At 34.0% G+C, this 120,733-nt stretch overlaps 15 protein-coding genes and 1 long non-coding RNA gene across 31 annotated transcripts; 10 read left to right on the top strand and 6 right to left on the bottom strand.

The window, feature by feature from the left end:
* The first annotated feature begins 13,620 nt into the window (after nt 1–13,620).
* Nucleotides 13,621–18,152, top strand: LOC18592899 (SNARE associated Golgi protein family). The gene is made up of 7 exons (XM_007019836.3): nt 13,621–14,241; nt 15,268–15,320; nt 15,741–15,833; nt 15,924–16,147; nt 16,314–16,380; nt 17,213–17,317; nt 17,997–18,152. The coding sequence occupies exons 1-7, from the start codon at nt 13,782–13,784 to the stop codon at nt 18,018–18,020; spliced, it is 1,026 nt and encodes a 341-aa protein (XP_007019898.3). The 5' UTR covers nt 13,621–13,781; the 3' UTR covers nt 18,021–18,152.
* A 936-nt stretch (nt 18,153–19,088) lies between these two features.
* On the bottom strand, nt 19,089–21,207 carry LOC18592898 (uncharacterized). Its single transcript, XM_007019835.3, has 4 exons — nt 21,005–21,207; nt 20,859–20,912; nt 20,640–20,691; nt 19,089–19,516 (listed from the first exon to the last, which is right to left on the bottom strand). The coding sequence occupies exons 1-4, from the start codon at nt 21,067–21,069 to the stop codon at nt 19,391–19,393; spliced, it is 297 nt and encodes a 98-aa protein (XP_007019897.1). The 5' UTR covers nt 21,070–21,207; the 3' UTR covers nt 19,089–19,390.
* Nucleotides 21,208–24,007: 2,800 nt separating this feature from the next.
* On the top strand, nt 24,008–24,755 carry LOC18592897 (uncharacterized). Its single transcript, XM_007019834.3, has one exon. The coding sequence runs from the start codon at nt 24,068–24,070 to the stop codon at nt 24,713–24,715; it is 648 nt and encodes a 215-aa protein (XP_007019896.3). The 5' UTR covers nt 24,008–24,067; the 3' UTR covers nt 24,716–24,755.
* Nucleotides 24,756–25,605: 850 nt separating this feature from the next.
* LOC18592896 (LYR family of Fe/S cluster biogenesis protein) lies at nt 25,606–27,786 on the top strand. Of its 2 annotated transcripts, none has more exons than XM_088809312.1 (2): nt 25,606–25,716; nt 27,124–27,786. In XM_088809312.1, exon 2 carries the CDS (start codon nt 27,261–27,263, stop codon nt 27,555–27,557), a length of 297 nt encoding a protein of 98 aa, XP_088665438.1. In that variant the 5' UTR covers nt 25,606–25,716; nt 27,124–27,260; the 3' UTR covers nt 27,558–27,786. The 2 variants fall into 2 exon arrangements, with proteins under 2 accessions (XP_088665438.1, XP_017981319.2); XM_018125830.2 differs by having other exon boundaries at nt 25,611–25,702.
* A 3,903-nt stretch (nt 27,787–31,689) lies between these two features.
* SGR2 (shoot gravitropism 2 (SGR2)) lies at nt 31,690–53,689 on the bottom strand. Of its 7 annotated transcripts, none has more exons than XM_007019826.3 (23): nt 53,304–53,686; nt 53,156–53,220; nt 52,573–52,867; nt 52,179–52,279; nt 51,313–51,507; nt 50,075–50,230; nt 49,671–49,742; nt 49,429–49,581; nt 49,223–49,273; nt 48,066–48,236; nt 45,995–46,144; nt 44,266–44,331; nt 43,630–44,157; nt 43,405–43,465; nt 43,194–43,321; nt 42,862–42,934; nt 42,125–42,227; nt 41,251–41,344; nt 41,030–41,092; nt 40,015–40,063; nt 39,774–39,874; nt 39,068–39,114; nt 31,690–32,423 (listed from the first exon to the last, which is right to left on the bottom strand). In XM_007019826.3, the coding sequence occupies exons 3-23, from the start codon at nt 52,787–52,789 to the stop codon at nt 32,183–32,185; spliced, it is 2,820 nt and encodes a 939-aa protein (XP_007019888.3). In that variant the 5' UTR covers nt 52,790–52,867; nt 53,156–53,220; nt 53,304–53,686; the 3' UTR covers nt 31,690–32,182. The 7 variants fall into 7 exon arrangements, with proteins under 7 accessions (XP_007019888.3, XP_088665434.1, XP_088665435.1 ...); XM_088809308.1 differs by having other exon boundaries at nt 52,573–52,800; XM_088809309.1 differs by having other exon boundaries at nt 52,573–52,789.
* Nucleotides 32,417–34,292, top strand: LOC148761290 (uncharacterized). Its single transcript, XM_088809311.1, has 2 exons — nt 32,417–33,154; nt 33,460–34,292. Exons 1-2 carry the CDS (start codon nt 33,088–33,090, stop codon nt 34,290–34,292), a joined length of 900 nt encoding a protein of 299 aa, XP_088665437.1. The 5' UTR covers nt 32,417–33,087.
* Nucleotides 53,690–58,073: 4,384 nt separating the features above from the next.
* LOC18592891 (KH domain-containing protein) lies at nt 58,074–63,951 on the top strand. The gene is made up of 7 exons (XM_007019824.3): nt 58,074–58,447; nt 58,965–59,320; nt 59,749–59,934; nt 60,078–60,179; nt 60,315–60,386; nt 60,462–60,578; nt 62,503–63,951. Exons 1-7 carry the CDS (start codon nt 58,234–58,236, stop codon nt 63,745–63,747), a joined length of 2,292 nt encoding a protein of 763 aa, XP_007019886.3. The 5' UTR covers nt 58,074–58,233; the 3' UTR covers nt 63,748–63,951.
* A 565-nt stretch (nt 63,952–64,516) lies between these two features.
* PFI (tubulin folding cofactor E / Pfifferling (PFI)) lies at nt 64,517–71,699 on the bottom strand. 3 transcript variants are annotated; one of them, XM_018126061.2, is made up of 16 exons: nt 71,399–71,699; nt 71,034–71,204; nt 70,012–70,058; nt 68,950–69,096; nt 68,648–68,722; nt 68,018–68,127; nt 67,778–67,920; nt 67,595–67,656; nt 66,911–67,018; nt 66,782–66,816; nt 65,893–65,958; nt 65,726–65,817; nt 65,550–65,626; nt 65,389–65,466; nt 64,954–65,126; nt 64,517–64,867 (listed from the first exon to the last, which is right to left on the bottom strand). In XM_018126061.2, the coding sequence occupies exons 1-15, from the start codon at nt 71,697–71,699 to the stop codon at nt 65,028–65,030; spliced, it is 1,611 nt and encodes a 536-aa protein (XP_017981550.2). In that variant the 3' UTR covers nt 64,517–64,867; nt 64,954–65,027. The 3 variants fall into 3 exon arrangements, with proteins under 3 accessions (XP_017981550.2, XP_017981549.2, XP_088665186.1); XM_018126060.2 differs by having other exon boundaries at nt 64,517–64,826; XM_088809060.1 differs by lacking the exons at nt 64,517–64,867; nt 64,954–65,126 and having other exon boundaries at nt 65,550–65,652.
* LOC148761289 (uncharacterized) lies at nt 71,134–72,120 on the top strand. Its single transcript, XR_016027938.1, has 3 exons — nt 71,134–71,273; nt 71,353–71,780; nt 71,916–72,120. It is a non-coding gene; the product is annotated as an uncharacterized LOC148761289 (long non-coding RNA).
* Nucleotides 72,096–81,404, bottom strand: LOC18592889 (uncharacterized). The gene is made up of 20 exons (XM_007019819.3): nt 81,153–81,404; nt 80,681–80,748; nt 79,041–79,145; nt 78,908–78,964; nt 78,742–78,812; nt 78,368–78,467; nt 77,676–77,746; nt 77,472–77,572; nt 77,288–77,391; nt 77,130–77,183; nt 76,994–77,049; nt 76,832–76,870; nt 76,579–76,723; nt 75,685–75,860; nt 75,530–75,597; nt 75,084–75,156; nt 74,937–74,998; nt 73,928–74,855; nt 73,287–73,577; nt 72,096–72,538 (listed from the first exon to the last, which is right to left on the bottom strand). The coding sequence occupies exons 2-20, from the start codon at nt 80,741–80,743 to the stop codon at nt 72,256–72,258; spliced, it is 2,847 nt and encodes a 948-aa protein (XP_007019881.3). The 5' UTR covers nt 80,744–80,748; nt 81,153–81,404; the 3' UTR covers nt 72,096–72,255.
* Nucleotides 81,405–83,048: 1,644 nt separating this feature from the next.
* On the top strand, nt 83,049–89,118 carry LOC18592888 (ER-based factor for assembly of V-ATPase). 5 transcript variants are annotated; one of them, XM_088808991.1, is made up of 6 exons: nt 83,049–83,317; nt 86,570–86,849; nt 86,961–87,099; nt 87,268–87,353; nt 87,452–87,595; nt 88,590–89,118. In XM_088808991.1, the coding sequence occupies exons 2-5, from the start codon at nt 86,583–86,585 to the stop codon at nt 87,578–87,580; spliced, it is 621 nt and encodes a 206-aa protein (XP_088665117.1). In that variant the 5' UTR covers nt 83,049–83,317; nt 86,570–86,582; the 3' UTR covers nt 87,581–87,595; nt 88,590–89,118. The 5 variants fall into 5 exon arrangements, 4 of the variants coding, with proteins under 4 accessions (XP_088665117.1, XP_007019877.3, XP_007019879.3 ...); XR_001929108.2 differs by lacking the exon at nt 83,049–83,317 and adding an exon at nt 88,474–88,537 and having other exon boundaries at nt 86,411–86,849; nt 88,687–89,118; XM_007019815.3 differs by lacking the exon at nt 83,049–83,317 and having other exon boundaries at nt 86,411–86,849; nt 88,474–89,118.
* Nucleotides 89,119–90,392: 1,274 nt separating this feature from the next.
* Nucleotides 90,393–103,042, top strand: LOC18592887 (esterase/lipase/thioesterase family protein). 3 transcript variants are annotated; one of them, XR_001929122.2, is made up of 13 exons: nt 90,394–90,661; nt 91,992–92,076; nt 92,164–92,234; nt 95,433–95,547; nt 95,687–95,766; nt 96,488–96,572; nt 96,665–96,745; nt 98,830–98,924; nt 99,009–99,059; nt 101,104–101,184; nt 101,382–101,525; nt 102,083–102,155; nt 102,243–102,311. XR_001929122.2 is itself a non-coding variant. In XM_007019812.3 (13 exons), the coding sequence occupies exons 1-13, from the start codon at nt 90,537–90,539 to the stop codon at nt 102,773–102,775; spliced, it is 1,059 nt and encodes a 352-aa protein (XP_007019874.1). In that variant the 5' UTR covers nt 90,396–90,536; the 3' UTR covers nt 102,776–103,042. The 3 variants fall into 3 exon arrangements, 1 of the variants encoding a protein (XP_007019874.1); XM_007019812.3 differs by lacking the exon at nt 101,382–101,525 and adding an exon at nt 102,737–103,042 and having other exon boundaries at nt 90,396–90,661; nt 102,243–102,320; XR_001929123.2 differs by lacking the exons at nt 101,382–101,525; nt 102,243–102,311 and adding an exon at nt 100,406–100,567 and having other exon boundaries at nt 90,393–90,661; nt 102,083–102,141.
* Nucleotides 103,043–103,706: 664 nt separating this feature from the next.
* Nucleotides 103,707–105,525, bottom strand: LOC18592886 (cytochrome c). The gene is made up of 3 exons (XM_007019810.3): nt 105,285–105,525; nt 104,882–105,015; nt 103,707–104,161 (listed from the first exon to the last, which is right to left on the bottom strand). The coding sequence occupies exons 1-3, from the start codon at nt 105,394–105,396 to the stop codon at nt 104,066–104,068; spliced, it is 342 nt and encodes a 113-aa protein (XP_007019872.1). The 5' UTR covers nt 105,397–105,525; the 3' UTR covers nt 103,707–104,065.
* A 1,691-nt stretch (nt 105,526–107,216) lies between these two features.
* On the bottom strand, nt 107,217–108,981 carry LOC18592885 (Chaperone DnaJ-domain superfamily protein). The gene is made up of 3 exons (XM_007019809.3): nt 108,421–108,981; nt 108,241–108,310; nt 107,217–107,519 (listed from the first exon to the last, which is right to left on the bottom strand). The coding sequence occupies exons 1-3, from the start codon at nt 108,840–108,842 to the stop codon at nt 107,460–107,462; spliced, it is 552 nt and encodes a 183-aa protein (XP_007019871.3). The 5' UTR covers nt 108,843–108,981; the 3' UTR covers nt 107,217–107,459.
* Nucleotides 108,982–111,156: 2,175 nt separating this feature from the next.
* Nucleotides 111,157–113,991, top strand: LOC18592884 (putative fructokinase-5). The gene is given in 6 exon segments (XM_018125294.2): nt 111,157–111,405; nt 111,525–111,843; nt 111,846–111,934; nt 113,135–113,269; nt 113,410–113,526; nt 113,650–113,991. Coding segments are annotated over 6 exon segments (1,074 nt in total). The 5' UTR covers nt 111,157–111,210; the 3' UTR covers nt 113,869–113,991.
* A 774-nt stretch (nt 113,992–114,765) lies between these two features.
* LOC18592883 (uncharacterized) lies at nt 114,766–116,658 on the top strand. The gene has a single exon (XM_007019807.3). It carries the CDS (start codon nt 114,880–114,882, stop codon nt 116,362–116,364), a length of 1,485 nt encoding a protein of 494 aa, XP_007019869.3. The 5' UTR covers nt 114,766–114,879; the 3' UTR covers nt 116,365–116,658.
* Nucleotides 116,659–120,733: the final 4,075 nt, after the last annotated feature.

Below are 120,733 nucleotides of genomic sequence, written 5' to 3'. Positions count from 1 at the left end.
CATCTTCAATCCTAGCAGAAACTCTTAGATCACTAAATTATTGTCGGAGAAAGGAGGAAAAATGATTTGTGGGATGTGCACAACTTCTTTCCATCTAGATGGAAAGTCACTTTGAATGCAAGGTCAAGAGGTTCAGAAAACCATTTCATCCATAAATTGCCTCTATCAGAGAATTTTGTGAGTGAATGGCCAGCGAACAAGACTAAAGAGAAATAAATCTCCAAGCTTAGAAAACTCATAAGCGTGGAGGTAACGCGGAGAGCTCCGTGGATGCCCCATCTCCTAGTTATGTACAAATGTGGATATGAACCTTGGGTACTGTCAATGGGGCCATGAGGAGCGATCAACTATGCCCCAATCATGCTAAGAAAGCAATTTAGGTCAGAGCAGTTTATGCTGATGACACATCGACTCAACACTTTGGAGTTTGCTTATGCAGAGCTAGGCTTTTTGAAAAGCATTGAGGAGATTACACAAGCATGGTAGAAAACAAGTTGGGTAGACGAAGGAAGGTACATTGATGAAGTTACTACTGGGTATCTGATGTGGCATTCCCAATGAGTTAAAGATGTGGTATACCCAAAGGAAGATGCATCTCATATCCCAATTGATCCAGAACCTCGAGATGCTTTGCTCGAAAGTGAGCTAGCTTGAAAGAAGTCTGAAGCTGAAAACACCAATTGGAAACAATGATATGAAGATCTCCAAAAAAAGTATGAGAAGATAAAGAAGGAAGCAACTGAACATAGAAAAAAAAGTTCGAAAAATATAAAGTAATTGGGAAAAGAAGCACGAAAGCCTGAATAATAAGTTTTCTGCCACGATTAGTGAATTTTAAAAGGAAATACAAGTGAGGGAGAATCGAGGCAATGAGCTTCAAGCGTACAATGATGGATTGAGAAACCAAGTGCGATTCCAGCGAAAATTCATTCAATTGCTAAGACAAGAATATGAAGACCTTGAGGGGGTTATGGGAACTTATTAACGAGAATATAAGCGCCTCAAACAAAAAAGCACTCGAATTTGAGAATGGAGAGAATCCTACAGACAAGCTTATGTGGATAAACACAACCAGATAGGTTATTAGGTTAGACAAATCAGGGAGATGGCTTACAAGATGAGAAGTTTGGCTAGGAAGACATACATATGGAAGAGCCAGCTCTTTTCAATGGGGAAACAAGAGCAACAACTGATTAAGTGTTATGATGAAGTGTATAGCCATTACAGTAGAATTGGTGAATATTTCTATATATAAAATATGACTCCTGAATTGTAATCAAAAACAATATTTTATGCAATGAATTACTTTGTTGATGGGTGTTATGTGACATATCCTTTTAGTGTATGACCATTGATTTATACATGCATAAACACTTATTTCATGACAATAAGTATTTTCGCTTGTAAATAATAATTAACATATCAAAGATAATGAGTTCATTTCTTTATTTAATTCATGCATTGATAATGCATCTAATTCATGTTTTCGATTACAAAAATGTTTCAAAAATAGCTCAACCACATAAACCAAGTGATCAGCGTGTCCATTACACTCGTCGACAAATGAGAAACATGAAAAAGGAACAACAGAGTCATTTAGACAGGATGGAAAAAGCTCAGGAAGAGATGAAAGATCAGTTAGCAAAAATGATGGAGTTAATGATGAGTCTAAGCAAAGGCAAAAGAGTGGTTGGAGATTTAGCCCCAGCAGAAAACCAAAGCACTAACAATGTGAGAAATGATCAACCTTGCTTGCCAAGATATGCTTCATCCTATGCATAGACAACTCAAGGAGTTAACCCATAAATGGCACCTTAGGTGAGAAGATCTTCTTATGCTTATCACAACTTCTTACCTTCACTGGGTCTTCAACCAATCCAAGGGCAATTTAGATCAAATTTGGAAATAAATCCTACTGAATCAGTGCAAGTGGCTGACTTAAATGATCCAAAAGAACAAGAGAGGTTGAAGAAGAATTCATTAGAGATGGTAGAAAGTGACAAAGTTGAGAAAAAATACGATTTGTTGGAGGAACGCCTTCAGGCTGTGGAAGGAGTGGATAGGTTCGAAACTGTGGATGCAATGAGTTATGCTTGGTACCCAATGTGGTAATTCCTGTCAAATTTAAGGTGTTAGAATTTGAGAAATACGATGGGACAAAATGCCGAATGGCACACATTACCATGAATTGTCAAAAAATGGTTGCGTAACCGCATGATGATAAGTTGTTGATTCACTTCTTTCAAGATAACTTAATTGGATCAGCAGCTAGATGGTATGTACAACTTGATTGGAGTCATGTCAAAACTTGAAAAGATTTTGCTAGAATGTTTATGGCATAGTACAAGCATGTTGCTGAGTTAGCCCCTGACCGCTTATCACTCCAGACTATGAAAAAAAAAAGAGTGAGAGTTTCAAAGAGTATGCCCAAATATGGAGAGATGTAGCGACACAAGTTCAATCACTCCTAACAGACAAGGAGATGATTGTGTTGTTCATAAATACGCTTAGAGCTTTTTTCTATGAACGGTTGATTAGTAATGCCACCAAAAATTTTGCAGATCTGATCATCTTAGGGGACATAATAGAAGGGGCTATCAAGAATGGTAAAATTGAGGGGAACGAAACCATTAGTTCAAAGAAAGGGACCACATTCAAGAAAAAAGAAGGAGATGTACAAGCAGTTGCTTATACTGGCCCACAAACCCACAATATCCACCTTTACCATCCATATCTTCCGTATCAACCTTTCTATCCAGGTGTAGGCAACATGACCTAGAATCTTTATATCTATCAGCTTGCCTTGCAATTAGTATTTCAAACCAATGCCCTCCCATAAACTCCAACACCAAAACCTATATCTTCGACCAACAACTCTAGTAATGGTAAAAAAGGGTCCAGAACTGCCTAAGAAAAAACCTAATTCGATCCCATCCCAATTTCTTACAGTGCCTTATTATCGCAATTGATTAAAAATTGACTTCTTGCCCATACCCCTATAAAACCACTCAAACCTCTTTTTTCAAAGTGGTATGACCAGAATGCACAATGTGATTATCATTTTGGGATTCAAGGGCACTCTACAGAGAACTATACTGCATTAAAACATAAGGTTTAAGCACTCATTAAGGCATAACTCTTAAATTTTACTAAAAAAGACAATTAAAGTGTTGATGAGACTCTCTTACCTGACCATGGAAGGCCAACTGTGAATGTCATACATGAAGGGGCGACACGAAGGGTGAAAATGAGTGTCGATGAGATTCAAACCTCGATGGATAAAGCGTTCCAAGCATTGCTGAAAGTAAACGCCATCACTTCAAAACCTATAGACGCAAAAGAATTGGGCTACGATCTTACTCTTTCTTGTAGATTCCATATGGGTGTCGTGGGACATTCTATGCAAAATTGTGATGGCTTCTGTTGTAAGTTGCAAGAGTTAATGGATTTGTCAGTGATTAAGTTTTATGTAAAAGGTGAAAAAGATTTGGTTGGAACCATAAATGTAGATTCCCTGACTGAAATGGCATTAAGTTCATATGGTGCTAGTAAACCTAAGCCTCTCACTATCTTTTATAAAGAGAACAGGAGTCTAATGAATGACAAGCTCCTTACTGATGTCAAGAATGGTATTACCATTGAAATTCCCAGCCCGTTCCCGTATAAGAGTGAGAAGGCTGTTCCTTGGAATTTTGAATGTAATATCGTAGATATGACTCCCCCTACTTCCCAAGTATATTTTGCAGACCTAACTAGCATAGGAGGTATAACACGAAGTGGGCGATGTTACTCTTCTGAGATGGCAAAAAAGGTTGAAAAGGGAAAATCCAAGCAGAGAGAAGAAGTTTCGAAAAAAGCAAATACCTTTCCTAAGGACCAAACTAGCAAACCTGCAGTTGTTCCGAATAACAAGGTTAAAAGGTTTGTCATGGAGAAAAAAATAGGTGAATTCCTCAAATTTATCAAGCACAGTGAGTATAGTGTAATGGAGCAATTAACAAGAAAACCTACTTGCATCTCTTTGTTATCTTTGCTTTTGAATTCGAAAGCAAATAGGAATGCGCTGCTCAAAGTTTTGAATCAAGCTTACGTTGCTTATGATATATCGATTGAGAAGTTAGACCATATTGTGGGGAATATTACAATGGGGAATTTCATTGCCTTTAGTGATGAGGAAATTTCATCAAGTGGCCATGGAAATAACAAGGCTCTCCACATAACCATCACGTGCAAGGACCATGCCTTACCTCAAGTCTTGATCGATAATGGTTCAGCTTTGAATGTCATGCCTCGCTCTACCTTGACTAGATTGCCAGTTGATATGTCTTATATAAGGACTAGTCACATGATCGTAAGAGCATTCGATGGAACCAAATGAGAAGTGTTAGATGATATTAAAATACCAGTGAAAATTGGTCCCTATGCATTTGATGTTCAATTCCAAGTGATGGATATTACCCTATCTTATAACTGCCTATTAGGATGCCCATGGATCCATATGGCAAGAGTTGTACCGTCTTCTATACATCAAAATGTAAAATTCATAATTAAAGGTCAACTGATAAGTGTATCTACAAAGGAAGACATACTGGCCATTCAAACTTCATTTGCACCCTATATAGAGGTGACAGAAAAAGTCCCAGAGTGCTCTTTCAAATCTTTTAAGCTTGTTAATGTTACCTATGTGGGAGAGGAAATAGTAATACCAACTCCTCACTTGTCATAGGCAACTAACATGGACATTAGGCAGACAGTAGGAAAAGGGTGTCGCATTGGGTTCGGACTAAGAAAGAATTTGTAAGGGATCAGAAGACCTTTAACATCAATCAAAAATGAAGAAAGGTTTGGGTTAAGATATAAGCCTACTAGTGACGAAAAAAACAAGATGGCTCAATTCGAGGGGAAAGAATAAAAATTTGAGGAAAAGGCAATCCCCTACTTGTATGAACAATTTACATGATCAGACTTGAGGATCCTAAAGAGGAGATTCCTACGGTGTATACGATGTCACAAGGAAAAGAGCTGATTAACTAGACAGTCACCAAACTACCTATCAATTTTAAGTCTAAAAAAATGTAATGAACAATTTTACTTAATTGCCTATGCCCAAGGGCGGTAAGAGTAATTTCTTATTTAAATAAGGCTTTCTGTTACTTTAATCATTCAAATAAATGCTAAAGCATGATGTGTTTTGCAGTCCATCATCCTTTTTTTAGCATATTTCCTTTTCATTTATTCTTTTAACCAATAAATATTTGCCTATACACATGTGTCTAATTTCACTTATTTGTAGGTTTTTAAATAATGAACATGAAGACAATCTAGAGAACAATTTGAATTTTGATTTCGAGAAAGTTTCGAGCATTGATGAATTGAAAAATGAAGAGGAAGTGCATGACTATGACTTACCCCTTGATTTGTCGAGATTGTTGAAACATGAGGAAAGAGAGATTTTGCCTTATCAAGAACTCACAGAAATGATTAACTTGGGAAATGGGGAAGATAAGAAAGAGGTTAAGATTGGTACCTCGCTATCATCTGGTGAACGACAGAAGTTAAAAGAGTTGCTTCATAAATATGTGGATGTGTTTGCTTGGTCATATCAAGACATGCTGAGTTTTAATGCAAACATTATTGTCCACAAGTTACCTTTGAAATCAGATTGCAAGCTGATTAAACAAAAGTTGAGGAAGATGAAGCTAGATATGTTGTTAAAGATTAAAGAAGAAGTAAAAAAGCAATTTGATGTTGGGTTTTTAGAAGTGGCCAAGTATCCTGAATGGGTAGCTAATATTGTCTTGGTTCCTAAGAGAGATGGAAAAGTTTGAATGTGTGTGGATTACAGAGATTTGAATAAAGCAAGCCTAAAGGATAGCTTCTCTTTATCGCATATCGACACTCTTGTGGATGATGCAGCAAAACATGCTTTATTCTTGTTTATGGATGGCTTTTCTGGGTATAATCCGATTAAGATGGCACCTAAAGATATGCAAAAAACAACGTTCATAATCATGTGGGGAACGTTCTGTTACAAAGTGATGCCATTCAGATTGAAGAATGCAGGTGCCACCTATCGAAGGGCCATGGTAACTTTGTTCCATGATATGATGCATAAGGAAATAAAGGTATATATGGATGACATGATTACAAAATCTCGTACGGAAGGGGATCACACTGTTAATCTCAAGAGATTATTTGAGAAATTGTGAAAGTTTCAGCTCAAGTTGAATCTTGTAAAATGTACTGTTGGTGTTACTTCTGGGAAGTGGTTGGGGTTCATAGTGAGCGAAAAAAGAATTGAAATGGATCCAGAAAAAATACGAGCTATTCAAGAATTGCCACCTCCCAAAACACAAAAAAAAAGTGAGAGGATTCTTAGGGAGATTGAATTATATTGCTCGATTTATATCCCAACTCACCTTTAAATGTGATATGATTTTCAAACTACTTCAAAAGCAAGACCTAGGAGAGTGGAATAAAGAATGTCAAAAAGCTTTTGATAAAATTAAAGAGTATCTCACAAATCCACTCGTGCTGGTACCACAAACGGTTGAAAAACCTCTTATCTTGTATTTGACCGTGAACAAGAATTTCATGGGATGTATACTGGGGCAACATGATGAAACAGAAAAGAAAGAACGGGCCATATAGTATTTGAGCAAGAAATTCATTAAATTTGAGTCCAAATATTCTACGCTCGAAAAGATATGTTGTGCACTAGGGTGGATCGCCTAGAGGCTCCGACAATATATGTTGTATCATACAACGTGGTTGGTGGCAAAATTGGACCCTATCAAATATATTTTTGAAAAACCTTCCTTGTTCGAAAGAATAACACGGTGGTAAGTTCTACTGTCTAACTATGATATTGTGTACGTGACCCAAAAATCAATAAAAGGAAACGTCATTGTTGATTTCCTTGCAGATTGAGCTATTAAGGATTATGAACCTATAAGTTTCGATTTTCTAGATAAGGATTTTATGGCCATCTTGCACATAGAAAAAGAAGGTCCTAGTGAACTTAGTCCCTGGAGGATTTATTTTGATGGGGCATCCAACACTGTGGGGCATGGAATTAGAGCAATGTTGATTTCTCCAGATTGAAAGTATTATCCAACCACGGCAAGGTTGAATTTTCGCTGTACTAAAAACATGGCAGAGTATGAAGCGTTGGTGATTGGATTACAAGCAACAATTGACATGAAGGTCGACTCAATTGAAGTTTATGGAGACTCGGCTTTTGTGATATGCCAAATGCGAGGTGAGTGGGAAACCAGATATTCTAAACTAATTCCATATCAAAAGCTAGTGGTAGAATTAAGTAAACAATTCAAGAAAATCAGCTTTAATCATTTGTCATGAGAAGAGAACCAGATTATCGATGCTCTAGCCACTTTAGCAGCAATATTCAGAATTAAAAATGGGGCTGACATACGTCTTTTTAATTTAGGGATTCGATGAGATTGTTTGAATGTTGAAGAGGAACCTGATGGCAAACCATGGTACTATGATATCATGCAATACATAAAGCATTAGGTGTATCCTAAGTATGCCACGGAAAATGACAAACGATTTCTCAAAAGGTTAGCAATGGGTTTCTTCCTTAATAGGGAGATACTCTACAAAAAAAACCAAAACCAAATTCTCCTTAGATGTGTGGATGAAGTCGAGGCTAGTAAGATAATGGAAGAAATCCATGAGGGATCATGTGGAGCTCATGCCAACGGACATATGTTAGCCAAACAAATTATGAGAGCTGGATATTATTGGTTGACGTTGGAAGCAGATTGTATAAATTTTGCTCAGAAGTGCCACAAGTGCCAAATTTATGCTAATAAAATCCACGCTCCACCATCTCCATTACACATCTTTACAGCACCTTGGCCTTTTTCAATGTAGGGAATGGGCATGATTGGGCTCATTACCCCAAAAGCTTCTAATGGACATCGATTTATTTTGGTGGCCATTAATTACTTTACAAAATTGGTAAAAACAGCTTCTTATGCTAATGTGACGCAAAAGGTGGAGTGTAGATTCATAAAAAGGGAGATAATATGTCAATATGGGCTTCTAAAAAGGATCATTATTGATAATGCAAGCAATTTGAACGATACAATGGTAAGGGAGGTTTGTGCCAAATTCAAAATCAAGCATCATAACTCAACAACTTACCATCCAAAAATGAATGGAGTAGTAGAGATAGCTAACAAGAATATCAAAAGGATTATCGAAAAAATGATTGAAGTTTACAAAGATTGGCATGAAAAACTTCCTTTTGCTCTGCACGTATATCAAACTTTTGTGCATACCTCCACAAGAGCGACTCCATACTCATTAGTATATGGTACGGAAGTAGTTCTACCTGTTGAAGTAGAAATCCTATCATTGAGGGTGTTAATGGAGACAAAGTTGGAAGAAGCTAAATGGGTTTGCTCTCATCAAAAGCAGCTGAATTTGATTGAAGAAAAGAGCAGCCCTATGTCATGGTCAAATGTATCAATGATAGATGATGCGGGCAAATGAGAAAAAGTTCATCCCAAGTAGTTCCAAGAAGGAGAGTTAGTTTTCAAAAGAATACTCCCTAATCAAATTGATTTTCGAGAAAAATGTATGCCAAATTGGGAAGGACCATATGTGGTGAAGAAGGTTTTTTTCAAGAAGAGCTTTAATTCTGGTTGACATGAATGGGGAAGATTTGCGTAGTCTGATAAATGCGGATACGGTGAAGAAATATTATACTTAAAAAACAAAAAGAAAAGGATTCGTGTTGAAAACCCGAAAAGGGCAACTCGTATCCAAAAGAGGAGGCTCACGTTGAAAACCCGTAAAAGGCGGCTTGAGGCCAAAAGGTAAAAAGTTAGAATGAAATTTGAAAATGTCAACTCAAATAGAGTATAAATGTGAGGTAAAAGTACATTAAGAATGGAGTTCAACAATTTTACAAAAAACAAAGGGAAGTTATGAAGTCTACAACCTACAGATTTGCTTAAAGCCTCAATCAAGGACAATTCTTGAAGTTAGAAACTAGATTGTTTTCTTTTAATGGTCTGAGTGTTCATTACTTAAAAGATCTGATGATTGCTTTGTAAATTCACTTTTTCTTGAATTATTTGAATTCTTATATATAAAATTCTCCTTCTCTTTTTTATTTCAACCCCTTTGTTTTTTACCATCCCATGATTTCACATAATGATTGTCATAGAAATGAATGATGACTGGTAAAAGAAACAAACTAATTAAGCAAAAAATTACATTCATTGTTCATTAAAAGACTTAATAATGCGGTAAAGATGGGAGAGCTTTAAACATGAGCAAAAAGCCAAATGTCAAAAGAAAGGATCAAAAGCTAATTAAGGGAAATCAGGAGTTACCTAAAGTAACGAAGAAGAAAAGTAAACAAGCAAAGATGATCAAAAGCTATAGTGGAAAAGTTGGATGAAGCAAGAAAAAAGGCTAAGAAACCTTAATGAATCATAAACATGAAAGCATTTTATCATGCATACATGTCTAATCATGCACATGATCATTTCCAAACAAAGAGTTTTGAGGTCGTAAAGTTTCGATTTGTATGAAAGGATTTAAGTTATCTTCACTTTCATAACACAACCTATCGAAAGGGAGGAATATAAGCTTAGCTGAACGGAAAGTTCCCAAACCACATTCAATTTGCGCCAACATGAGTTTAAGTCCAATCTAGTTTATTCAAAGATGATATTAAATCGAACCTTTTTAAGATAGGTCGAGCTTAGATCAAGTCTAGGAATTTCAATTCTTAAAATCGAACTTGTTTTGAAATAGGTCGAGCCTAGATCAAGCCTAGAAATCTTAATTTCAAATCGAGCCTATTTTGAAATAGGTCGAGCCTAGATCCAGTCCAAGAATTTCACTTTAATCAAACCTGTAGATCTAGCCCAGATCAAGTCTAGGGATTTCACTTCAATCGAACCTGTAGGTCGAGCCTATATCAAGTTTAGGAATTTCAATTCTTAAAATTGAACCTGTTTTGAAATAAGTCGAGTCTAGATTTAGTTTAGGAATCTTATTTTTTAATTTAAATTTAAACCTGTTTTGAGAAAGGGCAAGTTTTAGTTTAAAAATTCTAAATTTTAAATGGAACCTATTTTGAGATAGGTCAAACAAAGTGTCTACGTCTTTACACTATTCCTAATCTCAGGAATGCGTAAAGATGGGTAGCTATAGACACTAGTTATTTTTAGTAATGTAGAAGAGAAAGAGGGGGTTTATTTGCTGTCGGTGTAAAGGGTAAAGGGGGGTAGTTGTTGTCAGTTTAGAGGGGAGAAGTTTGGGGGTATTTTGCTGACAGAGGGAGAGGAAAGAGAAGCTGACGAAGGGCGAGAGAGGCCAACGAAGGCAGAGGAAAGAGAGACCGATGAGATGAGAGAGAGAGCTGGTGATAGAGTAGAAAAATAGAGCTTTTAGAAAGAAGGTAGAATAGGCGACGGAAAAGAGAAAAAACAGAGAGGAAAGGGAAAGAGGTAAGTTATATACCTAGAGCTAAAAAACTCAAAACGGCGTCGTTTCATAAGGAGTGAAATCACCCCTTTGACTTCCAAGCAGGGCGTCTGGCAAATTGGGTCCGGTGGGCTATGCACAGACTATTTGGGTCATTACTTGAACCCAAGTCAAGTAAAAATCATACCTTTTTCTTTATGGATCCATTATGGTTTATGTTGTTTGGATTTAGTCCAATTCATTATGTTGAATATGTGATTTGATGATATAGAATTAAGTTAAATCATTTAGTATAATGTCTTAAAATTTTTAGATGATATTTTAAAATATGGAAATTAGTGTAAGCAGAAAATATAAAGGTGAATGTTAATAGTAAAAATAGTAAAAAATGTTTTAAATATTTTGGTAGTCATAAAAATTTGGGATGTAGAAGAACATACATATAAAATAAGTGAATAAATAGTAAGAAAACCAATAGTAGATTTAGTTTAGTTTTAAAAAATAATAATAAGTGAATGAGACAGATAAGATAAAAAGGAAAGAAGGAATTATTTATAGTATAAATATATTTAGATACTTGTAAATATACTAAATAAAAAATGCATGATACAAATATAAAAATTATAAAAAATGAAATAATTATTTTGAGTGATCCAGTGATAGAATTTCACTTTAAAAGGGCAAAGAGTTGCCTCTTTTTGGGTAGATTTTTTAGGTGCGGAGTTTGGAAAGGATTTTCTCTGAAGGGTCGAAATAAATCCAAACTCTAAACTCCAATACCCATTAACTCAAATAATCATTTTTTTTAAATGTTAAAAAAAATAAATTTATATAATTTTGTGTTTAAATTTAAATTGATATAGTTAGTTAATTAGCTTAAACAAACATCACTAAATAAAATTAATTTAATCATTAAAAATTAATTAATCGTTTACTTGATAAATTATATAGTTAAGTAAAAGATATTAATCCATAATGTTAATTAAAAAAATATAGATTTAGATAAAAAGCTCTAAAAAATGAATATAATAAAAAAAATAATGAATAATTAAAAAATAATAAAAGATAATAAAAATAAATATATAAACTAGGTAATAAAATCACCCTAAACTATTAAACATATTATTGCATGAATTACAAATCAACTAAATTAATAAACGCGTCCATATAGATATCATCATTTTATCCTATCATAGCATACCACGTTTATCTTGTTAATGGGGCGGGAATTCCGATGATGAAATTTTCTCAAAGAGCTCATAGAGACGAGTTCTTCCGAGGATATCCCTAAGTGAGGAAAACTTCGAGACTTCACTAAATGGTTGGGATAGTCTACGCATGATTTTTTCAATAAAAGATTATCGTTCTCATTATTTAAAATTGAACAAATCATGACATCATTTTACAACTGCATCATGTGCATCTGTGAAACCGAATAAAAGATTCAATCAACTAATATAATAAAGAATTAATTGATAAACAAAGATTAAGGAAATATAAGAATAAAATCAAGGGTAGGTTACAATAGGATAATATAAGATTAAATGGCACCGTTCGTGGAACGGGCACCACGGATGTACTAACCTTTCTCCGTACGAAATCGCACTCCCAAACACATCTCTAAAAAATCGTAGACCAGTTCTTGTTCTTTCGACGAATCTAAAATTAATTTAGAATTTTTTTGATTAAAATAGAGTTAATAGGTGACTAATCGCACCTAGAAAAGACGGTAGGTGGCGACTCCTAACATGTTTATATGTTTTCATTTTCGCCACGTCTAGCGGTCGGGTTCTCAGATCTGTGTGTTACGACACATGACAAATCAAGATGATGGAAAGCAATTACTGGAAACTTCATCGGATGTGCTCAAGCTCACTTGTAAAGTGTATACCACTATCCATACTGTAGCTGTTTAAGCTGAAGTAACCGTTTAGTGGAGCAACTTCTAAATTTTACCTTCAATGTAAAGATAGAAATCTTTATTAATTTGTTGAGTGGTCATTCTTTGCAACTTTCACCAGTTTCAGCTGAGAGATTGACCCAATCACAGAGCTAGATGGTTGGGATTGACCCAGGCTTTAATTAAGAATAATAGATAAAAAGGAGCATACAGAGGTTTAACAATTACAGTCAGAAATTAGAAGAGCAAACCGAAGCAAATAAATGCTATCAGTAGCACGAATGGTATGATTCTTCTTAATTAGGAAACAAGAGAGATTTATTGAAATTTCGCACTTCTAGATTGTTTGAATATAATTTTTGTTAATTATAATATTTGAAAAAATTACTGAATTATTAAATAAATATTTATTATTTTATTATATTCAATTAAATCTTTATATTTTTATTTTAAATTGAGTAAACCTTAAATAACATTTGTCATTATACACTCGCGTGACATTAACATAAAACATAAAAAATAATGTAAAATACTTCTGTACTTTAAGTTTTGATCGAAATTACACATATATCTATTAATTTTCGAAATAGATACTCTACTCCAAAAGTACAAACAACATTAACAGAAATTATAAAAAGATTAAAATACCTTTTTTTTCTTTATTAATTTAAAAAATTATTATTATATTTTTAAAAAGTAAAAAGAATAGGGAGCATCGATCAGTGCTCTCAGCTCACCAAGAAAGGAGAGCACCGGTGCTCCTAGATAAGAAGTTTTTTTAATTACTAAAAAAAATAAAATTATATAATATTAATTATATAATTAATTAAAAATAAAATTATCTTTTTATTCTTGTCACGTCAGCAAGTTGATAAAAATATTAACGATTGATTATCGAGATCGAAAGAAAAATAATTTTTAAAATGAAATATCTATTTCAAAAATTGATAAATTTTTGTGTAATTTTGATTTAAATTTAAAAATAAAAATATTTTACTCTAAAAAATGTAAGATAACAACCGTGTATATTAATAGGTTACATTAGCATTAACATGTTGCATCATCAACCATTATAAGATAAATTAAAGGTAAAAACAAATGCATAGGAAAGAACAGAAGAAAATGTGGAAAAGAATGGCTTAAAACGATTTCCTGTTAAGCAGAAAGACGTGGCACAATGTGAGGCAGGAAGGAAGTACCCAACCCGATGAGCCACACCTTTTCTTATCATCCGAATAACCCCTGGACACCAAAAGAAACTACGCCTACAAACGACCGCAACTCCAAGAATGCATGGCATTCTCTCCACAACAACACCAACAGCAACAGCAGCAGCTTAAGGAAGCAGCCATTTGTGTTGTGTTGCGTTGTGTTTCCCGTTGTCCTACCCCCTCACCCTCTCCTTAAAATGCGCACCCTCCTTACCTTAGGGCCACCATGCCTGTCGTCTTCTTCTTCCTCCTCTTCTCTTCCAATAACTTATAATTCCCATTCCTCTCCTTCTTCTTGTTCTTCTTCCAATTCTTTTCTCTATAGCTTTAGACCCAACAAGCGTTTCCACTTTGTCAAGCCATGTTCTTCCCTCAAGCAAACAAAGAAGCAGCAGTCTCTTCAGAGGAGTCCGCCCAGTGCTCCGCAGAGTCTGAGGTGGTTCCTCAACCCCCAAGGTGATGATGATAAGAAGCTCAAAGTGGATGCTGATGCTGATGGTAATGGTGAAGGAGGGATTCAAGGGGGCTCTGCACTTACAGGCACCCTTTTGGCTGGAGTTTTACTTTTTGGTGTTGTTGGTGGATTAGGTACCGTTGGGTTTATCTACAAGGACCAGATCAACGCCTTCTTGAACCAGTTTTCCACTTTCATTGAAGGTAATTTCTACATGAATTTCAGACCCTTTTTCAGAATTCAGTTGAATTTTGTCTTGCTTTTATTAATAGGGTTATTTTATGTGAAATGGTGATTCTTTATTCATTTAGTATTGGAAATTGGATTCTTCTATTTTGATAATTAGACAACTAATTGAGGTTTCATGTACATTTGCGAATATAGTATGCTTTAGCTCGGCGTTTTAGGTTTTCTGATTGATTTGGTATTAAATTTGGGGTTTCATTAAAGGAATTTCCTTTAAGTTTCGGATGATGCGACAGAAAGAATATATTTGGCATTGCTGAAATAGCTTAGGATCAAGTCTCTTACAAATAACCTTATCCTTTGCTCTTCGCCCATCTTCAGACAACTTCAACCAAAAACAGAAATTATCTTTTTGTTTTATTTTCTTTTGTGTGTGTACTTGTTTCGTTGGTATACAGAATGTTGTCAATATAAGGCTTTGGCCCCTTGTTATGCCTGGTCATGCAAATCTTCTCTCTATTCCGGACGGAAGGACATTTGCTGTTTTACCTTTATTGAATTACTTGTTTATTTTTTTACCTTCTCTACTTATAGTGCACTAAGTGGTTTTGGGTTGACCAAGATTCAAGTAATTAAGAAAAGAAATATTTTGGTTTTTCGACAGTTGCTTGCAGGGGATAAAGTTCATTTTTCCCTACAGTGGAGAGACTTGTCTTCTTGACCAAGTGATTTAGTAGATGAGTAAAGATGATTATATTTTTACACGAAGTTGCTACCCAGGGAAGAAAATTTAACACTTTAATTCATGTGATGCTAAAATATATTTAGTTTTGACCTTGATGTTTCACTGCATTGTGGGAAATTCTTCGATTGGCATATTGTGCTGACAAAAGTCTTATAATTTGATTTAGCCTTTTCTGGAAGTAATTTCAGATTAGATTAGTACAATGTGCTTTTAATTGGGAATTTCATGTTTGCTTTTTTTTCCCCCTTTAAGTACAGACTCTGTCATTTTAATGCTCTATGTTTCTTTCAATGAACAGGTTATGGCCCTGCTGGATATGCTTTGTTTGTAGCAGTTTATGCAGGGTTAGAAGTAAGCATCTGTTTTCTTTCTTGAGTTTTTGTGCTTTGCTTCTTTCATTCGGTTCTATTTCAAGCCCATGGTTTTGTTACTTTGTTTTCTAGATTTTCATGCAAGCTAATGATGGGTTTATGTCTCATCAGAGGTAATAAACTTGAAAATTCAGGTGTTTCACTTTTCTTGCTTAAGAGTCATATTATCCCCTGATATGTGCATGGTTTTCAAAGCAAATCTTTTCTTTTTTTCCTCTCTGCTGTCATGGGCTATTCACTCTGAACTTCACTCTGAACTTCTATACCTTCCATATCTTTCAAACTACCCAATAGCTGGAAAAGTTTTCAGTGGAGCATATGCTTTCTGTCCAAATGTTTACGACCAGTATACTTCTGTATCTTTGCTAAAAGCACTGTTGTCTTTTTTATTATGTTGTAGGTCCTTGCAATTCCTGCCATTCCATTGACTATGTCAGCTGGTCTTCTTTTTGGCTCTGTTATCGGCACGATTATAGTCTCCATCAGTGGAACAGTGAGTATATTCTTTTCCAAACATAAAAGAGCTTAGAATGACACTTGTGTGCATCGAAATTTTCTCATTAATATACTTTAACATTTTTAGGTGGCAGCAAGTGTTGCCTTTCTAATTGCTAGATATTTTGCTCGTGAGCGTATTCTTAAACTGGTTGAAGGGAACAAAAAGTTCCTTGCAATTGACAAGGCAATTGGAGAAAATGGCTTCAGAGTAGTGACCCTCCTTCGATTGAGCCCTTTGCTACCATTTTCACTGGGGAATTATCTCTATGGATTGACATCTGTAAAGTTTGTGCCATATGTGTTGGGAAGGTTTGCTTCTTCTTCCAATTGTCATGACCTCTTGCTTTTTTGCTTTTTGAGATAATCACGTCTTCTTACTCTTGATGTTGGTATGATGTTTAAATGTTATTGGAGAGATTTTTTTAACTTTGCTTTCAACATTTTTATTCAAATTGAACCAATAATTGTCATGCAGTTGGTTAGGGATGCTTCCAGGAACATGGGCTTATGTCAGTGCTGGTGCATTTGGCCGAGCAATTATTGTAAGTTTTTCATTTTTCTTTAATTTTGTATTGCTTTTGATTTATCTAAAATTCTCCATGATCAGCATTTAGTCATTTAACTTCAAAACTCCTTATCTGAGTCCAAGCACTTTTTTTTTTTTTAATAAGCCATAAGGGGACAGCAAAATGAACATAAGTTTGGCATTTCGCCTAAACCCTGTACAAAATATTCTGCTCCCCCCATACAAAAGCACCCAAATACTTCCATATACAAAAGTCATCCTGTACAATCCCACCCAAGACATCAACCCATTCAGAACAGCCCTTCCGTTTCATAAGAATTTGAGACCGACAGCCTTTTCCAGAGGTGCAGCATCTTTGATCTGAGTCCAAGCACATGCTTTTTCTTTTTCTTTTTAATTTTCTCATGCTTCTTGCCTTACCCTCTTAACATTATTGGCATAACGTTCGCATGCACGCATGTATCCTTTGTTATCATTATCTTAACTAAGTTGCCTGACCCAAATGATAACTACTACTAATACTAAAGCCTAGCTTTGCTGCTTCCTAGCATATAATGGTTCTTTCCTAGGTCATTAGAAGTATTGGTTGCTCTTTCTGCCTAAGCTTCAAGGAAGGGTATCAATTTCTTTTAGAACAAGTTGAAACAGTTTTCATCCAGGAATTAGGTATTCTCATTCATGGAGTTCTTCAGTAGAGTAACTGGAATAGTTGTATACTGCACAACACATCTACTAAGCCGTAATCTGAAACTAATCAGTATCAGATACATGAAGAGTATCTTGCAATTGCCTGAGTTATGTTTCATATGATTAATTTTTTTTTTTTTTTCCATTGGGAAAATTTTCAGCAAGAAGAATCAGATTTTGCATTTGGAGGAAACGGTATATTAACACTTGGACTTGGGCTGTTGGCCACTGCAATAGCGGCAGCTTATGTGACACAGCTTGCAAAGGTAATGTAATTTGGTTAGCCTTTTGCTGTGGCCCTAATTGTCTCACAGCTCTTAGTTTGAGGATTTTTGTATTGCATTTGCATATGTTCATAATAGGTATAATACTTAAAAGAAGCTTCTGAACTGTTCAATAAAATTTAAATAAGTTTTTATTCTTTTATTGCATTCAATCAAGTCTTTGTGTTTTTAATTTCAGTCAAATAAGTTCTTTTGTTTAATGGTTGACTAATTATTGTTAATCAAAACGTCACTTGTTATTCTATGTCGTATGACATTGATGTGACATGTCATAATAAAAGATAATGTGGCATGCTGATGTGATATAATGACATGACTATGTGGTGTTTCCGCTCTCCACGTCAGCCACACATGGATAAAAAATGATAAAGTGACATTTTGATTAAGTATAATTAGTCAAGTCTTAAAAATAAGAGCTTATTTGACCTAAAAATAAAACATAAAGAGACTTGATTGAACAAAATAGAAGAATTTTTTCGAGCATTATGCTTTCATAATTGATCTAGCAACTTCATTGCAATTCCAGATAGTGTTGGGTATTGTTTGGATTGGTGGTGGTGGTTGTTGGCATTTGGAGCGAATCTTGTTCTGCAGTCTCCAATTTTTTGCGTGTTTATCATCTGATATAGTTACGATTTCTCTTGCCTTGATTGTGATGCAGGACGCGGTAAAAGATATCGAGTAAAAATGAAGGATTAAGTTAGTAAAAGTAAAGTTGAGAATTGTAAAATTGATGACTGCAAATCTAAGCATGTAAATCGAATCCAAATGTATAACTGAACCCAATCTGATAGAATGATCCCCATTTTACCTCTTAGTTTATGTATCCTCTCTTGTTATTTTATAGAACCATTAGCAATAGCTTTCTTTAATTGATCTTTTTCTTATATTAAATCTTCAAAGATATTGTCATATAGGTGTGTGTATATGTTACGTATCCACGTCCGTAAGGATGAAATGAGTTTTCACTGTAACAGTTAGTATCAGAATTTATCCAATTTTTCATTGATGTAAGACTCTCATTAAAAGTATAATGGACGAGATTGTTCCAGATCTAAGTGAGTTCTTTTCCCATGAAAGGTGAAGTTTTTATTTGGAATGAGATTTCAAGTATAAATTTTAAGTTTACTTGTTCTTATTGACTTATTTGGTAATATTGAAGTTTGATATGTTGTCATCCATTGATGTTTAAAGATGAAAATATATTTGTTTCTATCTGTTTATTAGGTGTTTGATTATATTCTCCAAAAAACCCAACCATGTCTTCTTTAAGTGATAATCATGCACTGAATTATGAGTTTCAATTTCAAAACAAATATTGTCGATGTAGTCAAGAGCTACCCAACCGATAATATGCAAGAAATATTCCATTAACGTAAATGATAAATTTGCATCAATTTCGTTACTTTCTTTGCAAGAAATGTAAGTCTTAATACACTTGCTTGCATTTGCTATGATGCATATCAAAAGACAGTTCAATGATCCCAGGCGGCGAACAAGACTTCCTATATTTCACCCAAAGCTCATTCTTCCTTAACTAGGAAAAAAAAATTTCACTATAAAACCTGACATTCCAATGGGATCAAAAGACCTGCAGCAATCAACCCCAGCTTTCTTATCATCTCAGCTTTCTGCCCTTAAGTTTTATGTAGTCAAAAGGAAAGATTCATGGATCCTCCCTTGCAAACTAGAAAGCATCAGAATAGCAGAAATGAATTTTAATAAAAGGAAATTAAGAAAGTAACCCCTAAGATTATCATATCACAAGTTGCATTTTATTAGAGGGAACATCAGAGATACCAAGACCTCTTCAATCAGCACTCAGCGACATGCATGAACAAACAAGATAACACTGGACTAACCATTAAAATCACCCTAGTAGCATACAAACCAAATTAGTTATGTGGTGGTTTCATGATGATCTCTTCTTCGCACATCAAAGTTCATGCGTACACAATCATTTGATGTGGAGCAGGCATTTTACAATTATGCACACAATGTGCAGACACAAAGAACTGCTGGCAGAATAATAGGGATTGGGATGAGGCAATCGATTTATGGTTTTTGTATAGAACTTGTGACTCTTTGTAGCTGATCTCTGAGGTTAGCTTGCAGCTCTTGGGTGGAGAGCAGGTCTGGCTTTTCTAAGACTTTTACAACAGAGCTTGCTGCAACATTGATCTGCAAGAAACAAAAGACCAAAGGATAACTACAAAGAAAAGGCTACTTGATATCATAATATTAAAATTAGTTATTTAGAACAATTATTTGAGATGCTCCCAATTGAAAAATAAAAATAAATCAAAATCTTACACTCCATGAAAAATATATGCAGCAGAGGTTGATCAACTCACAATTAAGATTATACAGTCAATTTTTAGATGGGTGCATCATGCTGCCAAGTAGACTTGAGGATGTTAAAAAGAATATGGTTTCAGGAAAAAAAAAAAAAAAGGTGCAGATCAAAAAGTTCATGTCAGGCTATGCATGTTAGCCAGTGGTTTAGATATCAAAGAAGTTAAGGTAATCATCACTGATAATAAAGAAGGAAAATAAAGTAATAACAGACTTAGAAGATGAATTGAACCAAATAAATCAGAACAAGTTTAAATCCATTAGTCAGTTAAAAGTCTTTTTTTTTTTTAATTTGTTCATTGTTATGTTTAGACTTAATTAAATCTCAAGCATAATTTGGTAATTTACACAAAAGTCAGAGTAGGTGGTTTAATTTTCGTTTGACAGATGCATAACCGTTACTTACCTGCTCTATGAATAGCACCTTACAAGATTAGCTTTTTCTTATTTACTCTTTCTCTCTTCTATGATCTACCCCTTCCAAGTTCTGCTTCTATTCTTAAAATTTCTTTCTGAGCATGACTTCAGTTCTTACACAGAATCACTAGGTAATACCCGGGCTATGTTCATTTTCCATTTTCCTCTTTTAAGTGGGGAGTGAACATTGGTCAGGGCAAGTCTTGTTAATTTATCGAACATGATGAAGCAGCAGAGCCCAAAGCCTCATAAGATTTGACTAACATGAATAACAGTCTAGGGGTGAGAGCACCTATCTTCAAGCAAGGGGATTGTAAGTGTAATTTCAGGGTTTGTTCAGTGGTATTCCTGGAAACAATCTGCAAACATGTTCATGTAACTAAGGACCTGATTATTACTTAAAAATTTGCTTACTCGGTAACTTGGTTGAGACATTGTTACTGTTGTTGGTTTAATCATTAAAATGTAGGCACAATACCTTAAGCAACCCCTAAACTATTCAGGGCAAACAGAATGAAGAATTACACCATACCGAATTTGAAGCTGTCTTCAACAAAGCTTTTGCTAGGGGCACTATGCAAAACCTTTTGAAATCAAACAAAAAAGAAGCTAAATTAATTAATAACACAACAGAATTATGAAGCCAATTCGATGTGAGTTCATGGGAATATCCCATATTTCAATTTCCTACATATCATTTTATTCATTATTTCAGCAACAAAACAGAGGAGAGCCAAACAAAAAAGCTTACATTCCTCGGCCACCGGCTAGAGCTTCTTCCGATGGGTCTTTCCATTCATCAAACCTGCATTCAATTCAAACCAACGATGTAATTAAAAGCAAACCCAGAGAAAGATATATGCAGGAAAAGCCAGATGATAATAGACAAAGACTTACACCCAACCGTAACGCCGGTCGAATAAGAGGCGTTTGGAAGATGGTTTGCTGTTTGTTGTTTCCATTTCAGATTCAGTTGCAGGATTTTAAGCACTCAACCATCTATGGGGAAAACAATGCTGAGATTCTCACTTGGATGCTTTAAAGCTCAAACCGCAGACAGAGATATGCAAGGTTTCTGGCCCAAACGCATCGCCGAACATCCAATTTGTTTTTATAGTGCTCAAATAAGAAAATTTAAATAAATTTTTGTACTTTTATAGGTTTAATTAAATTTTTATATTTTTATTTTGGATTAAATAAATTTTTATGACTAATTACAATTAATTAAAATTTCACTTGTCATTTTATATTTACGTAACACTGACATGATGTTAATGTGGATGGTGAAAAATATCACATGATCATGTTATCATGTCAAATTAACATGTCCCGTTATCACCAATTATGATATGTCAACATGTTGCATCATCATCAATTATGATATGTTAGCATATTACGTCAACACCGCATAATGTAAAATGAAAAATGGCATTTTGACTTATTTGAATCAAAATAAAAGTATAAAAGTTTATTTGGCTCAAAATAAAAGTATAAGGATTTGATTTAACACAATAAAAGTATAAGAGTTTATTTAAATTTTCTTGAATAATTTAGGAGTTTTTTTACAGATTATATTTTTTTTTCTCTTACGCTTATGTGGCATTACAACATAATCATCTAACATTTTCACTTTTCACGTCAGTGTCAATGTTATATTAGCACGCATGAGAACAAAGATGTAACATGTTATAGTGGATGGCGATATAGCAATACTTATGTGGCATTATGACATAGTTATATAACATTTTCACCTTCCACATCAGTGTCATATTAGCAACACGTGAGAATAAGGATGTAAATAAGCTGTTGTTATATAGATATTCGCGTATACCCAACCCTATAACATAGGGTTCAAGTACTTTATATTCGGTTATGGGGCGGATGTGGATAGTATTTTTAATACTCGACTCAGGTTCGAGTGTCACTCTTAAGATATCCTAAACTCGAATCCGATTATTTATACATGATTTAGATAATATTTTTAATACCCGATTTGAGTTCAAGTAGATTTCGAGTATTGCTTTTAAGATATCCTAAACTTGAATCTGAATATACATATATATATATATATATATATATATTAATAGTTTTTTTTTCAATATATATTAATATTATATATAATGTTTTAAAAATTTCTAATTGGTAATATTCAAACTTTTTATCTTCTTATTACCTTCAACACAACCTTTGTCATCTTACATAACTTCTTTTTTTGTAAACTAATAAATATAAAATTCATTTTTATATGGTTTTTGGCTATTTAATCAAGTATTTAATGGATTTAGGTAATTAATGGATAATGTTATATTATTAGGGTTCGATTTTGAATAATGTTTTTTGATTTTTTTATAATTTTAATAGGGTTCGAATACTTTCTTAATCAAACAGATTCGAAGTAAGATACTTAAAAAAATAAGTAGCTACCTGTTTACATCCTTGCATGAGAATAATAAGGCTACATGTTCAAATTAAGGCTAAACATTTGGATATTTTTTCAATTAAGGATCAAACATTTCAATTATAACAATCAAGAGCTAAATATTTGTAATTTTTTTACAATTAAGAGTTAAGTTGACAGATGGATAAAAAATGTATCACACATAATAGAAAATCGCGTGAGCTGATGACATTTCAACGGACTTGGTCGAGCTTTTAGAAATTAGTTGTTACATACTATATTGAAAAATATAATTATTACACGTCATGTTAAAGATTTAATTATTACACGCTATGTTAAAGATTTAATTGTTACATGTAATTTTGAAGATTTAGTTGTTACATGTCATATTAAAAAATGTAGTTGTTACACATTATATTGAAGATTTAGTTGTTACACATCATGTTAAAAAATATAATTGTTATACGTCATGATGAAAAAGTTGTTATACGTCACACCATAATTTGAACTTTTTTTATTTAACAGGAAAAAAACCTTATGACAGAAAAACTTGACAGTCTACTTCATGCACGTGTCCTACACATGCCAAACGCTTTTCACTTTAACCTTTAATTTTAAAAAATCAAAAATATTTAACACTTAATTATTATAATTGAAAGGTTTGACCTTAAATTGATAAAAATTTTAATCTAAAATTACATATTTAATAGAATAATAAAACGATAAGTGGTACACGTATATAATATATATATATATATGTGTGTGTATTATTGATTTAAAAACTAACCAGCCCTCAATCACTTTTTACTTTTTGTTTCCCTATTTAGATAAAATAACTGTCATCTCTTTGCTTTTCAGTTTTATCCAGAAACTAAGTAGGTAAAGCCTAATGTGGCATTCGATCATTGGTTGCTTTGGAACCATTTTGGTTATCAAATTCTTAACAGATTGGGGTGTAAATAATTGCAAGTATAAGGAATTAATCTTTAGCTCTAATATTCTGAATCTTGCTTGCAACGTGTACACTTGAAAAATGAACTTTGGTAGTCAAAAGCAACGATCTAAAAGGACTGATGCGATGGACTTTGCCTAGCTGAATTAGGGGTCGAATCTGGTCAGTGCCATTTTCTTTCTTCGCCACATGTCCTGGTGACCCCCATGTTCCTGCATGACAAGTGTCCTCCTGTCATAGCCAATTGTGTGACTAATGCCTGCGAAAGCAAACAAAGGAATCTTAAACTTGAATTGTTGTTGTTATAACAAGAAGCATGGTCACATGAAGATCCCTCAAATCCTGCCACGACTTCAACTTCATGCAACTTAGGTTGCAGTTTTGAACATTCCTAGACCACTTGTCATCTCCTCATAAGCTGTCATCTGTCAGCTGTCAGACAAGCATCTAATTGGCTCTCTAACTTGACAATCAAACAATCTTGGAAGCAAGCAAATGGTATGGTTCTTGGTTAAATTTGCCTATAAACCTCAAAACCCTGTCCCCAACTTTCTTCACTCATTGCTAATTTGCCTTTGCCTGCTAGTTCAATATTTTGCCTTCTGCAACAATGGAATGGTCTCCTCAAGATGCCATGAAAGCTTATCTGCACACTCTTCATCTTGTAAGGGATCCTAACCCTGCTGAAACCACAGGAGTCGTGGAACCTCAGTGCTTGGAGTTCATATCAGCCTTGGCAGCAGGAAAACGAGCTAAACTAATCGTGGAAATCACAACACAAGGCGTAACGCCATTGACGGTTGCACTCGGTGTGGCGGCAAAGCAGAGTGGAGGACAACTTATTTGCATTCTTGTCGATGATGATGGTGATGATCATCGCCATGTCGATGTTGGATCGATGACGACTGGTCTTGACCATGTGATAAAGTTGGTGCGTGGAATAAGTCCTTGCGAGATGCTCATGCAACTGAACAACGTCGACTTTGCAGTAATCGATTGCAAGTTCCATGGTTACTTGAAACTGTTTAGAGAAGTTGACGTCAACCCAAGCGCGTCCACTGTAATAGTGCACAATCTTCATCGAACCAAAGCTGGAGTTTCATTTGCCCAAATTGTTAAGAGAACCAAGGGAGTAGAATCTGTAACTCTACCTATAGGAGAAGGAATTGAGTTGACACGAATAGGGTTAGGATCCTCATCCACCGTTAAACGTGGTTGGAGCAGACACAATAGATTCCTTGTAACCTTCGAAAACTGAACCTTTTTAATGTGATTAATAGAATACTTTCTTGTAATAACTATATATATATATTGGATAAATTTTTATGTTTTTATTATTTTCAATATAACTCTTATAATTTTTTTAATCAAACAAAATCTTATAACTAATAATTTATTAACTGTTATTAATCAAAAAGTCACGAGATATATAATATATTATGTGATTTGTTAATATATTATAATGATAATGATATGACATATTGATAAGACACGATAACATTATCATATGGTATTTTTATTTATTATATTCACAACATGTTGGCATCTCGTAAGTATAAATTAATAAATAATATTTTAATTAATGTTAATTAATGCATCATTAGAAATATAGTCATATTTAATTCAAAATAAAAATATGAAGATTTAATTGAACAGAATAAAAAATAAAAATTTATTTAAAATTTTTAATAATTCAAGTATTTTTACAAGCATTATACATTTTCTTTTTCGATTTGTCTTTTTAAAACATTATTAGAGTATAAATTTCACAAATTATACCGAGAATGAGACTCATTGTTGGTAGAGAGTATTTCACTTTATTAGCTTCAAGATAACTAACATGTTATAAGAAATGATGATGTGATATAATAATATAGTCTTATGAGGTTGTGACATTTTCAACTTTCATATCAACATTACATCAATATCGTTGATAATATTTTGAATAATAATAATTAATTAATCATTAATTATAAAAGATTTATTTAATTTAAAATAAAAATAAAAATATTTAATTAAATGTAATAACAAATAAAATTTTATTTAAAATATTTAAAATAATGTAAATATTTTTCGAGCCTTGTACCAATGGAAAAACTAAACCACTCGTATTGCAGCCTCTAGTATTAAGACACGTGATTAGTTAATTAACAGGTGAGTAGGGGACTTGGACATAAATATGTTAGTAATTGGAAATTCCCAGACTTGTTCTTAGCTCTCCACGACACCCACTCTAACTTCCCCGGTATGCAATGCAGGGTATATTTCAATCATCTAAACTCCGGGGTTCTTTTAAATTTGGAACTGTTAAGCAAAACTAGCGTCTGGGTTCTTCGTTTTGGCTAATTTAGAGAAGTTCCAATTAGCTGTTCTTGCTGCATATGCATATGTATTGGATGAGTTGGAGAATCGTGGTTAATTTCCAGTTGGTTTGATTTTGAATGCTATTTTTGGGTTATACAACAAATGCCCACCATGTTTTCGATTAAAGCCTTCTATGAGATTTATGAATTCCGTGATAAATGTTTCTTAGCTGATTATGATTATGCGTAAGAGGTAGAATTAATATTTTTAAGGGATAGTGGAAAAGTGGTGCATAAAACTTGGGACTGCATCCATGGTTTTTCCTGTTCTGAAACTAATGCCAAAGCTAGGTGGAACCATCTTCTGATGTTGTTGTTTCTTACTTGAGTCACTCATAATTATATGATTCTGGGTTCTTCTGTTGGTTGTTTTCCTACTTCATTAGTCACTAATCTACTGGAACAGTGTTCCTTTCATCTCTTAGCAGCCCACTTATCTATTACATGTGCTACATATATATATTGGATGCTTTGGAGAATCATGGTTAATTTCGAGTAGGTTTGATTTTGAATGCTATTTTGGATGCTCACCATGTTTTCGATTAAAGCCTTCTTTGTAGTTACTCCCCATTCTTTGAGATTTATGAATTTCATGATGAATGTTTCTTTTGTGATTATGATTATGCGTGAGAGGTAGAATTAATGTTTTGAGAGATGATGGAGAAAAAGTTGGGACTGCATGCATGGTTTTTCCTGTTCTGAAAGTAATTCCAATGCTAGATGGATCCATCTTCTGATTTTGTTGTTTCTTACTTAAGTCACTTAACATGTCATGTATCATATTTATATGGTTTTGTGTTCTTCTGTTGGTTGTTTTCCTACTTAGTCAGTCACTAATCTATTGGAACACTGTTACTTTCATAGCAGCCCATTTATCTATTAGATGTGTTGACAACTTAACTTTTCCTTTGCTACCTGTAGAAGAAGTATCCATTTTTTTGAGTTTGTATTCACAGTGTTACATCCCTTTTATATGCATTTGATAAACTAAGCTACTCATGATAGAAACCTTATCAATTTTGGCTGCACGGGCCATGCATGGTGTTTTGGCATTGGCAGTGTAATTGCCTGACAGCTTCAATTGCCACATTCCTTGAGCAGTCCATTTAACGCTGGTGGCTGTTCATGGTTTCCTTTGCCAACTTGCTTGCTGTGCTTATTAGTCTGCATTTGTTTTCCTCCTCTGTGATAACTTATTGCTTTAGAATGGCTTGTCGAATCTAAAATTGTTGGGTTTCTATAACTTGTTAAGCTGGTAATCTTATTAAGATAAATTGATGGCGATTAATGTTATTTTTTCTAGGTATGCTTCTCGTTTGTATCCCTGCTCTATTTGCTAGAACAGTTCCTATTGGTTTTGGGCACAGTTCATTCTGTTCTGAACACACCCAGGGCAGATTTTAGAGAGAGATCTGCGTGGTAATTCATCTAGAAGATGCAATGGGTGCTTCAAAAGGGCAAAAACTTTCTGGGTTGCAGAAGCAAGTGCTTAGTCTTTACAGAGGATTTCTACGAGCAGCTCGTTCCAAGCCTTGTGAAGATCGATGCCAGATTGAATCAATTGTCTCAGCTGAGTTTCGCCGCAATTCCAAGCAAGTAGATCGCAAAAATTTCTTCTACATTGAATATTTGCTTCGACGTGGTAAGAAGCAACTTGATCAGCTAAAGAGTCCTGATACTATGGGGTTATCATCTTTGAACGTCAGTTCCTCTCAAAAGCAGAATGCTAAGACTTGAACTTACTATGTATTTGTTACATATTTTTCTGGCAAAAGTTTTTATTTGATCATTCTTTAATTGAGTGTCAGAGAATAACGAACAGCATTACACCAATATTGATGTTTTTAACATATTGGATCTCTTGCTACTGTCTTGCATTCAATACTGACCAGGGATAAGCTGTAATTTGAGAGTAAAAAGAATGTTCCCTTGATATAAATGCAAGAAGTTATTGTAATTTTCCATATTCTGCTGCTGTTTCAGGTCACTTCTTCTGTTCAGGTTCTTCCATTGGATTAGTTGAATGGATTGGTGAAATTCTAGGTTGATGAGCATTATGTTATATCTTGATGCTAGCAAAGACTCTGAAAAAAGCAAGGTTATGTTTCAACTTCTTTGTATGCTATATATGAAAAATAGTTTCTTTTATATGATGGGTAGGATGTTGCCTATTAATTTTGATAGGTTAATTTGAAAATGGTAGAAAAACTTTGTATTGACAAAGGAAAGGGTAATTTTATGACATTGAACCCTCACATTATCCTTAGCAACATCTAAGAATGATCAAGCATGTAGTTTGTAGTATGAACTAGTGAGTGAAGCTAAGAACAAAATTGATTTTTCAAAGCAAAAGGTGACATATTCACCATATTATAAATGCCATGCAGGGCTAAATTAGAGTGCAGAACGGCGGTGCCACTTATGGATGAAATTAAACATGCTTTGGGCCTCTGTGTGCTAGTCTCTTTTTATAAATCAAAAGCATATCTTAGATGCATGTAGGAGTATAAACAGACTATTCCAATATTGTAGAATCCAAAATGAAAGTAGGAGTATAAACTGAAACTCTGTGTTGTATTTTTAGATCACTTTCTTCTATATGTTCTGCTGCAACCATTAATGAAGCCACTCAAAGTTAACACTATAACCAACTCCAGTTCCACTCAGCTGCCAAACATTTCCTTTCATTCCTCAAAAACACATGATAAAACCACCCTCAATAAAGAACGACAAGATCATAACCCAGAAAGCAATAATCAAAATTCAAGTTACAATCACACCTCAACAGGTGTCAAATTCCAACATCACAAAAATTCCCAAGGATAATTTCATAGAAAGAACAACCAAAATTTACCAAGAATTTCAAAGTTTTCTCATCCATGATGCTGACATATTTCCTCACATAAAATCCCAATTCAACTGTCTCCCAAAAGAAACAAAATTCATAATCTTGTACCCCAAAAAGACAGGTTTGGTCCTTATAGGTTCCAGACTGAAGAGAAGTCAGCTTAGATTCATATAGCAAGGAACTGGCTTACAAAAAAAGTGCCAGCAGACAAAACCCTGTCATTATACACAGAGCCTCCAAAAGAAATGAACAACTCACTCCAAATTTTACCTGCAACCCGTACAACAAATCCTAGTAAGAGTAAGAAACACAACCTGTAGGCTGTAGGTATGTTTCCTTCTCTTGGTCTTGCACCCACTCTGCATATTACCCAAATAAACAACCACCCAAGATTCCTGTAATTGATTCTCCTAGCTTCTCTCGGCTTGGAGATCCCTTCTAAGGTTGCAATTCTGTGAAACACTTCACTTACCACTTCCTTAAAGCTACAGTTCTTATTCTCTCTGTCTCCATCTGTCGGACATTCATTTGCAATACCCGAGCCCTCCTTCATTTCCTTGTTCCCCTTCTCCAGACCTGTCTTGATACTTGGGCCATCATAGTTTTCTTCACTCTGGGCTTCCATCTCCTATGTCAACCCATCTATTTCATTCCCAAAGCCTACATTCTGCTGCAGATTACCATTTTCATTGATTGCACCTTTCTCTCCTACTGGTTTCTTTTTCATGTTCTGTCTACAGAGCCGATCTCCACAATCGTTGTCCATCATGTCACTCGTTTTTTCCTTTCTCTGCTCCACTGACGGTAGCAATACTCTCTGTCCGATGCTTGGGTCGAATTTGGAAAAACCATGCACGTGTTTCCCGCTTCTCTCCTCCATCGCCGCCATAGCTTCATTGCTTTCATCCGACACAAGCCATAACAGCTTCCTACAAGGAATATTATCCTTATCATCTTCCTCATGAAGGTCTGCACAGCCATTATGACTTCTTGAACATGAGTTAAGACTTGTTAGCCACCTGCATCTGGATTCTATCATCAAAACACAACTATTCCCAACAAATTGCAGCGAGGCTAGCTACGAACCTAGCACAACTCCACATATTGGCTTGCAATAGAATCATACCAAATTGGAGCTTTAAAATGTCTTATCATTTTCTCTCCTGAAACCCGAAAACTCCCTTTCTTCTTCACATTTCAGAAATCCCCAAATCCTTTCAAACCCTAAATTCCATCCTCCTCCGTAACCATCACTACCCACTTGTTTTTCCTTCAATTTCTCTTCAAATTTGTTGATTTCTCTCACTAAAGTTCACTTTCTCGCTCTAAAACCAGAACATTTCTTCCATTTTCTGCACTCTTCCTCCAAACCAGAAATTTGGTGAAACCCTATCCTCAAAGCCTCACTTATGATCGATCCTTTTGATCAAACCCTAGTGTTTTCAAGGTTTTCACACTCCAACCATGGCTCCAAAGAAACAAAGAACAGAAGCCTCTGGTTTCCCTTCTCCTTCACGTGAGGAATCCACGTTTGGAAGTAATTTCAGCAGCCTCACGCTTCAAAAACGCTACACATCAGATTTTGCTCATCGAGAAGTTTGACCGGGAAGGGTAATTGATTTTCAATTCCTTGCCTCCTTAGATTTTCCATACATTGATGGCTTTAGGAAATTAGGGTGGCTTGATTATCTTAGCATGAACAGAGGGGTCTACAAAAACCTTGTTAGGGTGTTCTACAGCAATGCCACAAACAAATTCCAAGATTTCGTGGATGAGAGTGAAATTGCTAACAGTGATAGGTTTACTACCTATGCATTGGGCAAACAAATTGTTGTAGTCCCTTATTTCCTTGGGATTGTTTTAGGGTTGCCTACACATGGAAGAGATTGCACTGAGGAGAACTTAACTGAGCTAGAATTAGACAATGAAGCCTATCGTTTTCCTCCCATATTGATAGTCCTATCAACAGTGTTACTCGTCTGTCCTTCCATGATAGGATTCTGCACCTCATTGTGTCTCACACCTTGCCAACAAGGGGTAGTAACTACTCTTCCCTTGATAAAGAAGATATGTGGTTCATCTGCCACATTAAACATGGAAATAGAGTCAATTTAGTGAAATTCATCTTTGATGATATTCACCACATTTTCAATCTATCTCCTATCTTTTGTATTCAAACGATGGTTGAATGTCTTTGGTAAACAATGATTGGAACAATTTCTTGGTCATATTCACCATATTATGATGCCATGCAGAGCTAAATTAGAGTGCAGAATGGTGGTGCCACTTGTGGATGAAATCAAACATGCTTTGGGCCTTTGTGTGCTAGTCTTTTTATATGAATCAATAGCACGTCTTAGATGAATGTAGGAGTAGGAGTATAAACAGACTATTTCAACACTGGAGAATCGTCCAAAATGAATGTATTGTAGGATCATAAACTGAAACTCTTTGTTGTATCTTTAGATCAATAAACTGAAACTCTTTGTTGTATCTTTAGATCACTTTCTTCTATGTTTCTGCTGCATCTATTAATGAAGCCTTCTCATTGCATATGCCAGATTCAAAAGTACCAGCAAAGGAAAGTTACATGGCATTGTCAAATCCAATAACAGTGCTAAAATAATAAATAAATAAGAAAAGGCATAGAAAACATAATTACTTCCACAGACTATTCCCACCAAATTGCAGCAAGGCTAGAACTCAATATATTTGTTTGCAACAGAATCATACCTGTATACTTCAGGGTCGAAGTAGAGCTTCCCAGCAATTTTAACGACTGTCTGAGATCCCCAGCACATTAGCCCAAACGAAATGTGATTTTATTAGGCATTTTACTTCAAGTTAACTAACTTTGTCTATCAAGAATAACCACAGCCAGAAGGGTGATGGCCTCTACATTCTCTCTAACATGAGAAGTTATAGTATTCATAACAGATAGAGACAAGTACGTAATTGACAGCTTATCATGAGCTAAATATGATAAAATCCCGGATTAATTGTAGATGAACTAACTACAAATTTTGCCATGGCAAAATTAAAAGATTCAATGACCTTTCGTGGTTCTAAAGACAGCAAGAATTTATATTGTTACAATTAGTAAACAACAAGATTTTCAGTGTATATACTATGTAGTATGGACACTTTCTGCGCTTTAAGAAAAAACTTGCACATTTGAACCAAGTCACCTAAATTCACTAGGATGGATTAATTCAGCACAAATGTCCGTATCTCCTTTCATGTACAGAGGAATGCAGAAAAAATAACATCTTTGTGTCTACTGCAGCATGCCAACATCCCTGATGCAATAATCATAAATTCTCCATGGCACACCTCTTTCCAATAATTTTCAAAAACCAATGTAGAAGAGTGGTATGTCAACTGTCCAAAACACAAGATTATGGCCCGAAATGCAGCAACATGTCATATCATGAAGGTTTAGTGCACAACTTCATAATAAGCTCAGCTTGCATTTAAATCTGGTGTACAGCAAGAAAGGGAAATCTGTTGTCACTCAAGGCTTCTTGATAAATTTCTTAGCTTTACTTGAGAAGTTTCTGACCATAATTCTGTCAGAGAATGTCAATGGAAGTTCTTCATCAGTGGTCTCTCTTTGATCAGACAAGCCCGTAGAAACATTCTGATCCTTTGAGCTGCCTCCATTAGATTCCACAGGAGAGTTGAGATCTTCAGGTATATCTTGATATAAATGTTTCAAAATGAAAAGTGCAGTATCATAATCTCTCCAATAGTTTCTGTTCAACCAAGGTTTACCCATTAAATTGTGAATAAAATAAATACATGTAATCTAGACAAACTAAGGCAGCATCACAGACAGGGTTCAATCTATTACACCATCACAATTATTCTTACTGCAAAACATTAGAAGAACAAGGATAATGTGAATTTTGCACTTCTCTTTTTTGGGGCTTGTATGGCGGTTGCAAGACCTTAACGTTTCATTCTTTTACCCCATTGATCACATAATGCTTTTTCCTTTTCCTTTCTTATTAGAAAAAAGTAGTTTGGTATTTATGTCAATAACAAGCATTTATGATTCCAAACTCAAACCTTAAGGTGCCACCATAGATTACAATATAAAAACAAAACAAGGATAGCCTGGCCATCTGCAATGAAAACTAGCAACTCCACTGTTAAGGGTTGTTATCCCACAACAATCAGTTTTAAAGTTTGTTGTGGCATTATGTTCGAGTTTGACTTCTGCAGCTATTGTCATATGGTTTTAGGTTTGAATGCTTTTACATGTTATCAGAGCCTAAGATACTTCTAGACTCTCTATGAATATGTTGTTTGTTGCCCCTTTTTTGTTCGTCCACATGACAGGCTTTTTTGTTCAGTTGTTAGTATTGGGCCTACACATCAGAGGGGGCTGTTAAGTGGCATCCTCCCACATCAGTTATGTTTAGAATCTGCTATAACCTTATGCTAAAGTTGGATCTCTCCACCTATTTCCCATTGCTTTCAGGTTGGATGCTTAATGTTGACAGCTTATCAATTTATTTTATTGACTATATTCCAGATTTGTAGGAGTTAGTTTAGGGATATTATTTGCTTTCTTTATTTTCCTTTTTTTGCTGGATTATTTCCTGATTTCTTGTTCCCTAATTTATGGTAATTTACCAGATTTCCAGACTTAATTTAGATAGGTTTTCTTGTATATAATTAGCACCTAGTAATTCAAATAATATATCAAAGAATTTTGTTTTATTCTCTGTTTTCATGGTATCAGAGCTTCAGTTCCTCTGACTATCCTCTGACCATTATTGTTAGCCAAAGCAGCCATGGCAGATGCAACTCTAGAAGGTTCCTCAGAGGTGTCATCTGAACCTTCTAGAAATGTGTCTTCATCTGTGATTTCTACTGTCGGGGAAACCCATTCTCTCCAAATAACCCAACACAAACTCAATGGGGCCAATTTCCTTGAATGGTCTCAGTCAGTTATGCTAGTAATACGAGGCAAAGGAAAACTCAGCTACTTAACGGGTACAAAGGTAACACCAAAGGAAGGAGCAGCAGGTCATTCAACTTGGGAGTCAGAGAATTCCATGGTTATGGCATGGTTAATTAATTCCATGGAGCCTAAGATTGACCAGACTTATTTATTCTACAAGACAGCAAAGGAGATATGGGATATGGCACATGAAATGTACTCAGATCTGGAAAACTCAGCACAATGTTTTGAGGTCAGATCTGCCCTAAGAAGCACAAAGCAAGGTAATCTCTCAGTGACTGAGTATTTCAATACTTTGACTAAGTTATGGCAGGAGATGGATATGTTTTATGAAACAAATTGGCATTGTCATGAGGACAGCTTAAAGTATAAGCAGATGCTTGAAAAAGAACGGGTATTTGATTTTCTTCATGGTTTAAGTAAGGAGTTAGATGAGGTACGAGGTCGACTTTTGGGGACAAAACCTTTTCAAAACATTAGAGAGGCATATGCAGAGGTGAGAAGGGAAGAAAGCAGGAAACGTGTTATGTTAGGAGTGACTACAGAGGTTATTTCAGATAACTTGTCCCAAAGTTCTGCTCTTGTTTCAAAAAAACATGAACCTACCAACTCTAGTGATCAGCGTGGGAATCGGAATAATGATAAAGCATAGTGTGATCATTGTCAACGTCCATATCACTCTAGAGAAACATGCTGGAAGATACATGGAAAACCAGCAAATTGGAAGGCACGTAAACAAAGTGAACAAAGTAGAGGTTTTCAAGCTGTCGCAGAGGAAAACAAGGCTGGAGGATCAATTTTTAGCAAGGAACAGCTTGAACAAATACAAGTCCTTCTTGCCCAACACTGAACTAGTGCACAAGTTCCAACTTCAAATTGTTCTATAGCCCAGAAAGGTAATTATCTCTCTGCCTTGAGTGCAAATTCTGAATCTAATGGCCCTTGGATTATGGATTCAGGAGCTTCGGATCAAATGACTGGATGCCACAGGTCGTTCTCTACCTATGCCCCATGCTCGGGAAATTCCAAAATTCGTGTTGCTGATGGTGCTTTATCATCTGTTGCTGGAAAAGGATCTGCAAATTTGGCTAATATGACACTAAAATCTGTTCTTCATGTTCCAAATTTAAAATGTAATCTAGTGTCTATTAGCAAATTGACAAATGATTTGAATTGTGTGGCTAAGTTTTATCCATCATTTGGTGAATTTCAGGATTTACTATCGGGGAGGACGATTAGCAATGCTAAGATGCGTGATGGGCTGTATTACCTTGAGGATAATGGACAAGTGAACAAACAAGCTCTGGCTCTAAGTGGTGAATTAACTCCAGTTTCCAGTAGGATTATGTTATGGCATAATAGGTTAGGCCATCCTAGTTTTCCATATTTGAAAAACTTGTTTCCTTCTCTGTTCAAGAATAAAGATATCAATTCTTTTCATTGCGAAACTTGTATATTTGCCAAACATACCCGTACTTCTTATCCAAATCAACCATACAAGTTCTCGAAACCTTTTTCATCGATCCATAGTGATATTTGGGGTCCTTCAAGGGTAAATAATATTTCAGGAACCAAATGGTTCATAACCTTTATTGATGACCATTCAAGAGCATGTTGGGTTTATCTTCTCAAAGAAAAATCAGATGCAGCCACCATTTTCCAACAATTCCATAAAATGATCCAAAACCTATTTGATACATCAATTCAAATTCTTCAAACAGATAATGGTCGGGAATATTTCAATTCAATTCTTAGCAATTACTTTATAGAAAATGGAATTTTCCACCAAAGTTCGTGTCAAAACCCCACAACAAAATGGAATTGCTGAACGTAAAAATCGCCATCTATTGGAGACTGCACGTGCACTTATGTTCACAACTCATGTTCCTAAACACTTTTGGGGTGAGGCAGTCCTAACTGCATCATACTTGATAAACAGACTTCCATCCCGAGTCCTCCGATTTAAAACTCTTTTGAGTATACTACTGGAAACCTACCCTCAAACTCGATTATACACCTTCTTGTCTCCAAAAGTCTTTGGCTGCACTTCCTTCGTACATAATACCAGTCCTACCCGTGAAAAATTATATCCTAAAGCTATAAAATGTATTTTTGTTGGATATTCTCCTAGTCAAAAAAGGTACAAACGTTACTGTCCAACCACAAAAAAAATGTTTGTTTCCTTAGGTGTCTCTTTCCTTGAAGATCAACCTTTTTACCCAAATCCTACTCTTCAGGAGGAGATACTAGGAGAAGAGAAGCTTTGGGATTGTCTTATTCCTCTTCCTGTAGTTGCTGACATACCTGAAACACCACTAGGAAATAGAAATCCTCCAATTATGTCATCAACAGATTTTGACTTGGAAACAGGGGAAGATCCAAATGGGCTTAGTCAACAACAATCAGAGCTTCGTGTCTATTCACGAAGAAACAAAAAGCCTCAAGAAGTGCAGTCTTTCACTCATCAACCATGTTGCCAAGAGTCCAATCCACAGGTAACTGCTGAAACTGAAACTGAAATTATTGGTGCTGGTGATACTTCTAATTTGCCTCAAGTGGAGACTCAACCTAATGAGTGGGACATTCCAATAGCTCTCAGGAAAGGGGTTAGATCATGCACTCAACATCCTATCTCTAATTACTTATCTTACAGCCAATTATCAGGAGCATTTCGAGCTTTGACAGAAAAGATTGAAGGGGATGAGATTCCAAAAAATGTTCAAGAAGCTTTTGAAAAGCCAGAATGGAGGGCTGCTGTACTTGAAGAAATGAGAGCTCTAAAAAAGAATGAAACTTGGGATGTAGTGGAGTTACCCGAAGGTAAGAGTTCTGTAGGGTGTAAATGGGTGTTCACCATTAAGTACAAGTCAGATGGTGAAATAGAGAGACACAAGGCTCGTTTAGTTGCCAAAGGATTCACTCAAGTTTTTGGGGTGGATTACACAGAAACGTTTGCTCCAGTTGCAAAGTTAAACACTATAAGGGTGCTACTATCACTAGCAGCTAATCTTGATTGGGCACTACATCAAATGGATGTCAAAAATGCCTTTCTCAACGAAGAGCTTGATGAGGAGGTTTACATGGATTTGCCTCCAGGTTTTGAAGGGGCAATTGGTAACAGAAAAGTATGTAGATTGAAGAAGTCACTATATGGATTAAAACAATCACCAAGAGCTTGGTTTGACCGTTTTGCAAAGACTATAAAGAGGTATGGTTACCAGCAGGGACAAACTGATCATACTCTTTTTTTCAAGCATTCACAAGATGGAAAGAAAACTATCTTGATTGTGTATGTGGATGATATTATTTTAACTGGAGATGATACAGAAGAAATGGAGAGGCTTAAGAAAACTCTTAGGACTGAATTTGAAATCAAAGACCTTGGGCAACTAAGATATTTCTTAGGGATGGAAGTGGCAAGAAGCAAGAAAGGTATTATTATCTCTCAAAGAAAATATACATTAAATCTTTTGAAAGAGACAGGGATGCTTGGTTGCAAGCCAGCTGAAACACCGATAGTTATGAACATGAAGCTTGGAAGAACAAGGAGTGGAATTCTAGTAGATAAGGGGAGATATCAACGTCTAGTGGGAAGATTGATTTACTTATCTCACACAAGACCAGATATTGCATTTGCTGTAAGTGTAGTGAGCCAATATATGCATTCTCCAAGTGAAGAACATCTTGAGGCAGTCAACTGAGTTTTGCGATATCTAAAGTCTACACCCGGTAAAGGCTTGTTCTTCAAGAAAAATGAGCTGAGAAGTGTGGAGGCATTTACTGATGCAGATTGGGCAGGTTCAGTTGAGGACAGGAGGTCTACATCTGGTTATTGTACAAAGGTTTGGGGGAACCTGGTTACTTGGAGATGCAAGAAGCAACCAGTTGTAGCTCGCAGCAGTGCAGAAGCAGAATTTAGAGCCCTTGCACAAGGAACCTGTGAGCTGATTTGGTTAAAGAGGCTAATGGAAGAACTGAAAGTGTCTAGTATGGGACCTATGAAGCTATATTGTGACAATAAGGCCGCAACAAGTATTGCACATAATCCGGTTCATCATGACCGAACAAAGCATGTGGAGATAGATCGACATTTTATCAAAGAAAAAATAGAAGATGGAGTGATTTGCATGACCTATGTGCCTACCAAACAACAAATAGCTGATGTTCTAACAAAAGGGCTGCCTAGACCGAGTTCTGAAGTGCTAGTAGACAAGCTGGGAATGACCAACATCTATTCACCAGCTTGAGGGGGAGTGTTGACAGCTTATCAATTTATTTTATTGACTATATTCCAGATTTGTAGGAGTTAGTTTAGGGATATTATTTGCTTTCTTTATTTTCCTTTTTTTGCTGGATTATTTCCTGATTTCTTGTTCCCTAATTTCTGGTAATTTACCAGATTTCCAGACTTAATTTAGATAGGTTTTCTTGTATATAATTAGCACCTAGTAATTCAAATAATATATCAGAGAATTTTGTTTTATTCTCTGTTTTCACTTAACATTAGCCAACAACAAATTATTTGTTTCAGAATTTAATATATGTAGGAGAGCAAGGGCATAGGGTTTATGGCTATTTTGTAATCTGAAAATCTCGAGGAACCATGGAAAAATTGAACAAAGAAAAGGGAAGAAGAAAAAAGATCCCTAAACTTCACACAGCTAGGGTTCCATAGAAATCACGCCTAAGGTTGATTGCATCACACAACCACAATAGCAATAATGCTGGAGATTCTCTTATAAATAATTCTATATAAAAAGTGTACATTGATTTACATAGACTCCTAGAAACCCTAATCCTAAAAGAATTAGAATTCTTATCCCAAGCAGGACTTAAAAAATACTTAGACTCCAAATAGAAAACTAACAAACTTAACTTCTTGGCATACCAAATATGGAAAAGCCAAGCTAATATCCTAAACCCTAAAGATATAGAATACCAAAACAGACCTATTTCTATAATATATTACAATTAAACCCCATATATACAACAAAGTAACAAGATAAAATCTTAAGTTAATTCCTTAATTAGCTTCTTGGCATTCTGCATCAGAACCATTTGGATAAAATTAGGTGCATCTAAACACTTATCCCATCCTGAGTAGCGACATATCACCTTGTTTATATAGTTCAATCAACATGCCAATGACAATGTTGGTTGACACATTACCTAAAGAAAATATTTTATACTTTTAAGATTTCCTATGGATTGGCTGAAAAGGACAACCCATTGTAATGACTATACCTGTCACAGGCACAATGTCTAGCAACTATAACAATATGCCAAAGAATATATATAGCATACCAAAAGTTTGCCCACTAGTCAAGCCCAACATAATAATCCAAAAGTGTTTTCACTCACACACACACACACACACAACGTACATTCTTACATACATACATATATAAAATGAATCAAGAATCTTACGTATGCGCTCCAATGGCTTGTAGATATGGATGTTCAAATGTTTTATCCTGCATAGAAAACAAAAAGACTCAAGTTAGGAGAAATCAGCAATATGAGCCGGCAGTGACAATAAGTGCACAAGCTAAACATCCTTATGTTTCAAAAGAAGGAAAAACCAACCAACCAAACTCTCCATTTCTTTCTTTAATGACACAAAGCTCCATGCAATTTTGATCCTTGAGTTTTAGATTGGCATTATCCTATTCACTTTAACATTAGTTACAGAAGATTCCAACTCAAATTACTAGTTTTCAATTTGTTTATACTACTCAATCGTGTGTATGTCTTAACAATTAGAATTTTAATTGCTAATAGCAAGAGGCCAGGAGAGACCATGAGTTGGCATCCAAGTACCTCATTCTCCAAGTATATACCATCATATCTATTGGCCGGCTACAGGATAGAGCCAGAGGTCTATACAGACTTTCATGAGCAGTGCTCTGTTAACTAGATCCCATGATACAAACTAGAAAAACACCAAAACATTGCTGCAGTGACAACTGTTAAAATAAATCTAAAGAAGCAATTACCGCTAGCAGGAAGGTGTAGCAAGAAAAACTCATGTGCAGTCTCATTTTCATATGTTCACAGGCACACACCATACAAAGACAGCCAGAGAAAACCAAGAAAATGAAATCAAATAGCATCAGACTGTATAACTACGCACTTGAAGCACATAATCTATCCGCCCTTCTTCACTTCCGGTTAACCTCTCGATCATTAGAGTACCATATGACCTCTCTTCTTTTTCTTCCACTTTCTCTGGTCCTGTATAATATAGATTAAGTCCCAATCAATAAATGCACAAAGGTAACATTGGCCCCATCTTTTCAGTGTTACTTTGTGCACATAAAAAAGATATTAAAACCAAAAGTGATGCAAAAAGTTGTAGAGAAACTCCTGATTACCTTCTAGACTGTCAGTGTTTCTCGATTGGCAAACTGTGAGCACTTTAGCCTGTTCAAAAAACATCTAATTTAGAAATTTATAAGGCCAGAAACTAAACACTGAAAATGTAAATTAGTAATGTAATTTGCTTATGACCCTAAACCATGATCCAAATCCAATTGAGACTCAAGTTTGGCAGATTCATTATAATCGTACTATAAAAAATCAATGCAACAAATTCATTTTGTCCATGTATTATAGAAGATTCATGGCAACTTGGTACTCAAATGATACCAATACGATCACCATGTATCTGCATACAGTTTGGAACTTCAATATGACCCAAGCACTGAACATGTAAACTGTAGTACTTGCTTCCAGGTTACTAAGATGAAATGATCCATGTATTTCAAGTTATTTATAAAAAAATTATGGATAAATAAATCGATATGTTTTCAAGGTTCAGATATTCATTAACTATTGCTGAAAAGTTTTGAATCAATTCCTACAACATAAACAGCCACGGCTTTGGGAGTTTGAACCAAAAAGGGACCAAAACCTTCAGCATAACCTGGTTGCATTCAGCATGAAACTGTCAACACATACATTTGTTCTAGCTTATAAAAAAAAAAAAAACCATAAACAAAATAACAACAACAACAGCAACATCAACAACAAAATATGAATAAACAGAGTAGTTCCTTAAGTAGAAACTAGGCCAAAACAAGGTTAAATTTCCGCTAAATATTACCATTATATCATCCCAAAAGCAATAAAGAATAAGAGAATGATAATGACTTTTAATGGTTAAACTTGCCATCAGAAGAAATAAAATGGATTTTGACCATGCTTCCTATGCATAAACACATGAAATTTTACAGAATAACCATGGACTTGGCACTTAGACCAAATCTGGAACTGAGAAAATTTTGAGAAATCCATAGTTCATAGGAGTCAAAGCAGTGGAACCAAACAAAGCTTCTGAATGTAACAAACAATGAGATATTAACTCTGGAAAGTGTAATAGAGGCCCACCCTCAAAGAGCTGAGATGATCCATTACTGCCTGAGAGCGAGCAGCTAAATCTTCAGTAAATTCCTAAACGTATAACACACCAAAGGTTGAGAAGGGATGAAAGCTCAAAAGAGAGGTAGGGTAGACAGTGAAAGAGACAAAAAGGTTAAAGATACACCAAAGAGAGGGTGAATACGAGAAAGTGGGAAAAGATTAATTTATGCATCTATCTAAGGCCTTACTTGAAATCCAATATGCAGCTTTCTTCCACCTTTGTGGTAAGGGATAATGACAGGACGTTTTGTGATGTATTCTTTACAAACAAGTGGTTCTACTCTGCATAAAAATACAACACAGATTTGTCAAGTTTAGGATAGATTATAATTACAAACTAAAAAGAAGAAAAATGGACCATGTCCTGAATGAAAGAGAAACAGAAAGGGGTAGAGGCAAATTTTCAATTTTTCATGTTGGTGGGGGGGGGTGGGGGGGGGGGGGGGGGGGTGTGGTGGTGGTGGTGGGGGGAGAGGATGCCAAGTTCAGGACACACACAGAGACATGCATATATACCAACAAATCAAACTCATAAAGATAGAATGAGTCATTCCTCGCCTCGCCCTCCCCACCTTCTCCTAAAAATAAGGGATAAAAAGGAGATCATATTCTTGTCTACACCCAAGTGTAGCTTCACAATTCTGCCAGTTCAGATGAGCTAATCAAAAAAGCTCATGCCAAAGCCTCCATGAACCATTTCTCTTACACAGTGTTTGGTAGGAAGGAAAGAGGAAGGAAATGGGGTGGAAGGAAAAACTACTTTCTTTCCATCCTTTCCTTCATTTGGTAGGAAGGAAATAGGAGGTAAGGAAAATGGGTAGATTTCACCTTTCCCTTCCTTCCATAACTAGGAGGAAAACACTCATTCAACTAAAATTAACAATTTTACACCTAAACTCTTTCTTTCAATCTATTTTCCATCCTTCATACCAAACACAAGGAAAAATTACTTTCCTTCTTCTTCCTCACCTTTTTTCCTTCCTTCACACCAAACATGTTATTAGGAATTTGACATTTTCTGCTCCAATGAGAACAAAGAATGCATAACAGGCTAACACAAACCTATATGCTACAGGATCAAATGGGTGGAAAATGTTGAACATTTGATGACAAGATGGCATCTCTTCATTAATGTTTTCCTCGTCCCAATAATCTTGCCCTTTGCCTGCAATACAAAGAAAAACACTTAGCAGTTCAAGCATGAGACAAAGTACAAAAAGAAAAAAAACAACTGTTATGAGAATGGAGAACATAAGGAAAAATAAGTTATCCTCAAGAAACTAGGATAATTTTAGCAATCTCAGAAACATAAATTTAAAACTTGAAGATTTGCTTTAAACAGGAGATATGAGGGAAGCTGAAAAAAAAGGTGAACTAGATAATTGCATCTTCATAGAGAACAAAAAAAATTGTGGCATGCTAGTAATCTGTAGTAATTTAATCACATGAATTAAAAAAATTGGGCATAATCATTAAAACAATTAAGTGAAATAAGCAGCAACAAAGTAAGTGAGATCATTTATCGAACAAGGCATAGCATAGAGTTAAATAGCAACAACCATAATAAAATGAAATCATTCATTAGAATGGTCATAACTTTCTGTGACTCCATAACAAATGTGAGAGTTATATCTCTCACCAGAAAATAGTCCATCCTTTATTTAAAATATATATATATATATATATATATAACACCTAAAACTGTACAAAGTAGAAATAAAAAATTTAGAAGTATGCTTAATGAATTTACATCACCAATATCTGAAGCACATCAAAGACACCCAAGATTTAAGCATTACCAAGTCCAATACGGACATTGCGTAGGGCAAGGAAGACTCCCAGAGGTGATCCCACTGCAAAGAATGTGTCAACCTGTTATTATAACAGTTGAACTGAATCAGTAACAAATTTCATAAAATGTTAAACGTAGTTCATATAAGACTATAACATATCTACCATCCAATTTTTCTTCCGCTAAAAAGGATTGCTTGTGTTTGAATGTTTGTGTGTATTTAAATACCGCAAAAAAGAACATAAGACATGTAATATATCTTAAAAAGAAGCCACTATATTACAAGACAAGAAAATTTTTTCAATGAAAGAAAACCTTTTACTAATTTTTTCATCATACTTTGAATTCAAGCTTTGTGTATCTGATGTAAGGGGTATAGCTCTTTGGTGCATCATCTAGCTTCAGTGGCAGCTTTTTATCAAACTTCTGCAATGTAGTTGGTTTTTGCAAAAGCATCTCCTTATTTTCTGTTGCATAAGACATCAAAACTCACATAAGAATTTCTTCACAAAAACAAACCAGATAATTGTCAAGTCCTGAAGCAACGTACCATCAGTATCCTCACTGTTATGTGATTCCAATTGTGCAATTTTTTCCTTTAGGGAATCAACCTGAAGCAGGAAACTTTCATTTAACACATCAAAATCCAAGAAAGCCAGGGAAAAACATGTATTGATGGGTGTGTATATGCAGTACACACAGAAACAAAGAAATCCCGCCTGTATGCATAAGTATGTGCATCTTAGTGCTTTTATATGTATATTGAAAATCCCACCTCTTCTCTAAGCATTTTGATTGCTTTATCCTTATCTGGGGCCTCTTCACTCTCTTCCTCAGTTGCTTTCTCCAAAAGACCGGCTGAGGGAACAAAGTGTACATCTGTAGCTTCACCTAACCCACCCTTATCCAGCTGAGGAGTTTCCCCAGAATCATTAAGTAATTGATGCACATCCTCCTTAAGGCTTTCCTGCATAGAGTCCTCAGACACTGCATTAATTTCAGCTAACTCTAAGAAATTATCTTCAACATGTCCATCCTCAATCACCAATGGAATTGGCTGTGAACCCAGGTCTTCACCAGGGCAATCCACTACATCCTTGCTCATCATAGTGGAGCTCTTTTCCTCTAGCTTGGCCAAAGAACTGCACTTAGAAGACTGGTTATTCATATCAGGGGAACATTCTACATCTTTTGAGTGTTTCTCATATATCCACTCCATTGGAAATGGGGAAGAGAGATTCTCTTGATGGCAGAGGATGTCATAGGAGAGAACACTTCCCAAAGAATGACCATATATGGATACCTAAACAGAATTGTTGTCGTAATTACAAAAGCATTATATGCAAACATGGAAACAGTAGTTACATAACTTAATGAAAGACAATATATACTCATTCAACCAGACACATACCTTTCCGTCATAACCAGGATTCCGTTTAAGGAACTTTAAATACAGCCGATTTAACTGGTTTGAAACCTGGAGGACAAGAATTGCTATTAATTTAGCTTCAAAATTTAAAAATGTTCTCAGGCAATGTAATAACCCTATTTAATGAAGGAATGCACCAAAGCTGCAAGAAGTTAAGACACAGAAATTCAACAGAAAAGACATATATAAAAAATGATTTAAGAATAAGAAAAGTGAGATAGCTTAAAATTTTATGTATCTATATACAAAATATTTGCCATAGAAACCTTTAACATATCATCGGTAATGCAATACCTATTAACTTCCAGGAAACTAATGCATGCTTCTCACACCCTAATGTGTAAGAGCTTCCCTACCCATCCTCCCTGCGTATCAATAATTTTCTCAGAAAGTAGATCATATTATAAATCTTCAATGTTAGCCTGAACCTATACCAACTCCCTATATTTCTCCTCCATAATACTAAACCAAATAATTTCCCGAAAGCTTAGTGTAGATTTCTTACATCTGGATGCATAAAAGCTCCTCCAACTCTCCTCAGAGATCATTGATAATAAGCTAAAAGAGCATGTTTTACAAATATATTTCCTTTTTTTATATCCAAAATGATCAACCAACAATCTTGCACCTTTTCCCATCCGAGAAACCTTGAAATATTTACAAGATAAAAAAAAAAAATCCATATTAAAGGCAAGATGTGATAACCTTTTCTCTTGAAAAAAACTAAAATTCCTTATTGTTAAAATAGAGAGGAAAAAGAACATAAGGCAGTCAGGTTTGTTTTCTAAAAGTAAAAAGTAATTTTCTTTTAAGGTATTTTTTCTTTTTGAAGGGAATTGGTAGTTTTTCTTTTTAAGTGCATGCAGGGTGGGCGCCAATCCTAATATGTAGGAAGGGAAATGATAGATATAACCTTATATTTATATGTTATTTTGCAATTTGATTAGATTTTTTTGTAATTTTGTCAACTGAATTAGTATCACTTAACTTGTGACACCAAACTCAGTCACTCCCATTATATATTAGTATAGATACAGTACTCTCTGCAAAAAGAAGCAGATAACAATATGCCATTATGGGAGGGAAATTACAAATTCATGATAACCAAAAATTAATACAAGAAGATTTAAATATAGTAGTTCTTAACAAATTTAGAAATCTCATTTGGATATTTAAACGTTAGAAATGTCAATAAAGTAACTGTTTTGGATGAGTAAAAGAAAATTACACATTCAAGTACTTGCTTTTTGAAAAAAAATTCTACAACGGTAGCTCGAAATTTTTTCCTATCATTTTTTAGATTAAAGAACATCCCCTATTTTCACAGAGCAGATTTATGGTAATTAAAATCTCAATTCCTTTACAGAAGTTCAAGTGCAAGATAATTAAAGATGCAGTATTAGATATCTAAGAGGAAACCCTTCAAGAGATGTAAGAGCTCATTCCCCTGTGAGACTGATCATTTTATGGCAAGATCTGAAACACTTCAGTTTAGCACTTGACCTAAAGCTCATGTAATAATCGAGCAATGAGTTAAATCTCAAATTGCTGAAATTGTTTGATAAATTCTTCTGCAATTCCTCCATCATTTAGAGCTATATCTAATGATTCCAGAAACACAAACTAATAGAAGCATTTTTGAATAATCATGCAGACTGCAAATATTAAAAATGAAAGAAACAATAAAAATGTATAATTGCGAAGACAGTACCGAGTCAATAATACTCTGACAGTATATGGGACTCATGTAGTATAACACATCATGAACGGTAGCACTCAGCATAACACGCAAACCCCTCACACCATCTAGTGTGATGTTCTCAACTGCAGCTTCACCACTGAGCTTCAAGCCCCTTCTCCACTGAAAAACAAATGCCAGGTGAGGTACCATTTAAAAAAGCAATCAGAAATAAAAGGAAGAAATGAAAATTGCATTAAAATATAAAAGAGAATAAAAACCAGAAAAATAAGCTCATAGCAAATATTATAGAAAATTTTACAAGACATATATATCCATTCTTACAACTACATATATGCAACAAAATCCCGCAATATTCCAGACTTATAGCAGAAAATGCCATCCATACATGTCTACACATATATCATAATAACCAAATTATACAGAACCCTCATTATTTATCTACAAAAAAAATAGCTTCCACATAACCTTTCCTAACATTAATTGCTCAGACCACACCTATTCTCGAAATTTGTTGGGTCTCAATCTGTTCCTATAGAAAATCCATCTTATTGCAGAAAATTATGAATGTCAGTGAGCTCAAAGAATAAGCACTAACTAATAATCCTACAAAGTTGATGAATAAGAAAATTTCAGGCTTCAAAATGGTTAAGAGCATTTAAACTATGTATCCCTCATTAAAAAATTAAGCTATTTCACAAGGTTCAATAAAAAGTAATGGCAGTTAAGCACATTCTTAGGGAGGACAATGCTTGTGCAACTACATAGCCAATATGGGTCATGATGAGGAACCAGGTATTGTTGTCTTAAATCATCCACCTCCAAGGCTGCCTCATTTGATTCTAGAAGATAAAAGTGATAATAGGCTGATAGGCCAGGGTTTGTGACCTCTTTTGTACCAACAAAAGGTTTAACATGTCATGCTCTTTCACTTCATCTATCATAAAAAATGAAGACTTGGGTCAAGGTAAACAAAAGAAGACAACTACAAATCAATAAGGGCAAATTAATAATGTCAAAAACAATGTAATATACATCCTAACCAAATTACTAGAATAGAAAGGTCCCTCATGTTTGAATTTCATTGTCATTTCTCCAGATCTTTCATGCAAATAAAATTAATTATTCCTTCAAATTTTCAAAGAATAAAAACCTCGACCACTATGTCATTGTACTATTTTGACATTAGTTCTGTTAATGTCCTTGCACTCAACCAAGAAAATTTTAAATTCCAAACCAGAGAAGCTTTTCATAATAAAACAATGAACTAGAATAACATTTTTGTTGCCAAAAAGGTACACATGGGCCTATAAATGTATACATGATAAAACAGTATAGTGCATCATGAATTCATTTTTCAGATTCATCTCTTTTGTTTCTAATATTTCTTTATTTTGGCTTCATCTATCTTCTCATTTATGCCACTTGAAATCTTTCAAGGATGGCTAAATTTATCTGTGACAAAACAGATTTTCAAGCAGTTAGTTTCCCAAGAAACAAGGGTTTAATTAAAACCATCACCTTTAACATTCCAGTGGCAACTTTCAGCTATAATTTCCCTGTATTAAAGGAAAATTAAAATATATAACTCATAAATAAACAACTTGAAGAAAAGCACGCAGCCTCGAAGAAATAACCCAATACCTAATACCTTTAAAAGTATTAATGTTGTGTAACAATATTGAGGTAATTATTACAAATGGACCAATAAGATAACAACATAGGGTCTTTACTGCATAAAAGCCTTGCTAATTTGCATACAAGACACCCTGTAATGTCTAAAGTGCAGGCAAGTGGATTGTCACATTGCGACAGCAAGTCAACTCATATCAGATAAAGAAATCTTATCCACTTCAAATTACATAAAAATTCCAAAACACAGCCAGAAAACAGTATCATCAAAATGATCAATGACAGAGAGTGAATGATAATGATGACAATCGCACTGACGATGATATAGAGCCTAATTCACATGAATGTTTTTGTACTACATATATTAACCAAAAAAAAATTCTTGTTAACAAGAGAAATAACCAAACAGGGAAAGGAAGTATAAAATCACTATAGAAGAACAATTTACTACCTGACATGGGATGAAAAGGACTCTTTGTGTGCCACGTTGGTGTGAAGTCAGGTGTCGCTCAGCAAGGCTTGCTGTGATATGGCGAAAGTTGCCAACATCATCAACCAAATTAGATTTCTCCAACCTTTGACCAATACCATGGACCATAAAGACTAAGTGCCGAACTGGAACCTAGATTAAATATAAACAGTCTTACTGTAATCATCCATTAAACAGACAGACAGGCTTTTATGCATGCACACATGCACACTATTTGTACAAATAGAAAATTAGAGGAAGAGAAAAGGAATAAGGTTGCAGTCCTTACCAAGATGCAGATTTAGAAGTTTAAGATTCAATTAAAAAAGAATTTGGAATTGCACTCATACAACAAGTCTACAATATATCTTCCATGTTAAATATCCATCAAATGAAAGGTTTGCTGGCACAAAATTAAGCATATACTAGAAAACAAATATTTATTTATCTTTCAGGCAATTACTAATATCAATCCATCGTAACCCATCATGGTATTAAAAAGCGTGCATTGTATTAATAATTGGAAAAGTTATTGTAGACCACATTAACTGATATTAAAGAAGCACAACATCAGAAACTAAAAACACTATTGTTGGATCATACACACACTCTATGTACGTCAATAATAAAACACTATACGACGAAACGCTTAAGTTTTTCCTGATAACTTTTAGCCCAAGTCAATCCTGAAAAAATGCACAGTTTAGTATATTACATTAAACAATGAATTCATCTGATCAAACGCAGGAAAAGCATAAGATTATGCGGCAAGCAACATCTCATTTCAGTGAATAAGTCATATCATTTAGACGCAGTCAACCAGGCAAATATTTCCATTGAGCTGCTTTCAAATATAGGAAGTAATAGAGAACAGTTGACTAGCTACATGGTTACCCCGTTCACTGCAGTATAATAAATATAGACAGCGATAACATGCCAAGCCTTGACTTCCTTAACTGAAACTTAGTTCAATGCTGCCATTTTCCCCAGTCAAATTTGTAGTTTTTGAGAAATATTATGAAATTCTTTTTTTTATAATGTTTTATATTAGAAAGCATTAAGAAAAAACTAAACTACATCTTATAGATCTTAGTAAAACCCAGAGATATACGGAACAAGCAAAATGCTGTAAAGCATACCTGAGAACAATAGTCATCCATTTCTTCCTCCTTTCTTTGACGTAATTCATCCTACGTAAGCCAATCATATTGGTTAAAATTAGATCAACCAACAAAGATCCGATTTCAGGCCCCCACACACAAGTAACTTGCATATTAGCAAATGTACTAATAAAGGGTAGATTGTTTCTCGCTGTTAAAGATAAAAGAAGGAAAAGGACAGAAACCTGGGTTGGTTTGGGGAAGTGAGATGCAGAAAAACCACGTCTTAACTTGACTGCATTTCCACTGAAACTAATAACACTGGAAAAACCAGAAGCATCAACATTGAGCCAAGCCTCCCAAGTATCATCTTCTCCGGTAAAAAGTGCATGAAGTCCCTGCACTCAATGTTGAACCTCATGTCCTTAGACACTATATTATGATTTGAGTGAATAGAATGTCCCTTTCCAGATAATTATATACATACTGGGGTAGAGCCTTGCAAATCAACTCTAGCTGCAAAAAGTCCTGATGCTTGAAAGGTTCTACGGTGCCAAACCTGTGAACAAGTTCAGCTTCATCAGTGTTTTCAATTATATTAAAAAACCTAAAAACGATAAAGATGCATTCTTATGCCTAAGTTCAATTAGATGGAAAGAACAAGAATGAACAGGTTAAAACAAGCACAGAATAAGAAAATAAAGATGACAATAACTGGAAAGCCATCACATGGCCCTCAAATTCTATGGGATTAACAGGCAACAAGGTCTCCAGCATTTTTGCAGAATTTAGGATCTATATTGGGATAGACAATGAAAAAACAGGTAAATTAAAATATATTGGGAGGAAAGAGGATCTTATAACATCAATGTTGATAATATTGAGGCAAACCTGGCTACGATATGCCATCTCTAATTGTTCAGCTACATCTTCACGAAGTGGAAGCCAGTCTATGCCCCCTTTACGAGCAAACCAATGACCTCTTAGAACACGCCGATTTTCTCCATTCCAGTAAACAGGGAAACAGTGTCTCTCAACTAAGTCGACCTGCATTACTTAAATCACCTCAGTTATAAAAGGCAATCCCTGATATGAGAAAATAAAACTTACTGCTTGATATCAACCAGAAAATTATTTTTAAAATTCTCAATTATAGAATATGTCACTCTAGCACATGAACAAAATAATTAATGTGACAATATGGACCGGAGGATGAGACACAGCCTCATCCTCATGCAAAAGACAGTAAAAGAGGATGACATGGTAACTTAGAAGGCATACCATACATATTCAAACAACATTCCAAATCTCCCAAATATGGAGTAACATCCATGTAGAAACATATGGCAACATATCAAAGAATACAATTAATACATACAAAGCCATTTTGCAAAAAAAAATACATACAAAGCCAAAGATCATTTGCACCTGGCAATAGAATGGCTTAAAGATGAACACTACTTGAACTCATGAATGCACAATCCTGCCTACCTCTATATCCAGTTATGTAATTTCAAACAGAGTATAACATACTTTTGGAAAAGACACAACAACTGATAATCCTAACATCCAACAATACACATGCAAACACACATAAACACACGCAATAAGCAAGCATGCCCAGACACCTGGATAAATACCAAAACGAAAGAAAAAAAGACACACAAGCACACAGATGCAAAGGAAAATATGAAGGTTCATGATCCATCAACATTGCTATTATTACCAAAACCTTGGCAAAAAACAAAAGAAGAGAGAAGGAGAAAGATGTTAAAAATGCGGAGGACAACGTATTTAAACACAAAAAGTAGTAGGAATGGCAGACTTCATTATTGAGTTCAGTCCTAAGTGCGAGGCCAAACTTAATTACAACCAACCAATAAAAAGGCAATAAGTCAAATGCCTTAAAAGAATGAATGAAGGCCCAGTTTTTCAACAAATTATTTAAAATTTTGGCATATAAAGATTTCTTGGTTATCTTAAGAAAGACTGATGACTATGGAAAAAGATCCTCCATCTTGCTAGATAGATGACTTGCACTGAAGGATAATACATCTTTTGCTCCAAACTATGACATACAAAGATCTGACTACTTGGGAAAAGTAGAAACTTGGATAAGAATGAGATACCTCGTAGAGCCCTCCCTTTACAGGGACACCAACCCTCTCTTCTTCAACTGCACATAGTTGGGCTGATTGAGAAGCCTTTGAAGAAGATGAATCCTCTCCCATGTCCAACTTCTTTCCGGAACTACTTTGTCCTCTTGGACCTTCACTGCATTCAGCATACTCTTTCCACCAACTAGATAGTAGCTCTTCTTCTCTCTGGTAAATATATATTCAACAAACTATTGGATGAACATAATAAAAGCCACCACCTAATAACTTCACATAAAAGGTCCAGTTCACATAAAATATGATAAGTAGTTAAAGCTACGAAACCAACATCAGGGATTTGCTAGATAAATCAGGCTTAAGAAAAGGTAGGATATGATAGGACAAAGAGTGATTTTCTTTTCTGCTTGGTATAATATCAAAAGCAGGATTGGACACAATTCATGTTGTCTTTATAATAAGTTTGTGACAAGTCAAGAAGATTGGAGAAAAGGAATGAGGAGGTATTGGCTTTTTCTATTTGGAGGGTAAACATTCCAATTCTTCATCCTACCAGCTTATTTTAATCCCATCCCCCCAGTGGATTGCCTAAGCCAGTCGATGGGAGAATTACTTCTAGCCTATAATGAATGATTCAATCCTCTTCTTTAAATAGTACCAATAACAGACAGACAGACACAATAAAACAGCATTCTTTGATTCCTTATTCAACCTAACTAACCTGCTCTAGTATCTAAAGTAAAACTTGCAGTGGCATAAATCATTAATAAGAGAACAGAGCCTTGTTTAAATTCCAAAAAAGATTCAAGAGTCAAAAAGAGGTCTAGCTACCAAGATGAAAATGGAAGGAAGCTTAATCATGCAACAAAAGTAAAGAGGACCTGCAAGAAAGATGCCTCTATTGCAAGAGAATCCCTCATCCCAAAACGAAAATAGTCACTCTTTCCCACTATCTCAGTTCGAGGTATTGAGGCAGCCAGCTCTGTAGAAAGAAAAAGCAAAAAGTCATCAAAATTTATATAAAGCTCTTCATTCTCCACAAAAGGGGTGGGGGCGGGGGCTAGTTTGTTGAAAGTATTTAAATACATGCTGTTGACCAATTTGTTTCATTCACAAGACCTGTATAATACCCCTGACAATAACAGAAAATCTATTTAAATGTTTCCGATGCATCAGCCTGTGTAGCTAAAAAACCTCCCTAAGAACACAACCAAAAGAGACAGGAAGCAAAGAATCACAACTAAAACTAGACTTTAAAATTCAGCAGAAACTAACCATTTTCAGCCAAAGGAACCTTGCAAAAGTACCAGCGGACATCACCCCCATCAGAAGGACTCCTCGTCTGTGCAAGATACTTCTGACGACCCTTACAATGCTCTATCACATCCTCCAATCTGGCAATGTTATAAGGCGTGTTCTTCAACAAATCGGGTGATGTTTCCTCCACCCCACTTGCTCCCACAATCCTGGGGTTCACTGCCGAATCCGCCATCTAAACCAAAGCTTCAATCAAAACAAAATAGCTGCAGTTGTCTCAAGTTAAGTACTGGTTTTCTTTGATTCTTTCTTTCTGCAATAGCAAACAGAGGCAAATGCAATGGGAATTTAGCTTTAAGCCTTTTGACCAATTTTAATTCTACAAATTGAAGAAACATGAAAAGAAACAAAAACCCATCAAAGAAAACGTCGAGTTTGACTGAAAAGAGAAACCCAAAATTACAATTTCAGAAATTTTTAAAAGCCTGCTCTCTTAATTCTTAAAACCCAAATCTAAGTGATACACATTAATAAGATTAACAACCTTCAATTCAAAAAAGCAAACCCAAATAAAGTTGTCCAAGGAAAAACAAAACAGTACCTTTCTATATTGATTGTGTCTTTAGAATTTGTCAATATTCTTCTGCTGATATCAGACCATCCATCCTTCATGCAGGAGCAACATTCGTGGAATTAAGCAAACTTTAAAACCCAAACCGAAAAACAACGGTGGAGGCTTTATCAGGTACCTTATGCAAATGGGGTTTCTTTGAATTCCGCAGCAGTGTTAGTTTCCAAAGCCTCTACTTCATCTCCTATTTAAAATAGCAAAACAAGGGAACAAAGCTAACCGAATTCCTTTCCAGTTACTTTTTGTTAATAAAATATATTGTAAAATGTTCAAAGTTGAAGGGTTGAATGGCAGTTGTGTGAATTGAATGTCTGGTACAATAGGAGCAACAACCATGAAGAAGCTCACGCAAAAGAGAGAGAAAGAAATGGCGGTTGCATTCTCTTTTTGTAATTCTACAACTTCCCTTCTCTCTCTCTTTAGATTTCTCATTTTCAATTTTGTTCGTTTTCCAGAGAATTTTAACTTTGCTTAGGAACTTGGAAATCTGGATATGACCTGTTCCTGGGTTTGGACTCCCCATTTTTCTATTACTAATTTTTTAAAATTTTGACCTTTATATTTTCCAAATCTTTTTACTATTATTATTATTATTTAGAGTAAATTAGCTCATATGTTAACAGGTAGTTTATTCCTTATTTTTTAGATATATCCATATCTTAATCGAATTTTTTAAATATAAAATAGTAACAGCTATTAATCGTGTCATGACTTTATACACGTAGACGGATAAGTTTAATTAATGTGTAACACAATAAAACTCGACTAACTCGTTTTATTAAATTTATTAAGTTAAATTGTATACAAAACAATTAAAGTTTATACAATTTATAACTTGTTTATATTATTAATATAATTAACACAATTACAATGATTAAATTTATACATATATAGTTAGAATATAATCCTCTTATTTAAATTTACAACCAAAACTTATAAATATCATAATATTTATGAAATATAATAAAATTTCATATTAATACATCTTAATCTTCATAATAATTTATATGAATCAATAAATGGGCCTTAATTGTTACATGATAGGTGAATATGACTAAATAAATAGATAATAAATAAATTATGATTACACAATTAACTAATTATGTTTTAAACAGGTTAAGCAGATTTAACACAATTATGATTTTTTCATGTCTCAACCACACAATTAATGGTAAATAACTCTAACCTTACTATAAGGTCAATTAATAATAAAAACCTATATAACAGGTAAACAATATATATAATTTTTAAACTTATCTATTTTAGGAAAATAACATAAATTATTTTTAAACTTATTTATTTTATTTTAAAAGTTATTTAACTTTTAATTTTATTTTATTTTTTATGTTAAATAATAAGAATATTATTCTTGTAATATTAAAATTATATTTAATTAATTAATTCAATAAAAATTATTATTAATACTTGTTACGTTAACTCTCACGCATTTACGTTAAGATTTTAAATTTGCTTATTCCACTTTTATAAGATTTTATATAAATTATTATAACTTTACGTCAAGTCTTTTCAATATTAACTTTTAACTATAATCATCTTTATCCTTATTATTCTTTATTTCAAAATAAAATTTTATATATCTTTACATACTTTTAGCTTGATAATATAAATATAAATGTTTGTTTTTCATTAAAATTTTATTTTTTTATGTGATTAACTTATTACATTAATTCTCACACATTTACGTTAAAATTTAAAATTTAATTATTTCACATTTATAAGTTTTTACATCAATTTTTACAGTTCTACGCTAAGGTTTTTCTATGTCAATTTTGAATTATAATTATTTTTATCTTTATTATTCTTTATTTAAAAATTAAAATTTGAATATTGTTAAACACTTTTAGCTCGAGATATAAATTTGAATATTTATTTTTTATTAAATTTAGAATTTTTTTTCTTAATTGACTTATTACGTTATATCTCATACATTTACAATAAGATTTAAAATTTAATTATTCTACTTTTATAAGTTTTTACATCAATTCTTACAGTTTTACGTAAAAGTTTTTCTATTTCAATTTGAAACAATAATTATTTTTATCCTCATTATTTTTTATTTAAAAATTAAAATTGATATACCATTAAACACTATATAGCTTGAGAATATAAAATTAATTTTTTTTCATTAAAATTAGATTTTTTTTACTTAATTGACTTATTATGTTAACTCTCACATATTTACGTTAAGATTTAAAATTTGTTTATTTCACCTTTATAAGTTTTTATGCTAATTCTTACAGTTTTATGTCAAAACTTTTCAATGTCCATTTTGAACTATAATTATTTTTATCTTTATTAAAAATTAAAATTTATATATCATTAAACACTTTTAGCCCGAGAATAAAAATTAAAATGTTTGTTTTTCACTAAAATTAGATTTTTTTTACTTAATTAACTTATTATGTTACCTCTCACATATTTACGTTAGGATTTAAAATTTAGTTATTTCACTTTTATAAGTTTTTACGTTAATTTTTACAGTTTTACGTTAAGTTTTTTTAATGGCAATGTTTAGCTATAATTATTTTTATTCTTATTATTCTTTATTTAAAAATTAAAATTTGTATATCATTAAACACTTTTAACTCAATAATATAAATTTTAAATGTTTGTTTTTCACTAAAATTATGTTAACTCTCACACATTTACGTTAAAATTTAAAATTTAATTATTTCACCTTTATAAATTTTTACTTCAATTATTATAATTTTACGTTAATGCTTATCTATGTCAATTTTAAATTATAATTATTTTTATCTTTATTTTAAAAACATCTTGTAGACCATAACAATTGTGGCAAAATTACAGTTGCTGATCTCATGGATAGTGACGGACTACAATATTGTTTCCATATTTTAAAAAGGTCAAGGCAAGAATCATTTCTTGATTGTGTCATGAAGATGGCTTAATTGCAAATCTCTTCATACTGTAGAGTAGTAGAATCACAAATAATACATAATCATTTTTTTAACATGTATTAAAGTAAGAAGTTAGTGCCACATCCTTCCTGTAGGTGGAATATTAGCAGAAAATATAGTCATATGAGCCATTCTTTGTAAGTGATAACAAAGGTATTTTTTGTAATTTTACTTCTATGTCATTTGTTATCCTTTCCTAATTCACCAAGAAGATGTCTAATTTTTTTTTATGAGACGCCAGAAGAAATTCAATTTCAATTGGTACTAAAAAATGTATAAAGTATTTGTTGCAAATAAATTCATAAAGTAGGTCAATTTGATGATGAAAATGCAGTGATTTCATGAATTAATGTAATGAAAAATGGTTGAAATGGTTTTATCTAATCAAATCAAGGATCATTTTGAATATGCTCATAGATTGTGAAGTAATGATGGCATGAAGTACTTGGTTCTCATAAAAAAAAAAAGGAATTTTTGATTTGACATTTGATTTGTAACAAGGGAAAATACTGTTTCTTTTCAAGCAACTCCAATTTTCCTGAATTCAGGTTGTTTGATCCAAAACCATTATTTGCTACATGCTATTTGACTTTAGTTATACTCGAGTCATTAGATTCTTAGTTTCACATGTGAATTAAGCACATACATGATTATTGTGAATAACACACAATAACAAAAATGCATCTCTATTTAACTTGAGAGAATAGGTCACTTATAGTCATTACAATATAGAAGGGAAAAATGTGCTAATTTTGCTTATGTGACTGGACATCATATAATACAAACAGCAACATGTTTTGTTCAATGCCATTGCCCTTAAGTTTTGAAATGACATAGTCTTCTTATACACCCACAACAAAACTAAAATAATAGACATGCTAAAAAAGGCCTCTATTTTTACTAAACACTAAATACTCATGTCCATGGCCATTGATCAAAACCCTAAGTTAAGGAAATATATCACAACTGTAGGTGTTACCTTATAAGTAGCCCTTGAAAAAGTCTTTTGTCTTGGAAACTCTCACATTGGGGATCGCTTGCTATTGTAAACTTGTTGCAATAAACTTGCCTGCTAATTAAAAGTGAATTTGAGAGTAAAGAAAAATAAACTTGGCCAGAAAACTCACAACAAAATATTACAAAAAAAAATTCCTCCATCCGGAGAGAACTTACTCTGTAGGGGAGAGTCCTCATCTCCCCTGACTCTTTAATTTTTTTTAGTTTTATTTTTTATTAATCTGTTGAATTTGTTTATTATTTTCTTTGTAGTTTTTAAATCAATGACTGTAATTTAATCTCATAGATCGAATGGTCTTTATTAATTGACTTTACAAAAAAGTCAAAAATAATGACCTTACTGTAAAATTTGCCCACAATTAATACATGAAATACTATTAGTTTCAACTCAAACTCATTTAAATCCGTATTCGTATTCATGTCGCATACAAAATTGTAGCTTCAATCCAAACCTTATTATTTTATAAAGTAATCGAATCTTACAAATATCCGATTAAATTTTTAAATTGCTATCTAAATCCTTACCCCAATATCGTATACACTATTTGTTAAAAGATCTGTAAATGTTAAATATCTAATTAAAATAAATTTTTATGTATATTATTAATAAAAATTAAAATTAATTCATAAAAAATAATTAAATTTTAAAATCAGATTTAAAATAGTTAATGAAGTTTAGTAAGTATTATTATATTAATTATAAAAAATTTATACATAAAAATAATATATATAAAATTAAAATTTAATATCTAACATTTATCAGCTTAAACAAGTGAAAAAAGTGTTAAAAAATAAAAAAAATTGGATCCATCATGTGTTTTACAGCCCAAAAAGAAGGCCCAATAAACTATTTATAACCCAAAGTCCAAGAACCCTACAAAATTAAAATGAGAAAAATAAAAAAGAAAATGTAGCTATAAATTGGCCTTAAACCCTATACATACGCACACCAACGAAACTCAATCTTCCTCTCGTACTTCATCCATCGATCCACATCCCACTCTTCCGTACTCCTCGTTTCTTCGCATTTTGGGCTCTCCTTCTCCAAACCAAAAACCCTAGTTCTTCTTTTCCCTTTCTTGTACATTTTAGATGGCGGAGGAAGAGGTCGTCGCGGCTGCACCCAGTCCTGTCCCTTCCGATCATAAGCGGAAGCTTGAGGATGTCGAGACCCAAGTTCCCCCTGTCGGCATGCCGCTCGAGTCTGCTGTGGACCCTGATGCGGACAATAATGATGTAGCAGCATCTGATTCGTCCGAGGCCAAGCGGCCTAGGCTCGATGACGACAAAACTGACGGCGGCTTAGGTAATGAAAAGTTCTTTTTTTTTTTTTTTTGGTTTTTTTACGGTTTTAAATGTACATTTTTAGGAATGAATTTATGGGTGTAATATTAGTTCTAGGGTTTCCTTGTTATCATTCGCGGAGTTCTTTTCCCTCTTTTGGATTAATTGAAAATTTATTATTGGATAAAAACTTGTTTGGGAAAATTGAACAGGTAAAAGAATGGTGAGATTTAGTGGTAAGATTATTTGCTAGCTGAACGTGAACTAAAAAGATTTAAGGCTCCATTAGACTTATTATGTAACACTTATTATGTAATATTCAGAAAAAAGGGGAATATTTAGTTCTTAATACTTAAAAATTAATATTTGCCTTCATATCTGAATGCCCTTTTTGCATCTTATCCCGAGAGAAAAAGGAAATAGCAAAATTTAACAACCAAGCACCACTTAGATTGTGACAAGTTTATTTCTTTTGATTGTTTATTGCTTTACATGTTATAATTATTCTAATTTTGTGGTTATTGTTCTTAACATAACAGCCAGTGAGAATGGGTTCCAAGCTGGGAAGTCAGATGAACCTGCGAAGGAGGAAGAGGAGGCTTCACAACAAAATGAGGTTAACAAGCAATCGGAGGATGGTGATGCTCCATCTGATGAAGCTCAAGCAACCGTAAAACCTGAGCAAGTTGAAGGAACAACAGAAGAAACAGAACAACTGTCTACGGATAATCATGAGACTACTGATGCCCAGTTAGGTAAAGTAGAGAGTTCTGAGACAGATAATGGTCAGGAACCTGCTAAAGAGGATAATAAAGAACCTGCTGAGGAGATGAATCAGCTGGAGGTTGATGATGGTTCAACTATTACCCGCAAAATGGAGGTTCCAAATGCTAAGGTATGCTGGCTAATATTAGCTGTCTCAATGTGTGATGCGTTGACATGGGCATGAAGTAAGTTGGTTATTCTTTAGTTTACATCAACAAACATTAAAACTAACCCTCTGGACTGGCAATTGTATTAAGTACCATGTCCGTAGTGACTCAGAAAAGTGTGGTCTTTTATTAATTTTTTCCATTTTTACTGGGTCCTTTTTTAACTCTCCCTATCTTAACCTGGATATCCTGCATTAACTCACATCTTCTAACAGGGATCTCCTCTTTACATATCTAAACTACCTTAAATGTCTTTCCTGCCTTTTTTTGTTCAATGGATGTGACGTCACCTCAGTCATGCTCATTCAGTTTACATGTTTAATGAAAAGCTCAACTCCAATTTATTTGGAAACATGTTTTGTGATTTTTATTTTATGAATGCTTGCTGCAGGTTGGAGTTCTCATTGGCAAGGCAGGGGATACTATAAGGTACCTGCAATACAACTCTGGGGCAAAAATTCAAATTATGAGGGATGCTGATGCTGATCGGGAAGCTCCAACAAGGCCTGTGGAAATAATAGGGACTTTGAGTAGTATAATGAAGGCGGAAAAGCTTATAAATGCTGTCATAGCAGAGGTATGCTGTTTTTGAAATTTGTCTCTTCACATCTTCCCCCTTGTTCTCTCATTACTTACTTTTTTACCGGGCTATTCGCCTTCCACTGCCAATTTTTTTTCCTTTTCCTTTGGCATTCACTTAACTTGGGGCATTTGTTTCAGGCTGATGCTGGGGGTTCTCCTTCCCTTGTAGCTAGGGGCCTTGCTACTACACAGGCTGCTGGAGCTGCTGATCATATTGAGATACAAGTTCCTAATGAGAAGGTTATTGCTTTTTCCTTCATTTTGCCCTATATGTACCTGCATAAACATGTGCAGAGGTGCTCATGCATCGTCACACCTGTTCAGGCATTCATTAAGTTTTCCTGACTATGTCGTGTGCCATCTTTCCTGCTTCAGGTTGGTTTAATCATTGGTAGAGGTGGGGAAACTATAAAAGGACTGCAGACCAGGTCAGGGGCACGTATTCAGGTAGTTGATATTTGTTTGCCTTGGTCTGGATTGAAGTTCTTGTCTTCCAATACTTATAATTCAATATCTGTTTAGTTGATACCTCAACATCTCCCAGAAGGGGATGGATCTAAAGAAAGGACAGTAAGAGTGACTGGTGATAAGAAGCAGATTGAGATTGCCAGAGAAATGATAAAAGACGTTATGAATCAGGTTTGTTTTTGGACCTTGTGTCATCTTCTTTAGAATTAATTTGCTGATAGTATTTTAACTCCATCCAGTGTGAGTTTTTCTTTATTTTTTCTTTACTGAATATTTTGTTACTTGAGTTACAGTATTACATTGATGAAAGATTGACTTAGTTTGTTATAGAATTGCCAGCAATGAACTTTTGGTTTAACTGATCTTTGCTATCTCAATCAATTTATTTGCTGAGTTTTGTTCTGAAACATCCACATTTTGTTATATTTTTGTGCTGATGACTTAAACACATCTGTGAAAATGAATGAGGCTAGTTAAGAACATGTCATGAACAAATATTATTACTTGGTCTAGGTGGGGATTTTGCTTGTATGATTTCCTGGTAGATTGGTACGTGGGAATTAGTGGAGTAACTTGGGGGAGTAACTTTCTAAATCTGTTATTCTCGGCATTTGCAAGATACACTTGATATGATCACTGATATTCCAATTAATGACATTGTTTTTAAAAAACAAATGCATGTAGTATTGGTTATTTGTGATGCTAGCCTTTTCCTTCTCTATACGAATAACAATATGCCCTTTTTGAGATAGGGTTTTAGCAAATATTTGAAATTGCAAGTCTTGGATCATATATAAATGGGTGGGTACAGATCTATCTCATTCAAAGGATTTGCCAAAGCAAACAATCTATTGTAGTTATGACATGCTTGTTTGTCCCAACTGCATTTTCTTCTATATGACACCTTGTCATCCAATTTGAGGAAGACTTGTTTTATAGTTTCTCCATGGGAGTGAGAGTTTTATTTCTTGAACTGTAAGAGTGAATCTATGCCAACATCACTTGAATGCTATTAGGACGATAATATATTCAATCCAAGATGTCGGTTGCCATGCTTTATTTATGTTGAAGGTGCCAATTTCGAATTGGTTGGCTTTAAAATCTGCAGATTTGGATAGCCTTTCCCATGGGGTCAGCATTGCTTTCTTGGTGTAGCAATAGACAACCACTATTCCCCTTCATCCACTGAAGAGAGGTATCTGGCATTAAACTCGCATTGCAAGATGTTAATAGTTGGTAAGATTGCTTTGAGACTTGAAAGTTAAAAGTAATAATGTAGTGAGACTGCATGTAAGCGCCCTCGCTGTTCTATGCATGAGACGTGTTGGAAGAAGTGCACCTGGTGAAGTCATCATGTCTGAAATGTATATTGGATCAGTACCTTCTTGAATATGCCTGAAATGTTCTATAAGTATATTGCTCTAAAGGTCAGAGAAAGAATATGACATGGTGTTACATTTATATCATGCTACATCACTTGGATGACATGATCTGATGTGAAAAATTTAGCATATCTTTTTGTAGTTTAAGATGCCTGAAAGATTAGAGGTTCACTTTATCTTGGTTCAGTTATTAACTTTCATGAAACCCCATATTCTTGTCTTTAATAATTAGCATTAAATCTCCTCCTATTAGTGTTTGATTATGGCTAGCTCTGACACGCTTTTAATAATCTGTTTTGGAGGGAAATACACGATGGTGAGATTAGTCTGCTTAGATAGAATTTTAGTATGTCGAAGAGGTGATATTCGTTGTGTTGGTTATTATTTTCTTTGTAACAGTTTGATTGAAGATTGTGTTGCAATGGACTTACTCCTCTTCTGCTTTATTAAGATCTCAGCTTGCTCTTGTCTCTCATTTTTTTTTAAATTATTATTAGTTTCGTCATTGTTGCTGTTGTATTTGGGTTTGCTTTCTTTTTAAACCAAGATGGGACCTAGTAGCCTGTTTGTTTTGTTTTAAGTAACATGGTTATGTAATCTAAGCAAATGTGGAGATTTATTTTCTACTATCTCTTTCTCTGATTTCTTTCCTTTTATCGGTGAATGAAATTCCTTCTGTTAACTAACTTTTTATTACTTTGTTAAATGAATAGACTGTCAGGCCATCACCTCTCTCTGGTGGTTTCAATCAGCCGCCCTACCGACCTCGAGGAACCACTGGTCCACCTCAATGGGGTCCCAGGGGCCATCCTGCCCAGACAGCATCATATGATTATCAGCAACGGGGACCATATCCATCTCAAAGCTCTCATTACCAACCTCCTCCTTATGGTGGCTACCCTTCTCATCAAATGGCTCCAAGAAGCAACTTTGGCTCTGGTTGGGAGCAGAGGCCTCATAGCATGCAAGGACCTCCACAGACTGGAGGTTATGATTACTACAGCAGACAAGGAAGTGCCTCTGGCCCTCATTCGAATCCAATTCCTGTGCATGCACCTGGCCCTGCACCTGCTCCAGCTATAGGGCCGTCATCAGCTCAGTCAAATTATAATTATGGACAGCCTCATGGTCCAGCAGATTATTCACATCCACCCTATTCCCAAGCTGCTCATCAGCATAGCTATGGACATGGATATGAAGAGAAGTATGAAAATCATACCCAAGCTCAGCATCCTTACGGAGGACTTGGGTCTTCTCAGCCAGGATATGCACAGTCAGGTCCTCAACCTGGATATGCCCCACAGCAGCAGTATGGTAAGCAGCCATCATATGGCATGCAGTCACAAGGACCCCAAACATATGGTCCTCCAGCCAATCAACCAGAAGTACCATATCAAGGTCCAACAGCCCAGTCATATGGTCCAAATGTGCCTCCTCAGCAACAATACCCATATGCATCAGGTGCTCCCATGCAACAAAGCTATCCTCCGTATGGTTCTGCACCACCCAGTGATGGGTATAGTCAGCCCGCGCCTGTGACTGGCCAGGCTTATCCGCAGCAAGGTAGCCAGCCTGTTCCTGGTTATAGTCAGCCTTCTGCTCAGCAAGCAACTGCTTATGCACCAGCAAGTACTGCTGCTGGGTATGGTCAATATCCACCCTCACAACAGGGTTACTCCGAGCAGCCAGCCCCAACCAATGCAGGTTATGGCTATCAAGGGGCGCAAGATCCTGCTTATGGTGGTGCCCCTGTGACAACATATGGTGCAGCAGCAAGTGGGCAAACGACTTATGCTCAATCAACAGCAGCTCAGCCTACCTATGATCAGTCTGTTCCACAGTCTGGTGGTTATGCAGCAGCACCAGGCAGTGCACCTGTTGCGTATGCCAAAACAGTATCCCCACAGCCTGGATATCAGCAGTATGATTCAACCCAGATGTATGCTGCACCGCGTTGACAGTTTTCTGTAGTTTTGGTGTATCAGTGATAATGTAGTCATGTACTGGACATTCTGTAGGTAGTGACCTTAATTTTGTTTTCCAGGTCTTGTAGCTGTGTCTATTTCAGTCCTTGCTGTTGGTGGTACTAGGTTCTTTCTTCTTTCCCATGTCCTTTGGATAGTATTGCCATCTAAATGCAGCTAACTTTGTTTTTAATGGTATTATTATTGCCTCCTTATTTTGTGGCCTGAGTGGATTGTAAAGGCAATGGTAATGGTAAATGCAACCAACACAATCATATGTTACATATAGGTAAAAAAAGAGGACAATTGACATTGAAAGTGCCAAGAATTACATATTCGTTAAATCGAAACACATATTCATTCAAAATAAAAATATAAACTCATTTAATTCGAAATAATAATTTAAAGACTCATTTGAATATAACAAAAAATTTAATTAAATAAATAGAGATTTTTATAACAAACACTTTTTTAAGGTTTATACCTTTTTATTTTGTCTCTTTCATGAAATCAATGGGCATTATTTTTATAGATTGTGCAATTTCAATGTTGCTTTCCTCTTTCCGCATCATGTTCCAACTTTATATTAGAATTTCTGCAACTACATGCTGATCCATTGATCCATTTGCTAGTTGATTATATTAAAAATGTTTATTCATACATGGAATCCCTTCAATCATCATAATATTACTTAAAAGTCCAAGACCTGACTAGAGCTTGTTAATCCAGGTCTTGAAGAAAACTTGGCTATAATCTGCTGCCCTGATCATGAATCATCAAAAGTATAGATTGTAAAAGCCACAGTAACAAGGTGCACTTACCATTCATACCACAAAGTATGCTAATGCCAAAATTCACACGAAGGGGCCAAAAACTGTCCCTCCCTACCATATTACATAATCTTATAAGGTTCACTCTCATGGTATAGTCTTACTTGAGGCCTCCTTTTATGGTAGTTTTAGGAGGGTGACACAGCCATTTCAACAACAAATCAAAGCCCATCATTTTTGTATCTTTCTTGGTTCTGGAAAGTCTAAAACAGACCTCATCTCAGCATGCGTCGTGTAGAACTCCTATTAAGAAAAATTTGATGTCAAAAGCATAATCCAAGCCACTGAAAAGGAGACAAAAAGGCACACATAAGCTTTCCTGAATGCCTGCAGCTTGAAGCAAATCAGGAAAGGAGAGATTAAATGATACCTTGCATTCTTGCATCCTTGAATATTCTGAAGCATAGAACAACATAACTTAAATCAACTCCATCAAATTGCTCGTTAACTCTCTTCATCCACAAGAATAGTTGACTCAGTGCCAACCCCAATGTCCATTAAAGATGCCATTTCATCATCAAGCAGCATTGGTAAAGGAGAACCCTGCAAATTTGAACATTAATCACAAATGATATTTTATAATTTATGGGTACTTAAAGCTCAACAAAGCATCCTTCTAACACTTGGAATAGTGGCGATCTTAGTCATGCCCTAGTTCTGAAAAGATTTTGACATAGGCCTAGGTCGATTAACAAAATCTAAGAGAACCATCACCAGCAAGGTCCAGAAAAAAAAAAAATAGCACAAGGACAGGAATACAACATCAAAAGAAAACAAAACATAAAAAATATGATATAAGACAAACCTCTTCTTGAAGAAACAATTTTAGCTTCAGGGACTTTAGTTTGAAGAAACTTTCACAAAGAACTTTCAACTTGCCAACCTAAAATAAACAAAACTAATTGTGAGTGAATTTTCACACATATCCAACTAAATGTGGTTGGAGGAAATGGTCTAGAATGTAACTGTTGTAGTGGCTGGCAATTTCTTTGTCAATGGAAGCTTCTCACCGATTGATGGGCCCACACATTTCAGAGTGACAGCTGCATGTTATATACACAGATGCAATCTGCTATAAGAGCATACAAAAAGAAGTTGATGAGAAGTAGGAAAAAGAAGAAAAATAAATTTAAGATTCATACACAAGAGTCCTGAAGCCATCTTCTGAGGGCCTGCTGCTCCCACTGATGGCCTTTCATCCTCAATCCCATGAAAATTCTTCAACTCAACAAACCTGTTGTTGAAGTTTAAGTTCAGAATAGCAGGAAGAAATGTCAGTTATACACATAGTTCAGTAGAGTAAATTTACAGGGGATGAAGCCGTTTAATCTCTTCTGGAGAATCAGCCAACTTTGACATTACCGAGCGTACATACCTGCAAGCAATATTGTACATTAATTATAAGATAATACAGCTCCCTAGTCAAACATTATGAATGTCAAATTCTCTCCAGGTCTAACAAAGACATGATCATGATTTTGCAGCTCACGGATTTTTCATTTTGCCTGGTAGCAATTGAATATTACAGGGTGGAGATGACTTGAATCCAAAGCGCTCAGTATTTACAGTATTTATCCATGTGATGTAACTCCTTTGAACGAAGAAGGTTAATAGACATCACAATAAGTTATCATCATCTAGCTATGATTTGCAGCAACTATTGCATAAATGACACAAGACAAACAGTATTTGGAGATTAATATGATTTTACTAAACTAATTTCCCTGGCATGACAGATAAGTGATTTTACTTGATGACAAAAAAAAAAAAAAAAAACTTAAATGCTTCACATAAGCAATGTGACACCAGAAAATTAAAATATGTATGATAATATTAATAACCATTTCTCACAATACATCTGCCAAGCAACTCATTTTAGCATGAACTGATAACTTCAGCAAGTGGAACCATGTATCAGGAACCATTATGGTGTGCTTCACAGAATTAATTAGTGCCATTATGCCTTAATTTCCCAGAAAAAAATGACATCATGCCTTAAAAACAATGTCTTGACGAAGGAGGTAAATATATATAAAAAAAAAGGTTTGAGGCAGAAACTAGAAAACTGCAATAAATAATGTTAAATCAAGAATAGGCGAGATTAAGAAAAGAGAGGGTGAAACAAAAGCCAGATTTAAAAGCATGATTTCATTTCAGAAAAGAATGAAGTAATGGACTGTTGTACAGAGAAACAATACCGGATTTCTGACTCCTTTCTTTCACGACCACTTATCTGAAAGGTTGTTCGATAAGAATACATCAGATTCATTAGAATCTCATAAAGCAAGAAAGAAAAGCAGGCCTTTTATGCAGCTACTAGAGTTTACCTCACTCCCATTTAGCATTTCAATTTTTGCTAATCGTGCAATTAAAACAAATCTTGAGAGACCACCCCTTCCAGGATCAGCTATTGGGTTATCAGAAAGCCTGATGTCCTTAAAGTAATAAAAGAAGAAAAATCAAAAAAGAAGCTGAACATTTGGCATGTAACCAAGCAAAATAGAGAATGACAGAACCACAAACAATTTCAAGTTCAACATCAAGAATCATAGTGAAGATTAGAGTCTACTATCATCAAGATCTTGTTGATTTATCCAAGATTTTAACTTCGCACTTGGCTCAAGGCCTAGTTTAGTGGGTATAATTATCACAAAACTTAGTTGATCGAAAAGATAAACACCAAAAATATATATTTACAGAACCATCTCAAAGTACATGTTGTCTCTATTAATCCAGCTTCATATTTAGGCATCCTGATTTATGTGAAATAATGGCAAAAGGATGACAGGAGAAATTCCAATCTAGTGGAGAGTTAGGGTGCTATACAAGAATTATAGTATATAAAATATTGACATTATATGCAACAACTGGTGTTTGCAAGCATAATGTCACCTTAACCATAAATACTTGATTTTACACCAGAGAATTAATTATTATGGTAGCAGCATGTTGTACACTCCGAAGCCACTATCAACCACATAGAAGAGATGTTTCAGATGAAGAAACCTTACAATCAATTTTGGGAATGAGTTCAGCGAGTCAATTGAAGCCAGATCACTAATGTTGTTACTTCCTGGAGCATAAAAAATTAAAATATAATATATATATATATATATATATATATATATATATATATATATATCAGAGAGGGGAAAAGGCCAAATGACGGGAAAAAAGAACACTTGATAAATTACCAAGAAGAAGGCATCGCAGATTTTGAAATGGCAAGTAGCTTTCCTCACACGACTCATGATTACTGAGCAATTCTTGTATTTTATTATTAGCTGGGTAAAAGATGCTAATCAACTTGTTCTTGTTCAAATAAAGCTGCTCCAAACTGAGACCAAGCATCACATTGCGAGTTGTTACAAAAATTCAGCAACTAGAAAATATGGGGACCAATTTTGGCAGATAAGCATGCACTTCATTCTGACCTTTTCAGTTGAGAAAGTTTTAAGATGTCATCCCATTCAGCTATGCAATTATCTTCCAAATTCAGAAGCCGCAAAGAATCAAATCCTTGAACGACTGATGAAGATGTTGGCTGACAACAAAAAGAGAAATAAAAGCAGAGATATGCATCACAAAATCAGTGATATTTAGTGTTTGAAATAATGGATATACCAAAAATTTAGAACAAAATAAAAGGCAACAGTGAATGAGCAAATATCAAAAAACATCTTTATTCTTCCTTGAGGGCCTTGGATCTCAAGAACAAGATAAAGTCAAAACAGAATTTTATGAACGAACCCTTGATCAGTTTCATCCAGAATATTTTACAATGGAAAGGTACAAAGTCTGGTATTGTCTGTTCAACAAATTAAGAATTGAAAAACCTTTATCCACTTCTCTCATTACAACTATCTTGCAGATCAAAAAATGACTTTTTTTTTTTCATTTTATTGTCATTTTGCTGGAAAATACATAAAATATAAGAGCAGGCATGCAAAAGTAGTGTGTGCTGTACATTATAACCAATAAAAGGGCACTGAACAAAAGCCAGAGTGATAATAGTTTCAACACATAATCCTATTGGAGCTTCAAGTAAGTTAAATAAGTTATACCTTTATGGTGCTTATGTTATTCTCCATCATGTGTAACTCCTCAATCACTGGTAATGAATGTTTAAGGATTTCAACCTGCCATGTCAAAAGGATACCAAATGCCTTCAATTCATGGGATCTTAAGACTATAAATTCTTTGCTTTCTCTCTCTAAATTTTCTCCTTACCCTGCAAAACTTAATTTGCAGGTAACTATCATTTCCATGATTAAAACAATGCCACTTCCGTTCATTACTTTTACAAAACCACACATCTTCACATCATTCAAAAGAATATTCTACAAATGAAAGAAGTATAGCCCACCTGTGACCAGTTTATGCCTGTATTGTTCAAAACTAAAACACGGATGCCTTTTAGTAGGGGCAACTGAGTGATGTTTTGCGTCATTAAATTATTAGACAAATTAAGTGCTACAAGATGTGGTAACTGTTCACATATGGTGCCAACATCCTGCAAGAAAAGATTGATTCAAACGTGAGTAAACCAAGAAAGAGAGCATGATCATGCAGTGCCAAGCAGTAATGAACCAGTAAAGCAGTTCCGGAATCACAAGCAAGTAAATATAACCATTAACATATGGCCAGTCTCTTAAGGTTAAAGCAGAACAATTATATCTAAGGAAAAAACTCAATAATGATCTCATTAGAAAAAATGAATAATATTCTCATTAATTGATCTAAATTATATATATGCCCCACATAAGTAAATAAATTTTAGATGTCAAAACATGCACAAGAATAAACCTACAAGCAGTTCAACATTTATAAAATACTCCTACGAGAATTTTACATGTCTGCAACTGTAACTTTGCAATGTTCTCTAGACATTTCTTTGCACCTTGGAGCACAAATGCATGCATAAAGAAACAGTATACTGAATAATAACAATCATAAAGCACAATTATAGGCTCCTGAAATACATTGCACCCAGTGAAAGGATTGGCAAAGAGGCAAATTTTCTGCATTTAATACATATTCTTATCACAGTATATCAACTCTGAAAAATATAAAATAGGCAATGCATGGTAAGTTTAGATAAAATTGCCTCAACCTTATTTGTTTACAGCCAAAAAAGTTATTTCCAAAATAATCTCAAGTAATTCATTGCGATCAATGAAATAAAAAATTAGCAACTTCAAGTACATTTCTGAGCTAAAGTTTCTCTAAAACTATCAAGCACTAGTACATCTAGAAAAAGCAGTTAAGGTCCTAAATAACTTATTCAATCACTAGCAGCTAGAAAGTGTGCTCTATAATGTGAATAGCAAAAGCTAATATAAATACAGAAAGCATGTAAATGCTACAACCAACTGTTCAATCAAAGAAAATCTTTAGTAAAGGTAGCCCCAACTAGAATCACATGTACCTTCCAATCTGAAATCAGATTTCCTGTCAAGTCAAGTTCCTTTAAATCTGTGACAAGAACATAATTATTAGCAAAAGAGCAATCAAATCAGTAGTATCAGCTACTTATTCAGTAAAATGCAACAATTACATGCTAAAAATCCAAAAATAAAAAAGTTCGCATTGATTGGTTTAAGCTGCCTTAAAATGTGAAGAATTATGAAAATAAGATATAAAATGTATCAAAGCCAAGCAATATATCTTAAAACCATGAAACATAACACAGAAACTAGCTCAGTCATCATGCATATGTTTGTACAAAGCATTCTGTGTATTGTGTAAATAATTTGTCCAAGCTTATGAAACAAGCACAAAAGTAAAACTTTTTGTCACTTCTACTCAATGCCACAACCAAAAATTGGAATCTTGTCTCCCAAGTAGGAAAAAGTTGACTGCATGTACCTAAGAAATGCTAAACAGAGTAAATTTCAAATATTAAGGCAACTGTATAAGGACTTGTGGCTTCGAATATAAACTTGAATTTATTTATTTTTATTAAGGCATCCACCGAGAAACAATATTATACAGCATTTTGATATTAAAATTAGTGATTCTCATGTTTTAGGAGCATCCAAGGTTTTTATGTTTCCTTTTTTCCCTTCATGTCTCTTTTCGAAAACCAAGTTATAGCTAAAAAAAATGCGAGAATATCAAAAGCAAATTCAAAGCCACAAGCAGCTAACCCGGAAAACTATCAGAATAAGACTTAAATGACCTGCAACCTAGAAGTAAAATTCAAGTAGGATACTTTTATAAACTTTTATAATACAACATAATCTTTTATACCCACAAAAGAAGTTATTATATGCTTTTATATCATCCATAAGGTCTCTTCTTAACTTAATTGACATGGATAAAATACACAAAATCATGAAGCAATAAAATTCAATGTGATTTTTGGCCTATCAAGATTTATACTTAAAAATTACCTGACACATTAAAGAACATTCTGAGCACTAAAGTTACAAGGAAAGACCAACTCACTTGGCACAGCAGCACGAATTTCAGCCGGGCCTCCAGGACTGCTTACACCCAAATAGGATATTGAAGCACTTTTCAACTCTTCAAATCGACTTAACTTATCTTCGATCTTGTCTTTACCCAATAGTTGAACAGAAACACGCTTATTGCTGGCTGAAAGCACATACATTTCACCTGCAAAAGCAGAATCCTTTAGCTTCCTATTAGGCCAAAACATGTAAAATCCCATATCAAAGTACAAAGGTAAAATCCCATATATTCTGTTATAAAATAATTACTTGTTTAATTCTTGAAAAACATTAAGTATTTTCTTTTGTATCAGAATCTCATATCAATGAGGTAGGCATTTGAGTGAGTGGGTGAGTTACCTTCATCCTCTTTGGTGGAGTGGGATTTATATCTGAGGTTAAGAGCCTGAAGCAGTGAAATGCCTGGACTGAGGTTCTGGACTCTCACGAAGGAACCTGACTTTTGGGATCGAGCTTGGAAGTATCGGACTCCATTGATGGAGCCATCGTGTTTGCCATCTCCTCCATTGTCCCAGTCGACCCCGACCCACGTGCCTGAGTATCCTTCCACGTTGCCTACGTACTTGACCGTGCCCACTCGGCGTGGATCGGTCGATGAGTGCACTCGTTGTCCGAGTGTGAAACACGAGTTTTGCTCCATTTTCTTGTGAGTTAATACTTGCTATACCTCTGTTGCCTTTAAGGTTCAACTCAAACAGCATTTCCCAAGAGGCCCAAATTGGTAAAATTACTCGAGAAATTGTGTACTATAGCATTTTATTCAATTTAGTCCCTCTCAAACAAAATTTGTCTTGTTCAGTCCATGTCCTCTGCTATTTGGTATAATTTGATCCTCATGATTAACTCCGTTTTACAGTGCTGACATGTTATCTTTGACTATGGGTCGATACTTATACGAAACAATCTCGGGAAAGCTATTCATGGGAAGACTATTTGAGCTACATCAATGCACTGTATTCAAAATCGACCCATTATGTTACTTCAGAGTATTAGAGTCATGAAACCTCTATGCTGTGGAAATTCAGTCTTCATCAGCTTATTGCAAAAGATATAAATTTTTATTTAATATGAGGGAAGGGTGTACAGTACTATAATTGTATCTCTCCCTAGGTGAGAGATACTTGTTAAATAAAAATGAAAATTGAAGTTGTCTAAAATTATTGAAAATTCCCAAAGTGATTTTATTGATCTAATAATCAAATTGGTACTCTTCTGCAAATGAACTCAGTGACAGACTGTAGGAAGGTTTTAGAGGTTTCCTCCTTACTAGGCAGCTTTAAGAGGTGAGCCACTTTTGAATATCCTAGATGCTGCTTATGGTATAAAAAGTCATCAATCACTCCATGTTTCATCTCCTCTGTGAAGAGTTTTGGCTTTGTCAAAGCCCATTGCATTGCCCATACTGCTAAAGGTCTCATGTAACAGAGGGATCTGAACTGCTCATCTGTGTTCCAGGCTTCTGGGGTCTGAAAAGAGTACCTGTAAAGCAATACCAACACCTATAATAACTGAACAGAAAGAAATTCAACCATAGTTCCAATGAAGAATATAGTTCTCTGGTTTTTCTAGTGGTGGAACCAAGTCCCCTACTATCTGTCAGGTATAAAGGACTGATCCTTGCATTTTGTGATTTAGTGTCTTGCATTGTACTCAGGAGTCTAGCATTGAATTAAAGAACTTAGTTCTGAGAATATACAAATGCCAAGAAATTGATACTTCTCCATTTGTTTTTAGTGGAAAAGGATGGGGAGGGGGGGCAGATATGGCAGAAAGTATCTTATGATCAGAAGTACCTACACAAAATTGTAAACCTCATCCATTCTTGAGACTTATTTCTAATGCTATCCGATTCTACAAGAATGAAGGTAGAGGACAAGCTTGATGATATATTTGTTTTGGTCAATGCATACATGCTTATAAGCATCATACCATCAAACATCTAAATCTTTGTGTCCTATTGGTTTTGTGAATTAAACTCCCCCTTCGAAAAGATTTTCTCTGAAATACCCCGTAACATTGAGGCTGTTCAATGTTATCCTCATGATTTCCATGGTGCTACCATGGGATTATTGGAAACCACATAACATTGAGGCTGTTCTATATTATCTTCATCCGTTATGTCTTCATGATTTCCATGGTGCTACCATGGGATTATTGGAATAAAGTAACTTGCTGTTTTCCAGAAGCTAATTCCAAAGTCAAAAGTAAAGAATATAAGTTAACTCACCCGAGACCTTGCTGTGACCAAGCAGCTTCATACGCACCGGCTGCTGTTTTAAATGCTGTTTCGACCATCCCCTCTTGAATCATAGTAGCAGCAACAGCATATGTAACTCCAGCCCAAACTTCCCTTGATTGTAGTGCTGACATATCAACTCTTCCATCTGGAAGCATCCCATTTACGGCACCACGTGTTCCTCCTTTCACCTTTAAGACATTGAAATCATATATCGTTTGAAGTGCACTTCTCACTTTGTCATCATCTGCAATTGGCATGAGACCACTTGCTCTAGCATACCTATAATTCCACCCAAGTTAGTTTGTGTCCACATTTAGTCAGCATAAAGAAATAAACAGTTCTCGAACAAAATAAGATCATGATGGTGCTTCTAGTTCAAACAGCAGCATGATTATTATATTTGTATGGCAATCAGATGTAATTTATAAGTTATAAAAGCAACTATAGAACTGCATAAAAGGTTAACATGCTCAATCAAAGAAGTAGAAAGTTTTGGCATAGCATAATAATGATATTATGAGCTAACATACATGTACCATACATCACTGATATGTCAAAATTTTTTCCTTATATGCAGCATTCGAATACTATATTAAAGGGGGAAAGAATAAATGTAACTACGTGCTCACCATTGTCCAGCCAGTTGATCAGCTAGAATACATCTGCTGGAACTACTCCCTGTGTTGTCATAGTTGAAGTAGGAGCCATTCCACAAGGTGCCATATACAGATTTTGCCTTTTGATACTTCACATGAAAGTAGGCAGCAGACACATCATCACCTACTTGGCAAGCAATAGATGAAGCAGCTTGGAGGGCTGCCACCCAGAGCCCCCCACTATAAGCACTCACACCAGTAACAGACCATGCATCATATGTTTGATCTGGGAAACCTTGATTCTCAATCATCCCATCTCCATCACTATCAAATTGTTCCATAAAAGCCATTGCAGTATAAACTGAAGGCCAAACAGCCTGTGCAAAATTTTTGTCTCCAGTAGCAACAATATCCCTATAGATTTGGAGAACAAACTTAGAATTCAGGTCTTTCCAATTATCTGTATTAAATAGATTATAAGCATTTACTTCAAACCAAGGGTCATTAAGCCCAATATCATGTGGAACAGCACCAAGAACCTTTCTTGGAACCCATTTCCCATCACTCATAATTTCCATCTTGCTTGGATCATGTATCATAACTGCTGCTGCAAAGTCTCTCTGGATGCTCAGTTCAAGTTTTGGGAATAGCATGAGTAGTGCGAAGGAGGAGTAGAAATGAACATCATAAGTGTTCCACATGAGGTACTCACTCCCTTCAAGGTAGAGGAACTGACCAATGTTTTCTTCTCCATCCTGGAGCAAACGGGTTCCAAAAGCAGCATTTGACATTAGAGGAATATGTGCTTTCTCGAGTACAGATGTCATCCTCTCTAGGATGTCAATAGCTATACCATCTTGATTAGCAGTGTCAATTGTATTATCCAAATGTGATCTGGACTTGTCAAGAGAAAACTTCTTCTCTCCGATGGATACTAAACTTTGCATTGGAGGTGATCCATCTGTAGCAAGTAAAAGGTAACCGTCAATAATTGGGTTGCACTACAATTCTGGAAAATGAATTTATTAAGCTCCATGTATACCTGTCCATATTGTCCCCCCTGCATTAAGGTAGTAGAGCTCATTGAAGAGAATGACAGGATACCTGGAAAATTTTTCTTACTTTTAAAAATTCTTCAACAAGTTGGAAGATCACATATTATCTGATCAGAAACTTCATATAATCTCACCAGTCTGGAAGCCTTTTGTCTTCAAGAATTGGTCTTTGCCATGATTCTATCTGGGATTCCCAGTTAGAATGCTCTAGGTTCAAAATTATGAGAACACAAATATTCAGTAAGTGAGCATTATTGCTATTTCACCAAATGACATGTTCCAAACACGCAACTATGTTCATAGTTGTTTTCAAGTACTGTAAAACAGAGGTATAAGTCTCTCATTTGGACCAGATAAGCCATGTGGTACCAAAGTTAATGCGTCCTTACCACCATAAAAATGATGACAAGACAAGTTAGCACTGTACATTTGTATAAAATAATGATAACCATAAACCATGTCAAGGGAAGAGTTTCTGATTCTTAATGGCAAAGAAAACATTTTAGCTACTACAGTAATAATATGTTTCAGAAAATTTGCAAGGTTAATTTGTACATTAGCTAAGCCATGTAAATATTACCAAAAATAGAATCATGTGCAATATTTGCTGCTGCATCCCCTAAAGTGCCATAATATTTCGTATAGCGCCTGTTATTAGAGATATTTGATTAGTTCCAAGTCATGTAACTTTCAGAAATTAGATTCATAAAGTTTCAGAGAACCAATGAAACTAACTTGTGGTATGTCTTGTCATCAAATCTTACTTCTGGACAGTCCCATGCAAGTGAGAATGTGACTCTACGAACAGAATCAGAAGGAACAGTCACAGAGGCTGCAACAGCTGCTCCAATGGATGATCCTGGTTCTGAAGGTGAAGATTCTTCATAATCAAGGTTGTCAAATGACCCATGCTATAACAATGAAAAATCAAAATTTATAAGGATCATCATATATGATACATCAGTGTTCTCTGGTCTACCAGGAGACATAACTTAGCCTAAGTGACTACCAGGAGACATAACTTAGACATCATGATCTACATGTTGTGCTCAGGAACCTAGCAGTAGCCAAAATAGTAAAGAAGCTACTCACTTCTTATACACTAATACACTCACAAAAAGCATTGGAATGATCCTTCTCATCCAAACAAAGTAATAAGACAAAGGAAAGATCAATTAATGATGTGCTACCAAAAACTGTGGCCACTATGACAGCAGTCTGCACATAAATTGACTCTTGCTGTGTGAGGCAGTCAGTCTCCTAATTGAAAATCAATATGAATCTTACTCTGATATGAAGCTAAGTGGTGAGTTACACATTCTTTGTAATAGTTTATGAAACCAACATGCAGAAAATCTTCAGGAACATAGTGCTTTGTGTCATGTCATCAAAGATTAAACTGAATCTTATAATTTTTGAATGAAATTCATTCTTTCTATTTTCATATCATAAGTGTTCATATTAGCAGCTGTAAAAACCAACACATAGCTTACAAATGAAGGAAAATATACTAGATTAATAATTACGAAATTTTGGAAAAGAGGAAAAGCTAGATAAGATATCAAGACAAACAATAAGAGCAGCTTTCTGCTAAAATATACAAAAAAAAAAGAGGAAATATTTGCCAACCTTTTTAATTTCATGCCACATATCTTTGGCACTCATGCCTTGAAAATTTCCAGATATCAAGAAGCAAGGGCACTCTGAGACATGTACTTCACTAGTTTCCTTTGCTGCAATGGCAAAAGTAAGTGGAGGTTTCCCATTGGCTGTTCTGTAAGAGATATTCTTCCTATTAGTGATTTGAGGTGACTATTAACCCATATTAATATCTAGAAACAAGAACCTATTATTATTTTCTTGAATCAATGAAAGAACTTACTTGTGGTGTAGAAGTACTCCACGAACTCCATCTTCTGTCCTGATGGCAGTATAGCATTGTAAAGGGAATATATTGTTAGGTTCAATGTAGGACTGAAATATAATAAAAATAAGATAAGTAATCTCATGTAATTAGCTTAATGTCCATTGACTACATCCTTACTTCATCTTTAAGTTGAAGTGATCACCAGAAAATCCAGAGTTCCCTCCCACCGAATTCTGAACAGATCAGATACAGTTGATAATTATAGAGAAATATGCTTCGATACTGAATATTCAAAGTAAGAATTTTAACTTACAGTCCATGTAAAAAGCAAGGTGACATCAGCAGAGGTACTTCCAGTATTAGAGAGCTGAAGTAGGTATAAAAAGCAATTACAAAAGGCCAAAACTATCTGTAGATAAAAAAACTAATGATATACATGAAGTCTCCAACCCAGCATTTCCTAAGTCCTACCGTGAACGTAAACACTGATACAGGAAAACTGCTCTCTTTGTAATTGTGAGGAATAAAAGGCGAAATTTGACAACAACTGATTCTAAGCTCTGGATCAGGTTGACCTGCTTTGCAAGAAACCTTATCAGAATGTAGACAACTGGTATACAAAATTCAACTGTCAACAGTGTCTGAAGTTTAATACCCTCATAAATAGTCCATGACCTTGGAAACAAAGCATGGTATGTACACTTCTCCCCTTTCAAGTTCCAATCCCAAGATTCAATGCCCAGACCTGTACTTTCTCTGCAATTTTTTTTTTCACATAATCATTTTTCTATTGACTCACATATGACAGAATAATTTCAAAATATTAATAGATTAATGTTCTCAACTATAGCTGGCTTACTTTGGCACCTCTGGACTTCTTGCACATAGTACAGTTGAACATTTGTTTCCATTTGGACGTGATACAATAGCCTTGATGAGAAAAATGATTACAGAAGTTTTTAGTTGTACCAAAAGAGATATTAAACATATATACATTTTGTCAGATGAAATATAACAATTGCTCAGACACATTCATTTGTAATTAAATTCATCAAGAAGCACTTATAACTTCTTACATATGCAGGAGATGTTATTTATATCCATTCAAAAGGAAAGCCACTTTCTTAAGTAGATGCCAACATAATTTTTACGTTCTTTGAGATTCTTGGATTTATGCAGCAATCTTTGAATGTTTTCAGATAAGGGTTAACTGCTTATGGCTATAAGTTAAATACCAATAAATATGTGATATATATGTAGCAAGATGATCAGATGACCAACTTAAGGTAACTAAATGAGATCAACTTAGAAGTTTGTAGTGCAACTCTGAGATCAAGGCATACAAGGAGAGCCTCCAGAATGCTTTCCTTTATTTCTTAAATAGTGAATTTTTCCTCATTGATATTGATTAACAAGTGACATTGAATTAAATTGGTGTCCTCTAATAGTTTGATGTTGAAAAACTTTTATTTATCATATTCAGCATCCATCAGGCATATTAGAACAAGTACTAAGCCAGCTATGGCTTTAAGCTATGAAAAGAAAACTTACAGAGAACTGATTTGCCAAGATTGGACCCTCTTCACATACTTTGGGAAATAGTTTAAAGCGTTGAAATTCACCTCTGTAACCTCTTCCAATGCTTCCTGCCCTAAAGTTGATGCTTTAAATGTAAGAGATATTTGGAGAATTTGAAGACAACAAAAAGAAAAGGAGGTTCCGAACAGAAGCAGAATCTAGACCATGAGATTGGAAAGGAAAAGTGTGGAGGAGATGATTACAAAAGGATTTTATGGGTAAATATTTTCATTTCAAATTCTAGACCATGAGGTTGAAAAGGAACTTATCTATCACAACATAAAAATTTATTACAAACAACATGCACTCATAAGCATACTTGTCAAATGGTAGAAGTGAAAACTTACCCTATACCACCTAAAGGAACGCCATGATCAGATGTAACAAGGTGCTTTCTGAAAATATCAAATATAGATGCCTGAAAATAAAAGGAAATTTTGTTGTAATTGGCATAGTAATAATAATATAAAATGACTATGACATTTGGTTCAGAGAAAAGATTAGATATATTACTCGTCCTTTTGCTTCTTCTTCTTTGGTGTAACGCCACAGCCGAAAACCTATTTGTGCCTGCAAAAAAAAATCAAGTAGTCAGATGACATATTCCTATTAAAATGCAGATAATCTTAGGCAGCTGCAAACATACCATATGAATTATCTCATTGAAACCTAGGCCAAAAGCAGTAGGGGGTTTTCGAATGCTATTCAATTGCCGTTGCCATGTGAGGGAAGGAGGTTTCCCCGAATCAGCCTAACAATTTTCAGAATAAGGTTGCTCAGTTCAAAGTAGAAGCACGAAATCAGAATATTAGAATTTCTGGATAAAACTGTGTGAATCACCTAATAGACATTATTCATTAATGTCCAATTCTTTATCTTATTCAAAAGGAATTGCAACTTAATTGTGTAATCATATCCGTTTATCTCAGCCAGGATGACACATAAATATTTGAAAATGAACTCAGATTGTCAGTTTATTTCTTAATAAATAAGCATCTATGTTGCATTCATCAACTAAAAACCAACAAGCATGTATATTTTTACAAGTTCGTTTTACAATATAATTTCAATTACATAGCAAAGATCCAATTTTCCTTATTCATCAGAGTCATTGGAAGTAACCTGCTTAGAAAGGATAAAAAAGGGAAAAAACTCCATGAAGAAATTTTCAGAAAACATCAAGACCTTGGAACTGCCATCCTACAATTTGAGTCAGCTACAGCATTTTGAAGAAACATAAAATGACAAAGAAGATTTAGCTTTAAAAGTAAGGATAAGGAAAGCTTCTGTATATAGCATTTTGCAGGCAATGGACTTAATACCATTTTCTGGTTTGATCATCAGGCACCAGCAGCTTCTTTGTGGAACCAATATTCTTAGTTAGTGACAGAAATAATAATAGTAGAAGGGAAGAACTACTGAATGGACTCAAAGGGTTCTCTGGAGAAAAAAAGGAATCAAAACTGACAATATATCTAAGCTCTATTCTGTTATAGAGCATTTGTATTTGGCAGGCATTCTAGAAAATATTCTGTATTGACAGAACTGTAAAAAGGTGAAAGACAGAGATTGACTGATACCACAAAATAATGCAAGTATTGGTGCAATAAGTACTGTCAGAAAATGTCTTTTGCAACAACTATGTATTCATTAATCAACACTCATTGTTTAATTTTTGGTCTCTGGTTGTTGCCAAATTAAGCAAATACACATTCTTTTGCAGAAGTTCTGGAAAGCCTTTGACTTTTGGAAATTTTTATGACGACTTCAAGTTTGAGCTAGATGCTACCCGAATTCATCTCTCCTGTAATCAGACTATCGTTGAAAAAATAGTCATAAATTCATAGCTTTATTCACACAAAAACAATAGTTCACAGTTCACACAAAAGGTATCAAGAACATGACATTGCCCCTTTTCTTTTTTTGTATAATGGCAACCCAATATCTATAAGATTCCTTCTGCTATGAAGCAACAGAAGAATATGTAACAATGCGTACTTAACAAAAAAGAACTGGGGCTTCTTTTGCCAAAGCTGCCTATAGTCCTCAACAGGGTTTTCTCTGCTAATGATTCATCCATTATTATTTATGAATAAAAGTACAATTACGACAAGCTTTTCCATTGATACAGAACTTCCCAGTTCAGAAAACTGACAGAATATGGAGTTTTGAGACCAGAAACAATGTAAGTAGTTGTTACATCTAATCATCTCTTCAGGAAAGAAACACATTCTGAACAGGAGGATGACCCATTTCTGTTGAAATATAAATCATTTGCCAACTTACCTCAAGCAAAGTACCGTTGCTAGCCTTATCATTTTCAACAGTCTCTTTCAAGCCATTCTCCATATTGCCTGAAAAAGACAAGAAAAATTTTTAAAGCTCTGAGATTTAATACAGCCATACTTTCCAAATTCTGTCTTGTCATAGATGAATGTGGACTGCAGCTTGGAGCCCACCACCCACGTTTAATTATATGGGAACATAAAATAAAAGAAATGAAAGTGACAAGTCAACCATTAACGATCATAGCAAGATGTTGCCTGTGCTGTGCTTATATCAGATAACTATTATCAATCATTTCTGAATATTGAACATATACTGGGAAGTGAAGTAACGAGTCAAAGTGGAGAAAACCGCTAATGATCATCATAGCAAGATGTTGATGTGACAAAGAAAGACTAACCTGGAAACCGAAAAAAAAAAAAAAAACAGAGTCTCTTCTGGCTTATATCAGATACAGCAAATAAAAGCTTACCCTTGCTGCCTGTGCTTCTTCTCTTAATGATTTGCTGCTTTGGGTTTTCGTTAAATGATCAAAGAGAGAGACACAGAGAGTTTGAGAGTGAGAGAGAGAGAGAGAGATGACTCAATGGGTTACTGAAATCAAAGCATTGATGGTATATGTTGTTATATATTGGATAAGAAAACACTTAATATAGGGAGAAAGAGAAAGAAAAACAGAGGAAAAGGAAGGTGGTTGATGATTGAAATATCTGTTAATCAAAGCGTAAAATATCATTTGCTGGACTTCACCACCTTTTGTGTGTATATATATATATATATATATATATATATATAAAGATATAATGGGGTCGTTGGAGTGAAAGAGATTCGATATTTTTTCGCTCCACATTTCGTCTTGTTTTTTCTACTATTATGGATATCGGTCCTCTTTTTCTATTATATATTTTCAACACGAATGGTTGGTGGGTCATGTGACAGATTCCAAAAGTAAACCATTTGTGTTTAATAATTGAATACCTTTTTCTTTTTAAAATTAATATTTATTGTCAGGTGTACTGAATGTGAAAACTCATTATTTATTTATTAATAATTAATTATATATAAATTTAAAACTATAAAATTAAATAAAAATATAATTATAATTGAGAGATAACTATATTTAAAATTTAATACAATTATTTTTTTTATTATAAATTAGATAATTTATATTAATATTTCAATCTAAAAGTCAAATTTATTATCCAAAAGAATATTTTTATTTATAAATCGAAACTTACATCAAGTTAATAAAAAATTTGATAAGTTTTTTATACCACTTTGCTACAAATTAACTATTTCAACTCAAAAGGGAAAATGAAATAAAATTTTATTTATAAATTCAAAGCTCATTTTATTTTTTTGATATTATAAAAATATTTGAAAATATAATAAACATATATAAATTCTTATAATAAAAAAACTTTTCAATATTACGTATATGTTGGCCTTAGGCAAAGCTCAGAAAAGTATAACAAAATAAAAGGATGTTGTTGGAATTATCATGAGTAGTCGTAATCAAACCCCTAATTATGTCACTTTTAAAAAAAATAAAACATAATTACGTTAACCATTAGAGAGGTCGGAGACTATTTTAGTTCAAACTCTAAGCAAGATGGAAAGGGCTAGACCATCTTAAAATATAATATTTAAATAAGTCACTAAATGATTTAAAAAATTTAAATATATTTTTATTTTTTATTATATTAAATTAAATTTTTATATTTTTATTATGAGTAAAATAATTAATATATATTTTATTTAATTTTTATAAATTATATGAATTAGAATGATCGGTGATGGTAGTGATGGTCAGTCACGGGTGGCTTCTATGAATCTATAGCCACCTTTTAACAATATTACTTATATGGTATGATGATTCTGCGGTCTTTTCTGTCTCTTTTTATTAATTATATGATCATTTTTAATATATATTATTTTTTATCATTTGTTTTATTAATTTAAAATAGATTTTATAAATGCAAAATATAAATAATAAAAAATAATTTTTTTTAATGGCTAGTGGATAATGTGTTAAATGTGAATATTTGGGAGCTCTTTGTGTAAAGATTGATGAAGATTATTATTAGTGATATTTAAAAAAATAAAAAGTGGAGAGAAAGTCACTGGAATAAGAGAAAATTTCATTTGTATGCTAAGTATCATGATATAATTTATTATATATAACTTTTTATATTATCTAAATCTAATTTAATCTAATCTAATCTAAATTTAAATTAAATTATAATGAATTCTAACTAGTATCTTTTCTACCCTTGACATCTGTTTTTGAAATTTTAACATTGGGGGAGGGTATTTTCGACTTTTCAGTTTTTCTACTTTCTTCCTCAAGTCGCTCTTTTCGCCATGCTTGCGCAGACTGGTGCCCATTTCCAAACTGGAAATTTTTGTCCGATCTAGAACTTTCTCTTTGTCTCTTCTTTCACACTCAAAGACCCTTTACCCAAACACTCCTTTCTCTTTAAGAAAACCCAAAACCCACTTCTCTCATTCACACCAGTTTTCTTCCTTTTTCTCCTTTTTTTTTTAAATTGACTTTTACTGATTTTTTTTTTTAAGTTTTCATTTTTGCAAGTTTGACTGGTGTTCTTTATCTTCTTACACTAGAAGACGCACCGGGTGAGTGAACAAAAGGGTGACCTTGATTTACTTCTTCTTCTTATTATTGTCTGTTTGTGCAATCTAAGGGATTGTGTTCATATGAATTTTGCAACTCAGCGACCCATTCTCTAAGGCTGTTCAATTGAAATATTTTCGTTTACATTCATTGTTATGCTGATTCATAGCTTTGGTTATAAAATGAGCTTTGTGGGTCATTTACCCTGTTTACATTCTTTTTTATTTCAAGGTACTGTCGCTCTACCGTATATAGGGTTCTTAATCCTGAATGGGTTTTTGATTATATAGCTGTTTGCATGATCAGGGAACTGGGGTCTTTCAACTTTCAATGTTGGTTAAGATTTATGGTAGGAAAAGCAAAGAAAAGAATTCCATAGCTGGCACTTACTGAAATGTTAAGCAAAAGTAATAAAAACTAGGAGCATATCAGTTAGTTGAAGTACCTGTGATGTTTCCTTTGGATTTTTCTCTAACAATTGATATCATTCAACTTGGAACTTGAGATCTGCTACTGTGACTTTTTTTTCTTTTTATCTGTTTTCTCACTTTTGTGCTTTGTTTGGATTTTCTTGATATGTCTGAAATTTCCATGTTGTCAATTTTATTTCTGCGTTGCTTTAGATGCAAGGAAATCTATATATATTAGTGTTTGAATTAATTATATACTGGGACATAAGAGCACAGGCATTGTCTTCAAAACACTGCTAAAACTTTACGGTTTAGCTCTATTTACATGTGATTTAAACTTTCTAAAGTTCATATGGTTTTTAGTTCCCGTAGTATGTACCATATATGTTTGTAAATATTTTATCAAACATTTTATATAGTTCTATGTTTGAATTTGACTGAAAATTGCAGAGGATCCTAATGGAATTTAGAGGTGCACTTTCTAGAACTTTTAAAATTTTGTATCCGATCTAAAATAAATTTTCTAATCTCCAGTGGTGAACTTACAGTCACAAAAGTTGCCCATTTATAACCTAATAGTTATATGGTTCTCAAACTTTCTTGAATTTGAAAGTTCCTGGACAGCGGGCAATCTACATGCCAAAAGTATGAAAAATGAACATTCCTTGAGCGTAAAGTAAAATAATTGCCACTTGGATCAGTATGAAGGCTAAAAAATTACTAAGTACATTTATGATTGGTTACCTGTTGTGCAAGTAAACTGTTATTGCCTCTCTACAATTCACACTGAGAATGAACCAAACCTTTCTATGACACTAGCGTAAAGCTAATGCTGTGAATGGTTGGACTTAGACATTACTATTAGCTATTGTATCAAAACCTTGGTGTAGAAGATTTTGTAGTAAGGTTCCTGCTTTCAAATTCTCTTTTTCATAAAAATTTTGGTTTCAGTTTTCTTTATTTCTACTTTGCTAGTTTAACTGTGTAATTGCTTCTCTCTTCAATAGCAACAATTAATAGATAATCTAATTAGGAATAAAATAAAAGAGGCATCCTTTTTGTTAAGATTTATTTCATCACCACCAACATAGCTTTTTCAGTCTTTAGGGCTTTTATCCTAATTGTCGCTGTGTTATTGGTTAAGAGACAAGTAATATTGATGGTGGATGGTGTATTAGATCAGGGACTACCATACTTAGGTTTCCTTGACAAAAATGATTACATAGTACATGTAATTTTCCAGAATTGGCTAGTCCTGCTCTTTGAGTCTTCTCCTTTCAAAATAAATTAACATGATGTATGGATCTATGTGCCACTTTGCTTTCTGTGATATATTGTTGACTGTTATCTTACTATCAAAGGTTTTCTTAGGCTGCTAAGATTTTTACAGTAAATTTAAAAATCCCAAAACCCCATATTGAATAGGGCATCTAGGGGAATCATGTACCTCTAGAACTCCCATATCTTGCTGATGCATGGGCAATACTTTTGTTCTGTTTTTCAAACAGCTTGCTCATTGATTTATACGAACAATTTTTTTAACATTTTGTAATAGATGTTATTTGTAGATATGTTGAATATTAATTAGTAGGGTTATTGTCTTTTTTTTAGGATAATATTCTGCTCATTGAGAATGAGAACAATTTTTGTACATATTAGGATAGTTTTTGTGCATTTATTGACAAATTGTACACATGTCAAATATTAATTAGCAGGATTATATCAATAACAACTTTTACAATTTTTATCACCAGCTCATAATTTTTAACATCTAAGTGTTTATAAAAATTTTCAAACCTGCTGCATAGCGCGAGTATTTTTCTAGTTTTATATTAAATATAACAATATATAATATGAAATGTAATTTATAATACATTAATGTATCAAATGTTATTTTACAGCATAAGATTAATGTTGGGCTTATACTTGACTAACCACAAATTAGCTAACTTGGGCCTTAGGCTAGCCCAAACACTTCCTTCCCATTTTCTTTTGTTATCTGGTTTTTCCTCTCTAAAGTAAAATTAAAATTAGGGATGGACAATTCATCGGTTGGTTGGTTCAATTCGTCATAATTAAGGATCAAAGGGATTTAATTTTTTTGAAAAAGGATTGAACCAACCAAATTTAAAAAGAGAATTGAATCGATCAAAAATCGAATTGATTTGATTAGTTCGACTTTGGACTAAAAGAAAGTAGAAATTGTCACTCTTGCCTTTTGTAAATTGCGATATTGAAATTTATAAATCTCATTCAGAATTATAAAATATATTAATAATCTAAGTATAAAAAAAACATAACAATTACCCTTTGACTCATATAAATCATAATATTTGACATTAACAACATCAATATCTTAAAATTAATATTTATAATCGCAAGAGTTTGTCTTTTTACGTAAGTCGTAAAATTAACATTTAAGAGTTTTAAATTCGAAATTCTAATATTCAAAATTTAACATAGTAAAAATAATAAAATGAATTCTAATAGCAACTAAGTAAGTAGTAAATGGTAAATATGTATTTTATATAAGTGTATAATATATAATATTAAGTTAAGTTTTTTAGTCGATTTGATAAAAAATTTTATAACCGAGAATCAATTAAATAAATCGATTGGATTGGATCAAATTTTTAGGATTGATACGCTGAATAGACTAATGGGATCGGATTTGTTTTTTATCGAAATTTCATTTGGTTTGATCGGATCATTGATCTGGTTTAAATTTATGCGTCTTAGTTAAAACTGTGCCGTTTATGATTGGACTTTTTATTTGTTTAAAATTTTCCTTTTTCGGGAAGCTTTACCATATCAGAGGCGCTTCTCCCTCCCTCTCCTTTGCAGCAAATTAAGAAGAATGAGTTTCGGCGACACGCAGAGCCAGCCCGAACTTGTGATCACCGTGACCGAATCCATTCGCTTGTTTCTTCTCTCAGCGTCAAATGATCCATGCCTTTCTCAAGAGTTTCGACAACTCGCTCTCACTCTTTCCTCACGAACCAATGCACCGTACAAGCCGATCCGAAGTATATGGATCGGGTCAGATGTTGGCACAAGACCCAAATTGATTTCATTGTTCTCCGGATCTGATTTTGTTTTCACCAGCCCTAAACTGAGAGAGAAGGTAAATGAATCATGATTTAGTTTTCAACTTTCTAGGTATGTTTTTGGTTGCATTTTCTTATTAACCGTGAAATTAAGTTGGTGGTGTTGTTTTTTTTGTTTGAATCGATAGAGCGAAGAATTGAAGCAAAGATTAAGGAAGCTTAAAGAAATAGCGGAGAGGAAAGAGTATGAAGACCTTGTTAAAGATATCACGCCGAAGAAGGATTTGAATGAACCTTTCTCTAATTATAAGGATCAGCTTGGCTTTGGTTAGTAGTATTCTTTGAGAATATTTTGCCTTTTGATTTCTGAAAATAAATTGTAAGTAGAAAAAAGAACGATCAAACAGTAAGAAAAGGAGGTTTAAATAATATGTTTTTTCCCAATTGCAAGATCTTTTCTCACATTTATGCTTTCGATGATGTATGCACAAACAGGTTTACATGTTGCACTGATAATGTTTACTGGGTATTTGGGCGGATATTTTGCATTCAGAGCATTGTTTAACCACAATTCTACCATGGTATCTTCAAAATCCCATCCTCAAATTTATAAATAGCTGTCTGGGTGCTTTTAATTATTTTGTACTGAATTTGGTGATGCTTGGTTTTTTATTCTCAGAATGCCGCTGGAGGTATTCTAGGATTGGTTCTTGGTATGCTGCTTGAAACACTTTTATTCATTATCAGAACTTCGAATCCTGACTTTAAATCATCATCCTCAACTTCGAGATTGAAGAAAAATCAATAGAGTAGCTATGAAAAGGTTGGTTGTTTAACTTTCTTGATTTCTATTTTTCATGATAAATCTCTAAGTATCTGAGTTAGCAAAATGTAAATATTATCACCTTGCAATTCAAGGGCATGCTATTTTATGTTCTTTGTCATGAACTATTTTTGGGATTGATTTTTAATTTTGGTGAAGAACTCTTGATGAATTCTGTACAAATTAATGAGAGAAGAAATAAAAGTATCCTTAATGATGGTGAAATTTAAATTGTTTGAATGGACTTCTTCCTGTGTTTGACATGTTTATCAATTTCGAGTTAATTCATTCTTTTAAGAGATATACATTTATCAGTATCCTAGTTAATTTGATTAAGGTTATAGAACGTTTTGGATCTGAAATTGCTATAGATATCCTAGTGCATTTTGTTTATTTTGAAGATCTACAAAAGGTGTCTAGTCCATGAAAAAACGGAGCTATAAAGAAGAATAGAAGACTTCATAGGGCAATTCAATCAAGTCTTAACTTGGCCACAAGTCCTTTCATCTATTCCTTATTTGAATACCTCAAACTCTTACCTTTTACATATTTTAAAGATTGCTCACATTATCCTAAATCCTAAAAGGAAAAATGCTATTTATAAACAACATTTATCTTGTTAAGAACAACCATATTATCTTGGTTTGTGAATTGTATTTAGCCTGGAAAATTAGTCTCCTTGTTGTCAATTGATGTTCCTCTCGGATCTTGACTGTGTTTTGATTTCTTTTAGTAAAAAGAAAAGGTCTGATTGTCTCTCTCTTAACTAATACTAGATTCTGCAAGTATAAGCCAAATTTCCTTTAGAGTTATTTGCAATTGCCATTTGCATGGATTACCATTGGAGGTTGTATAATTAGATAATTTGTGGTTCGCAGCAACTTGAGTTTGGTGTAGAGGATTGAAATTGTGCCTTGATAATTTCGACTCTAAAGACAAAAGGTATAATATTCTTAATACTATGCATGTAATTATAGCTCTCCTTTTGTGTTAGATTAAAGTTGTTGATGCCAGTTTTGGGTTATCTATCGATTGAGGCGTGAGTTCTACGTTTTCATGCAATTGTACACTGTTGGTTTATGCTCATGTAGTGTTCCATAGAAGGTGGAAATGAAATTATTGAAGCTCTTATGGAACCTGGCTTTGCACCAAAGTCTAAAGTTTGTGGGTTGCCATCTGTTTGCTAATTGGATCAATGATCATGGAACTGTAAAAGTAAATTTGTGCATGCTTTTGGCATATGAATATGAACATTGCAGGACGAAATCAAAGAGCCAACGTGGTTTTTCAGTGAGCGCGTTGCTAATGATCATTTCTTCCTTCCACTAATCTCTTGCGTGGATAATTACAGTCCTACCTTCATATTTTCCTTATGATCTCTTCCACTCTTTGTAATTCTAATTCATTAATTTGTAATTTGGAGATTGTTAGTTTTCTCCTTAAGATATATTTTTTTTTTGTTGGATTTAAAAGTTGATACTTATTATTTTCATTGACAATATTATAAATTGATGTTCATGAGAGCAATATTTTCTTTACAATAAATTGTGAAAATCTCTTATGGATTAATGTAAATTTGATAGAGGTTGAGGTAAAGGAATGCTTAAACAATAATAATAAATTATACAATTATTTTTTGTTTTTGTGTATCAATTTATTAAAATTAAGTTTATATATTTTTTAACCATTAATAATATCAATTTAATCGTAAGTGGTTTTGAAATTTTCTTTCGTATTTATTTTCATGTGACATTTGATTAAGGTGACGTATTTTCTCGTGGACATGATACTTTCATTTTAATCGTTACTTTTTTCAATATTACGAAATCATCACAATTTCAAATTTTGAAAAACAAATATGAAGCATAAAACTAGACATATAGTTTTATCGAAAAAAAGCTCAAATTTAAATAAATAACGGTTTAAAATTTTGATCTTTCTAAGTTGGCTTGCTCCATTAACAACCATTGTCACTGCCTCACCGCTATCGGAAAAAAAACAAATCAAAATTGGACCCTAGTTCTTAGAATCTAATCGTATAATTTAATCAAAAAAATCAATAATAACGAGTATTTTAATACTTGGAAGAATTTGGTAAAATTTACTCAAGTATTAAATAATGGTCAAAAGACGTATACGGTCCTTATATTTTTTAATTTTGTTTAATTTAATCCTTATACTCAAAATTAAAGCAATTTAGTTTTTTGATTTTGAAATTTACGTCAATTTAATCCTTTCCCCTAACAGCATCCAATTTTACCATTAAAGGATAACCTCATTGCTGATGTTAGCTCTGACTTTATCGTTGACATTAGCTTCGACGTTTAACGTTTTGATGATATGGTATTGAAATGATGATGTGGCATGCCACGTGGCATGAGTATAGAGACTAAATTGAGCAAAATTGAAGAGTATAAGAACTAGATAGGTCTTTTGACCATTAAATAAATATTAAATTATAAAAAAATAGAATTTCCTTTTGAGATAAAAAGAAAATTTATGTCAAGGATTTTATATCAATAAGAAATGAGTGAGTTTTGACAATATAAACATGAATCTTTTACTATTTATCAGGTATATTTTTTAGATTTAAAATATATATTCATAATTTGTAGACTTATTTAAATTTTATTTTCAGATTTTTAAATTAAGTGAGGTTGGTTTTAAATTTGGACCCATGATAACTCAGCCCAAGCAACTGTTACTGAAGTCTGAGTCTGAGCAGAAGATATTTGGTTTGTTTCCTTTTGGGCCGTTGGGCTTTGCATTTGTTCACTTGATTCTGGTTAAATTTGGAGCTTTGTACTCATCAAGCACTTTTGATCGTGAATCGGGAAATCGGAAATTGTATACTTACGTACACAGTCTGTTCCGTTTCTCATAAAGGAGTTTGAATTTTGGTAGTGAAAGTGAGAAATAGAATTCGATTAAGCAAGAAAAAATGGATTCATCGAACCTGGGTTCAGTCCCCGAGGAGACCCTCGAAGAGCAACTGCACCAACAACAACAAGAGAGCAAACCGGTTGTTTCTGCCTTCGCCTCCGTCCCTGATCGCCCTCCAACTCAGTGAGTTATCGAACTTGCTCGTTTAGATTCTTTCTCGCTCTCTCATTCCATTCCTTTCATGCAACTTTGATGCTCTGTTCTGTTCTTTCATGTTTTCCGATCATTGCTTGCTTAACTTTAGTTTATGTTTATCTATTACTGCATAATTTTCGCTTGGGTTTTCATTGTGTGCTAAATTTTAAAGGAAACCAGAATTTCAAGAGGAAAAATGAAAATGACGAAAGGTCTGAGCTTTCTCAGAATTTTCCTTATAACTTTTTTTGTTATATTATAGAATTATTGGAAGGTAGGGCATTTTCAAAAAGTGACGAATAATTATAATTTTTGGAAAATGGGAAATGAAGGATGAAAAGGTTTTTGCTTTTCGTGCTATTACCTATACAAGAAATTAGCATTTTGCAAAGTTTTGTTCAAAAAGAGTGACGGACTTTGTTATCAAAGGCATAATATAACTTAATAGGTACCCACACCCAGACCTCACCTTTAAAGAGAAGTCACAAGATCGAGCTCCCTGTCCTTTGTTTTGCTTATGAAGTCGGTAACTACGACAATCCTTTTCATGCAATGTGTTATTCATCATTAAATTTTGTTTTGATGCTGACAAAGCAATTCATTGGCTTTGAGAAGCCAAGAATGAGAGGAGACGTTGATGATCTTTTCATTCAAAAGAGGTATGGATGCACTCTTGTTTGATGCATGCCATTGCTTGTTCGGCTATGTCTTTGTTAAATTATTTCCAACCAGTTTTTCTTAGGTCAAGAGAAAAACATTTTCATGCAATTATTGTGATAGAGATGTCAGTGATTAAGTTATTTGTTCATGGATTAATTTTCTATCTGCCTTTCTCTATCATCAAATGTTGCTTTTGATTCCTGCTATCTTACTTGGCATATCTTGGGAATAAGTTTAGTTTCTTATTTCTTTCAAAATATAATTCCCCAGTTCGAAACGTCAACTCCCAGAAGAAACAGATACTCAAAGAAAGGAATCTTCCTTTCTCTCTCTCTCTCTCTCTCTCTGTGTGTGTGTGTTCCCCTACCATCCCCCTCTTCTCCTCGAAGTTTTCTCCTCTGATTTCATATGTGAGAGTGCTTCGAACAAATTATATAACAAACTTATAAAAAGTAAGAACGAGACATTGACATTTAATTTTCCTTTAATTTTTAATCTTCTTTCTGGTCTTCTGGATGGCATTTCTATTCTGCTCATAATTTGAGTTGGTAGAGATAAACTTTTTTGGCTAGATTCTGTTCTGAATTTTTGGTTCTAATTTACATTTTCTGTGTTGCTTATTCAGGCCTTTGATTTTTTTAAATAAATGTTGTTGTAGGGGTTTTTCTCAAAAATACTCACCTTTGGATTGGTCGGGCTATTTTGATCGAGAGGAAGATATCTGCATACCAGACTCAAATGATGTTAGTGTTCATTGTTTTGGCAGTTCCATGGCACAATAATTTCCATTTTCAATAACTATTTACTTCTAATGTGCTTTATCATTTTAGGTCTTTCATTTATATATGACAGGAACAGAAGGACCAGTTATTTTTTGTCTACACGGGGGTGGCTACTCTGGGTATGTTTGATCAGCCTATATATATATGTTTTTTCTGTACATGTTTCTAATTCATGAAGCTTGCTTCTGAAAGCAGTAGAAAATGTAATTGTATCAGACTTTGACCATGGGTTGTTAACCCTTTATACTTAGGATGATTGATGGCACTTAGCAAGGTTATATCCTGATAAGTAATTGCAATCTATGTGGGTGTGCGAATGCTGCAATTCATGTGGTAAACTGTTAAAATAGTAGTTAAAGTAAAAAATATAGTTTTTGACACTTTGGGACCTTTATTTGTTCTCTGACTTGAGAATATAGTCAAAATAAGGTTAGATTTGGAAGGTGGTGTGCAAGGGTGACGTAGTTGATTTTGTGATATTGGCAATTCATTGTTAAAACATTTGAATGTGGCCTACTATTCCACAAACCATTTCACTGTATCCACAACAAACCAGGTGAATATGATTCAAAACTGTTGTTTTCAACAGTGGAATACATCCGTATTGGAATTTAAGTGTAAAGGGAATTAGAGACATTAAATAACAGAGAGAAAAATAGAGATCCAATATACATCTAAAGGTTGGTGTTCTGGTAATTAGATTGAACTTCCTTAATTACATCAGTTAGGTGGGATTTCATATGGGGTGATTTGCTCAAAGTTCAAGGTGGTCTGTCACAGTCCTTAGATCCTTGTACTTGGTAAAAGTTGGTGGTCCTACGTGGCAATGATCTTAAATTGTTGCGGAGAATTAGATCACTACATTTGAGAGATGCAAATTTTATCTAAAAAATGAGATACTTTTTTCACCGAGCTTTGGTGATATGCATTCAAATTTCTTAGTTTACTGTGCATTCAACATGTTTGCTTCCTTCATAAAATTTCAGTCCTTTGTATGTAGCCATCCTTGACACTTTCAAAATTATCTTTACGACCCATTTCTAAACACATTGCAACTGCTGTTTTTTCACTTTTTTCTCTCTTTTTTTTTTGTTTGGTTTTTTAGCCAATTTAGCATCATTTTAACTGTTTTAACTTAATTTTCTCATTCTAAGTCTTGTGGTTTGTTTGATTTATCAGGATAATATGGTTAACAACACAATAACTTAGAAATGGAATTGTATTTTGCAAATTGTTCTTTAAATACAGATTGAGATTATTACATTTTTTAAACTGTTATTATGGGGATATTTTGGGAATTTTATACTAAATGACCATTGATTTTGCTTTGATATAAAAAACAATAATTTTATTTTTGTTACCAGCGATTTATGAATATTAAGACTTGGCAAGGGTTGTTGCTTTTGCTATTTGCTTCTTACGTTTGAAAAAATTGCTATAAAGTAAAATCAAATGGTGAAAAAAAACTCATAATTGAGTAAAGAAATTATCAAAAGATTGAAATGTAACACCAATTACAACAAATTAGTTGATGTAATAGTAAAATTATGCATTTTGGTAATTTTCCAAACCTATCATTTTTGCCTTTGTAGCTAAACATGTTTTTGGCCTTTTCCTTTCAGAAACAAAAAGTAGTAAAAGCAACAACCATATGATATTTGAATAAATATCATAATCATACTAAAGACAATGATACAAAGATCACCATAGGCATGGAAATCAATGTGAAGATATTGAAAATGATACATGATGCTATCTAAAAGTACTTTATATAGCATCAAAACCTTGATAAGAAGTCAATTGGGCTTGGCTGAAGTTTTAAGGTGTGGGGTTTTTGTAGAGATCTCAAGTTACGTCTTAGTACTCTCCCTTCTACCGCAAAAAGAGAAGAAATCCTCTTCCCTCCTTTAAAAAGTTTTAATGTCAACTGTCCAAAGTTTCCTAAAAACTCTAAATTTTGTAGAGGAACTTGAATGCTTAACTTTGAATAATTTCTAATGCCATCTGCCCAAAGGAACCCCTAAATAGTGTACAGTATGATGAACATTAATGTGAATGCTGCTGCATTATGTGTTGTGCTATAATATATCCAAACTATTACTATAATATTACTTTAGTACATTGAACAATAACTTTTGGTGAATGGGGAACACAATCATTGGATTCCTAAGCATCCTCTCCATCCTTGCTTTTGAGCAATTGATCCATTGGATATGAGCCTGAGTTTAGTCATGATAGATCTTGAAATTTGAGAATGTACTTCTGATATATTTTTTTATCAGGTAATTGAGAAACAAATAAATAAATATTGGTATGGGCAGTAACCTCTACTTGTTTCAATCAAAGTAACCTGAGAAATCCTCCTCCAATCTATTTCCTTCCATGGCTGTAAACTGTGATATATATATATATATATATATATATATATATATATATATATATATTAAAGTGATTAATCTAGGTGCCATCTGGAGTTATTGTGCTCTCTCCAAATGATGATCCTCAAACAGTCTCTCTTTGTATGTGCTATCATCATTTGAACTTGTGCCCTCAATCTGGACTAATGCCCTTGATGTGGGAATGTGGCTTTGTATCATTTGGGTTGCTCTTAAAGACAAGAAGTGTCAATTGCCGTGTACCTATTTGCCTTTCCAACATGTAATGTTAATCATTAATGGCTTGGACACTCACACAGAATAGCAGGGACCTTCTTCTCCTATAGATGTTTCAGTCAAAATTTAATTCCATATGCAGATTTTCATTTCAACTATTAAAGATTTCGCTATTTTCGGCTAGGGAACATTTTTACTGTATGCATAGTATCTTATAACTGTTGTTTTACTGTCTTATGTTAAAGAGTTTAACAGTTCCATGCTCGTTCAAATTACCTTAAGAGTCAAAGTTTGGTTAACTCTCTCCACACTCTCCCCCTCTTTTCCTGAAGTAAAATGATTGCAATACTGCTTTGAGGAAATGTCCTAGGACATGTTATAGTTGATTCAAATGGGCATGATTTTAATTTAAGTTAGAGACTAGCTTCACAGAAGATAGTCCCCATTGATTTATCCTTATGTTTCATTGAATAATGCTCCTTATATTCAATTGTTAACTAATCTGGATGTGTATTTTAGCTTTATTGGCATTATCTCCTTGGAATTCAATCTAATAAGAATTTTCCATTTATGCAGATTTTTTTTGTCTATACTTTTTTTCTAAATTGAATTTCTGATAAAAATGAGTTGTCTAACTTGGTATTCCAGGCTCTCATTCTAAATTGAATTTCTAATAAAAATGAGTTGTCTAACTTGGTATTCCAGGCTCTCATTTGCTTTGTCGGCTAGTAAAATTAAGGAAAAAGCTCGAATAGTTGCCATGGACCTTAGAGGACATGGAAAGTCGTCCACAGAAAATGATCTTGACCTATCTATTGAGGTACACATTTTTTAAGCATAGAAATAGAAGTAAAGAAGGATTTCTTTCTTCGGTCAAGTGTTTTAATTGTTTGGTCATGAAAATTTTCATTCTAATGTTGCATACATCCATGGAACTAAAAGATATCTTACATGTGCAGACTATGTGCAATGATGTTTTTGCTGTTTTGAAGGCATTGTATGGAGATTCTCCTCCTGCAATTGTGCTTGTTGGCCACAGGTTGTGCTCTTCTTTTATTTTAGTGTTTTTCAAAGAGTTTTGTACTGTATACCTGTACGTAATTCATTTTCCAGAGGAAAAGCAACTAAAGAAAGGTGCTCACCCTTTCTAGAGCACTATTCAATAATGAAACGTGCCAAAGTGCCAAATGGCTAGGCATGCTTTTTTCTTCTTCTTGTTTCTCTTCTGTGTGTATGTGCTTGCTGATGTGTGTGCATTTTTATGACCGCAGTGATAGCTATGATAGCGGTTCAATGTGAAAATGATATATGCATCCATAATTTCTTTATTTTTGCAAATAATATATATTTTTAGATCTAATTAATATATTTATCTTATCCTGACCGACTCTGTAATGTGGGGTCATGGGAGTCAGAGAATGAAGAGGTTTCAGATTGTTTCTTAGATAAACTTCACCTTTGTCAATCAATTTGTAATGCAGAATAATTTAAGTTGCCAATTTAACTTTGTAGTTGGAGCACACATGTAATTATGCTGAATAACTATTTCGTTGCTGACGGTCACTATATTTTTATGGCATATTCCCATGACATGGCTATTGGTTTTTTGGGTGATTTAGTTCACATAGTCAAAATAGAAAAATGAAAAACCTATTTAAGTTTTATATATTCCTTGTAAAGAATGAAAATGGAAAAAATACCATCAATGTGCCCTAAATGATTAAATGTCTGATTGATCATCTTATGTCATTGGCACGCAGCATGGGAGGCTCAGTGGCTGTGCACGTTGCTGCAAAGAAAACATTGCGTAGTTTAGCTGGTTTGGTGGTTGTGGATGTTGTAGAGGTTGGTTCCCTTAAAAAAGCGTCTTGACATTATCTTTTAATGGTTTGCTTGCTAGTAAAGTAATGTATTGAAACCAAACATGCTCACTTCAGGGAACAGCTATGGCATCATTAATGCACATGCAGAAAATCCTTTCAAACAGAATGCAGCACTTTTCAAGCATTGAGAAAGCGGTAAATATGTTTCCTTGTGACCGCCCTTTTTTCTGTTTATTGACATGTTGAATCAACTGTCTCTTCTTTTTTTCTTTGGATAAGTAAATGCACTATGTTTCAAGCATATATGTGTGTGTTTATGTGGTGGGTGTGTATTTGCACTCTTATTTTTTTATTCTATTATTGCTTTTCTGGAGGCATTAGGCTTAATAGTTGAAGTTGAGTGGATATGGAAACTTTCAAGGCAGCTAAGAGTACATGTAATGTAGTTATAAACTACTTTCAATAATTATATAATTCCTGAAGTTAGAATTTTGTAGGTTAAAATAAATGAGGTAACAGTAATGCTTTAGGACAAACTAATGATCCATCAAGATTCAAGACAATGCTACTGGACAAGGATTTGACAAGCCCCTTCAAATCTTTGAGCTGTTGAACCCTGAATTCACTGCTGTAAACTGTGAGGGGAGACTGTGACCTGGCTGATTATCTTCTGGGCTTGTATCTTTTTCACATGGTTGTGCCAAAGTGTACTAGGCCAATTGTTCTTTTACTCTTCAATTAATATCAGTTTAAAGGAATCTCTAGGAATTTAAGATCTACAAACTCGTGATTTTAAACAAATATTCTCTTTAACCTGCATTGCACCAGGCCTGCTAAACCTGGAAACCTGTTCTTCCCATTTCTTTTGTCTGGTATTATGACATCTGCCTCAAAGGTAGTCTTTTGAGACTTGGAACTGAAATAAAAACTGAAACTCATTTAAAATCCTAGGAACAGTTGCTATGTGGTTTATTTTTTGGATTTCTGTCTGTTATAATTTGATTTTGATATAAAAGAAGATGAATGGTCAGTAGATTTTTTGATTGATACAATTACAACTAGCCAGTTGATATGTGCAATGCATGTGAGACAATCCAAATTAGAATTAAAAATTAAGATATTAAAATTTTAGTTTTGTTTTTTTTTTTTTGAAAATAAATAGTAGGAAAAGTTGACATAGATGGAATACAGTTTATTGACTGCTTTCTGAGAAATTTGGTTATAGGTTTCTGGATTCTGGTCTTGGAATAACAGTGTCAAAATTTGTAATTGATAATTAAGACATTCTTTAATTAAAAAATACAAATTTACATTTTCTTCATAATACATTCTCACATAAAATATGAATGCAGACATATGTGTGGATTCTAGAATGGTTCAACTATCGTTAATCACGTATAGTATCAAGATTTTTGTGAGACATCCACAGGTGATATATTGACTGAGAAAAGATGAATTGACTTTGATCTATAACGTTTACATGTATTTATTGGTTGCAAATGCCCCTGTGGACTTTCCACCTGACTGATGCCCAGTAGCGTCCACTAGGCACTGTCAAAACTTCTCAGCTCCATTAGTATGCGTGGAAAGTAGGGTTGTGAAGCATTGTGTATAAAGAAGTGTAAGCAATAAGTAACCAGTGCTAGTGAAGTTTATTGGAATTCTGTCTTGAGGGGCTGCCTTGATGACTGGTCTGCATGGCGCTCATACCAGCAAGTCAGTGGATAATAGCTGCTAGCTTGCTGGACTTTAGAAGAATAATATGAGAAGAAAATATGAAAATGAATAGAAGTAACCAAAGATAGAGAAATATAGGTGCTCTTGCCCTCCAAAAAGGTTGAAATCAAGTTTAAATCACTGTTGATTTACATTGCTAAGAGAAACTTTTGGTTTTTATTGTAGACTTAGCTCCAATAATTGAGTGCTATTATTTATTTTAAAAAAACAACAGAAAACTCTTTAGACCAAACCTATTTCTTAATTTAAAAGGCTGGTTGTTAGATGCGAGTACTCAGAGAAAATGCATTCAGTGATATTATATATTATTAACAAAAAAAGGAAAAGAAAACCCTTTAGACCAAACCTATTTCTTAGTTTAAAAGGCTAGTCCCTCGATGTGAGTACCCAGGGAAAATGCACTGCTTTCCATTTAATTGGACCGAGACCAAGATCACTTGTTACATATATATGAACATATGCTTAGTTGAATTGTATTTTCATCAAGCAAGCTTCTGTTCTGTGGTGAAGTTAGTGTTTTAATGGCAAATTAACTTGTGTAGATTGAATGGAGTGTTAGAGGAGGTTCATTAAGGAATATTGACTCTGCACGTGTATCCATTCCTACCACTTTAAAGTATGATGATTCAAAGAAATGGTAAGTGTTTCTATCATCTAATTATATATTGTTATTGTGTAAATTTCCAAGTCCAAAGGGAATATTTCTAACTTTTGCCCATAGTTATGTCTACAGAGCACGGTTGGAAGAAACTGAACAATATTGGAGAGGCTGGTGAGTAAAGTTTTATTATTAATTCCTTAGAAAACTGTTTAATAATGATGAGGTCTAATGTTGTTATGGATATTCCAACTTAAACCTTAGTATTCATTGTAAATGTCTTAACTACAAATTGGTGCTTTCTGCCACCTGCTTGGATACAATTTAATGATTTATTAGTTTGGATATTGCATCAAGACATGCAATTTTTCCAGGTTGTTTGTCAAGTATTTATATTAAACCCATCATTTTAAGAGTTGTTACAGGTTTCATGTGTATATATTTTGTTCAAGCTGCTTCTGATGATCTGAAATCATGCTTATGGTTAAAGTAAGTCTGCAACTAGCTTGTAGGTTTGTCCTTTTTTTTATAGGTCTGGGATTGCTGTTTACCTTCAAGCGAGTTGCTCATTCTAGTGGCTTACAAATTTATTATAGGAATTTTCCTGGCTTCTTACGGGTGGCGGGCAGCCACTATATATAATGTGCCGGAAGAACAAGTCCTTTCATGTTCAGGCAATTAATTTTCTGTTTGATTTCAAGTGATGAAGACTTGAAGTTTTGGGAGTTTGCTTCTATATTTATTCTTTGACTGGTTATTGGGAAAATAATTTAATTATTAGGATATGTGTGCTTCTATGAGCAGATCTTTATTTTATTTGCCATCCTCCATATGATTGGTTCTGTGCGTTTTTTTTTTTTAATATGATATCATCTAGGGATAAGGATATCTTGAAAGTTTACACAATGGAAATGTGAATCAAAAGATTTTTGTCCTCTTGTAAATTTACTGAATTCTATCCTGGAATCTGTCAAAAACTAAACTTCTTCCTGTGACACTGTGCTTGTAACAACTTATTTCTGGACCTTTTGTTGTTCTGTTTTATACTGACTGTAATTGTAGTTTTGGAAGTCTACCATTGTAAACTGGTAATGAATTGTAGTTAAGGAAAAGGTCATGTTGGGTAGGTTGGGTCTGGGTTATTTAAGGTTCAGATCAAATAAGCTTTTGTACTTTTCTGGTGATTTCAGGTTTGGGTCGTTAATTACTTTAGTCAATTCAAGGTAGTACGAGTTGGGTTGTGTTTTGGGTTTGAATCAAATTTTGCCACTTTTATTCTATAAGTGGATGTCAGGTCCGGATTTTTTCTGCTAATTTGGATCATGGGTAGGTTGGAGTTGATTTAGTTGACTAATCTTTTACCGCCTCTAATGAGTGTAAAAATGTTTGTTTTGGTTCCAAACAACAATTTAATAAATTGTGGCTTAGAGAATCCTGCTGTCAAAATTATAGAGACATAATATCTGCATTTAGGTATTCTAGTTTAAAAAACTTGAATGCCAAAGTTTTCTTGGAAGTAGGATTACAGGCTATGAAGCATCGATACGCCGTGTACCCCTGTTGGTCGGTGTCCGATACAAACCTGGACACTACCATCGGTGATGAAGGATTACAGGCTATGGAGCATGAATGCCAAAGAATTCTTGGAAGTAGGATTACAAGTTTTCTTCACCGGTGTCCAGGTTTGTATAGGACACCAAAACTTTTCATTCAAACACATTCAAACTTTTCATTCACAGGAGATCTTTGTGAAGAAATTGATTATATTTGAATGAAAAGTATCAATATTTACATTTACATACAACTTTTTGAATTTATTACAGAAAGAGAAATTGCATCATACATAGCCAGATGCATGGATGAACCATATTCATGAACCATGTTCTGGATAACCATTTCGATGAAAATAAAGAGGTCCTTACTAGTTTTTTGGTCTGCATAAGAAAAGAGAGAAAAACTCCCAACTGAACTGTATGGTCAACTTATTTTGCTTGTAGTAATTGTTTGAGAACTGAAAGCTGTGACATATTCTCAAGGTTCATCTGCAATGGCAGTTCTGATTGCAGAATAATGAAACCAGTCTTAATTGCTGCTGGTCTTTTGATTTTTTATTCCTTTTAAACATTCAAGTGGTAAAATTCTTTCAAATGAAGATTCGAGTTCTTACGGTACTGCCGGCTTTAATATTTCCATTTTAATTTTGCTAACTGTCTTGCAGGTATGAAGGCCTTTCAGAAAAATTTCTATCTTGTCCTGTTCCAAAGCTCTTGTTATTAGCTGGAACAGACAGACTGGACAGGTAGCGTCCATTGGATCTCTAATGCTGCCTATTTGATTTGCTTATGTTTCCCTTTTTATTTTAATACCAAATTGTTTGTTTACTATCATAAATAGATCATCACCTATATGAATTTTATGTTATATCTTTTATTATGAGACAAACTAAATACTCATGAGGCAAAAACATGTCAATTAATATGTTCTCTGCACATTCAGCGGCCTGGAGCTGCACTTACATTGCCTTCACAAACATGGCATTTTGGCCTGTGACCTGGTATGATGAGTAGCATGACCTCTGGGATCTGTCTGAAAATTTTCTGCAGTTTGTGTTGAAGCTCTCTGGCTGAAATGCTTGGAGGGGTGAGATTGATATCAACCATGATCAATTTCTACATTATCTGGCCTTTGAACTAGTCTTACTAAAAGTGAAAAGCAGGCCTGTTATCTTTTCTGAAGATGGTATAATAGTAACAGTTTTGTCTAATATTATTCTTGAATGATATTTAACAAAAGTTTTTCTAATTCTTTGGTGTTGGGCTTGAATGTAAGACACTAGTGTAACGAAATATAGACATGTATGTATGAAGATTCTTGAGGAATAGGATATGAGATTGGCAAGGATACCACAAGAGATTTATAATGATTTTAATTTTTCTTTTTTTACAATATGTTGCAGCTTGTATGTAATGTGTTCTGGACAATATGTTGCGACTTGTGACCATGTGTTGATGAGACTATAACCAATAATGTTGAGCTTCTTTGTGTTTCAAATTTACATGGTTATATTACTAAAGTAATCAGCATAACATGATAAATTCGCAACAATTTTGGTCAATCTTGATCTTGCATCATCATAAGATTGATTGTTTTGGTCCTAGTTGACATTCTGCGAACTTCTCTGCGTTGTTTTGTTATAGAGCTCTCACAATTGGTCAAATGCAAGGCAAGTTTCAAATGGTGGTTGTCAGACATACAGGACATGCTATACAGGTTCATCAGTTATATTGCCTTGCGTGTTCTTTTCCCCATATTTATTTATTTTCTAAATTGCAACTTCTAAATGTTACAAAAATGTAGGAAGATGCGCCCGATGAATTTGCAATGTTGATACTCAATTTTATATCTCGTAACCGCATTGGCCCTCATGGAGTCGAGGTTAGTATTTTGTTGCCAAAGATGATTGTAGATTGTTTGGGAGAAGATTTTCTTTACTTCTACTCCACTATTTTTTATTATTTAAAGGTTTTGATTGACTCGGACACCGAAATGTTAATGATCATAATTCACTAACACTCTGACCACTTACAATCCTGTCATGGAAATTTCTAACTCATTTCATTTTGTCTAAGGATACAAACCATATGTTTTAGGAATCCGTATCTTAGAACAAGACAATCCTTAATGCTCTATCTAACGTGCTGCATATTTCAGGAACAAGGAAAGGCATTATTGATTTCAAGAAAATTTCTTCATGAATTTAATCATCACTTACATTTCTTTTTTTTGTTTTTTTGTTCTTTTTTCCTATTGCATTGTTGGATACCTTTATTTACAGTTGTATTATGTTGCAGATCCCAGGACTTTGTCGGCCGGCGCGGCCACAATCTTGAATCAGCTGAGTGATAGCCATGATGAATCAGCTGAACAAATTCAATGGCATTGGCTTTAAATTTGTTCTTTTTAACTTTAATTATGTTGATTTTAAAGCTAGGAGAAGTATCAAGGGTGGAGTTATTATGTTGATGAATTGTGCTTCGTGTTTTGATAATAATGCCCAACTGTTGCTGATAAACAAAAAGGTCTTTGGTTTGTGGATTGAGGTTCAATTATTATAATGAAAAAGAAAAAGAAAATTGGAAGCAAATTCGTTTAAATAAGATGTTTATGAACATATTTGATAGTAGAATTTTAAATAACATGATAGCCTTCCTGAAAAAGCCTTTCTCATAAAGGATCATTTTATCTTGCTCTAAATCCAATATAGTATGTCAGGACACATGCTTCTATCACGAATTACAAATCACTAAGAAATGAGATTAATTTTGAGTTTATAAATAAAATTTTTATTTTATTTAATAATATGTCTTTTGAATGGACAATATAAATTCGTAATAAGTGTTAATAACTATTTTATTCTAACCACCTAATTGTGCAACGTTTAGGTTAGGTTATATATTCAAGATCTATCTCCATCTTTTACAAATGTAAAATCCGTAAACGTACTAACAACACATCCAACACAAAAGCACATCTGGCTCACGGTCATGGATAATAACATTTTGCCTCTTAATGAGCTTTTCTGTGCCTTTTTCATGAAACAGTTACCGAACAATTAAAGATAGCCTAAGCCAAGGCAAGGCAATCACTCAGTATGTCAACTAGCATTCCACAGCTTCTTGTCAACATATCATCAGCATCTTCCTACAGATGCTAGGAAAAGCAATGTCTCATGTCAATTGCTTCCATAAAACCATAAAAGGAACATTTCTTCATGAAGATGGGAGAGCACACACAACCAAAACATGCACCCTAACACTGACATACCCACATAAACTGCCTAGAATAGAGTATTGAGGTTTGAGCTGGAAAATAGCATCATTACGTTTAAACATTCCGCCAAATAAAACTTGAAATGAGAAGCAGTGGAATTTGGTTAACAGTATGAAAAAAATTCTCATTTGCATGCTGGTAATTCACCAGAAATTCATGAAGTCTAAATTGAATATGCCTTACTTATGACAGCAATGGCAACCTCTTCTCAAATAAACAATTACTAAGAATGCTCATTCTACAAAGAGCATGGCTGACCAACAAGGTCGAATTTATTATATCCTTGCTGTGAGAAACAATCTCCAATGACTGCAAAATGGAGTAGGTAAACCAAGACTGTGCAAAACCATTTAGGGTGCTGTAGATTCCTTCAAATATGCAATGAGGTCAGCACGTTCCTGTGGCTTCTTCAATCCAGGGAAAACCATTTTTGTTCCAGGGATGTACTGCACAAAAATTTTACCAAGGTGAGCAATACTTTTCAGTAAACATAAACAACGAATTTGATAAGAACAGCAGCCAAAAATGAAAGATATGAACATCTGCACACACAACAAATTAAGAGCATCCACAAAAACAAGATTTTTATTCCTATAAGTGTTAATAAACATGCACAATACAGAATGGCTTCAATACCTTTGAAAGAAACACTAAAATTCTATCTCTCAAATGAGCACAAATTTTAGAATTCAAAAAAGACAAAAAAAAAAAAAAAAGTGCTTGTTCATGAGTAATGACATTGTTAATGGCAGTCCACAACTTCCCACACATCCTCAGCATCAGCACAGTTCAAACCATGTAATTATTTCACTCCTCCCCCCCCGCCAATAAACACCTAGATAAATTCTAGTATTATTTTATATTTAGAGAAAAAGCAATTTACCCAAGATTATGCTTCTGTTGTCACTATCAGGAAAGCAGAGGCATGAAGCTAATTCACATCCCAGAAAATAAACAAGTATGGCAATAAATAAAATTATTTATATACCAGAAAGAGCAGGACAACCATAATCACAAGCAGAGAACTATCACAGTACTTATAACAATTATCAAAACATTCCTACATAATCTGAGGAAAGATTTATGATATCAAGATGCTTATATTACAAAAACACTAAAAATGCGTGATTTTTGAAGAGTGAAATGGGTTATGTTAGCAGACTAACCTTCTTAGGATTGAGGAGGTAATCATACAGAGTTTTCTCCTCCCAATTCACAGCCATGTTCTTGTTAGCAGCGGAGTATGAGTACCCTGGAGTTGTACCCGATTGCCTTCCAAACAGACCGTTGAGATTGGGCCCTGATTTAGAAAAGAATGACAATAAAAACCTGAACCCAGATTTCTAATCCAAAAGAAAATTTTCCCATCGCAATTATTTCATAAAATTATAATCCAACCCCAAAACTCAAACTTTCAGGAACAGATACTTGGCTTGAAGCTGCTGTTTAGATCTATGGGAATTCAGAGATAAGAGACCCTTCCAAATCATCAAATATATTACTACACAAAGCACCTAACATCAACAGATCCAATGAAATTAAATCAGAGAAAAGAAAGAAAAAGGGTACCTTGCTTGTGACCGGCACCTTTCTCGACGGTGTGGCACTGGGCGCACTTGGTCTTGAAAATCTTCTCTCCGGCCTTTGAATTACCAGGCGGTGCCTCCTCGAACGACGCCATTTTTCGTTGATGTTGTTTGGTTTTTCTCTAGGGTTAAAAGCTTCGGAATTGTTAAGAAAGAAGACAAGAGAAGAGAAGGGCGGGTAAGCAAAGCGAAACGTCCTTTTCGAGAGCTTTCTGCGAATATTCCAGAGAGAAGAAAAGTAAGGGAAGGAAGGAGCGTGGCTTGCCACAGCTCGACAACAGCAACAACCCCTCCGATACTTACACGTGGCGAATTTTTAGCCGTTCAATTAATGTCCACAATACCCTTTTAATTAAATTTGATTTCTATAAAAAACCAATATTATAATCTATAATTATGATTTAATAAAGTGAGTTAGACTTAATTAGTACAGACTTGTATATAAAAAACAAAGTTAATAAATCCCTTCTCTCGTCTGATCTCATTCATGGGGGAGTTGTAAATTAAAAAAAAAAAAAGTTTCTATCATATTGACTCCTAATAGTTAATTTGATTAGTATTGTTTCCATATTGACAACATAAAAGATAAATCTTTTCTCCAGTCTAATCTCACTCAATGGAGAGTTAGTCGATTAAAGAAGAAAATGATTTTAGTGCATTAAATCGAAACCGTTAATATGGTTTGTATGTACTGCTTTCGTCGTCCAATCATATATACACCGACGATACATTAAATATAATTATCAAATCATATATTCACCCAGGGTATATCAAGTTAGGCACAGAAATAGCCATTGGAGAAGATATGAAAAAAGTGGGGACTGCATTAAAAGATTCATATAAAGAAAGGTGGTAAGTAGATTGCAGCCATTGCGAAGCAAGAGAACAATAAACTTGCTTGTGTATGACTTTCACTATAGGATGGATAACAAACAATTGATCTGCTAAAAAACATATGCATATATTCATCTTGTGAATCATCAATTAACATTTTTATGCCATGAATTCAGGACCTCCAAAGTTTTAAGTCTCCTCCTTCAATAGCACACATTCAACCTTCCAAAGACCAGCAGTGCATCATAAAATAGAGATATACAAAGGGTGTAATAGCCTTCTTATGTAGTGGGGGGGGAGAAAGAATAGATAATAGAAATCAGAGGGATACCATAGACGGGGATAAATTAGAGAGAAACAGAGGCAATTCAGGGAGAAACAGAAGAAGTTTAAAGAGAAGAACACAATACAGAACAAAATTAATAGAGGGAGAAAATGTCAATATCTCAACCATTCACCATCCAACACCAACTACAATAATAAAAAAAAAACGATAATGAGGGCATTTATAGGCTAAATCCTAAACCCCGATAACAATGCAAAATATCAAATATGACCTTGATTAAGAATAACCCAAGTAAAAGAAAAAAGCCTAAGTGATTCCTCCATGCGCAATCAGTTTTTTTTTTTTTTTTTAAGTTGAAGAGAAAAAAGCTTTCCTTGTTCAGAAAGATGTACAATACTCTATTCACTAAAGATAAACAGTCAATTTCCCTCAAAATAATCACATAAACTGGCTGGTATTCAGAAAAATGTTAATATGTTCCCCCTCGTATATGTCTTTTAACAAAATGGCACAAGAAGAAACAGAAGCAACATTAGCTAAACTCAAATATAATCTCCAACTTGAATTTATTCGATTTCTATCATATGGTACATAAAAAAGTCTTACTTACAGGAGCCAGCAGGCTCTTCGCTTCTTTTTCTTCACCGTTAGCATTACAAGGAAGAGAATGCTACAACAATAATAGTGCTGTAGCCTGTTGTATAAAGGAAGAGGAAGATTCATTTTCAATAGAATTAACTTCTTCTAGAATTGGTTATAATGGTGGTTCAGCAGCAGAGAAGTTAGACATGGTCGTTTCTTTAACAATTAACATATACAACCATTTGTTTACATTTTTGAGAAGTTGACCTTGTACTACAATAACTTATACTATCATACACTGAAAACTATGATGTAAATAACACTGTATGAACGATTAAATAGAAGGAACTGTACAGAAATGCTCTTGATCTCACGACATTGTGGAAACATCACACCATGATAAAATATTGGAACTCAAGCTAGCAGAATCCAGACAGAGTTTGAACAATAGTCTTCTTACGTATCTCTATGTGCTTTGGCTTTCTCAAGTGACTCCATGGCTTCTTCAAATGATTTCTGAATAATAACTTAAAATCAGTAACGTTCTGAAGCAAGTTTCTAAATATTGAATATCTTTTCACATCCAATCTAACCAAAAATTGCCCTTAGGCAAAACATTACAGGTCATATTGCAATTTAGTCCATTGCCTTATTATTCAAAAGTAATCTCCTGTTACTTAGGGTTTAGTGAGTCTGGTTTTTCAGACTTTTATGATGAATTATAAGGCTTTATTCACGGTCATATGACCATACAAGACAATGTCATAAACAAAAGCCATGACTAGAAAGAATATGTTAGTAATTTGACATGTATATCCTCTATAACCACTTTTGAAAATAAATAAACAAAAAGCTATAAAATGGGCATGGCTAGAGATGAACATTTGTCCAAGTCATTGCAATTCTGCCACATCTAACATATCCAAAATCAAATGCCTAAGATTATGCTTAAAAACAACAAGAAAGCTGAATCTTGACCTTCCCATAAGGCACTAAGAATGTTTAAGTAATGATGCTAACAGCTTCATATAGGTATATAATGCAGAACAAAGAAGAAGCTAACCAAGGGATTACTTCCTATGATACTTATTTGTTGAGGCTTTTATCAGTTGCTTATGAGTCTTAGAATTATATTTCTCAAATTTGGGTTTACCCTTATCTTATTTTGATTGGTTTTAAGTAAAGTTTGCAGCTTTGTATTTGGATTCTTAAGCAATTGTTAAAGTCATACACGTACCCCAGAATTATGCATTTTCCATAGTGATTCTCTGCTGGCATCAATTGCAACAATTCCACCGTACAAAGCACTGCAAGGGTCAGCAGAAGAAAATAAATTCAAAATAAAATAACAAATGATCCCAATTTAGGGATTGGGAAAGGAAAAAAAAAGCAACAATCAAAGATTCAAGGAAATTACCCGGCAAAGGCGAGATTGAGAAGAAAGGCGCGCGTAGAGAAAAAGCGAAGCTCAATCTGCCAGATATTACTTTTGTTATTACTATAAGAATAAGAGTAAGAATTGGAAGAAGCGTAACCGTAGCCACCGCCGCCGCGGCTGGCTGTTCTGTATCGATGATTATAACTATAAGAAGAAGAAGAAGAAGAAGAAGAAGAAGAAGTGAGATTGTAGTGGGCGCGCTTGCGATCGTCGCTGAGAACTTCGTAGGCCTCGGAGACCTGCTTGAACCTGAGGAGGGAGGAGTCTCGGACGGGTTTCGGCGATTGGGAGTGCTTGTCCGGGTGATACTTCACCGCCAGCTTTCGAAACGCGTCTTTGATTTCTTCTTTGGTGGCGCTCCGATTCACCCCCAGCACCTTGTACAGATCCATTTTCTTCATTGCTGGCGATCCTATTCCCTCTTTCTCTCATAATATTTTAGATCTTCATTCACCACGCCGGACCACGAGATCAGCTTCGTGGCACGTCCATGGCCGCTTCTTGTCAAAACCTCCTACTACTCCTTGTTTGCTTTTCTATTTCAGCTTTTAATTTAATATTAATATTTAATCATAAATAATAATTATATAATTGGATTTTTAAAATGTAAAGTTAATTATATATAAATAGAAGACAAGTATATACGAAAGATAATTAATGTCTCAATTATATAATTGAAATTTTGTGATATTAATTTATAAATTATTTAATATTATTAGAATTTAAAAAATATTTTTTAATGAAACTCATTCAATATAATTAGAAATTTTATATAGTTATAAATGAAAGAAAATTTTACCTTTTGCAAAATAATTAAAATTTTTTTATTAGTATTAATAATAAGAAAATATTTAAAATATCCATTTAAAGATACAATAAACAAATAACACTATTTTCATCAATCAAAAAGTTTTCTAACATCCATATTTATATATATATTATAAATATAGATTTGTATGGGTTAATCTATATTTATATTTATATATCTATATCTATTAATATATAAACGGTCATCAATAATTTATTTTATCATATATATATATATATATATAAAAGCATAGATGTTGGTAAAATTTTTTTATTAATGTGAAAGGGGATATATTTGTTTATTATATTTTTAAATTATTGTTATAATTTTTTATAATAATTAAGTATTTTGGTTACATATATTTCATCATTTATGTTTTTGTGTCTTGATCATATTGTATATAAAATATTAACAATAAGCATGAATATAACACGATTAATTGTGTTTTCATATCTTAATCGTATTATATAAATATAAGATATTAATAATAAACATGAAAGTGACACAATTAATTAATTATATCAGGATGATAAACGTGTACTCCTAATTCACTAACTGTCCAACACTTCAACCTCTGCCATTCACCCAAAACCATCTAAAAGACACCTTAAGCCACCATATACAGCCTCATAAACCACCACACACAAAAGCCACTGCCACCATACAACAACCGCCAATTCCCCTCCCAATAACCACCATAGCTACCCAAACCATCTCATTTTCTCATTGTCACTGCCAAGCTCTACCCTCAGCCACCATAAAAAGGGTCACCACATCCATCTAAGGTTACACACTAATACATCTTCATAGAACCTAAAATCAAATACACTTCCCTTTAAAAAAAAAAAACCTCAAAAAACTCAGCATCCAAACCAATCAAAAGCCACAATAAAAAATCGCCAAAAATTAAATAAAGGGAAATAAATTAGTAAAAAGGGTCACAATAACACTTCTTTCATCCAAATAAACAACATTAATATATATATATATATATATATATATATATATATATATATTGAACACGTACGTAATAACGTAAAAGAAACACCAAATGAAATACAATGTAAGATAAAAGATTGATAAACAATTATTGTACGAATAAACTCTAAACTTTAATTTTTATTTTTTATCTCTAGTTAGGACACATGTCGTGTTTCTAAGACATGATGAAGATTAAGCATATTAAAATTTAAGATAAAATATCTTCACTTTAATTTAAATTTTAATCGAAATTTCAAATGGGTTTATTAGTTTTCAAAATGGATACAGTCACAAAAGTGTAAATACTATTAATAAAGATTATGAAAGGATTAAAATGTCTTTTTCTTTCTTTATTAATTTAAAAAGTTATTATTTTATATTTTTTAAATTAAAAAAATTAATAAAAATTATATAAATAATAATTTTTAAAATTAATAAAGTGTAAAATTATTATTTTAATATTACCATGTCATCAAACTAATGAAAATACTAACGACTGTGCTTATGTATCTAACGAAAGATATTTTTTGCGATGAAGTATCAATTTCGAAAACTAATAAATTTGCTTGAAATTTCGATTAAATCTTAAGGGGCGAGAGTAACAAAAATTTATTAGGATGGCAATAGTAGCTATTCCATTTTTTCATCTCCAATTCTTAGCTTACACATACGAGTCTTGTTGGAGGGGTTAAGTTGCAATACCTTTGTTTTCCCTAAGTGACTATTCTTCGCTTATTAATTTCCATGAGGGATTATACTTAGTAGCGATTCCCACTCTTTTCATCTCTATATTCTTAGCTTTACACATAGAATTCTTAGTGGGGGGTTCAAGTTGCGATATTCCTAGTATTACTTGCCAAAGGACTATTCTTGGCTTATATAAGCGAGCACATAGGTTGGCACCGGTGTACCTCAGTTGGTTTCAATCTTTAGAGTTACACACAAGTATTGGGAGAGATCACCAAACGTTGAAGGAAAACATGGCTAACTCATTTGCAAGTTTAAACCCACAGCTCATCGTATCTTTCGGGGAGATGCTCATTGACTTTGTTCCAGACGTTGCTGGTGCGTCTCTGGCTGAGTCCTCTGCTTTCCTCAAAGCACCTGGCGGTGCACCCGCTAACGTTGCTTGCGCTATCAAGAAGCTTGGCGGCAACTCTGCCTTCATCGGCAAGGTTCTCCATCGATCCTCTCCTCCTTCCTCCTCTTCCTCTCTGTTGATCATTTCTTAATATATATATATCTTCTTTTTTTGTTTTTAGTTTAATGACATGTGTTCGCGGTAATGTAACAGTTTGGGGATGACGAGTTTGGGCACATGCTGGTTGATGTCTTGAAGAAACATGGGGTGAACACTGATGGCATCTGCTTCGATCCCCATGCCAGAACTGCACTGGCATTTGTGACACTGAAGAAAAATGGGGAGAGGGAGTTCACTTTTTATAGAAACCCCAGTGCTGACATGTTGTTGAAGGAATCAGACTTGAAAATAAGTATGATCAAGCAGGCCAAGATATTCCATTATGGGTCCATAAGCTTGATATCAGAGCCATGCCGATCCGCTCACATGGCAGCCATGAAAGCTGCCGGGGAAGCTGGGGTTTTTCTTTCTTATGACCAAATGTGAGGCTTCCTCTTTGGCCTTCTCCTCAGGCTGCTAGGGATGGGATCTTGAGCATATGGAACTATGCTGATTTCATCAAGGTAAATTAGTTATAATTGCTTTGTAAGCATAAATTTTCTTTCTCTTGATGGATGAAAGTGGCAGGGTAATATCATATTTACTCATGGAAGCTTAAACAACAAAAAAAAAAAAAAAAAAGAAAAGAAAAGAGAAACTCTCATTTTTTAAGATTAAATATAAGTGTCCATAGGTCACGACGGATCGAGTCGGTTTAACCCATTCATTTACATATTATTTTATATGTTATATTAATATTTTAAAATTAAAATTAACTAAATATGCATCATTTATTACTCTCATGACCAATTATGCTTCTCTCATTGATTTAATTTTTTGTCAAACCTATGAACTTAGACGAGTAACTTGACTCTTGAATACCTTTGAAGAAGACTCTCTGTTTTAATTGTTATATTAATGTTACTATTTGGTTTTACTTTTTGGAATGAAAAGGCAAAAAAATGTGTTAATTTGGATATAAATGTAGATATTAGTATTTTAAATAGTTAGAACATGCCACACTCAATACATGGATAGAAGAAAAAAAGTCGATGTTCTGAGGGGAAAAAGTGTTTTACAAGAGGAGTAAAGTAAATTAAAAAATGATCTCTCTTTGCTATAGAGAATTGGGTATTATACAATGCATTTCATAAGTAAAATAAAGAAATAAAAAAAAAACTTTAACTTTATTTTTGTTATGATGTTAAATAGTTTTTAAGTAATTAATTTCGTCAAATAAGTTGGTTTGGTTTGATTCGTGATACCAAATTTAACAATTGACTTTATATAATAATATAAATTAAATATGAAGCCTAGATTCTTTGCCCTTAGTTGCCTCCCTATGCTCCCACCTCCTCTCTCCCTTATCTTTCTCACTTTTGTATCACTCACTTCCTAAATGCCCAAGTCACCCCCCACCGCGTGCTACCCTTCAATTTTTACTTTTTATATTATAAGTGTAGAATTTGATATATATATAATATAACTACATTAATTTATAATTATCCTTTATTCATTCCTTATATAAAATTTTAAATCCACCATTGTCCCCCACAAATTAAAAAATTGCACCATGATCCTTCTTGTCTTGTGTCATCAAATTATGATAGATTATCTCTCTCCTATATACAAATAACATCATGACCAAAAATTAAGTAGGAATGTTAGAGCTCTGTCATTTATGCAATTTTTTAAAATTGTTGAAAGAGTTTGTGATTATGTAGGTGAGTGATGATGAGGTAGCTTTTCTCACTCAAGGGGATCCTGGAAGGGAAGATGTTGTGTTGTCTCTATGGCATCAGAATCTCAAGTTGCTTATTGTCACTGATGGAGAGAAAGGCTGTAGATACTTCACTAAGGTACTTGCCCTCTCTCTCTCTCTCTCTGATACGTACACGCACGCGTGCATGCACACACAACAAAACCAATTAAATTTCCTTATTGCGGATGAGAAAATTTCTTAGTAGTCACATTTGCATGGCATCATGTTTTGAAACAGCATTTCAAAGGAAAGGTCGATGGGTTTTCAGTGAAAACAGTGGATACAACTGGAGCTGGTGATGCGTTTGTTGGATCCATTCTGGTCTCACTGGCCATGGATACTAAGTTTTTCCATGTACTTTTTTTCTCATTCTATATTAATGCACTTCTTGGGTTTTAAATTTGAAATTCACTTTCCAAATGCTACAAAAGTTTTAAGAATGAAATTATCTATATATCTATACATATATATTTGCAGGATGAGGGGAGACTGAGGGAAGCTTTGTTGTTTGCAAATGCTTGTGGAGCAATTTGTGTAACTAGAAAGGGAGCAATTCCAGCCCTTCCAACAAGATCAGACGCTCTTGGGCTGATTAAGTCCAAGGGCATGCCCCTTCTCACAAAAACTTGCATGCTCTTTTCTTCCCTTGCTGCTTTAGTTTCAATTTTAGTATTCCTTCTATACAAAGCGAAATAAGTTGTTGTTAGAGGTATTTTATCAGAACATCAAATTAATTGCCCTGTGTTTCATGTGTTATTGTATACACCAACTTTATATATATGTGTATATATATATATATATATAACTTTTGTGTATATATAGAGGTATTTTAGTATTTATTCTATATAAAGTTAAATAAGTTGTTGTTGTTGTATACGCATCGGGACATGTATAAAAAAAAAAATAAAACATATATTTATTTATTACTACTCGTTTTATTAGCAAGGGATTTTTATTTACCTGTTAACTTGTTTTTATTTTTAAATTTTATTAAATTTTGCTCTATAGTTAGGTTTTACTTCTCATTTTATAATTCAAAATGCACCCACACACATATATATATATATATTAAAAAAATTTTATTTAGTACTACCAATGAGTTTGTCATAAAAAATTTTATTTAGTAATTTGATGTAGAAGTATTCTCGAATGTAAAAACTATTTGATAATAATTTAATTTATTTTTAATAAATAAAAAAAATAAAAGACTCGATTTTATTAAACCAAATAATAAGATTTAAAATAAATAAAATAAAATAATTTTTTTAAAAGTAAAAAATATAGGAAATCAAGAATGCAAAGGATGAATGTTAAAAAAAATATATAATTCTTCATTGTATTCTCACTTTACTCTTCAATAATTCATAAACTTATAAAAAAATTATACCTTTATCTCCTATATTTGGTTCCATATTTCTCTTGAGTTATTTTATTTAATTATTTTTAGATAAGACAAAATTATTTTATAAATTTTAGTTAACAAAATTACACATTTTTTATTGATTAAAAATAAATAAAAATATTATTAAATAACTTTTACATGTCATAACATAAATATATATGCACACTTGCTGTTCCCTTTACTCACCTTCCCGAGTTCCGACCAACTCAACGCAACTCAGCTCCGCGCACGCTTCTTCTGTCTTGCTTTCATAATTGATAAAACCCTTTCTAAAACCCTGAAATCAGAGCAGTTCGCTCGTATGAATGGAGATCTCTTATCTCTCCAGACGAAATCTCAATCTCAGGCACTTCCCCATTCCTCATTACTGCCTTTCTTCTCTTCTCTTCTCTGTTTCTTCCAAATCACTTCCCTTTCTCTTTTCCTCTCCCCAGACCCTCCTCTTACCTAAGCCCTCTCCGCCCCCGATTCTCAGTTTCCATCAATTTCACTCCATTTCTTCTTCAGATTCTTCAGCTTCTCTCGTTTCCTCAAATGGGTTCTCCTCGTTCCTTTCTACGGCATACCCATCTTCTCAATTTTTCAATTTGTATGATTTTCGGTGGTTTCGAAGTTTCTCAGTGTCAGTCTCAGGGCTAATGGCAAGTAGGAAGCAAGCTTTGGAGGTTGTCAGTTTGATTAGAAGCGGTCAGAACGATTTGGAATCCAAGTTGGACGGAATGAATGTAAGTCTATCCGAGGCATCATTGAATACCATTTTTCGGATTTTAAATAACGAGAAAGTTTCTGCTTTGCGTTTCTTCTACTGGATTCGAGAATCACATCCCCAGTTTTATCATAACTCTGACATTTGTAGTTTGGTTATTGATAATTGTGGGAGATTAGATGACTTTGACTCAGCAGCTAGTCTTTTGAACGATTTTAAGCTACATGGGATACGTCTGAATCATAGGGCTTTCGGATTTGTACCTGTTATGATTTCTAGTAAAGCCGCAACAAAGAAATCTATATGCAAAGTGGTCGAGGTGTTAAACAGAATCGGTGGCTCATGTAGTGTTTCTGGAATCCATGCTTTGATAGAGATGTTGTGTGCTCTAGAATCCTTTGAAATGGCTAAATATGTAATTGCAAAAGCAGAGAAGAGGTTGTCGAACTACAATATTTTGATTAGAGGACAGTGTCGTAAAGGCGATTTTGAAGGAGCTAGAGAGATACTTGATTGGATGATCAAAGTTGGTTGTAACCCAAATTCCCAAACTTTTAACAATATACTCAGTTGTTTATGCAAGAATGATAAAGTTGCTGAGGCTTGTCAACTGCTTGAACAGATGCTGGAAAGTGGCTGTCCACTGGATGCATTGACGTTTGAGATATTTATATGTTATTACTGTGGACTTGGTAGGTTAGATATGGCGTTTGAGTGGCTCAATAAAATGGATTCAAGCGGTATTGAACCTCGGATTACAACGCATGCTGCCTTTGTCAAGGGTTACTTCAAATTGCAGCAGTATGAGGAGGCACACAACTATGTGGTTGTTTGTAGTGATAAGTACAAGCAAGCAAGCAACATAGTTTACAGTTTGTTGGCGAGTCTTCATAGAAAAAGAGGAAAACCAGTCATTGCACAAAGTATTCTTTCTGAGATGATAGAAAAGGGTCTAAAACCAAACTTTGCAGTGTATATGACTGTTACGAAGCAGCTTCAGAAATCAGGCAGAGAAGATCTGGCTGGAAATTTGAGGAGCAGCTTTTCCAGCTTGATTTCACAGCCAAGTGCTGATAATGGATGATATTAATTTGAAATTTCTATAAGCAGAAATCTACTGCTAATCTTTTGTTTCTAATTGCATAAATGAGCTCACTGGAGGTCCATAAGCTAAAGCAGTGAGGATTTTTTCCCCTGGTCAATCATGTACAAGTAACCTAGGAACAAAGCTTTTTCTTTCTCTACATATTTTACAGTTTATTTTACTGAGTAGAAAAGAATCTCAAGAATATGATCAACTGATGGCAACGAGAGAAAGTGAACTTGTTTGGATTGCCTTGATTTTTTTTCTTATAAAGTATATTGGCAATTCTTTTCAGTCTTTGTTTCAACTTCTTTCAACATGGAACCTTTTTTAATTGCTCATTGATTTTCTCAACAATAGCATGTCATAGTTTGTCCTCTTAATTTATGTTCTGTTTAGTATATCAAGAGGTAATCTAGATGATGTATTATCTTTCCATGTTTGGTATGCTTCACATAAGCCAAAATGTTGCTCATACTTAAACAAAGTCTCTAACTAGCCTGCAGATTTTGCCTCCTTTTTTCTTTCATGTGCTGTACACATTGAGCATAGCTGATAGAAGTAATCAAGGATATTTGCCTGCAGTCAAGAATTTTAATTGTAATGCCATGAACTCTGTCATTCTAGTGTTGCATCCATGGAACTAAAGATAGCTTACGAGTTGCAATGATGCTTTTGCTGTTTTGAAGGAATTGTATGGAGATTCTCCTCCTGCAATTGTGCTTGTTGGCCATAGGTTGTGCTCCTGTTATGCTAGTTGTCCTTGAAGGTCATAACACTTTATAACCTTACATAATTCATTTTCAAGGGGAAAAGCAATTAATGAGGAAAGTACACCCTTTTAAGAACAATAATCAGCAAGGAAATGTGCCAATTGCCTAGGCTTGCTTTATTAGAAACCTTAGGAGGTAGGAACAGTTGGTTTTCTGTTTTCTGTGGTAGAATTCTCTCTTATATTTGTTTTTGATATATATGATTGCTATTAGAAATTGCTAGCAAATTGTATGTACAATGTTTGAGAGAAAATGTTAATTAGCACATGAAAAATTAGTTATATTTTTACTTAAATAAATAGCTATTAATGGAAAGAATAGAGATAGATGACTGTATTAGTTAAAGTGAGTGGAAGAGAGCATGGGGGATGCTGGAGTGAGGCAATGGGAAGGGTAGTTGCAAAAAATAGTCATTTTAGTAAAATTTAAATAGAAAGCTCACTGAGAAATTTGACTTAAGGTTTCATCTGTTTATTTGGAATATCATTGTCAAACTTCATAACTGTGCATTAGCTGAGCGTCTCTTTAATTGAACACTTCAGGCTTAAAATTGTACATTCCCACATAAAATCATGAATGCAGACTAACATGAGCGTTCTAGAATGGTTCAGCCAACTTTCATTGAACTTATGTATCAACATTTTGGTGACATATTCATAGGTCATTTACTTTTTTTTATTGAAAAGTATCCATAGGTCATTTATTGAAATGGAAAAAACAAAAAAAGCCTCTATGTCATGATATTGTATGTGTTCTTGTGAGTGCAAATGCAGTGTTCCTTTCAACTTTCCACTCAACTGATGTACAAATAAGGTCCTTTCGTACCAGACAGCATCAAAACTTTAGAACTCCATTATAGTACACATGGAAGGAGGGGTTGTGGAGTGGTGAGTATAAAGAACTGTGAGCAATTAGTTGCACAGGGTTAGTGAAGTTTACATTTAGGGATGACTTGGCGACTGTGTTTTGATGGTGGTGCTTACACCAGAAAGTGTGTAAATAAGGGCTAATACTATGCTGAATTATGACTAGTGTTGATTTACATTGCAAAGAGAAACTTCTGGGTGTTATTCAGGCTAAACACTATTACTGTTGTTATGTCTACGAAGCACATTCGGAGAAACTGAATGATACTGGAGAGGCTGGTGAGTAAAGATTTTGTTTTTATCAATTCACTAGAAACAGTGTAACAGGTATCAGGATTTATGTTGTTACTTGTGGATAAATAGTATGTGAAACCCAGGTTTTACATTATTTTTTTATTCAATTGAAAATTTAAACTCTCTTCCTTCTTTGTTAAAACAATATATATATACACACGTAATGGGAAAATTACAACAGCAACAACAACAACAGCTCTACGTCACCAAACCAAACATATGTTAATACTTTTCTCGTTCAAGGGTCTTTGGGAATGAGGATTTTATTTCAATGATTGCCCCCTTAACTGTTAAGAAGAAAATCAAAGAAAATAGGTCTCTCAAGGGTGGAGTGGTTGATGTTAGGTCGGGATAGCTAATCTTGAATATTTTAGCCTATGGGTAGGTTATATTCATATCTGGTACGAGAAGATGGGGTAATATATATGTAAGTTGGTTGTTAGAGTTTTGCATAAATAACAGCAATGTGGTTGCTTTAGGCAAGAAAACAAGCAGGGAAGTGAGCTGATTGGTATATGTTTTGAGAAAAGAAAAGCCATGACAATAGCCTAATTAAAAATAAAAACAGAAACAGTTGCAATTTCAATGATTTATTTCTGCATTTGTTTAATGTTTGGTTTGGTTGAGAGGAAGTGATTTGCTCAATGGAATATAACATATTCATCAACATAAAAAAACAATCCAAAAGTTGGTAATTGTCTTTCATATTTTAAAAGGTAAAATATTCTCATCTTTTAACTTTTAATTATAATTTTATGCGAGTTTGTTAGTTTTTAAAATGAACAGTCAATTCCAAAAAAAATATTTTTTGTTAAACACATAAGTCCAGCCATTAGTCCACCATTAATATTTTTGTTAGTTTGTTGACATAGTAATATTGAAAAAACCATTTTACCTTTTATTAATTTTAAAAATTATCATACTATATAAACTATATTTTTTATTTTTTTCTTATAAAAAAAACTATCCTTACCTCTTCCCTCGGCTCCGGCCAAATCTGCCTCCCCTTGGGTGCTCTAGATGGTGGGTGCTCCTTGGTTGCGTGTTCTCCATGGAGCACAAATCCAGTGCTCGCTGGGGAGCACCAGATCTAGTGCTCTTTGAAAAATTCAACTAGATCTAGATCTGAGCTAGATTCGATTGCCAACAAGCCTAAAAAAATTAAAAAAAAAGAACGACATTTTAGGTATTCTAATTTAAATATTAACGTCGTTTAGCTATTTGGAGCAGAGCGTCCATTTTGCAAACTAGTAGACTTATGTGTAATTATGATTAAAAGTTAAAGATGACAGAGTATTTTACCCTATTTAAAAGAGCAATACAATTTCTAAAGAGCCTTTGTTCCCCTTAACTCAATGCCACAATCAGCCACTAGTTATGCATGTTCGCTTCGCTGGTGTCAAGTGTTGGAATGACATAAAACTTAGAGATAACAATTATCATATGCAACGAAAATAAAAATTTAAATGTATCACGCCATGTCGCTACCCATGAATCACTTTGGTGGTTTTAATATAAACAAAACTAGAAGAGAAGTAATAAAAAAAATAACATTACCTTTACCTAATGATGTGGCCATCACAATGGTACATCTTCCTTGTTCAACCCATGAACACCACAAAGGGGGCAAAGAACTTGAGCCATTCAAATACTTGGCCTCCAATGGTTGCACACACCGTTGGACTTGAACCTCCACAAGGAGGGAGGTTTCTCAACTATGTTTTTGTGCTAACAAGGTGGACAACAACTTGTCCTCTCCACACAATCACACTCCTCCTAGTAAAATCACAAAGTTGGAAAACTATTTTTCAAGTCACTCAAGAAAGTGTGCAGCTAGGCGTTCTTGTTAGTTTTCTGACGACTCAAAAACTGAACTTGTGTGTTTCACTTGTATTATGAGGAGTAGCTGAAAAGTGATATTTATACCTAAGTTAATTAACTTCTTACATTGGAAATAAAACCTCAATATTATGATCCCTTATAATATTGGCCAAACACTTAATTAAACCTTTTTAATTAAGTCATTGTAAATTAAAACTAACTAACAATTACTTTATTTGTTTGCAATTAAGGCTTTAATATTATAACAAATTATAATATTGGCTTTATACTTAATTAAACTATTTTAATCAAAACCTTAGAAGTTAAAATCCTAGTGTATGATTTAAGTCCAACTTAAATCATCATTTTCCCAATTTAACTCATAATGCAACTTTTTGTATGTGACCTATTAGGTTCCTGACATGTTGACAATGGAATCGAATTATAATTTTTATTAAATTAATTAATTCAATTCCATATACCAAGATTGACATCTAGCAATGCATTACGGCCACCTAATTGTTAGGAGAGTCTAAGGGTTCTTTGACAGTTTTTTAGTGTACAGTCTATTAGTGTAATTCATTCTCTCATCATATATCCCGAAAATGATAAGAG

The sequence above is a fragment of the Theobroma cacao genome, chromosome 8 (assembly GCF_053813885.1).
Source record: "Theobroma cacao isolate CCN51 chromosome 8, ASM5381388v1, whole genome shotgun sequence".
NCBI lineage: Eukaryota > Viridiplantae > Streptophyta > Magnoliopsida > Malvales > Malvaceae > Theobroma > Theobroma cacao.
Note: the sequence above shows the minus strand (reverse complement) of the source record. Positions and strands in the feature narration are given on the sequence as shown.

Excerpts from the sequence above, each read along its gene's own strand:
- LOC18592897 (XM_007019834.3), top strand. The coding sequence starts at position 24,068 with ATGGAATGGTCTCCTCAAGATGCCATGAAAGCTTATCTGCACACTCTT.
- PFI (XM_018126061.2), bottom strand. The coding sequence starts at position 71,699 with ATGGAGCAAAACTCGTGTTTCACACTCGGACAACGAGTGCACTCATCG. Across the intron at positions 69,097-70,011 it reads ATCTGATTTCAGATTGGAAG|GATGTTGGCACCATATGTGA; the intron begins GTACATGTGATT and ends CTTTTCTTGCAG. Across the intron at positions 67,019-67,594 it reads ACTCATTCCCAAAATTGATT|GACATCAGGCTTTCTGATAA; the intron begins GTAAGGTTTCTT and ends TATTACTTTAAG.
- SGR2 (XM_088809306.1), bottom strand. The coding sequence starts at position 52,789 with ATGGCGGATTCGGCAGTGAACCCCAGGATTGTGGGAGCAAGTGGGGTG. Across the intron at positions 49,743-50,074 it reads AGATGGCATATCGTAGCCAG|GTTTGGCACCGTAGAACCTT; the intron begins GTTTGCCTCAAT and ends ACTTGTTCACAG. Across the intron at positions 41,093-41,250 it reads AGCTGCATATTGGATTTCAA|GAATTTACTGAAGATTTAGC; the intron begins GTAAGGCCTTAG and ends TTATACGTTTAG.
- LOC18592898 (XM_007019835.3), bottom strand. The coding sequence starts at position 21,069 with ATGGAAACAACAAACAGCAAACCATCTTCCAAACGCCTCTTATTCGAC. Across the intron at positions 20,913-21,004 it reads GACCGGCGTTACGGTTGGGT|GTTTGATGAATGGAAAGACC; the intron begins GTAAGTCTTTGT and ends AATTGAATGCAG. Across the intron at positions 20,692-20,858 it reads CTAGCCGGTGGCCGAGGAAT|GTTTTGCATAGTGCCCCTAG; the intron begins GTAAGCTTTTTT and ends TGATTTCAAAAG.
- LOC18592888 (XM_088808991.1), top strand. The coding sequence starts at position 86,583 with ATGAGTTTCGGCGACACGCAGAGCCAGCCCGAACTTGTGATCACCGTG. Across the intron at positions 87,100-87,267 it reads TAAGGATCAGCTTGGCTTTG|GTTTACATGTTGCACTGATA; the intron begins GTTAGTAGTATT and ends ATGCACAAACAG. Across the intron at positions 87,354-87,451 it reads TTAACCACAATTCTACCATG|AATGCCGCTGGAGGTATTCT; the intron begins GTATCTTCAAAA and ends TTTTATTCTCAG.
- LOC18592889 (XM_007019819.3), bottom strand. The coding sequence starts at position 80,743 with ATGGAGAATGGCTTGAAAGAGACTGTTGAAAATGATAAGGCTAGCAAC. Across the intron at positions 76,871-76,993 it reads CACTTCAACTTAAAGATGAA|GACAGAAGATGGAGTTCGTG; the intron begins GTAAGGATGTAG and ends TACTGCCATCAG. Across the intron at positions 73,578-73,927 it reads GATCAACTGGCTGGACAATG|GTATGCTAGAGCAAGTGGTC; the intron begins GTGAGCACGTAG and ends GTGGAATTATAG.
- LOC18592887 (XM_007019812.3), top strand. The coding sequence starts at position 90,537 with ATGGATTCATCGAACCTGGGTTCAGTCCCCGAGGAGACCCTCGAAGAG. Across the intron at positions 92,235-95,432 it reads CACGGGGGTGGCTACTCTGG|GCTCTCATTTGCTTTGTCGG; the intron begins GTATGTTTGATC and ends TTGGTATTCCAG. Across the intron at positions 102,156-102,242 it reads ATACAGGACATGCTATACAG|GAAGATGCGCCCGATGAATT; the intron begins GTTCATCAGTTA and ends ACAAAAATGTAG.
- LOC18592885 (XM_007019809.3), bottom strand. The coding sequence starts at position 108,842 with ATGAAGAAAATGGATCTGTACAAGGTGCTGGGGGTGAATCGGAGCGCC. Across the intron at positions 108,311-108,420 it reads CTCAATCTCGCCTTTGCCGG|TGCTTTGTACGGTGGAATTG; the intron begins GTAATTTCCTTG and ends TGACCCTTGCAG. Across the intron at positions 107,520-108,240 it reads GGAAAATGCATAATTCTGGG|AAATCATTTGAAGAAGCCAT; the intron begins GTACGTGTATGA and ends GTTATTATTCAG.
- LOC18592883 (XM_007019807.3), top strand. The coding sequence starts at position 114,880 with ATGGAGATCTCTTATCTCTCCAGACGAAATCTCAATCTCAGGCACTTC.
- LOC18592896 (XM_088809312.1), top strand. The coding sequence starts at position 27,261 with ATGGGTGCTTCAAAAGGGCAAAAACTTTCTGGGTTGCAGAAGCAAGTG.
- LOC148761290 (XM_088809311.1), top strand. The coding sequence starts at position 33,088 with ATGTTTAGAATCTGCTATAACCTTATGCTAAAGTTGGATCTCTCCACC. Across the intron at positions 33,155-33,459 it reads CTATTTCCCATTGCTTTCAG|CCAAAGCAGCCATGGCAGAT; the intron begins GTTGGATGCTTA and ends CATTATTGTTAG.
- LOC18592886 (XM_007019810.3), bottom strand. The coding sequence starts at position 105,396 with ATGGCGTCGTTCGAGGAGGCACCGCCTGGTAATTCAAAGGCCGGAGAG. Across the intron at positions 105,016-105,284 it reads AGGTGCCGGTCACAAGCAAG|GGCCCAATCTCAACGGTCTG; the intron begins GTACCCTTTTTC and ends TTTCTAAATCAG. Across the intron at positions 104,162-104,881 it reads ACCTCCTCAATCCTAAGAAG|TACATCCCTGGAACAAAAAT; the intron begins GTTAGTCTGCTA and ends ATTTTTGTGCAG.
- LOC18592891 (XM_007019824.3), top strand. The coding sequence starts at position 58,234 with ATGGCGGAGGAAGAGGTCGTCGCGGCTGCACCCAGTCCTGTCCCTTCC. Across the intron at positions 59,935-60,077 it reads TAAATGCTGTCATAGCAGAG|GCTGATGCTGGGGGTTCTCC; the intron begins GTATGCTGTTTT and ends CATTTGTTTCAG. Across the intron at positions 60,387-60,461 it reads GGTCAGGGGCACGTATTCAG|TTGATACCTCAACATCTCCC; the intron begins GTAGTTGATATT and ends ATATCTGTTTAG.
- LOC18592899 (XM_007019836.3), top strand. The coding sequence starts at position 13,782 with ATGCGCACCCTCCTTACCTTAGGGCCACCATGCCTGTCGTCTTCTTCT. Across the intron at positions 14,242-15,267 it reads GTTTTCCACTTTCATTGAAG|GTTATGGCCCTGCTGGATAT; the intron begins GTAATTTCTACA and ends TTCAATGAACAG. Across the intron at positions 17,318-17,996 it reads ATGTGACACAGCTTGCAAAG|GACGCGGTAAAAGATATCGA; the intron begins GTAATGTAATTT and ends ATTGTGATGCAG.